The 113,310-nt window shown below is 51.5% G+C and overlaps 4 protein-coding genes across 9 annotated transcripts; 3 read left to right on the forward strand and 1 right to left on the reverse strand.

Annotated features, from left to right (window-relative positions):
• The first annotated feature begins 22,825 nt into the window (after positions 1–22,825).
• LOC118542526 (bone morphogenetic protein 8B) lies at positions 22,826–56,375 on the forward strand. 3 transcript variants are annotated; one of them, XR_013448233.1, is made up of 7 exons: positions 22,826–23,528; positions 38,836–39,025; positions 39,433–39,581; positions 47,593–47,787; positions 48,579–48,658; positions 49,167–51,590; positions 52,818–52,873. XR_013448233.1 is itself a non-coding variant. In XM_078073347.1 (7 exons), exons 1-7 carry the CDS (start codon positions 23,189–23,191, stop codon positions 52,965–52,967), a joined length of 1,215 nt encoding a protein of 404 aa, XP_077929473.1. In that variant the 5' UTR covers positions 22,826–23,188; the 3' UTR covers positions 52,968–56,375. The 3 variants fall into 3 exon arrangements, 2 of the variants coding, with proteins under 2 accessions (XP_077929473.1, XP_077929474.1); XM_078073347.1 differs by having other exon boundaries at positions 49,167–49,277; positions 52,818–56,375; XM_078073348.1 differs by having other exon boundaries at positions 38,836–39,002; positions 39,464–39,581; positions 49,167–49,277; positions 52,818–56,375.
• Positions 41,768–43,405, forward strand: OXCT2 (3-oxoacid CoA-transferase 2). Its single transcript, XM_036102799.2, is given in 5 exon segments — positions 41,768–42,122; positions 42,125–42,211; positions 42,214–42,486; positions 42,489–42,992; positions 42,995–43,405. Coding segments are annotated over 5 exon segments (1,416 nt in total). The 3' UTR covers positions 43,192–43,405.
• PPIE (peptidylprolyl isomerase E) lies at positions 56,195–74,581 on the reverse strand. Its single transcript, XM_036102784.2, has 10 exons — positions 74,525–74,581; positions 73,471–73,569; positions 71,084–71,127; positions 70,582–70,608; positions 69,337–69,418; positions 68,718–68,818; positions 66,469–66,592; positions 60,527–60,712; positions 59,422–59,564; positions 56,195–59,252 (listed from the first exon to the last, which is right to left on the reverse strand). The coding sequence occupies exons 1-10, from the start codon at positions 74,553–74,555 to the stop codon at positions 59,184–59,186; spliced, it is 906 nt and encodes a 301-aa protein (XP_035958677.1). The 5' UTR covers positions 74,556–74,581; the 3' UTR covers positions 56,195–59,183.
• A 22,443-nt stretch (positions 74,582–97,024) lies between these two features.
• On the forward strand, positions 97,025–110,803 carry HPCAL4 (hippocalcin like 4). Of its 4 annotated transcripts, XR_004920638.2 has the most exons (6): positions 97,025–97,175; positions 102,825–102,994; positions 103,178–103,393; positions 104,891–105,094; positions 109,259–109,490; positions 110,329–110,803. XR_004920638.2 is itself a non-coding variant. In XM_036102787.2 (5 exons), the coding sequence occupies exons 2-4, from the start codon at positions 102,833–102,835 to the stop codon at positions 105,086–105,088; spliced, it is 576 nt and encodes a 191-aa protein (XP_035958680.2). In that variant the 5' UTR covers positions 97,025–97,175; positions 102,825–102,832; the 3' UTR covers positions 105,089–105,094; positions 110,329–110,803. The 4 variants fall into 4 exon arrangements, 3 of the variants coding, with proteins under 3 accessions (XP_035958680.2, XP_035958679.2, XP_077929475.1); XM_036102787.2 differs by lacking the exon at positions 109,259–109,490; XM_036102786.2 differs by lacking the exons at positions 109,259–109,490; positions 110,329–110,803 and having other exon boundaries at positions 104,891–108,917.
• The last annotated feature ends 2,507 nt before the right edge of the window (positions 110,804–113,310 follow it).

Here is a 113,310-nt window from a genome sequence, read left to right on the forward strand (position 1 = left end):
TCCCCAAACTGTGACCCTGGACCCCTGATTCCCAGGCTAAATCCTATCCTCCTGGCTGGGATCTTCCCTGGGCTGGGCAGAAGGAGGCCATTTCTGAGGTGGCTTCTCTTCACCGGCACAAACCCACTTTAGACAACGGGGCAGGGACTCAGGAGGGGTTCCCTAGAAGCAACTCCCAATAACCACGGGCGGGAGGCTTCTTCCCAGGCAGAACCCTCTGGCCTTGGGGTAGCCCCTGGACGAGGGAGCTGTGGGTATAACCTTGAGGCTAGTCTCGGCAGAATGCTGTCCAGTTCATGCTCTGCCCCACAATGTGTAATTCTGTATGGAAGGAACACAGGCCCTGGTCAGGCAGGGGTGGCACGGAGCTGCACCCTCCAGCTTGGCTTCCTGTTCCCCTGGGCCCACACTCAGTGCCCAGACCCAGGGAGCCTGAAGGCTCTGGGCCCAGGGCATGGCACCCTGCGCCCAGCACAGGACGAGGCTCACAGAGCATCCTGCACACTCAGTCAGATGAATGAATGAGTAATAGTCCAAAGAAAGAGGCCTTCCCGAGGCAAGTGTGGGCGCCAGGCCTGGAGTCCCAGGATCCCCGGCTCTGGACCCTCGTCCTCACTTCCTCTTCTGTAGAACAGGCCTCAGAGACACCTGCTTCCCTTGGTTGCCAGGCGACCTGCTATTCATAATGAAATAGGAACAACAACAGTCACAGAGCCACCTCACTTCTTGAGAACTTCCTCTGGGTCAAGTGCTTTGCATGAATCCTCACAATAGTCCTGTGAGGGAGGCGCTGTCCCCACGTTCCAAGGAACTCGGGAATGACTCCGTGATGATGAGCCTTGCTCAGGAAAGGGCAGCTGTATCCGTTCTGTGTGCGGCCACGGGTGTCTGTGGAGTCCCCAGCTGGGGTCAGAGCCCCGGCCACCGTCCGGAATCCGGGCCACCGTGTCTCCCCCCAGGTGCTGAGGGTCACCTGCGTCCAGGGCAGGGGTCCAAGCTGCTGGGAGGCTGGAGTCTTGGGCTCTGGTGCCACTTCTGCTCCTGATCGGCTCTGCCCCCCTCCCCGCCGGGTGGGTCCCTATCCTTCCCTGGCCTCAGTTTATCCCATTGTAAAGTGAGAAAGAGGGGTCAGATCCCTTGATCACCAAGGTCTCTGACCACAAAGGAAGGCAAAGGGAAGTTCAGGAAAACATGGAGCCTGTGTCTGAATTCCTGGCTTCTCTCTGCCCCCTGGTGGACGCCAGCAGCCTAGCACCCGGGGGAAAAACTTGCTTTGTGACCTCTTCCAAGGAGCCCAGGCCTGGGAGCCCCAGTCCCCATCTGTTAAATGGGGATAGTAAGAGTACCTACCTCTTTGGACTGCTGTGAGGCTGCAAAGACATAATACATGAGAAGTGCTTGGGCAGAGGCGAGGGCTGCCCGGGCTGCGGAGGGAGCAGCGGACCAGGGTCCTGGAGCCTGTATGGAAAGCGGGGCCCGGGGCTAGGGTGGGGGTGGGGGTGGGGAGCCGATGAGGGGGAGGCCCTCAGCAGTCCTCCAGGCCACTCGGGGAAACTGAGATCAGGATCAGGGGAAATAAATTTCTTAGGGTTATATTAAGCATTCAGTAGTTCAACACATTTTAAAAAATATTTTATTTATTTGAGAGAGAGCATGAGGGAGAAAAAGAGCAGGAGAGAGAGAGAGAGAGCCGGAGCAATAAAGACAGAGAGCACAAGCAGAGGGAAGCAGAGGGGCAGAGAGAAGCAGACACCCCCCTGAGCAGAGAGCCCATCGTGGGGCTCGATCCCAGGACCCCAGGATCATGACCTGAGCTGAAGGCAGATGCTTAACCGACTGAGCCACCCAGGCATCCCAACACATTTTTATTCTATTCAGTGTTTTGGCTAGGTAATACATTCACAACATCCAAGAAACCATATATGGAATGATAAGTATTTGATTTTATTAGTTTCTTATGCAGCCTTTTCATGTGAATAAATAGAACCAAATGTAAATATGCATTCTTATTCATTCACATCCCCTTTTTACTCAAAGGAGGGCATCCAATGTTCTGTATCTTACCTGTTTTACTTAACAGTGTATTTTGTAGCTTAATCAATCTGTAGAGAGCTTCCTTGTTCTTTTTTTCTTCAGCTGTCTAGTATTCCATAGTGGGCACGTACCATTGTTTGTTTATTTAGCCAGTTCCTTCCTTATTAAGGGGCACTTGGGTTTTTGCTATCACAAACAATACTGTAATGAATAATCTTCCCTTTCCAGGGCTGATGATTAGGCAGGGGTATCAAAGGTATCGCTGTCTCAGTTGTTAAAATATTGAAATACTTTCCCAGTGCTTGGTAAATAGTACAATTGCAACTGTAACAATCGATAAACTTAATTAAGGTTGTGAATTCTGTTATAAACTCTTAAGTTCAAGCTATGGCTGTGGGACGTCAGGGTTCGTTCAGTGGACCACCTGCCATACATTCATCTAGACGGTTAGAAACATGAGGGCCAGCTGGACTTCCACCTAAGCCGGAGGAGCCGTGGGACTGTCTGACTGTGGGACCACACTGAGCATTCGTTACAGAACACTCTGTATCTTAGAAGAGTCATCGGTTTATCATTGTTCTCTAGTTATGTAGCTGCTGGTGCTGCTCTTAAATATTTGTTTCCACGGGGCTTTTTACTGGTTCGTTTTCATTCTTGTTAAGTAGGAGGAATGCAGTGCTTTGATATTTGAAAATTTAAGGTTTATAATAAAATATTAGAAATAAACAGAGATGAGAAAATTCGGTGTTCTTAAGATTTCTTTTAACTATCGTAAACATGAATCTTGGGGCTCCTGGGTGGTTCAGTCGTTAAGCATCTGCCTTCGGCTCAGGTCATGATCCCTGGGTCCTGGGATCGAGCCCCGCATCGGGCTCCCTGCTCAGCGGGGAGCCTGCTTCTCCCTCTGCCTGCCGCTCCCCCTGCTTGTGCACTCCATCTCTCTGACAAATAAATAAATAAAATCTTAAAAAAAAAAAAAAAGGCTGCCTTCTCCTTTAAAAAAAAAAGAAAAATAATCAGCACAAAGTAAGAAAAATAATTTATATTTCTAGAATAAAAAACAAATTTACAAACTTGTACTTCAGGTTATGATGAACTGGGTAATTTTAATCAATTGTATTCCTGAGAACAACTAGAAATGCTGAACAAAATCACTTAAAAGTCCTACTTTAACAGCCGACGGGTTTTAAAGGTGTCCGTTTAGTCCTTAATACTCTTTTCAAGAGGTAGAGCCCAATTCCCCTCCCCTTGCATGTGAATTGGACCTCATGACTCATTTCTGATGAAAAGAATAAAGTGGACATGACAGTGAGCAGCCAGATCATTAAAGAGATTGTGGTTTCCTCCTTGCTCTCTCTCCTGGATTACTCAGTCTGGGATAAGCCAACTGCCATGTCATGAGGACACCTAGGCATCCATATGGAGAGGTCTACAAGGTGAAGACACTGAGGCCTCCTGCCAACAAGCAGCACTATCTTGCTAGGTGTGAGTGCACCATCTTGGAAGTGGGTCCTCCAGCCCCAGTCAAGCTTTCAGATGAACACAGTCCTCCCAGCTGACAGCTTTACTGCAACCTCATGAAGCCAGAACCACCCAGTGAAGCCACTCCTGGACCCTGACTCTCAGAAACTGTGTAAGATAATAAACATTTATTATTTTCAGATGCTAAGTTTAGTAGTAATTTGTTATTCGGCAATAGATAAATCACATAAAGCCAGTGGAGTGCTCACAAGTTAGTGAATAATTACCAATCAGGTCAAGACCCTTGGGAGTTTAAAGGCTCAGAGAGGTGAGCCTTATGTTTGGGGCTGAGAGAGGGCAGCCGGGAGGCTCAATAGTACTTCCACAAACTAGCAGGGCAAGTGGGACAGGACTTGGAGTCGAGGACCATCAAGAAGAGTTCCTTAGTGAACTCTCCTGGCTTTGAGTTATGGCCCTGAGAGGCTAAACTCTAGGAGTAAGTGAGGATGAATGGGGGGTAGATAGATCTTCACAAAGAATGCACTGCAGCTCTGTACCATCACAATCCCTGAAATTGTATTAAGATGATCCCAGGTTGCAAGTCCCTCAGGTGCTGGGCAGAAGCAAAGTAAGTCCTCTCTGGACTCAACACTCAGCCTGAAATGTTTCCACAAAGAACTTTGCAAATACAATGCCCAGCACATTCATGCAACTAGCACATGAACAGTTAACATGAACAAAACAAAGCAAATAGAATCAATAGACAAGAAAAATGAACCCTTAGAGGTTTTAGATATTGGAATTACAGACACAGACCTTTAAATAACTTTCTACATTAAAAAATATAAAAGGTGGGGCGCCTGGGTGGCACAGTCGGTTAAGCAACTGACTCTTGGTTTCAGTTCAGGTCCTGATCTTGGGGTCCTGGGGTGGAGCCTGTGTAGGGCTCCATGCTGAGTGCGGATTCTGCTTGGGACTTTCTCTCCCTCTCCTTCTGCCCCTTCCCCTGCACGCTTTCTCTTTCTCTCTCAAATAAATAAAGCTTAAAAAAAAAAAAGGCAAGTTTGAATTTCAGTGGAGAACTGAAAACCATAAAAAGAACCAAAAGAGAGTCAGTTGAGCGACTGACTCTCAGTTTCAGCTCGGGTCGTGATCTTGGAGTTGGGGGGTTGAGCATCCCCGTCAGGCTCTGTGCTCAGGGTGGAGTCTGCTTGGGATTTTTTCTCCCTCTCCCTCTCCCCTCCCCGCTCCCCCCCCCCCCCCCCGCTCATACACGTGCTCTCTCTCTCTCTACATAAGTAAATAAAATCTTAAAAAAAGAAAAAAGAACCAAAAGGAAAGTGGTATGGGTTGAGTTGTGTCCTCCAAAAGGATATGTTGAAGTCCTAACCCCTGAGCACCTCAGAATGGGACCTTATTTGGAAATAGGGTCATTGTAGATAGAATTAGTTAAGTTCAGATGAGGTCATACTGGAGTAGCGTGGGCCCCTAGTCCAGTACCACTGGCATCCTTAAACAAGAGGATGTGAAGACACACCAGAAGAGAAGGCCATGTGATGACCGAGGCAGAGATTGGAGTGATGTATCTACAAGCCAAGACACACCAAGGATTGCCGGCAGCAACCAGAAGTGTCCAGAACTGTGAACAAGTATATTTCTGTTGTTTTAAGCCACCCAGTTCGTGATACCCTGTTCCTATAGCCCTAAGAAATGAATCCAGAGAGCATAGAGTTGAAAGATACAATAACTGGAAGCAGAAACTCAGTGGATAAGAATTAGTGAACCAGAAGACTGGTCAGAAAAAAGTACCCAGAATGAAGTGCGGAGAGACAAACGGATGAAGAACATACGACAGGGAGTGAAAAACTCTCAGGGAAGAACTCTAACCTCATAGAGGGCAGCAGGTAGTCAACCTGCCACAAGTCCATAGATGCTGAACATAAACAACAGGCCCTGATAGGTGTGAGTGAGACAGGTAATTACTCACAGCACAGCCAAGGGCAGGAACATCAGCACAGTGGTGTCTGTTCCCTTGCCTCCAAGTCCCATGGGGGTGACACGATGGAAACAGCACATGAAACGGGTTGTGCCCCAGCCACAGCTGAGGAACCCAGAGCCAAGGGCCTAGCACTTTATTTTTTTAAATTTTTTTTTATTTTTATTTAAGTAGGCTCCATGCCTCGCGTGGAGCTCAATGCAGGGCTCGAACTCACGACCCTGAGATCAAGACCTGAGCTGAGATCAAGAGTTGGCCGCTTAACTGACTGAGCCACCCAGGTGTCCCAAGGGCCCAGCACTTTTTGCAGCAAGCGGCAAACCAGCCCCCTCCTCTGGAGAGTGAACAGGTGCATGTAGTCACCTGTGGTCTCCTGGACCTGCTTAGTAACCTTTGTGATAAGCTACAGAGACCGCTCAGTATCGGGTAGTTTAGTTTAGCTCAAGAAGGATATAAGGGGCTCTCGGGGGCCTGTGGTGGCCTGCCTTTCCAACAATCCACCCTGCACCCTACATGTTCGTAAGTGAATTAGAATCTTCTCATGACTATGCCATCCTATCAGAAATTCAGATTAGACATACTGACTGGGCCCGGGGACAAATCCATTCAGTTTGTCTCATATAACTCTTGATTAGACTATTAGGAATAGAATCCCAGTCAACAGCATGAGGCAGTATTGACCTCATTCTTGCACCTCAGGATCTCTGACTCAGCCAAATGAACGAGTCCCAGGGGGACACCAGTAGGAATTATTTCAGATGACCTTCTAGCTTCCCTTCTTGTGGTGTGGATGGACTGCTATGCTTGAACTGTGCTCTTAGTCCAAGTAGAACAGGAGGTGTTGACGACCACGCATGCTCCTCTCTGTTCGTTCCGGATGTAGTATAAAGCCAGACCCTTATCTACTGCAGCCAGCAAGAGAGTTTAGACCGACCTGCTAATCTGGGACTTGTGCCATCTCTTTGGCCATGGTAGCCAAAGTGAAGGGAAGGTTTCTTATCGTTGTGTCTGGAGCATGGTCTCTGTGGAGAGATACCAAGACTCATACAGCTCTATGGAACCAGGAGTCAGTGTCTGCTCCAGGCAGGACTACCCTCTTTACCTGGGGACCGGACAAGGGAAACATGACCCAAGGGGCAGTGTACTTGTTAATAATTACAGAAGATGATAGGTAAACCAGAAAGCAACCCCCATCTCTCATGGAAATTCCATGGCCCGGCCTTCCCCCCCTCCCAACATATGTCCCTTGGGGTGACATAGTGGGCCAATTTGGAAGCTGTGCAGGCAGGGGGCTGCACCATAGCTGATCCTCTATGACTAGCTGTAGTAACTGCTCAATGTCAGGGAGTAATGAACCTTGAAGTTTGACATCTTTGGCAAGGACATGCAGACGCTGAGGGACCATGGCAGGCCGCCTGTCCAACGGAGAGACATTCTGTGAGAAGGTTTAGCCCACATGTGCTTGTATTCCCAGGGTGGAGAGCAGGAATGGGACAGAAGCAATACTTTGGAGAGAATGGTCAATAGTTTTCCAAAACGGATAAAAATCATCAAGACACAGTTAAACATCAAGCCACATTCAAGAAGCCTTACAAATTCTGTATTACTTTGCTGCCGTAACAGCAGTACTGCAGACTGGGAGGGCGTAAACAACAAGAACTTACTTTCTCACCGCTTTGGAGACTGGAAGTCTAAGACGAAGGTGTCAGCAGGTTTGGTTTCCCCCGAGGCCTCTCCCCATGGCTCAAAGATGCTATCTTCTGGCTGTGTCCTCACATGGCCTTTTCTGCCCACATGTGAGCATCCCGGGTAGCTCTCTTCTTATAAGCTCATCAGTCATATTGGATGAGAGCCCCAGCCTTATCACCTCATTTGATTTTAATCGCCTCCTTAAAGACCCTGTCTTCAAATAGAGTCACACTGGGGGTTAGGACTTTAACATAAGAATTTGTTGGAGGGACACATTCATTCCATAACAAACTCCAAACACTATAAAAAGAAATCACTAGGGCGTCTGGGTGGCTCAATTGGTTAATCGGCGTACTCCTGATTTCGGCTTGTGGTGATCTCCACTCGGGTCGTGATCTCAGGATCTTGGAGTCAAGCCCCCGTGGGGCTCCGTGCTCAGTGGGGGGTCAGCTTGGGGTTCTCTCTCCCCCTCTCCCTCTGCCCCTCCCCTGCGCATGCTCTCTCTCTCCAAAATAAATAAATAAATCTTTAAAAAAAAGAAGAAAACAAAGCATGTGGGGCACCTGGCTGGCTCAGTTGGAAGACCATGTAACTCTTGATCTCCGGGTTGTGAGTTCGAACCCCACATTGGGTGTAGAGATTACCTAAAAATAAAATCTTAAAAAAAAAATAAATACAAAGAAAAGCACACTTATGCTCATCAGGGTAAAGCAGCTGAAAACCAAAGACAAAATCTTTTTTTTTTTTTTAAGATTTTATTTATTTGACAGAGAGAGACACAGCGAGAGAGGGAACACAAGCAGGGGGAGTGGGAGAGGGAGAAGCAGGCTCCCCGTGGAGCAGGGAGCCTGATGCAGGGCTCGATCCCAGGACCCTGGGATCAGGAGCTGAGCCGAAGGCAGACGCTTAACGACTGAGCTACCCAGGTGCCCCCCAAAGACAAAATCTTAATTATCTATCTATCTATCTATCTATCTATCTATTCCTTCCTATATCCTTGATCTTCCATTGGAGTGTTATATATCTCTCTCAAAAGACAAACCAAAAAACAAAAGATATAATATATATCTTCCAGAGAGAGAGAGAGAGGGAGACTGGGAATGATAGGCAAATGGATAATCTGAGTGAAGGGTATATAGATGGTCTCTGTACAATTTTCACAACTTTTATGCAAGTTTGAAATTATTTCAGACTAAAACGTTTATAAAAAAACAAAATGAAAGGACGAGAAAAGATCTATCACACCAATATCAACCAAAGAAATCTGTTATGGCTAATCAATATCAGAAAAAGAATTTAAGGCAAAAAATAGTATTAGTGATAAAGAGGAACACTTCATAGTAAAAAATTCAATTCACCAGAAAGATAAAAAAGTCTAAATTTATATTCTCTGATAACATAACCTCAAAATATTTTAGGAAAAATTGGCAGAATGTGAATAAGAAATAGACAAAATTAAAATTACAGTGGAAAATTTTGACATACATCTCAGTAATGGATAGAATAAAGCAGACAAAAATAAGAAAAAATTTTCTTTCGAGAGTACAAGTCACACTAGGATGATCAGTTTAACGGACATGGCATTGGAAGAGTTTAATGTCAAATCATGGCTCAGACAAGGTTATCATTTAGCTAGTGACGACTGCATTATACAAACGATATGCCAACAGTTTCTAAAAACCAACATAACATAGGATTTGGAAATCATTAGAATAATTTGGTGAGTAGATTAGCACCCACAATTTGCATCATTTGTTAGATGCAACTTATATGTTGCATCATATAAGTATAATTTAGATAAATTAGAGAATAAACGGAAATATTTAAAAATTATTATATAATTACAAAATTATTGATATGCATACACGTATACATACCTATACATTTTAATGATCATATCTACTTACATATTTTTTTTTAAAGATTTTGTTTATTTATTTGACAGAAAGAGAGACAGCGAGAGAGGGGACACAAGCAGGGGGAGTGGGAGAGGGAGAAGCAGACTCACCCCTGAGAAGGGAGCCCGATGCAGGGCTCGATCCCAGGACCCTGGGATCATGACCTGAGCCGAAGGCAGACGCCCAACCACTGAGCCACCCAGGTGCCCCCCACTTACGTATTTTGAATATCACCTTTGTACACATGTCATTTCTTAGTACAGAGATATATCTATACAATAAGTTCTCAGAAGAGGGATTGCTGGGTCAGAGTGTAAATGCATTTGAAATTTTGGTTGATGTTGTTAAATTGCCTCCGTAGGGACTGTGCTATGTTTGCGCTCCCATCAGGAAGTTAGGAGCGCCTGTTTCCTCACAGCCTCACCATCAGTCGTGTTGTCAAACTTTTAAATTTTTGGGTGACTGGGTGGGGATCCTGCTTCTCCCTCTCCCCCTGCCGCTCCTCCCTACTCGTGTTCTCTCTCTCTGTAAAATAAATAAATAAAATCTTTAAAAAAAAGTTTTAACTGTTTGCTCTTTTTTTTTTTTTTTAAGATTTTATTTATTTATTCATAAGAGACAGAGAGAGAGAGAGGCAGGCTCCCCGCTGAGCAGGGAGCCCGATGAGGGACTCGATCCCAGGACCCTGGGATCATGACCTGAGCCGAAGGCAGACGCTTAACCATCTGAGCCACCCAGGCGCCCTGTTTGCTCTTTTGATAGATGAGAAATTTTAGCTCTGTGTAATTTAAATTTGTACTTTTATTATAATGAGTGAAATTGGCATATTTCAAAATATGTAGTGGTTGTTTTCATCTTCTGTTTTGTGAACTGTGTGTTGATGAGGACCATGTGAAGCAATTTTTTGTTTGTTTTTACCCTTCAGAGCCATGGGCAGGTGTCAAAGGGTTACTTGTTGGGAACAAATATATGTAGATTTGCATTGAATTGAATTTATTTTATTTTATTTTTAAGCAATCTCTACACCCAACATGGGGCTTGAACTTACAACCCCAAGATCAAGAGTCACAGGTTCCACCGCTCCACCACTGAGCAAATCCCACAGATTTGCATTTTAAAACAAGCACTTCTGCAACTACCTGCTGATTTTTCTCCCACCACACTGTCTCACTTCCCTCCAGTGAATAGTGTGACGTTCCTGAGAGGCCAGCGGGGGTGGAATTCTGAGCACAGAAGGAGTGTCCTTGGACGGGAGGGAGGGAGGGTCAGGCAGCTGTGTGATAACTTCTGTTTTCTCTGTCAGGGAGAACATTAGGTCATCTGCTGAAAGGGAGGGAGTAGATGGGAAGATAGAAGTCTGAGAACAGTGTATCTAAACAACCGAACCCAGAAGGGTTTAGCAACATTGAGGTTGGTGACTGTGAATTTATGGTGTCCCCTATGCCCCATGGTTTATGCTCTTCAGCGATGCTTGCCACCTGGATGCAGACATGAAGGAGATGGATCGTTGGGCTCATCTAGAGTTTGGGGTTTTGATAGGGGTAGTGGAAGGCAGTGGAGTTCAGGATGTTTGCAAGGAAGTGATCAAAATGATGGAACATGACATTGACATTGGTTGAAGTACAAAAGGAAGGCAGATCAGAGTTGGTGGGTAGGGAGAAGTTGGAGTGTTCTGTGGATCGGAGGCCTTGAGGAGGTCCAAGAAGAGGAGGGGCTTGACTGGTGGAGCAAGCAAGTTGGAAAGACATGAGTCTGGGCTATAGTGATCCTGGGCTTTGACAGGGTGCACAGGGTTGTCCCGGACATCAGGGGTGCCGTGAAGTGCAGAAGGAGGTCACTGGGGTGGAGGAGATAAGGAACGAGAAGCCAGGGGGAGTGGAGTCATGGACGATGGTCCTGTGCCTTTCTCTGCAGGCGGGCACTTCTCAGAGGATCTTGGTGGCACTTGTGTGGGGAGTTCGTAGAACAAGATTTCACATTGGGTTTACATTAGAATCTTTTACAGAAACCATTCATTTCAAGCCGTTATCAGGGAACACAGATGGAGCATTCACAAAAATAGAGCATGTATTTTAAGGTCATAAAGGAAGTCTCAACAAATTCTAAAGGATTAATGTCATATAGTCTATGTTTCTCATGATTCAGTGAAATTACAAATTATAATAGGTTTATATCCTTGGGAACTATTGTATTGACAACTTTTGGTAGAAAAGGAAAGCATAAAGAAATCTGAGAAGTATTCAGCTCTGAATAATAATGACGAAAACCACATGGCAAAGTTTGTGAGACCCAGCTAAAGCAACAGTTAGAGGCAAATTTGTATCTCTAAATATGTTTATTAGGAAACAGTACAGGTATAAAAATAAACAAGCCCCCAAGAGACATGAAAACATACATCCACACAAACACTTGTAAGCAAATGTTCATAGCAACAACTGTTTAAAATAGTTCCCAAGGGTGCCTGGGTGGCTCAGTTGGTTAAGCGACTGCCTTCGGCTCAGGTCATGATCCTGGAGTCCCTGGATCGAGTCCCGCATCGGGCTCCCTGCTTGGCGAGGAGCCTGCTTCTCCCTCTGACCCTCCCCCCTCTCATGTACTCTCTCTCATTCTCTCTCTCTCAAATAAATAAATAAAATCTTTAAAAAAAAATAAATAAATAAAATAAAATAGTTCCCAAATAGAAGCAATACAAATGCTCATCAACTGGTGAATGGATAAACAAAACATGGTATGTCCATACAAGGGAATATTATTTGGCAATAAAAAAAAGAACAAAGCACTGCTCTTGCTACACATAGATGAATCTCAAAAACATTATGTTAAGTGAGTGAAAGAAAGCAGACACAAAATACTTTGCATTGTATGATTGCATTTTTGTGAAGTGTCCAGGAAAAGCAAATCTATAAAAAAAGAAAGTAGATTATTGGTTGCCTAGGGCTGGGAGTGGAATTAGGGATAAACTGCAAATGGGTATGACATTTCTTACTTTTGGCAGTGATGGAAATATTCTAAAATTATATTGTGGTGGTGGTTGCACAACTCTATAACTATACTAAAGATCATTCAATTGTACACTTAAATCAGGTGAATTTTATGGTGTGGAAATTACACCTCAATCAAGTATTAAAAATAAACAAGGCAAGCATTCAATTTAAGATGGCAAAAAATGAGCAATGAAGCAACCCTCTAAAAACAGGAAGGAAGGGGGCGCCTGGGTGGCTCAGATGGTTAAGCGTCTGCCTTCGGCTCAGGTCATGATCCCAGGGTCCTGGGATCGAGCCCCACGTCAGGCTCCTGACTCAGCAGGGAGTCTGCTTCTTCCTCTCCCTCTCCTTCTGCCTCTCCCACTGCTCATGCTCTCTCTCTCTCTCTGTATCTCTGTGTCTCAAATGAATAAATAACATCTTTAAAAAATAATAAAAAAAATAAAAACAGGAAGGAAGGGGGCCCCTGGCCGCCTTGTAGGTTGTGAGTTCGAGCCCCATGTTGGGTGTAGAGATTACTTAAATAAACATTTAAAAAATAAATAAAAACAAAAACAGGAAGGAAGAAAACAATAAAAAAATCGGAAACCAAGGAAAAAAAACAAACAAAAGAAGGAAAAATAAATTTGGTGTTTTGAAAAAAATTTGATAAAATATAAAAGTAAAAAATATAAAAAATATATCAATGTATATAATAAAATATATGTAAAATAATATCCAGAGGTGGGTTAATTATCACAATGAATTCACCTACAGCTTAAGTAAACAACTTCAGTTTCCAATAACAAACAAGTCTTATAAGCTTGTAGGCATTGTGTTCTTCATCGATGACAGGACTTGCCATCTCAATTGCAGGATCTGGCTTCTGTTGATTGACTAGGCTGTACGCGCCTCTGCCCAAGCACTTCTCATGTATTATGTCTTTGCAGCCTCACAGCAGTCCAAAGAGGTAGGTACTCTTATTATCCCCATTTAACAGATGGGGACTGGGGCTCCCAGGCGTGGGCTCCTTGGAAGAGGTCACAAAGCAAGTTTTTCCCCCGGGTGCTAGGCTGCTGGCGTCCACCAGGGGGCAGAGAGAAGCCAGGAATTCAGACACAGGCTCCATGTTTTCCTGAACTTCCCTTTGCCTTCCTTTGTGGTCAGAGACCTTGGTGATCAAGGGATCTGACCCCTCTTTCTCACTTTACAATGGGATAAACTGAGGCCAGGGAAGGATAGGGACCCACCCGGCGGGGAGGGGGGCAGAGCCGATCAGGAGCAGAAGTGGCACCAGAGCCCAAGACTCCAGCCTCCCAGCAGCTTGGACCCCTGCCCTGGACGCAGGTGACCCTCAGCACCTGGGGGGAGACACGGTGGCCCGGATTCCGGACGGTGGCCGGGGCTCTGACCCCAGCTGGGGACTCCACAGACACCCGTGGCCGCACACAGAACGGATACAGCTGCCCTTTCCTGAGCAAGGCTCATCATCACGGAGTCATTCCCGAGTTCCTTGGAACGTGGGGACAGCGCCTCCCTCACAGGACTATTGTGAGGATTCATGCAAAGCACTTGACCCAGAGGAAGTTCTCAAGAAGTGAGGTGGCTCTGTGACTGTTGTTGTTCCTATTTCATTATGAATAGCAGGTCGCCTGGCAACCAAGGGAAGCAGGTGTCTCTGAGGCCTGTTCTACAGAAGAGGAAGTGAGGGCGAGGGTCCAGAGCCGGGGATCCTGGGACTCCAGGCCCTGGGCACTGGGGTGAATGAGGGGCAGCTGTCAGGTCATGACCACAGCGCTCTCAGTGGGTACAGTCATGATCCCGTCCTGCCCACAAGAAGTCAGAGGTTGAGAGGTTAAGTGTCACATGGCTGGTGTGGAGCTTTGATAGGAACGCCTGTCTGTTGGATTCCAGAGCCTGTGTTCTAAACTGCTTCCTTGGCCTCAACCACTACCCTCTACTGTGGGAGAGAATGATCAGGACAGGCGTTCCATCATTAGCATGTGTCTGTGGGCCTAGTCCTTGGACTGTAAGATGCCAGAGGTACTCTGGCCCTGCCCCTTGCACTCTGCTTGCTCCACTCTAGAGTGTGGTTTGGGTAAAAATGTCTAGATATTACTTTCAGTCACTTTTTAAATTGTGGTAAATATATATATATAACATTAGGACCCCTGGGTGGCTCAGTCGGTTAAGTGGCTGCCTTCGGCTCAGGTCATGATCCCAGGGTCCTGGGATAGAGTCCCACATCGGGCTCCCTGCTCCGCGGGGAGCCTGCTTCTCCCCCTGCTTGTGCTCTCAATCTCTCTCTTTCTCTGGCAAAAAAAATACATATATATATATATAACATTACAATTACCATTTTAATGATTTTTAGGTATATAGTTCAGTGGCATTAAGTATGTTCACACTGTTGTGCAATCATCACTACCATCCATCTCCTGAACTTTCTCACCATCCCAAAATGAAACTCTGTGCCTATTAAAAAAATAACTCTTCATCCCTCCCCCTCCCCTGCCAGCCCCTCACAACCACCCTTCTACTTTCTGTCTCTGAATTTAACTACACCAGGTATCTCATTTAACTGGAATCATACAATCTTTCTCCTTCTGTGTCTGGCTTCTTTCACTTAGCATAAATATCCTCCAGGTTCATCCATGTTGTAGCATGTGTCAGAGTTTCCTTTTTAAACTGAATAATATTCCATTGTATGTATATTCCACGTTTTGTTTATCCATTCATCTGTTGATGGATATTTGGATTGTTTCCATCTCTCGGCTATTGTGAATAATACTGCTGTGGACATCGGCGTACAAATATCTCTTCACCTCCTTGCCTTCAATTCTTTGGCATATATGACCAGTAGTGGAACAGCTGGATGTTACGGAAATTGTGTTTAGCTCTTTGAGGAACCACCATATTGTGCCACAGCAGCTGCCCACTTATATTCCCACTGGCAGCACACCCGGGCTCCAATTTCTCCACATCCTCACCAACACTGGTGATTTTCTGTTTTGTTTTGTTTGTTTTATAATGGTATCTTTTGGTTTTGCTTCTGTTTTTTTTATAATAAACATCCTAATGGATGTAAAGTATCTCATTGTGGCTTTGATTTGCATTTTCCTAACGATTAGGAATATTGAAATTTTTTTAAAGACCCACTTTATTTTATTTATTTTTTAAAGTAAGCTCTACACCCAACATGGGGCTTGAACTGACGACCCTGTGATCAAGAGTTGCACACTCCACCAGCTGAGCCAGCCAGGCAGCCCTGAACATCTTTTCATGTGCTTATTGGTCATCTCTACATCTTCTCTGGATAAATATTTATTTAAGTCCTTTGCCCATTTCTAAATGGGTTGTCTGTTTTATTGTTGTTGAGATGTAAAAGTTCTTTATATATTCTGGATATTGTTGGATATACGATTTGCAAATATTTTCTCCCATTCTATACATGGTCTTTTTTTTTTTTTTTTAAGATTTTATTTATTTGTTTGACAGAGAGAGACAGCAAGAGAGGGAACATAAGCAGGGGGAGTGGGAGAGGGAGAAGCAGGCTTCCCGTGGACCAGGGAGCCCAATGTGGGACTCCATCCCAGGACCCTGGGATCATGACCTGAGCCAAAGGCAGATGCCCAACGACTGAGCCACTCAGGAGCCCCTATCCGTGGTCTTCTTGCTCGATCGATAGTGTCCTTTGATGCACAAAAGTTTTAAATTTTGATGAAGTCCAAAAGTCCAATTGATCTATTTTTTCTTTTGTTGCCTGTGCTTTGGGTGTTATCTTGATGACTTTTTACTCTTTTTCTTTTCTTTTTTTTTTTTTAAGATTTTACTTATTTATTTGACAGAGAGAGAGCACAAGCAGGGGCAGAGAGGCAGGCAGAGGGAGAGGGAGAAGCAGGCTCCCCACAGAACGGGGAAGAAGCCCCACGTAGGACTCAATCCCAGGACCCCAGGATCATGACCCCAGCCGAAGGCAGCTGCTTAACCCACTGAGCCACGCAGGCGCCCAACTTTTTACTCTATTTCAAACCAGCCCAGCATGGAGGGCCCCCTCTCTCTCTAGAGTTCGAGCAGTATTCCACTCAGCAGTCAGGACTGAGCCAGCCAAAGAAAAGGGATCTCTAAAAACAGTGAGGTTTTTTTCAGCCTCTTTTCTCAGGCAGCACAAGTTGGAGGAGGCCCTGCTGTTTTCCGGCCAGTTCATGGATGCTTTGCAGGCCTTGGTCGACTGGCTGTATAAGGTGGAGCCGCAGCTGGCCGAGAACCAGCCCGTGCACGGGGACCTCGACCTCGTCATGAACCTCATGGACGCCCATAAGGTGAGGGGCGGGAGGGGCGCCGCAGGGAGGCAGAGCCATCGGGTCCTCGGCCTCTGCAGGCCTCCTGCGCATGCTCCCATCCAGCCGAGAAGAGAAGTCTACACGAGCCCGTTGTCTCTGTTCGTCAGAGAGACCTTGCCTCGCTCTGTGTGTATTGCTGGGATTCTGCATCAGTCACAGTGAATTTATCCAAATTAGTTTGATTCAGATTTGGCAATGTGTAAATTTCACCTTGAGAGGTTCCCCCACCCCACCCCCACCCATCCCCAGTCCTTTCATCCATTGGGTCACATCCTTAATTTGGGTCACAGATGGGTTTAATTTCAGGTGGAAATTTCAAACATACCCATTTTCACTGACTCCCCAAATAAATGTGAGAACTTTTTAACCACTTTGAACCATCCACATCAGTATTTAGGGTAGCCTGAGCCTGTCATTGTGAGCTGCATAATGTCCTCCTGTTTCAGCAGGATGGATTCTGATGTGGGGGCACTATCTCGGCTAATATTCTTTATCTTTTTTTTTTTTTTAAGATTTTATTCACCTATTTGGCAGAGAGAGAGAGAACAGGGGGAGCGGCAGGCAGAGGGAGAAGCAGGCTCCCCACAGAGCGGGGTGCCTGATGTGGGACTCGATCCCAGGACCCCGGGATCATGACCTGAGCCAAAGGCAGACCCTTAACCGACTGAGCCACCCAGGCGCCCTCTTTATCTTTTTTTCTAAGATTTTATTTTTCTTTAATCTCTACACCCAACATGGGGCTTGAACTCAAAACACTGAGATCAAGAGTCGCCAGCCAGGCACCCCAATATTCTTTATCTTGAGACTAGTTTTCCTGATATTAATAAGCTATTCCAGCCTTCTCTTTTATTTGCATAACATGTTGTTTTTCCATCCATTTACTTTCAACCTGTATTGTTAAATTTACAGTTCATCTCCTAGAGACAGCTTGTCCTTTGCTCTTTTGCTATTTTTTTCTCTCTCTCTTAAGTCATCTGACAATCTTTGACTTATAATTGGAGCATTTAGTCCATTAATAGGAGGTGACCTGACCCACTGGCTGGAGATTCCCCACAAAGACAGGAACTGTGTCATTATGTTTGTTTGTTCTTGGCATGTAAGCACACCTTGGGAACATGATGTGCTGGCTTTTCCCAGCCTCCTAGATGCAGCCAGGCAGAAAGGTGAGGGAGGCGCACTCTCGGCCCCTTAGCAGTCATTTAATGAGGCAGGATAGTGCACTTAGCCCTTGGCATCCTCTGTGTCTGACACAATCATGACATAGGAGCTCTGGAGAGGATCCTGTGATAGGATTAAACAGGTCCTCAGATCACAAAATGCAAAGGTTAAATGTGTTGGCGGAACATTGAATAATCTCCATTCCTGTAGTATCTTTCTCATGGAAAACTGTTCTGCTCTTTTTTTTTTTAGATTTTATTTATTTATTTGACAGAGCACAGGTGCAGGTGAATAGAAATGTCTGCAACAGGACAGGTGAAGGGACCACAGGTAGATCCACATGACTGCAGCAAAGGTACACCACTGGTGGCTAGATAAGACTATAAAGAGGAGACACCACCAGGGACCCAGTGATGGAGGCCAGACCACTGAGTGCTGGGCACTTGATCACATGATCACATCGTGCCCTCCTGGTCCCCAAGATGTGTCCTTCAACCCCCCAGCCCCCAAACGTGGCCAAGTGCATTTGGAAGACAATGAATTAAAGCTAAGTAGTTTCTTCACTGCAGGACTTCCCAGAGCTTACTGCCGGTTACAGGAAGGCTCCCCTGGGGGAAGGGAGAAATGTAGTGTGCAGCCTTTACCAAAGTCCTTTTTGTAGGAACCCCCTCACAAACCTCAGTTTGGATAATCCTGCTGTAAGAAACGAAAGGCCATGGGAGGATTTTGAGCCATTTACAGATATCACATTTTCATTTAGAAATTCATTCTGGGGAATGAGGAGTGTGGGAGGGATGGGGAATGAGAAACGAGACCAGTCGAAAGGAAGCCTGTTAGAGCCCTGCAGGATGGAGAAGACCCTCCAGAACCACATAGGAGAAGGGCATGGAAAGGCTCAGGGGATTCAAGAAGCATCAGAAGGTAGAATCAATAGACTGAACTGCCTTTGGAGGGAGGAACACACATTGGCTCCCAGGTTTCAGGCTTCGTCCATGTCTGATCCCTTTTGGATATAACTCCTGGTTTTAGGAGAGGGTCTGTGCAGGGGATACATTTGAAGTTAGGCATGACCATGTAACGGCAATGAAGTCTCAGGTGGGTGAGCTCATCATCACCAGGTTCAAAGTCCAAGAGGGAGAACAGGACTGTGGACAGAAGCAGGGGAACATCAGTGTTTAAGAATGGGCAGGAAGGAGTAATTGAGGAAGGAAAGAAACAGGAGAGCAGGTGTCCTGGGAGCTGAGGGAGGAGAGTGTTTCAAGAACAGAGCAGTTAGTAATCCCCTGACGTGCAAATTACAACAGCAGAGAGGTGTATTTACTTGTCAGATCAGCAGAGATATACTGATTCATGTGTTTAACAATAATACCTGGTAGTGGCAAAGGTGAAAGAAAATGGGCACCCTCATACGATTTGGGTAACAGACAATATGTAGCAAAAAGCTTATAAACCAAGTATGCCCTTTGATCCAAATATTCTATCTCTAGAAACTTATCCTAAGGAAATCATATGGAGGGTGATGAACAAGATTGTTCATAACAGCATTGCATGTAATATTAAAAAAGAAACGTATTATTCAATAACATGGACTGGTTAAATACATTAGGATAGTCATATCATAAAAAAATCATGAAACCAATAAAATACTATATGTGAAATAAATTATGGCATGGTGAAATATTGCAATAAATTATGAAATCAATAAGGCAAGCATGATTATGGTTTTTGTGGTACTAAAAATATACAGATGTATATAAGAAAAAGACCTACCACATATTAACCAGTATTTCTCTCAGGAATATGGGTTTGGGTGATTTTTGTTCTCCTTTTTACCTCTCTATATTTTCAAAAGTTTCTACAATAAGCAAGTTATTTTTTTAGTCCTTTGAATAGTGTAATAATAATATTTTAATAATAACAACAGCTAACATTTACTGACTACTTGCCATAGGCCAGTCACTGTGCTAAGTGCTCAGTCTACAACCCCACCGTCGTGACCCCATTCACAGGTGAGCAACAGCCTGAGAGGTTCAGAAACTGCCCAAGGTCATGGCACACCAGGTGGCTGGGGAAAGCCCTTGTTTGACACCACTTTCTCCAAGAGACCTTCCCACCTCAGTTCCCTTCCAGTTCCTGAGTTCTAGGACTCCACTCACATCCCCACCCCCACGTCCCAGCTCCTTGTCCTCTGCCCTTCCAGGCGCTTTGCCAGCCCTCGGCTTCGGAGCGCAGCGTTCACTCGACTATCACCCCGGTTGGGGGCCCAGGCCACTAGGGGGCAGGGACTGGTTGGCTTCATCTCTGGCTCAGGGCAGAGGATGGGGCGGCCCATGGTGGTTGCTGTTGAACTGAGTTGTGGGCTGACACCCTTTGGAATGGCTAAAACCTGATGTTTAGGTTTATGGGAATGTGAGGCCCATTGTTTAAAGAACACAGCTATCTCTTCTCACCCTAAATGGAGATAAGTGATTTCTGCTCTAAGAATCAGCCCGCGCTGGGCTGCTTACAGTCTAGCTGGAAGCCCAGTGTTGTACAATACACAACCTGAGGATTCCAGGCTAGACCTGAGGCTCCAGGTGATGTGGTGTGGACTCCAAGGGGAGTACAGAGGGATGCCCAGAGAAGGACAGTGAAGAGGACAGGAGATTGAGACCCTGAACAAGCCTGGCACGGGGATGCCCCCTTGACTCTGCCCCTGCCTCTCTATGCAGTCACCAAGCCCGGGGGATGCAGCCTCCTCAACTGCTTTCTCCTCCACCCTCCACCCTGTCACCAGAAAGGATCATGGTCATTGTCCACCCGCCCTCATTACTGTACCTGCCTCCCACTGTGGGCCCTGACTCTAATCTTCGTCCCTCCAATCTGTATTCGCCCCTGCAGCAGACTCTGTCTTGGGCACCTTCAGTGGCTAAGCTGCAACATCTTTAAGGGGCTTATAAACAGTGTAGAAATTCACCCGTTGGGTAAAAGGCAGACTAAGCATGGGCCTAAGACACCAACAAATGATTGTTTCTTTGTTTATTAATTTATGTACAGTAGGCTCCACACCCAATATGGGGCTTGAACTCAGGACCCTAAGATTAAGAGTCGCATGCTCTACCGACTGAGCCAGCCAGGTGCCCCAATAAATGACTGTTTAGATTTAAAATTTGATGTAAAAGTTCTGATATTTTTTGGTTTGTTTTAAAGATTTATTTACTTGAGAGAGAGTGAGCGAGCGGGCGAGAGAGAGAGAGCATGAGCAGGGGTTAGAGGCAGAGGGAAGGGGAGAAGCAGACTCTCCCGCTGAGAAGGGAGCCTGACTCCTGGCTAGATCCCAGGACCCCGGGATCACGACCTGAGCCAAAGGCAGACGCTTAACCAACTGAGCCACCCGGGTGCCCCAAAGTTCTGATATTTTTAAAAGATTTTTTTTTTAAGATTTTATTTATTTGACAGAGAGAGACACAGCGAGAGAGGGAACACAAGCAGGGGGAGTGGGAGAGGGAGAAGAAGGTTTCCCATGGAGCGGGGAGCCCCATGCAGGGCTCGATCCCCGGACCCTGGGATCAGGAACTGAGCAGAAGGCAGACACTTAACTGAGCCACCAGGCGCCCCTAAAAGACTTTTTTGAACTAATCACTACACCCAACATGGGGCTTGAACTCACAAGCCGAGATCAAGAGTCCCACACTCTACCAACTGAGCCAGCTAAGCACTCCAGTTTTGATACTTTTTAAAAGTTTAAGTGATCATGAAGAATTCTTAATTTTGGTGGACTTCTTAATTTATTTTGAAATTTAATAGTGAACCCACACTGGGGCCCCATAACCATCGGTTGTCCAGGGCACTCATCTAGTCTTCCTGCAAGGTCCTTTGGGTCCAACCTTTGCCAGGCCCTCAGCCTCACCCTCACCCAGGCCATTGCCCCCCAGGTTGTCCAGGTTCCACCGACCAGCTCACCTGCCCAAGCCTAGCTCCACTGTTGTGTGACAGGGGAAGTCCCTTAACCTCTGCGTGCCTCAGTTTCCTCGTCTGTCAAAAGAAGGGGTTGAAATGGCGTCTACCCTATATGTGCAAGCATTAAAGCGGTGACGCAGAGCACGCATGGCACAAGCTAAGTGCGGAGTGGTACCTGCACTACGCTCCTTGGCGTCGCACGACAGCAGCAGTTTCCTCTGCCTGGTACATTCTTCTCCCACTGACCTTTCCTGTCATCCCAGGCCCATTCCTTCCAGCCTTCCGAGCTCAGTCTAGGTATCACTTCCTCCCAGCGCAGCGCCTCAGCCGTAAATGAATAAATGCAGCGAGAGGGCGCCCAGGAAGGGCAGAGTGTGCGGAAGGGGGCTGAGTCAATGGAGGGGTTTCCGTGCAGAGCCTTCTCTTACAAGCCCTTGGGGACCCTGACAATTAAGATGCGCAAAGGGAGCTTCCCGGGCCCTCCGGAAGGGCCGCAGAGCTCCTTGGCCCGGCTGGAGGCCGGTGCGCATCTCCCGTGCGCCGCGGGATCAGCACCGGGGGCCGCAGGGCGCACAGCGAGAGCCTGCGGTGACGATGCGGTCGCGGGAACATCGGGCAGTGTGGGGAGCCCGCCTGGGGCGCGGGCCGCGAGCACGCGGGAGCCAGGTGTGTGGGCGCCCGGGAGCAGAGACTGAGCAGGTGTCGGGGAAGGAGAAGCCCCCAACAGCGCGTGCAAGGGGACAGCGGGGAAGGCGCTGGGTGGCCAGGGAGGAACTGCGGAGGCGGCGGCTGGCAGAGGAACGCGTCCCACTCTCCGGGCGCGACTGGCACCTGCGGTGCCCCCCTACCTCTAGACCCTACTGAGGCCTTTCAGGTCCCGGAGCGACACAATGCGCAGGGCGGGACTGCCGGGTGGCTCCGCAGGCGAGACGGAGACTCCGGATCCCCGCCCGGGCGAGACGGTTCGAGGACGCGCCCCGCGGGAGTGCAGGTCCCCGATTTCCCCACACAGCGCCGCTACCCTGGGGTCCCCAGGCCGAGGCCCCTCGCTCGCCCGACGACGCCCCCAGTGGCTGGGAGAGGAGCCCAGCACGACTCCGAAGTGCCGACGGCTGGACAGGGGACCCCTCACCCGACCGTCCAGCACCCAACAGCGGCTCACATCTCGGGGTCGCCCGCACCCGCGACACCAACCGAGATCCCAGCCCCTTCCCGCGGCGTCGGTTCCGCGGCCTTGGCCCCGCCCCGCGCCCCCATTGGTCGAAGCCGGAGGGGGCGGGGCCCGACGGCGGCGCGCGGGCCCCACGGGCGGCGGAGGCGGGGCGCACGGCGCAGACGGCAGGTCCCACTGAGGAGACGCCCGCGGGTCCGCGCCGCCCCCAGCGCCGACGGGAACTTCCCCGCCGCCCCTGCCTCTGAGCCGGCCTCGGCAGCAGCGGCCTGACGGCACGGCGGCCACAGACAGATAGGCCGCCTGTCCCCGGGCCCCGAAGGAGCTCCTGCCGTGAGGCGGCGGAGGCCTCGTCGACGCCGCCGGGAGCCCAGCAGGTGCGGCGCGGGAGACGCGCTGAGACAGCGCCGCGGCCCCGGCGAGCCCGCCCGAGCCGCCGACCCCGAGCCTCGGCCGCCGCTCGCCGTCGGGGCGGCCCCGGCCCCGGCTCGGCCGCGGAGCGGATGCGCGCCCGCTGAGTGCCCGCCCGGCCCGCCATGGCCGCGCGTCCCGGGCCGCTGTGGCTCGTGGGCCTGGCGCTGTGCGCGCTGAGCGGCGGCGGCCCCGGCCCGCGCCCCCCGGCCGGCTGCCCGGCCCGTCTCCTGGGCCCGCGCGAGCGCCGCGACATGCAGCGCGAGATCCTGGCGGTGCTGGGGCTGCCCGGGCGGCCTCGGCCCCGGCCCCGCGCTCCGCCCGCCGCCGCCCGGCTGCCCGCGTCGGCGCCGCTCTTCATGCTGGACCTGTACCACGCCATGGCCGCCGACGACGACGAGGACGGCGGCCCCCCGGAGCGGCCCCCGGGCCGCGCCGACCTGGTCATGAGCTTCGTCAACATGGGTGAGTGCGGCCGCCGGCTGGGCGTCCGGGGCCCCGGTGACCGTGCGGCCTCGGTGCGGACGGGGCCCCGGGACCCAGCACGGGCGGCAGGGGCCCGTGCACCAGCTTGGCCAGCGTGCGCCCCTGCGGCGAACAGGTGCCCCCTGGTCGTGGCCACGCCCCCACAGAGGGGTGGGAAGTGTGGAGCTCAGGGCCACCAAGTCCAAGGACTGTGGGCCTCGTGGGTTGGGGGACCGGCAGGGGCAGAGGCGCGAATGTGAGTCGCAGGGATGTGCGCATTCGTCCCGCTCTCGAACACACCCAAGGGTAGGGATCATCATCTCATGTCGGGTGGACCGGGCAGTGCCAGGAAGACCGTCTGGTCCTGGGGAGACAGATGAGTAAACAGGACCGGATGCTGTCACAGTGATAAGGGCGGTACTGCAGAGAGGGACAAAGTTCAGTGTGGAAAGCCCCGGTCACATCATCAAAGTGACCGGAGCTGAGAACCCAGGTGTCGTGAGTGCACAGCTGCCTGTTCCCTGGTCAGAGCCCCAATTCCTGTAGGTGAGGGTGTGGCTGTCAGGGCAGCGGGCGGGGCAGGAGTAGACTCTGAGCTCAGTGGGGCAGTCCCTGATCTTGTCACCCTGGGCCTAGCACCTGGGACATGGCTGGCATGCAGTGAGTGTCCAGGCCCGTGGAAGGACCCAGTAAGCCCCTTGGACCCTCGTCATTCTTCCACACAAAGCCCAGCCTTTCCTTTCTGCAGAATTTTTTTCTCCAAGTCGTGGAGCCGTTTGTGGTTAGAGTACTCAAAGATGTCTTTCCCGTTACTAAATGCTCTTTAATCTAGTTGTGAATGTCCCCTATCTGCTTTGCTTCCTGTCTGTGGCCAGTGAGGGCCAGGGGTCTGGGCTGGAGCAGACGCCAGACTGGATCTGGGGATTCAAGGACTGCAGCTCAGGCTGAGGTGGGGACAGGACCCTTGCCAAGGCCACCAGCATCCCCTCACCTACAGCCTTACCCCTCCGCACAACCCTGGGAACAGAAATGATACTCATCCCCATCTCCCAGATGAGGACAGTGAAGCTCAGAGAGACAGTGTCATGCCCAGGATAGCACAGCCTCTCCCTGGCCCAGTCAGGACAGGCTCAGGTTGTTTGGCCCTACATCCAGTCCTCAAGGAGGTGGTATTGCTACTGTCAGGAGGGCAGGCTTTCAGGGTGGAGAGAGCTTCCAGAGGGGTTTAGGCAGAGAAACCCAGGGGATGGAGCAACAGCAGGTTTTGTGGGGTTTTCAGCCATTTGCTTCCTCTACTGGGGCAGGGGGAGTGGACAGCCAAGGAGACCTCTGTCCCCCACACCCCAGAGCTGGTGGGTGGCTGAGGTGGGGAGTGAGCAGCAGGAAGTGGCTGTTAACCTCTGCTGAGAGCCGGGTGCCAGGCATAGGACTTGGTCAGTGGGTTCTGAATGCCACCTTCCTGGTTAAGGGCGGGGTGGGAGACTCAGGACAAAAGAGACCATGTGTGGAACTGAGGCTAGAGCCCTGTCCTCAGGACAAGCTGACCTGGGGCTCAGAACCAAGAGGGGTTGTGGACACAGTCAACCTGAGAATGTCCCTAAGGGCAACATCCATTAGAGTGAGTCACTGCCCAGCCAATGTCCTGCTTCCCCAGCATCCCCTGGGTCAAGGCGTGCACAGCCTTGGTGGGAGCTATTGTGAATCCAGCAGCACCCTTAGCTCAGACAAGTCTGATTTCTCTCCCGCCTCTGCTGTGTGACCTTAGGCAAGTCCCTTGCCTTCTTGGAGTCACAGATCCTTCCTTGTAAAATGGGGCTCGTAGAGATCAATGCATCGTCAAGGTTATTGTGTCATTGGTTGATAGATGGGAGGAGCAGAAAGTCAGCCTTCTTGTAGGTGCACCTGGCCTGGTCCTGCCGACCCCAGTCCCTCCCAGCTGCTGCCCAGCCTTGGCTGGGTGTGTTGGGAATGTCCCACACTTCTTATGTGCAACGCAGAAACAGATTTTAAAAGCCAACCAAAAGGTGTCTATACCAATTTCTATTATTTATTTATTTATTTATTTTTAATTTTTTAAAAAGATTATTTGTCAGAGAGAGCGCGAGCACAAGCAGGGGGAACAGCAGGCAGAGGGAGAAGCAGGCTCCCCGCTGAGCAGGGAGCCCCATGTGGGACTCGATCCTAGGATCTGGGGTTCATGACCTGAGCCGAAGGCAGCCGCTTAACCAACTGAGCCACCCAGGCGTCCCTTTACCTATTTTTAGAATAAAAACTAGCACTTGAAGTTCTGTAGCCTGACGAGTCTTTGTTTCATCCATCTAGTAACATGTAAGCTCTTTTACCAGCCCCCTTTTCATGGGCTCAGGGAGGTTAAATGGCCAGCCCAGGGCCACACAGCACATCCATGACATCATCCAGGGCCTGTGGATTCCAGATGTCAGCTTCTTCCCACGCTGTCTGTGCGTGTTTCATTAAGATCTAAGGCCTCGGACGCTGTGGGATTAACAGGCAGATCTTTGTTCCGCGGAAGCCCAGTCTGTGGGCGGGCCCAGCCAGCTGTCAGAAGGGCCTTCTTTATTCTGATGTGCTAATTGCACTAGTAGAACTCTTTCAGTTTGAGTGGTTTTAACTGGTAATTACCTAGGCTGTGGGGGCGGGGGGTGGGGGGTTAGACACCTAGCAGGATTCTTTGCTTGTTTGGAGGCCCAGGCCCCAGGCCCTTGAACCACCACGGAGTCTAATGGTAGAGTCGCTGCGCTATCCGCGCCCACGCCCGGGCTTCGGTACCTGTGTCTCCTGCTCCATCTCTCCTACTGGCCTCATCTGGCTCCCCAGAAGCCAGACCTGGTGCCTGCCAGGCCCCTGAGCACCCACGGCAGCCGGTGGGACCCAGAGGCCGCGGGCCTGTCCCAGGTCTCCGGCCCGCCGGTCAGGCCTCTGTGCCCAAGCAGATGCTTGAGGAAGCCCGTGTCATGGCTGACGGTGTCTCTGTAGGGAGGCCGGGGCTGTGGTCAGAGGTGGGGCCCCTGCCTGGCCTGTCAGTCTCAGACTGTACGCTCTTGGCTCCCCTTGGTCAGGACACGGGAATGGGGGCCGGTACCCATGTGGAGCAGACGGGGTCTGTCCTGGGTGTTCCTGTGCTCAGGGAGAGGAGAGCCCTGAGCTGGGAGGCAACACTCACGTTCTTATACCGCCTGGACCCGCCACGGGTTCCTTCCTGTCCCGAGTCACCTCCCTTCCCTCCCTGGGCCTCTGTTTTCTCGTCCAGTTCACAGCGATGTGTCAGAAAACGAGGGGCCTCTCAGCCCTGACCCCGTGGCCCTGTGTTGGGGACAGCTCCTCACAGCACCACCCCCTGCCCTGGGCTGGAGCGTGGGTCTGACTGGCTGTACCTCGGGCACCTCGGGCCGGCCCAGCCGGTGGTGAGGGAGGAATGAGGCAGGAAGGGCGCGCTCTGCGTGTTCCTTCTGGTCCTTCTCCACCTTGAGTCAGAGGGACAGCAGGTGCCGTGTTCCCAGTTGAGAAACGGAGGCACAAACAGCCCTGCAGGCAGAGGTCTAGCCAGAAATGCACGGAGCCGTCTTCACTGTTGTCCCGACCCTTCTCCGACCAGACTTGCTCCCGAGCCTCGGGCAGCCGAGGACGGGGCTGTGGAACTGAGGTGTTGGACTGGGGAGCGGCAGGGCTTAGTGGAAATGAGGGACCTGGCGCACGTCCTCCTCAGCCCTGTGACCTTGAAGGGGCAATGCTTGGTCTCCATGACCCCAGGGTCACTTTCGTTCTTTTTTTTTTTTCTCTATTTAAAAAGAATTTTTTTTGTTTTTAAAGAGTTTATTTATTTGTCAGAGAGAACGAGCGAGCACAAGCAGGGAGAGCGGCAGGCAGAGCGGGCAGAGGGAGAAGCAGGCTCCCCGCTGAGCAAGGAGCTGACGTGGGGCTCCATCCCAGGACCCTGGGATCATGACCTGAGCCGAAGGCAGACACTCAACGGACTGAGCCACCCAGGTGTCCCTCTTCGGTTCTTTACTAGGGAATTCTTACACTTTTCATGAACTTGCTCAACAAAGAGTCGTGTGGTAGCCGGTCCGTGCCAGGCACAGTCCTAGTTACTGGGATGTGCCAGTGAGCCTAACCAAGTCCCTCCTCGTGGAACCGGCCTTCTGGGGGGAGCAAATAGGAAATGCGTAAACCACAGAGATGGTTGTCGAGTGGTCTAGACGGTGACACCCCCTATCTGGAAGCCAGGAGCAGAGGGACAAGGGGAGGGCAGAGCGGACCTGGGTGGGGGGTTCTGACCTGGGACTCAGACAGAATCTGCATCTTGATGCCGCCGCCTGCTGTGAGTGTGATCTGGGCCTTCCAGGCCACCTCCAGGAGCCACAGTTTCTTCCTCTGTAAAATGGAGGCACTCAGGGTACCCACCCAGCGGGGCTGTTCAGGGACCGTGTGACATGGTTCCTGGTGAGGACCACGTGCCCAGAACCTCTAGGTCTGTGCCTTCATTTGCATCACAGTTATGGTCACATCTATGTTTTGAAAAGAGGAGAGTGAAGCTCAGAGAAGTTAGGTGATTTTCCCAAGGCCACCCAGCAGGTCCGCTCCCTGTCTCCTCTGCTCTTCTATATAGAAGCTGCCTCTCCACCCAGGTGGGGGCCTGGCCCATCATTAGGTGCATTAAGTGTTGCTGAATTGGACGGTCTTGATTGTATGTTGTAAACTGAGAATCTCATTTTAAAAATATCTTTATTGGGGGATTTTATAGAACTCCTGAATGTTCATTGTAAAAAATTTATATCGTATAGATTCCTTGTAGAATTTCATTATAGAAAATCAGACCATATGTTCAGAAACATATAATATGGAAGCCCCTTGTAATCCTCTCTCCATTTCAGAGAAAACCAGCATTTTAATCCTTTGGTGTAGTCTCCCCAGCCAGTCCTGACATTTTATCAATACAGATACTAATATTTTATTATTGTTATTTTTAAAAAAGATTTTATTTATTTATTTGACATAGAGAGACACAGCGAGAGAGGAAACACAAGCAGGGGGAGTGGGAGAAGGAGAAGCAGAGCAGGGAGCCCGATGCGGGGCTCGATCCCAGGAGTCTGGGATCACGACCTGAACCGAAGGCAGACGCTTAACGACTGAGCCACCCAGGCGCCCTTATTATTTTTTTTTTGCAAAATGGGACATAAATGCCTACTGTCTTGCTACTTCATCTTTCATTTAACAGTAAATCCTTTGTCCATCTTAAAAGCTATTAATGTGACCATATGCCCAAAGGTGGCATCTCTTATTAAAAATTAATTTAGCTTTATTGATGTATAATTGACATATAAAATTATTAGATATCTACAGTGTACTATGTGGTGACCTGATACACAGGCATTGTTACAGGATTCTCCCCAGCTAGTTAATTACCACATCCATCACCTCACAGATTTCAGTTATGCACTACTGTGTTATCAACTCTAGTCCTTATATTTTACATTAGGTCCTCAGACCTTATTCATCTTATAGCTGAAAGTTTGTACCCTTTTACCAATCTCTTGCTACATCCCCACCCCCCAGCCCCTGGCACCTATGGCACCTGCTTTTCTACTCTCTATCTCTATGATTCTGACTTTTTTTTTTTTTAAGATTTCACTTAGCATAGCATGATTTCGCCATGCAGTATTTGTCGTTCTCTGTCTGACTTATTTCACTTTGCATAATGCCCTCAAAGTCCAGCCCATGTTGTCACAAATGACACGATTGCCTTCTTTTTCACGACTGAATAATACTCTATCATATGTACATACCGCATCTTTTTTGTCCACGTATCTGTTGATGGACACTTAGGTTGTTTCCATATTGTGGCTGTTCTGAATAATGTGCAGTGAACATGGGAGTGCAGAGATCTCTTTGGGATCCTGTTTTTATTTCCTTTGGATCTATTCTCAGAAGTATGCTTGCTGGATCATATGGTAGTTCTGTTTTCAGTTTTTCAAGGAACCTCCATAATGATTTCCACAGTGGCAGCACCAATTTACATTCTTACCAACAGTGGATAAGCGTTCCCTTTTCTCCACATCCTCACCAACACTTGTTATTTCTTGTCTTCTTGATGATAGCCATTCTACAGGTGTGAGGTATAGCTTATTGTGGTTTTGATTTGCATGTCTCTGATGATGAGTGATGTTGAGCACCTTTTCATCTGTCTGTTGGCCATTTGTATGTCTTCTTTGGAAGAATGTCTATTAAGTTCCTCTGCCCATTTTTAAAGATTTTTTAAAAATTTAGGGGCACCTGGGTAGCTCAGTCGTTAAGCGCCTGCCTTCAGCTCAGGTCATGATCCCAGGGTCCTGGGATCGAGCCCCGCATCGGGCTCCCTGCTCCGCGGGAAGCCTGCTTCTCCCTCTCCCACTCCCCCTGCTTGTGTTCCCTCTCTCGCTGTGTCTCTCTCTGTCAAATAAATAAAATCTTTAAAAAAATAAAATAAAATAAAGATTTTTAAAAAATTTATTTATTTGACAGAGAGCGAGAGAGACAGAGCACAAGCAGGGGGAGCGGCAGGCAGAGGGCAAGGGAGAAGCAGACTCCCCACCGAGCAGGGGCTCCATCCCCTGACCCTGGGATCATGACCTGAGCCAAAGGCAGATGTTTAACTGACCGAGCCACCCAGGTGCCCCTCTCTGCCCATTTTTAAATTGGATTTTTTTTTTTTGCTATTGAGTTGTATGAGTTCCTTATCTATTTTGGATATTAGCTCCTTATCGGATATGTGGTTTGCAAATATTGTCTTCATTTCACAGGTCACTTTTGCATTTTGTTGGTTTTCAAAGGTTTCTCTTTCCAAGAGTTGAAGGTGGTTCTCCTTTCTCTAAAACCCTTTTGGTCCACCAGGATGGTGTCCCCTGTGAATCCCTGATAACTGCCTCCTTCCCCACATCCATCTCCTCAGTGTTTTCTTACCCTTCGGGGGTAAATAACTACTACCACCCCCAGCTGGCAGGGGAGAAAATGGAGTCTCAGGGAGTATAAGTGACTGGCCCCGTTCCTGGGTCTCCAGATCCACAGGGGCAGATGTGAAAAGTGGATCACAGCAGTGAGGAGGCTCGGCCCTGCAGCTGGGAGGCCAGAGTGGTGGGTTATTTTGGAGGAGGACGCACCGGGTTTCGATGCTGGGCTGCCGCTCGAGAGCTGTGAGATGTTGAACAGGTTACTAAGAGTCCCCACAGCTCAGTTTCCTCACCTTTAACATCGGGATAATGTACCTGTGTCGTAGTGCAACACTTAAATAGGTTAAGGCATTTAAACACTTAGCAGGTGCCTGGCAATGCTCAGTAAGAGCAGCCAGCCTTACGCGGGAAGGGCCTGCTGTGTCAATCCGCATTCTCCCTGCCCAGCCTGACCACCGACTTCGGGACCTGCAGCTGAGTGGGAAGGAGCACCATTTCAGCATCGGGCTGCCTGGGTTCAGATCCCCGTTCTGCTGCTTGCCGTTTGTGGTGGCTGCTGTGGTGTTCCCCACGTCTTCTCTTCAGGAGTGAGCCGCCTGGGGGGTGGGCTGCTGACCGCCGAGCCCTTCTCTAGGCGCCCATCAGCTAGTGCACAGGAGCTGCTTACGCCAGGTTAGCCACACTCCTTGGCAGCACCCCACATTTAACGACTGGTTTATGGGGGTATAAGCGTCCAGCCCCCTTGTCTCAAGGAGGGACAGCTCTGAATGGCCCCCAGCCCCAGAGCTCCCTGTGCAGGTGGAATGGGCTGAGGCCTTTGTGGGGTCGCATCACTGTTCAGCTGCACTCAGTCCTGCTCCCTCCATTCCCTACAGAGAGTACTCTCCACCAAACCTCCTGACTCAGAGACTTTTGCTCAGGAAGCCTGACCTAAGATACTGTTTACATGATTTTTGTGTAAATTATGTAATGCTCTGTGCCTTGGTTTCCTCATCTGTAAAATGGGAGAGATAATAGTTCCTGTCTCATAGGATTGCTGTATTAAATGAGTGCTAAAGCAGTGCCTGGTAAATACTCCATAAATGTTAGCTTTGTCTGTTTTTAGTCCAAGGCCAGCTAGTTAGTAACAAGACCAGAAGTAAAACCCGGTAATTTCCTTCAGCTGCTGGCTCTGTGCCCTGAGCAGCGACCTTTTATTCTGAGCAGCCAAGGGCTCTGGATACAGTAGGGGTTCTGGGGAAGCCAAAGACCACAAGACCTGGGTACGGAGAAAGGTGGATTGCTGGGTCTGTGGCCATTCCTTAACAAACACTACTAGGAACCCACTGTGTGCTGTTCCCCTTCCTGGTTATCTCGGGGCCTATTCCAAAGTACAGCCCCAGCCCAAGTTCTGCTCGTTATAGTGGGAAAGATAGGCCCAACTCTGAGAACTCAGTGTAAATTATGGCAAAGCAGGAGGAATGGCCACTCACCCACTCGACAAACAGGAGGAGGACGGTTCAGTATAGCAGAAGACAGACGAGGTCTTCCTCTCATTTTGTGGGAGACAGACAAGGCCAGAAGAAGAGGAGGAAGGGGCTCCTGGATGGAGGACTGAGAAGCCTTGGCAGGAGGTAATATTCATGCTGGACCTTGAAGAAGGGTAGAATTTGGTCAGAAGGAGGTAGGAGGAGATGTTTAGGCGGAGGGGAGGCACGGAGGTGAAAAAGCTCTCGGCGTGTGTTGGAACTCCAGTGCCTCAAGTGAAAATCCACTCAAGACACTTCCCTGCTCTGATTCCTTCTGTGTGTCCCTTCATGCCAGCATTCAAGTTCCTCGAGTCTTGTACTCTGTGTCCAGTGTTCGAGTCCAGCTGAACCACACGGTGTTCCCTTGACATGTCCCCAGTGTGGTGAGGCTGTGAATGAGGGGAAAATACACACTTTGGAGTCAGACATACCTAGACTCTCATCCCACCTTGGGTGCTCCTGTGAACTCATGGAAATCAGTTACCTTCCCTAATCATCCGTGTTTTCATCTATAAAATGGGGTGAATAATGCCTCTTCCACTGAGTTGTTGTGTCCTCCAGCCTGGTTCTCAGTGATCCTGCCTCCTGGTATTCATGCCCTTGTGTAGGTCCCTTCCACACTGTGCCAGTGCTGTTCTGTGTGACCAATAGAACATGACAGTAGTGATGATATGTCACTTCTGAGATTAGGTTATAAAAGACTGCAGCTTCCATCTTGGGTCCTACACCCGGCCACTCTCCACACCACCGCCAGACTGCTGATTCCGGGGGAAGTCATGCTGTGAATGCCATGAGCTACCCCAGGGAGAGGCCAACATAGTGAGGAACAGAAGCCTGCCACCAGCAGCCACATCAGTGAGCTTAGAAGTAGATTTGTTCGTCCCAGTCAGCAACTTGACTCTCACCTCATGAGGGACCCTGAGCCGTACCTACCCCGCTGAGTGCCTAGATTCGTGACCCTCAGAAATACGTGAAATAATAAATGTTTCTTGTTCTAAGCTGCTACATTGGGGTTACTGTGTTACAAATAGCAGTAGATGACTAACAGAGTTAGGTAAGCATTAATAAATGGCGTGTGTAACATGCCCAGTGTGATGCCTGACACAGTTCGGTGCTTAAAAAATGGGAGCTGGCACGTTATTTCCCACCCCTGTACCTTTGCCTCGAATACTCTCTTCCATTTCTGCTTGTCAAAATTCTCCCACCACTTTCAAATATATTTTCTAGAAAAGTGTTCTCTGACCCCTTCTCCCCATGGCACCCTCCATGATTAGAGCCCTCATCCCCCATCCAATGTATTTCTCTTATGATTTGAGTCACTTTCTGCCTGCCTCATTCAGAGCCATGTCTTGCCCCTTTTTCTTGCTCCCTGAGAAACCATGAACGACCTGAGAACAGGGGCCAGATCTGACTCTTCATGGCATCCCCCCTCCCACTGTGCTCCCCAGGCCCTGTGTGGCAGGTGCACAGGGCAGACCAGCAAAGTGAAGGAAGGAGGAACACAGCAGGGAGGCAGGGGCTGAGAGCAGGGGCGGGGGCCTGGGCCTGGTCAGCTGGGGCAGAGCAGGGCCTGCCCTCCCTGTCTTTGTGGAGGCCCACCATGGGTGAACATCTCCCTGGAGGCTTCCCTGGGACCTCCAGTCCTCCCAGGGCCCTGCCTGGAGGAAGGTGGCTTTAGCAGGCATTCTGGAGGGGGGGGGCATTGATAGGAGAACCTCATTAACAGGTGACCCCCCCATCCCGATATCGCCACCTAGAGGGAATCTAGGGCCACTCATGTCACACCATCAAGTCTGAAGGTCCACTGAAAGGGCCCTAACCTGACACGTGACCCCTGGCAAGTCTTTGCCCCTCTGAGCCTCAGTTTCCCCATCTATTCAGGTTTGCCCTGAAGGCCTTTCTGCTCTGACCAAAGAATGTGCCCACCCCTGCCCACTGATGGGGGCTCCTCCAGTGCTGAGGCCCAGGACAGGGAGGTACACCCAATCCACCTCCTCATGGGAACCCATTCCCCACGGGAGAGAGGGATGTGTCACTGTGACCACATCTTTCTGGAAAACTCCCACCGTTCAGTTCTTTCCCCGGATTTGCACTGGGGAATCGTATCCTTGCTCAATCTCCTTGGATCTATTTTTGACCTTGACCAACTTGATGTGGTGGAGTGTGCGGGTGTTCCCTTTTAATTTGGGGTCTAGAGCCATCTGAGGCCTGGACCGGCAATCATGAATGCAGAGCCATTTATGGAAGCAGCTCTTGAAAAAAGTCAGTAATGAAAACTGACTAAAAATACCTTAGAAATGAAGCCTTGGCCTCCTCTGGGCAGCACTGAGATTTCTGGGTGGGAGGAAGAAGCCCTTCAGATGCAGAATTGGTAGGTGATCGTTTTTGCAGCTCCTCCCTGGGCACACACCAGCCACGGAGACCTGGGTCTTGCTTTAGGTCTGAAGGGGGCCCCTCAGCCTTGTCACTAGCAGGACTAGCTGGATGGGACCAGTGCCTCTGCCTCTGGGATGCTGGGGAGCCTGCCCTCCACCTCAGCAGCCTGGCCGTGAAAGGGGGCCAGTCCCACAGCAAAGTGAAAATGTGAGGGCTTCTGGTGGAGACCCGCTGTGCTGTGGAAGCCACTCCCAGACCAGCAGGCTGCCCCACTGTCCTGGGGAGCTTGGGAAGAACCTGCAGACACATCCCCTCTCTGGGCGCCCAGAACAAAAGGAGCTCAATGACAGTCCACTGAGAGCCTCCCGTTTCCACCTCACATGGTGCGGTCCTGCCCTCAATTGCTCACCATCCAGAGGGGCACACTAACCAGAGATGGGGACCCCTGGGACAGGAGAAAGGGAGAGGCCAGCAGGTGAGAGCTGGACTAAGAGGAAAGTAGCCTTTAGATATGGTGGGATGGGGGCGACTCAGGAGAGGGTGCTTTGGGAGGGCGTCCGGAGGAGGGGAGAGGCGTTTGCAGCCAAAAGGCCCAGGAGGCCATGAGGTTGGGCCTGGCCAGCTCAGGGGAACTGGAACCAGAGCTTGGGCTCCTCCTGGGGGCCCTATGGGGCTGGGAAAGGGTTTGAGGGCAGACAGAAGATTCTATTCTCTTAATAGCCACTCTGGGTGGCTTACTTTTGGTCAGAAACAAGACAGATTTAGGTCTTCTGAGTGATTCTAAATTTTGTCCAGGGCACAAAAATAGCCAAAGCTTTTGTTGGTGTAGGACTGGTGGACTCAGGGTGTGGCATCTGGAGATTTAGCCTGTGAGTGGTGCAGGGCCTCAGAGACAGAAAGGTAGAATGTGGATGGTGGTCACAGAAGGTGGAGGCCACCACCTCCCCACAGCAGGCCTTTCTCAAACATGGGATCTGGAGGTTGGTTTATAGGACTGGAGGAGAAGGCTGAGAGTCCTATTAGCACACGTTGGTGATTCATGATTGTTTCTTGTTCCGGAAGCCACATTATGGTGATTCAGAAAGTAAATTCGTTTGCTTCTTCCCCAGACAGAAGGTGGTTCAGTGTTTGATCGTTTTTGGCAGCTTTTATAATTATGTAGAAAATACACATACAGAAAATACACAGAAGTGCCTGTTGAGCCCGGTGTAGCTTGTTACCTGTGCCCAGTGAATGCTTTGTGTGCGGCCCTTCATATTTTGCCAGTGTATCTTTGGGGTTGTTGTGTTAAAGAGTAAATTCATATGTAATTTTGCCAGGGTACTGCAAAAGGATATTGCCAAATTCCTTTCCAACACATTCCTACCAGCGATGTGGGAGAATGTTCTTGTTTGCTCTCACTTATTTCTCAAAGGCCATACTGAGCACCCTATAAAGTACCCTCTCCCCTATTACTTTTGAGCCCATAACCCTCCATATTCCACTCTCAGTGTAAACAGCGTCCCCTGTCTTACTTGTTTTGTTGGTGGTAGTGTTCATATTATGTCTCCCTCATTAGACCATAAACTCCATCAGAACAGTCTCATATATAGTAAGAACTTAATATATTTGTTTATAAATTGAACTTGATAAACTAATGAAAATTAAATGAGCAAAGTAATACATTTATTTAGAAAAAGATCATTCCAAATCTCCCCATGGCTTTGAAATTTCTGACATGGCCTTCTGAGGGCATCACATCTTGGCACAATGTAGGGAGATTGCAAGTCAGGGTCCTCCAGAACTCATGTTGAATGGCTACTCCTCCCAGTCCATTGCCTGGCTGTTTACAAAGCCCTTCCATGGCCCTGTGAGGAAAGCTGGACCGCACCCTGACTCCCCGGAGGAGATGAGGCCGGGGGTAAGTACGTACCTGGTTGGTGCAGGGTCTGGCCTGACCACTGCCACAGCTCCCTGTGCTGCCCTGAGCTGCCTCTTTGGCAAAAGTAGGCTTGGCCTTCACCTGGTTAACAAGGAGGACATAGAGGTGCCAGAAAATGCTTTCCCAGAACATCAACTTTTAGAACATCTTTCTCCTAACTCAGAGCAACAACCACTGAAAAGAGGGCAAATCTTTAGGTTACCTCTTCCCATCCTCCCGAAACTGACCTCAGATAAAGGAGCTTTCTTTACTCTTTACTCTTTACTTTCTTTACAATATCACTAATTTCTGATGAAAAGCATCACTTTCCTAACAGTGTCTCACCTTCTAGTGCTTGCCTGGAACAGCAGGGTGGGCAGTTTCCTGTGCTGAGCTACTGGGTGGTTCATCGAGTTCACAAACCCACAGGGGGAAAGCTGGGACCCGGGGTCAGTTCAGGTGCACAGGGCTCTCCTGACCCCGCGCATGTGGGCCACCCAGGTCAGCAAGGGAGGGAGGCCGCAGAGCGTGGCCCTCCCGTGGAGATGGCGGGTTCGTGGGTTGTTCCCTCGGCCCCCAGATCGGACAGGAAATCAGCGGCAGGCCTGCAGACAGAGATTGCCCGCGGCGCCACTGCCGGCCCGTCAGCCCCACAGCCTTGGGAGCAGATCCGTGTTCGATGCTCTGAGACACCCTTCTTCACGCTCTGGGCCAAACCCTGTCACAGCCACCAGCCTAGACCTATGGCGTCCTGCACGTCCGGGATTCTTACACGGCCACGGAACAGAGGTGGTCTGTGCGGCCCCTGAATCCACAGAAATTGTCACCAAAGCTGTGCGTGTGGGAGTGGGAGTGTGTGTCAGTATTCATGGCACGCGTCCCCGGGTGCGGGGACAGAGCCCCGCTCCACACGATCCCTGCGCGTGCGCGGGAGGACACGGCTCCCACTGGCGACACCGCCTCCCAAGCAGCCTGGCTCCCGGCTGCGCATGCGCTGCGTGTCCAGCACCTGGTAGGCGCGTGGACGTTCTATTTCTCCCGCGCGGTCTGGGGAGGAAAAGCCCACCTCCTCCTGTCAGCGTGTGTGTCCACCGGCCCCGCCCAGCCCAGCTGTTGGCCTGTCCCTCGCTGGACCCGGTCCCCACTGCGAGGACAGGAAGCACTCCCCACATCCGCCTCTGCCACCAGCCTGGTGACTTGTGGTCACTGAGCCCAGTAGCCAGAGAGAGTTTTTAAAAAGACTCACAGACATGTAATTAAAATCTCAGTGTTGGGTTTTGGGGAAGGTGCTGGGCGGCTCCTGCCCCTGCTTTCCGGAAACACAGATTTGCGGCGTTTGAAAGTGACAGGAGGCTAAAGTGAGACGGTACTAAATATACTGTCCTGGGCGTTTCCGGGCAGCGGGGGAAATGTGGGATTGATCCGCCACCCCAGCCTCCTGCCCAGACAGACCAGCCCGGCCACCGGCCCGCCTCGGCTCCCCCTCCAGCCTGTGCATCACCTTCCCCTCCGCCTATCTTCCACCCCCCCAAAACCACATCGTGCCTCTGCTGCCCAGAACCCTGAACCCCACTGGCCAGAGGCACAGCCCGCGCTCCTGGGCCGGAATTCCGCCCTCCAGAGTCAGACCACAGCCAGACTCACTGCCAGTCGCCCACAGCACTGCCAGACGCCCCCGCACTGCACACCTGTGCCTCCGAGGTCCCCTCTGCCTAGAATGTCTTCCCTGCCACCTTCTCCCCCCCCCGCCCCAGAGGACTCTGTCCCCTCCTTCAAGGCCAGTTCAGGTGGCACCTCCCCTGGGAAGCCTGCTCAGATCGCACCCCATCACGGGATCGTCCAGCTTCCCCGGGACCTGACCAGGTGTCACCAGGCGCTGTCACTGCTACCTTGCTCCCTCTTATTCCTTTCCAAGTCTCCCTCTGACCTCCTTGCTCCTTCACCTTGTCCCCAAACAGGACCTGCCATCCTTTCACCTTTTGCTGTCTTTATGGCTGTTGTTTCCCCTGCCTGTGCCGTCTGTCCCTCCGCCCTAGGCCTTTGTTCAGGCTGGCCCTTCCTCTGCAGTGTCCTCCCTTGACGTGGGGGCACATCCACTCTCACCCCTTGAGGCCCAGCCCCAGTGTCAGCTGCAAACGCTTCCTCTCCCCCAGGCTCCTGAGCAGACCCATCGGCAGACTCTGGACAGCCCTGGCCTCAGACTGTACTCGGTTCTGTCCCTGTCCGCCCCCGTGGCCCGTTTCTGCCTTGGGTCTGATGTCAGTCTTCCCAGAGGAGGGACCTGCCCTCTGCCTCATCCTTGGGTCCCAGAGCCAGCAGGGGATGGGTGGGGCAGGCTGGGTTTGGGGCTTGGGGGCCAGAAGCGGAGGCTGCTCTTGCCGGAACCATGGTGTGCCGGGCCCTGTGCCGGACACCTCAGCACACGGCCCCGCCGCGCCCTCTCAGCACGCAGGAGACAGAGCCTGGGCGCAAGCCCCTTTGCAGAGGATGGAGCCGTCCCCACCCAGGTGCCTTGGCCCCCAGCTCCGCCCGGTTCTGCCCAGAGCGTAAGTGACCGGCGGCCCCACTCCGTCTTGCAGTGGAGCGTGACCGCACCCTGGGCCACCAGGAGCCCCACTGGAAGGAGTTCCGCTTCGACCTGACCCAGATCCCAGAGGGCGAGGCAGTCACGGCCGCCGAGTTCCGGATTTACAAGCTGGCCAGCGCCCACCTGCTCAACAGGACCCTGCACGTCAGCATGTTCCAGGTGGTCAGGGAGCAGTCCAACAGGTGCCTGCCCTGCACCCCACCCCCCGAGGAAGCCTGGCCGGGGAGGGGACACTTCCCAGAGGACAGAAGGGGAGCTCCCTGGGGAGCACACCCTCAGAGGCAGAAGGATACTTGGCCGAGGCCTCGTGTCACTGTGGGGAGAGGCCCAGCATCGGTTCTGCCTCACTCCCTGCCCTGCTGTCCTGGCTGTGGGACCTTGGGCGGGTCACTGAGCCCCCGAGCCTCAGTTTCCACATCTGTACTGGGCACAGTAACACCTTCGTACAGTAGATACAGTGAGAGAAGGCACGCGGGGCGCCCAGGCCGAGCCAGGTGGGGTAGGTGCCCCACGCGTGCTCCCCCAGGCGGGCACTGGAAACAAAGGCAGCTGTGCCGGCCCTCAGTTAATTGTTTTTTCGTGTCCACAGGGAGTCTGACTTGTTCTTTTTGGATCTTCAGACGCTCCGAGCTGGGGACGAGGGCTGGCTGGTGCTGGATGTGACAACGGCCAGTGACCGCTGGTTGTTGAGCCGGAACAAGGACCTGGGGCTCCGCCTCTATGTGGAGACTGAAGACGGTAAGGCTCAGGGTTGCGCAGCAGGCCTTCTCCTGGGGGCTCCTCCACGCTGCTGGCACAGAGCCAGCGGCAGCCCCCTCATTTGGCCCTGGAGGCCTGGCCTCGCTCAGCCCAGGGGCTGGGGCGATAATCCCCTACCTACTTTGGGGGCTCAGCGGGGCGCAGAGGGCGAGGTTCCCACAGCGGGAGGCCCCCTACCACAGCGGTCTCCCTCCTCTCCTTTTGCAGAACCAACATTTCAGTCACTAAGAGGGAGTCCGCATTGTCCCTCCCCAAGAGCAGCTGTGTATGTGGGGCGTTTCCGTACTGGGCAGGGCCGAGGGGAGATGGTTACACCCTCAGACTCAGATCAGAGAGGGAGGCCTGGGTTTGAATCCCAGCTCGGCAACACTAACCCAGTGACCTTGGCAGGATACTTACCTTCTAAGCCTCAGTGTCCTCCTCTGTAGAATGAGGATTCACACCTTCATTCATTCCCCAGGTAGCTGGGGGAGAGCCTCCTTTATCGTAGGCAGTGGGGAGGGAGAGCCCAAAGGTGGGCACAGGATGAGTAGATCTGAGCTACAGCAAGGGGCCGCCGTGGCTGGAGCTGGGCGGGCCGGGGCGAGGTGGGAGAGGAGACTGAGAGCTGCAGGGCACACTCTGAGGTGAACCCGGGCCCGGTGTCAGAGTGTTGAGGGTAGCTCCCTGTACTCCACAGCAATGGAGGATGTCAGGATCGGAGTCAGGTTTTTAGAAAAGAGCCCTCTGAGCCACCCCCTCGAGGAGGGCAACACTCACCCCTGGTGTGACCACACGTAGTGACTTGGGCTCCCCAAAAGTACAGTGGAAACAGGGTGGGGGAGGTACGTTCACGGAGGAGAGAGCTGACCGCACGACCTCAGCAGGTGATCAAGGCTCATACGAATGTCCTGTACATGGTGCGTCACCGTGGACATGATGGGGTGGGAAGGACCTTTCATCGCGTCATCTTCCCCCCAAAACCCAGAACCCCATCTAACCGTGAGAAAACATCAGACAAACCCAAATTGAAGGACATGCTACAGAATGCCTGACAAGACTTCTCAAAACTGTCCAGGTCATCAAATACAAAGAAAGTCTGAGATACTGTAACAGCCCAGAGGAGCCTAAGCAGTTGTAACAACGGAATGTGGGATCCGGGATGGGACCCTGGAGGAGGAAAAGGACATTGGGGAAGACCCGTGAGATCCGAATACATCTGTTTAGTTTATCATCAGGCACCAGTGTTGGTTCATTAGTTGTGACAAGTGCCCGGCGCTCACTTCAGTGTTAACATTTCCCGGGGAAACTGGCCCTGGGTGTCTGGGAACTCTCTGTACTGTCCTTGCGGTTTTTCTGTAAATGTCAACTATTGTAAAATAAAACTTAGCATATGTATCCAACAAAGGCTGTGCCCCCTGACATCAGCAGGGACAGTAGTCGCGAGAGCGAAGTCAGAGAGGCCCGGGAGCCACACAGCCTGCAGGGGAGAGTGGGGAGGTGCTTGTTGATAGCAGCAGAAATGGAGAAAAGTGGGTAGAGGAGGAATCATGGAAAACGTGGATTGAGCCAGTGGCCATTTTTAATAGAATCTTTTTTTTTCCTGCTCGAGTAAAAGTAGAGGAGGGGCAGACTTGAGAGAGCCAGCCAAGAGTCCTTTTTTGGCCACGATGTTATTGAGAGCCCTGGTTGACATCCAGATGAAATGTCAGCTCGGACAGGTGAGTGCTGGGGCGCAGGTGTGGGAAGCGCTGACATCTGAGCAGGTCACCCGGGCAGGAGGTGTCAATGGAGAAGGAAGGGGACGGCCCAGAACCCTGGGGCCTTCCATATGGAAAAGGCTGCACAGAAGGGGTTTTGCGGAGGATCTATCCTTCCCACCCATGGGGTTTGGGGCTGGAGACGGTGGCCTTCCCGCCAACCCCTGCGCCCAGGGTCGGTCTTCCCCTCAGTGAGGCCGCCACGGGGCTTCTGTGGGCACTGCTCCTTCCCCATTTGGTCACAAGGTTTGGGTCCCCTGGGCCGGGAGGTGTGGCGCTTCTGGAGCCCCTCGGAGTGTGGAGAGGCCAGGCTGTGGGGGGCCACCTGGTCCCCACGTCATGGCCCCACATGCCCTCCCTGCTCTGGACACGGTGGCTACAGCAGTCTGTCCCCACCGAGTCCGGTGCCCGGAGGCAGAGCGCACGATGGCGGCCTTCCGGCGGCTGGCGATGGTGCTTGGGTGCTGCGTCCCCGCTGGCCATTCGGGGCCCATGCTGGCCGAGGCCCAGGGCGGTGTGCACGGCCTGGCCACCAACGCTCGTGCCCGTGCCAAATTCTACGCGGATCCCATGGAGGCCGTGAAAGATATCTCTGACAGGGCCAAGATCATGGTCGGCGGCTTTGGGCTCTGCGGGATTCCAGAGAACCTGATAAAGGTGCTGCTGGAGACGCACGTCAAGGACTTGACCGTGGTCAGCAGCAACGTGGGGATGGACGACTTCGGGCTGGGCCTTTTACTGGAGACCAAGCAGATCCCCCACATCATTGGCTCCCACGTGGGGGGAGCGTGCTGTGCGGGCACCACTACCTGTCGGGCGAGCTAGAGCTGGAGCTGCTGCCCCAGGGCACCCTGGCCGAACGCATCTGTGCAGGGGCGCCGGGGTGCCGTTCTACACGCCCACGGCCTACAGGACCCTGGCGCAGGAGGGAGGCACCGGCGGCCGACGCCCACGTGGTCATCATGAGCCTGCCCCGAGAGGTGAGGAGTTTCAGGGGGACCACTATCTTCTGGAGCAGGCCATCTCGGCCCGTTTTGCTTTGGTGAAAGGGTGGAAGGCCAACCGCACAGGAAACATCATCTTCAGAAGAAGTGCGAGGAATTTCAACGTGCCCATGTGCAAAGTGGCAGAAACGTCAGTGGTGGAGGTGAAGACATTGTGGATGTGGGGATGTTTGCCCCCGAAGACGTCCACATTCCTAACATTGATGTGAACCCTGTAATCCAGAGGGAAAGATATGAGAAAAGAATTGAGTGTCTAACCGTGCAGACAGAGGAAGGTGAAAAAGCCAAGTCTGTGGGTGACCTCAAGGCCCAGATCATCACATGGGCAGCTCTTGAATTTGAGGATGGCATGTACACCGATTTGGGCATAGGATCCCCTCTCCTGGCCAGCAACTACATCAGCCCCGATATAACTGTTTATCTTCATAGTGAAAATGGGATCCTGGGCTTGGGTCTGTTTCCATTAAAAGAGGAGGTGGACGCAGATCTCATCAATGCGGACAAGCAGACGGTCACCGTTTTCCCTGGGGGCTGTTTTTTCTCCCGCGATGACTCATCTGCCATAATTCGAGGGGGACACCTCCACCTCATCATGATGGGAGCCATGGAGGTTTCCCAGTACGGTGACCTGGCTAACTGGATGATTCCGGAAAGAAAGTGAAAGGCACGGGGGGAGCCATGGATTTGGTGTCCAGCGTCAAGACCAGAGTGGTGGTCACCATGCAACACCGCACCAAGGACAAGGACCCCAAAATTGTGGAGAAATGCACCATACCACTGACCGGGAAGTGCTGTGTAGACCGAATCATCCCCGAGAAGGCCGGGTTCGATGACGTGCACAAGTGAGGCCTGACATGGATGGAACTCTGCTGATGGAGGACGACGTCAAAAAGAGCACGGGCAGCCCCCCTTTGCCGTATCACCCGACCCTCAGACCCACACAGCCCGTGGCAGCCTGAGCGGGGAAGGAAGCCCTGGTCCCAGAGGGTGGGTTTCATTGGAACCCACAGGAGGTGTGATCACGTCTGTCCGAGGTGCTGGCCGCCTGACCAGCTTTCCTACCGCCAGACAGACTATTCTCTCAAGAGGGATATGGCTTTAATTAAAAACCAAAGGAGAATGTAGCCGTTTATCTTCTGTGTTCTGTGTGTCCTGAGATCGGTCTGGTACCATCGTCGGGCATGCAGACACCCTCCTCACTGTGCTGTTTACATGAAATTCTGTGCAGCTCAGATGAGCCCACAGGACAGCTTTCACGGAAGGGCCTTCCCTCGTGAATGAGCCACGAAATGTGGGAGGAAGGCGTGACCACCCCCGTACACGCAAGGCTCCACTTTGCCAGCACCGTGAAAAATATACAAGCCAAACATGCACCGTGACCAGAGGAATGCTGCCTGCCTGAGCTTGTCTTCCTGCGGCCCCTCTGGCTTTTCCTCTGGGGCCTTGCATCTTGGGGCTAAATTCTGTAGCCTCCCCTCTTCCTCCCTGCACGGCCTCCTTCTCATGGCTAAACAGATGTGTCTGGAAGGGCAGCAAGGCTGTCTAGCTGGGCCAGAGCTCTGGTAAAGCAGTGACAGGTGGGGAGAGAGGTTCCTCTGTAGATAAACAGGACCCTGTGTGCTGTCAAAGGCGGCGGCTTGTGGTAGGAGGGGTTCTAGAAACCAAGACGTACTTAATGGGTTTTCTCCTCTTCAGACATGGGTTCCTGTGTCCCCCCAGGACACTCAGACCCTTTCTGCCTGTCGTGGAGCCCTAGACTGGCCTGTTGTCTCCACTCTCTTAGAATACAGGAGAGGCTGTGAGGTGTTTCATCCTGAACCCACAGTCTCACAGCCTTAAAAGAACAAAATGAGTTCCTATGTGTACATGCGTGCACACGTGCCCGTGCATCCATGTGCGTGTCCAAATGTGTGCGTGTGTGTGATGGTAAAAACAAAGCCTGACACGGAGCACGACGCACGTTCTCAGTGTAGCTCTTGAGGGGCACACAACCATCAGGAGCACGTGGGCAGGAACTGGAGATTCTAGCTGTGAAGGAAGGCCTTTCAGAAGAGGCCTCCTTGGGGCCTCGCCCTGAAGGAAGGGCCAGATCCTGGAACGGAGGGGTGGAGACACCGCTCCCTGAGGGGGCAGCCTGGGGTTTGGGGGTAAGTGGCCAGGGACCATGACCAGGTTGGGGGTGGAATGGAAGGTCATCAAGTGGATGGATAGCGGGGCACCTTCTGGGGCTTCTGGGGAGTGGCCCTGATTGGCCCTGGTGTCAGTTCCCAGTGTGGGGCAGGCAGAGCTTCCAGGAGCAGAGAGTGAGAGGTGTCTAAGATGGTAGGAAGAAGGAGGAGGGTTGAGTTCCTCCTTCTCACGGGATGCAGTAACCTAGCCAGAGGGACAAAGGCAGACTGGTCCACAGCTGGGACTCTCCGAGGGTTCAGCCAGGCACCCTGATTGTCCTTCAGCGTGGCACCAGGGTCACACCCATGGCCGCAGGCTGAGGTGGGGCCGGGTCTGTGGGGAAGAGTCAGGTGGCGCCCAGAGCAGGAGGAGGCCTGGGGGAGAGGTGGGAGTGATCTTGGCCTGGCCCAGCTGGGTGGGGGTGTGTTAGGCCTTGACCACCTGCCCTGGGACAGGATGCGGCAGGTGAGCTGCCAAGACCTCTGGGCGCTGATGGAGCAGACTGAGAAGTGGGGTGAGGCTGGAGGTTTCATGGGTCCCCCCTAGCCCAGAGAAGCAGCATGTTCCATCCGGGGCAAAGGGGAAAGGCCACAGCGTGGCCCACATTCTCAAGGCATGGCTGCACATACCCCATCAGGTGCAAAGGGGACAGCATGCCTGCCAGCACCCCACAGGGTCAGGTATAGAGCCAGGGACCCTGGGCCCCAGAGATGCCCACCTCTGCCTTTCTAGAAAGCAGCCTTCCAGAGCCGGGCAGCCTAGGGCCCCACCCCCTAGACCGCTCGGGCCTTCCCTGCAGCCCCTTCTCTCTGCCCCCGGGAGACCCCAGGAAGACCCTTGATCAGACGGGTGCACAAGGAGAGCGAACAGTGAACACAGCCTCAGGCGACAGATCGCCCTCCCTGGCTCCTCGGTGGACAGTTCTCTCCGGGGAACAGGGGCAGGGCAGCGGCACCCGCAGGGGTGGAGGGCTGCCCAGCCCAGGGTCATGGAGTTGCACTCCAGTGCTGTGTGGACGACAGTCATCCTCCTGCTCCCATCCACTCTGTGCTCCTCGTGGCCTCACTGGCCTTGCCCCTCTGCCCACAGGGCTTGTATGTGTCTTGTGGCTCAGGGTCCTCATGGTTCTGCTGCTTCCTCATGACTGACTTGCTATGACCCAGACTCTCCCGAGTGGCTTCTCTCTGGGCTCCTTCCAGGGTCTGCTCCTGCAGCTGACGACCTCCTGTCCCAGCAGGATCGTTGCCCAGTGGAGCCTCCGATGGGTCCAGTGCATTTGTGTGTGGCAGGTGATGTCATAGGTCAGAGTTTAGTCTCTGGATTCGTCGTTCAGTCACCTTGGCCCAAGGACACGGGCCTACAGCACAGCTGTTTAAGGGCTGACCTTTACCAGCTGAGCAGGACTGTGGGTGGGGCGGGCAATGCCCTTGACCTGTGGTGTGTCCCAGTGAATCATAGTAGACCCGCTAATGGAGCAAACATAGGTATTTGTACATGTGGGCATCTGTATACTGTATGATAAACCCATGTGTTTCTATACACACGTGTGCGTGCGTACGTCAGGGTGGTCACACTGAGGGGACATGGACACGGAAGGGGGCCAGTTGGCTCTGTGTGTTACGAAACATAAAATTGAGTTACTAATCCTCTCCGTCGTTTAAGAAAATTCCACAGGAAGAGAACATGAAGGGGTCTGCGGCGTTCTCGTCTTTACAGCGAAAGCCAGGAAATAACCGATGTGTTTAAAGCGAAGCTAATATCTAAATACTATGCGGTGTTTTCTCAAAGGAATTTTATACGTTTGAAATGCTCATAGTGGAGACATTTTAATGGCAGTGAACATGTTTGTGTGAAAAAGTTGGAAAAAATACAGACACTTTTGGTCACCATTGTGTAAAACTTCAATTGACATGAAAATATTCCAGAAAAATGAAAATGCTGTGTTGGAGCGTGGAGAGATTTCTGAGTGATGTTTTTTTTTTTTTTTTTTCCTCAAATGTTGTAGTTGCTATTGTATTACTTTGACAGTTAAAAAATCAGGAGGCAGGGAGCCTGGGTGGCTCAGTTGTTTGAACGGCCCATTCTTGGTTTCGGCCCAGGTCGTGATCTCAAGGTCATGGGATCGAGCCCTGCGTCATCTCTGCGCTCAACGTGGAGTCTGCTTGAGATTCTCTCTCCATCACCCTCTGCCCCCCTCCCCTCAAATAAATAAATAAATCTTTAAAAAATCAGGAGGTCATTTAGAAATACAAAGAGGTACAGGAAGTTAGTTTTACTGGTGGACTCGACATTTCCAGGGATCATGAGTGTGTTTCGCAAGACATCCTCATCTTTAAGCAGCTTCGGGGTCAAATCCCATTTTCATGGGCGCTCCTCTTCCTAGCCAGAGGCCCCCATGTTTCCCTGCTGACGGCCTTTTCTCTCTTTTTTGACCCACAAACCTGGAGTTAACGTCTTAAGTGAATAAGAACTTGGGGTCTGGAATTAGACGTGGGCTGAACCCCAGCTCTGGGACTTTGGCCGGATGTCTCTGCCCCGCTGCCCCTGGTGTCCTGTTTGTGGGCATCGGGGTAGACTTAGGGCCCTGCTCTTGGCAATGGCGGGCAGAACAAGCCCTTGCTACATCCTGGCGGCTGCTCCCATCCGCTGGGGCACGATCCATCGAGTCCCCCGAAAGTATGGGGTGGGTGGGAGAACTCGGGCCTCGGAGCCCTCAACTGGGGTGGGAACCACGGTTCTGTGCGTCCCTGGCTGTGTGGCTCCGAAGTTTCTCCATGAAGCATGTGGTCCAGGTTACTGTGGAGATGCACGAGGTCACGAGTGGAAGTCGCTCGAACCTGTAAAGGGCTTCAAGGATGGCAGTGTTCACAATTGTCACGAATGACGACCCTGTGTTGGCGAGGCCCCCCTCCCCCCGTCTCCCTCGGACCATCTCCCTCGGGTCTCCAGATGAGGAGACTGAGACCCTCCACCTCCGTGCACCGGGGCCCGCGCAGGCTCAGGCAGATGGGTCCCCGCTGTCCCCTGTGCCCAGCCCGTGCACGCAAGTGACCGCCCTCTCTCCTCTCTCTGTCCCAGGGCACAGCGTGGATCCTGGCCTGGCCGGTCTGCTGGGGCGACGGGCGCCGCGCTCCAAGCAGCCTTTCCTGGTCACTTTTTTCAGGGCGAGCCCCAGTCCCGTCCGAGCCCCTCGGGCAGCCAGGCCCCTGAAGAGGAGGCCGCCGAAGAAAACCAACGAGCTGCCGCACGCGAACAGACTCCCAGGGATCTTTGGTGAGGTCCGGGGCGGGCCTGGGGCTGGGCCCGAGAACAGCTCCGGGGGACAGAACCATCCGGGGCGTCTTCAAGCCTGTGCTCACCCTCCAGCACTTTCCTGACACCCTCCTTTGCCTCGAGTGCCCTGAGGACCAGCCACTGCCCTCTCCGTCCCTGCCACCCAGAAGCGCCTTCTCGGCCCTCCCCTGGCTCACCAGGGCTTTTTCCAGAAGGCTCTGTCAGCATCAGGTGCCCCTTCCTCGAGGCACTGGTGCCTCTCAGGTCTCCCCTGGGGACCGAGGATCCACAGTTGTTTATGTGAGGGTCTCCCCACCAGACTGAGCCCCTCAGGATCAGGGGTGGGCCTGCCCTGCCCTCCTGCCCTCCATTCCTCCACGGGGAGTCAGCCCTTTGGCCTCCGTGGAGCCACTCAATCCGGTGGAATGGGTGCAGCAGCAGAGGTGGGGTGAGGTCAGGAGGTGTCTCTGCGGAAAGGGAGGAGCCACCTGATGGCCCACGGTCCCCTGGCTGTGTACTGGAGCATCGGGGGCCACAGGCTGGAGGTCGGGAGGCTGGGAGGGCAGGGTTACTCTGTAGCTATCGGGAGCCACCTGGAGCCATCGACGTTTCTCGAGCTGGGTCATGGCACCAGCAGAGCTGCAGGATGGGCTTTATGACACCAGATGCGTTAGTTTCACTTCATTCATTTGTTCAACACATGTGCCCAGTGGGGTGTCCCCGCCCTGGGAGCTCCCTGGGGTAGCTGCCTGAGCAGGAACCCCAGAAAAGACCTGCTTCTGTCCCTGCAGATGATGTTCACGGTGCCGATGGGCGGCACGTTTGCCGGCGGCACGAGCTCTACGTCAGCTTCCAGGACCTCGGCTGGCTGGTAATTTCTGACTCTCCTCCTTCTTCTTAAATAACAGGCCCCACCCGGAGGTTCTAAGTGTAGCTCCAGGAGGAGGTAGAATTATGGGTGACTTTCACTTTCTCATGCATTAGGTTCTTCTGTGTTTTCTGAAGGGAGAATGTCTTACTTTTCCTGTGAGAAGGTGCTTTTTGGTAACAACCATGAAAACAGGATAGTCTGAATCCTCAGCCCTAACACGTCACATCTGCAACAGGGAAACGGAGGCTGGGCGGGCAGTGCGCGTGCACATCTGCTGGGTCTGCGACTCTACGAGACGTGGGCAGTGGGGGCAGGTGGGGAGGACGCGGCCCATTGCCGACTGCCCGTGAGGGGGACAGAGCTGTGCCTGGCCCTGCCTGCTGAGGGTCTCCCGGCGGTGCCCGGCCTCTTGGGGAACCTGCCTGGAGGGACCCTGGGGGGCTGACTGGCCTGGGGTTGGGGGAGGGGGTGTCTGGATGGGACTCACCTTCTCCCATTACCCCCCCAGGACTGGGTCATTGCCCCCCAAGGCTACTCGGCCTATTACTGTGAGGGGGAGTGTTCCTTCCCGCTGGACTCGTGCATGAACGCCACCAACCACGCCATCCTGCAGTCCCTGGTCAGTACTGCGTCCGTCGGTCCGGGCCCACGGGGAGAGGGGCTGGGCACAGCCAGGGGGATGGAAGCCCCTGCTGGGGGGTCGGGGGCTCTCTGCCCAGAACCTTCCCTGGACGTGTAGACTCCTGTGCGCCTGAACCCACTATTCCCGACTTACCCTGACCGCTGGTGCGCACCCCGCTCTGTGCACTGCACACGCACGTGCAAGGCCTTCGCGGACAGTATGTGGGTGCCCCGACTGACAAGACACGCTCGCGGTCAGACACACGGCACACACGTAGCGGACGTGCGTCCCTCCCGGGACCCGTGTGCTGAGCACACACACACCGTGTGCGCGGCGCGCTCGGCTCCCGGGACGCAGATGGCCGTGGGCTGAGTGACGCGCATGTGCGTTCAGCCGCCCGCTGCGTGTGTGCGCGGGGCGGGGCGCAGGTGTGCCCGGCGGAGCCGCTGGGCTTCGGCCTCCCCTTCGGTTCACCTCGCTGTTGGCGCTCTTTCCCGGCTCTTTAGCCCTCTGTGCTTTCCCCAGATGGTATGGCTCCCAGTGCTGCGGCTGGGGGACCTTCAAATGCTGAAAAATTGTTTAGTGTTTTAAATGTTTATTGATTCTAGGGTTGAGATTTTTTTCTAGAACATTTAGGTAGAATCTACTCCTATGTTAATCTAGTAATAGGGTAAGTGATGCCTCTGAACAAGAGTAAACATATCACCAACAGCAACTTTGACCCTGTGGTAATACTGCCTTTCTCAGATCAAGTGGGATTTGCTGCCCCCAGGAGCCCCTTTCCTGGGAGAAGCTCAGGAGCGATGAGATGCCTGTGCTTCCTCTGGCCCAGGAGGGCGTGTGGACTGATGGTCACAGCTGCGGCTCCCACGTCAGGATGGCTGGGTGGGCTTGGGCTGCAGGGCAGTACAGGGAGGCCGGGAAGGTGACGCTGGGGTTGGGCAGGGGCCAGCTCGTAGGGCCTTAGGGTCCCACCTAAGGTGCCAGGTGGGTGGATTGATTTCCAAGGAAACTGAGAAGCCTGTGTAGAGTTTTAGCAATACTAGGTCAACGATCTGACTTACTCTATAAGTATCTGCCTGGCTGCATTGCGCAGATGGACGGGGCCGAGTGAGGGGCTGCTGAGGTCCCCTGACAAGGGGTCGGGGCACCTGGTGGAGGGCGGCGGCCGGGTTGCTCGTGGGCGTGGATGCGGGGTGGAAGGAACCCAGGAGGCTGCAGGCGAGGGCCATGTGAGGACGGGGATGGGGAGCCTTGTCTGGGGGCAGAGTCATTGCCGGGGGATGTGGTGGAGGGGGGGAAACAGCAGTTCTGCACCAGCTGCACCGTAAGTTTGAGGCCCAATTAGACTTCAAGCGGGGCCACCGGTGGGAAACCGAACCGACAGGTCTGAGGTCAGAGGATCGGCCAGGCCGAAGCTCTGTGAGAGAGTGGCATGTGGCCGAGCTTCGAGTCTTGAGAACAGATGAGCTTCTCTCGGGAGACCGCAGACACCGGAGAGGTGGCTAGGCCTGGGAGGCCAGGGCAGTGATGGGGGTCTTGGGGTGTCCTGGGGGCCAAGAGAAGGAAGCGTTTCCCTCTGGGCTCACCCCCCCCCCAGCCCTTCTCCATGCAGCAGCCAGGGGTCCCACTAAAGCACAACTGAGCACCTTGTTCTCAGCTGAGAAACTTGCCTTGCCTCCCATTGTTCCTCAGATGAAGGCTGAGCCCTTGGCCTGGGACACAGGGCCCCTCATGAGCCGCCCTGCCAACCTCGCCAGCGTCCCCACTCACCCCAGCACCCTTATTTCCCTGCACAGGCTCAGTGCCAGGATGGGCTGACCTTCCCACCTTTCTGCCTTTGCATTTGCTGCTCCCTCCACCTGGAGGGCCTCCTCCTCCTCCTCAGGCCCAGCCACCACCTGCCCACCTGCACGCCTCATGTCTGTGGCCCTTCCCTGCCGGGGCAGTCACCATGCTCATGCTCCCAGTGCTGAGGGCCTGTTTGCTGTGCCACCGCCCGTGCGTCCTTTTTGTCTACTGTAATGTCCCCCGTCTCCCCTTCCCTCCCCACGGAGTCTGTGAGAGCAGCGACCGTGTCTGGGACATTTCTGTGCCCCGTCCTGCCAGGGCTGGCGCAAGGCACGTGTCCTAGATACGTTTATGTTGGAAATGAGAAAAGAACCATTATACCCATTTGGCAGAAGAGAAAATGAGGCCCACAGATGCGTGATTTGTACCCAAAGATGCACAGCCAGTAAGTGACCCTCCAATTTGGTCTCCCAGGAGCTCAAAGACAAGCTGAATGGAATGGCACATTAGCCTCCGCAGGTCATTCTGTTTGGTGCCAGATAGGGTAAAAGGCCTTCTTTCTGTCACTCAGCTGACAAAGCTCTCCTGTGGGGGGAGTCTCAGAAAGGCTGCACCCCTGTGGTGCCCAACTTCTCCCCAGCACCCAAATGTAGGAAAGGCCCTCCCTGGTTTGCAGCCATGTAGAGCCCCATGGCCCGGTGCAGGTGGGTGGTGTCCCCCGGTTTCTTTCACGTGGGCCCACGAACACCAAGCCCCCCCCCCCACACGTGGAGCTGGGGAAGCTGGAGGCAGCAGCACCCACGTCCCCGCCTGGCTGGACATCTGCATGGAGGCCTCAGCCTCCCCCTGGGCCTCTGAGAGGCTGTGGGGCCCCAGCCACCCATTGTCCTTCCAGCAGGCCGGCTCAGAGCTGGGGCAGCAGGGACAAGGCAGGGCCCTGGGGGGTGGGGGCCAGGCTGCCAGACAGGTTCCCCCACCAGCCAGTTTCGTCTGGTCCCACTCGGCAGCCTCCGAGAGGGCCAGGAGTCCTGGGCTGCAGGGCGGCCGCCACCCCCAGGTATGGTAAGCTTCCTCTTCTCTCCTGCCTCCCCCCACCTCGGCCTCCTCCATGTTGGGGGCCCGGACCCTGAGTCACGGGTAGTGCAGCCCCTCCTGCCGCCGCTCGGGAGAACTATTTTTAGGGGGCTGAGAACAGGCCGCTCCCTCAGGCAGGCTCTTTGCTGGCAGTCAGGCGGTTAGGAGGGTCGCAGGTCCCCGCACCCGGTCCCCGGCCCGCCGCAGACAGCCCTGTGACCCGGCACCACGCGCGGTCTCTGTGCCCTCGTTCTCGGTCTGCCCAGAACAGGAGCTGCCTTAGAGCTTGTTACCAGGGCTGGGAAGTGCTCTGAGGAATAACAGCGTCGGACACCCCAAGGGTGGACCTAGGGTTCTAGGCTTTGTCCGGTTCTGTGAACGTTCACCGGCCCACATTTGGGAGGGGAGACAGACCACAAACGGCTAACGGGGACAAGAGATGATCAGGGACATCAGAGAAGCACAGAGAGGAGCGGAGGGGACCCCGGAGGGCTCCTGGGCACACCGTGCGCTGTCCCATCTGAGGGCAGTGGGGCGGGGCAGGGGTGCAGGGGGACGGGGTGGGGCGGGTCTCCGCGGGAGCACCTGCCAGGGGCTGCAGGTGGAGGATGGAGCGGGTGGGGGTTCCAGGGGAAGGCCACGTGTTCATGCCTCTGCCCCCGCCCCCGCCAGGTGCACCTGATGAAGCCAGATGCGGTCCCCAAGGCGTGCTGCGCCCCCACCAAGCTGAGCGCCACCTCCGTGCTCTACTACGACAGCAGCAACAACGTGATCTTGCGCAAGCACCGCAACATGGTGGTCAGGGCCTGCGGCTGCCACTGAGGCCCTGCCCCCGCCGCTGCTCCCCCCCCCACACCCCGGGTCAGGCCCCTCTCCAGAGGCAGGAAACCCTCCAACCCAGCCTGACCTCAGACGGGTTGGCCCTCGGAGATCAACATATCTATGCTCCTCTCTCCTTCCTGCCAGGGCTGGATCTTCTCCAGGCCCCTCCTCCCCCTTCCCTGCCTGAGGTTTGTGACAGTCTTTTGGCCTCCAGGCCTGGTGGTCTGAGTCATCAAGCAGGTTCTCTCCCAGCTTCCTCCTCCAGAAGCATGTGCTGACCAACATTTTGGGTTTGGAACAAAAGTCCTGTCTGAGGATCTATCTATGTCCATTGCTGACCCAGGCTTGGGGTAATATGGACTGAACTGAGAGGCACCTAGAGCCCAAAATGGCTCCCTCGGGCTCTTTGCTGTCCATTCCAGAGCGTGGATATGTGTACACAGGGTCTGGTCCACCTTCGGTTGCCTGCCCCTCCCGGGCATTTTCTGGGTACTTCTGTTAGAATGTGAACTCGCCCTCGTTGTTGTGTGGTCGTGGATCTGAATTATCAACCTGCTGGTAGGCATGTGGGTCAACTCAAGAACGAGCTGAATGAACAACATGATGTAGGGCCAAGGCCAATGCAGCTGTCCCCCTCCATCTTCCCCCCATCTTCCTGCCTTGATCTGCCTCTGCTGTCTGGGGGAGAGGTGCAGGGCATGGACATTTGGCCTTTGTAGAAACAAAAAATTTGGAAGGCTTCACTCGCCTGTCACCACGTCGAACCATGAGGAGCTCAGCTCCATGGAAAAGTTATCTTTTTATTGAGCCTAGCACGGTGGATACATTGGGTGGCCCAGGATGACAGTGCTCAGCACAGATGACATTTCCCTTTCCCTTTGGCATGGCAAACATTAATCATCCATCTTGATATTTTTTCCTTCCAAATCTGTATAGAATTTCAAAATGATCTGTATTAGAACCCCACGCCGCCACAGCCAAGAGATCAGAGCTGACACGTGAAGTGAAAACTGTTTGCCATCTTCTGCCATGCTAAGGAGCAATCCACTTCACCCATACGGTGCCTCTGTGACCCCAGGCAGCCTGTGGCCGGGCCTAGGGCCTCCCAGCACCCGCTCGTGTCCAGAAGTTGTCAGAAACAGGCTGTCATAATCTGCATCGCCCTGTGTGCCTGGGAGCGAGACCTGTGAGCCCGAGACACGGTCCCTGTCCCAGGGGAGTGACAGGCGGTAATCAGGCCGGCCCGGGGCGGGGAGGGTCCTGGAAACCGCCACAGGCTGCTGGAACGTTTGATTTCTGACTCGCTAAGCCCGTAAGTTACCTGCTGGGGCAGACAGAGTCCCGTTGCCCGAACCCTGAAATACTGTGTCATTCAAAGCAGCTTGGGGGCCCGCCCCCCCCATGTGCCCCAGGATGCGCCTCTCAGCAGTCACTCGGCACCCCGAGGAGGGGCCCCGGGACAGCAGGTGGGCCAGCGGGTGTGGACGCTGGGGCCCTGCTGCAGGACAGCGGCGCCTCCGCAGGGACCGGGAAGGGACTCTGGAGCGAGCGCGGAGGGAGAGACCCTCCCCGGGTACACGGAGGGTGCGCGCAGACTGTCTGCAAGGTGGAGAGTTCCCCATCAGTGCAGGGATCTGAACTCTGGCATAGATGTTAGGAGACCGGATTTGTAGATGGCTTTCCCGTCTGGGCCTCATTTTCCATCCGTACCTGAAGGCAATGAGCTTTTCGGGTCTCCAAAGGGCCTCCTGCCAGGAATCTTTCTGCGAGCCCTTTTTCACACTGTGCCCAGATCCAGCCTCGGCACCCCAAACTCGGTTCAGGTGGCAGTGACAGGTCAGAGTTGGTATGTAACAGGGAACCTGTTTGCCATTCTAGTCCTTTGACACTTCTGTCTTCCTAACATTGAGGACTGTCTTTTGGGCAAATATAAATTTAACATTAGCCAGTTATTTTAACAGTTTTTAACTTCACCTGGGACCTTTGGTGCCCAGCCAACAGCCTGGCACAATTAGGGTGCACCAGGAATGTCTGTCAAATCACTCCCAAGGCTTATGGACTGGGAGCGCACCTCACCTGTCAGGCTGAGCACGGCACGGAGGCCGGAAGGCCGTAACCTTCCTTTTGCATGCCCGACACCTGAAAAATAAGCCTTTGCCTGCCTACCTGGGTCAGACTTCAGCAACCTTTGCCATCCACGCAGTCACTGAATGAGATCGCGTAGAAAAAGGCCTGAGCAGTGAAACAATTGTGAATGGATAGAAGGCCCATGCATTTTATCCCATTTATTGCATGATATTGCACGCACTTGCTGCGTGCGTTGTATTCCCAGTTACCAGTTTGCTGAGCCAAGCACGGCAGCTGCAAGGAGCAGCCCAGATGCCACCGTTTCCCTTTCTCTCGCTCAGGGCATGGCTTGTTTATCTGGTTGCACGGGACCAGAAGGATAAATACGGGCGGCTGGTCAGACCCGACAGCGACCACGAGTCAGTGACTTGCCAGGAAGGGAGGGCATGTGGGAAAGGGCTGAGGACAAATGCACGGCAGTCAGCCTTGGTTTGGGCAGTGCAAGGCTGGCCTCGAGGCCAAGCAGCACATTAGTGTTCACGGTTTTCTAAGGTGGGAAAGTGACCTGTTCTGGAAAAATCCCTAAGAAATAGGAAAGCAGCATAGCAAGAGGGATTTTGAAGTCAAATGGGTTTGAACCTTGGTTTTTCTTCTGTGGAGCAGGATATTGGTTCTTTCCTTCCAAGCTATTATAAAGATCAGATATGGATATTCACATGTAGGACAATGTCTGCCAAATAAACACTTAGCAACAGGTACCTGTTGGCGTTATTACAAAAGAACTTGCTGATCTGCTTAGTCCCTTCCGTGCTTGTCCACTAACCTCCTCCCAGGAAGTGTTCTGTAGGTGATAGGAGTATTTATTTCAGAGCTGAGCTTTTTCCTGAAAAATCTACACCCTGCAATCCATGGAGGGAGAACGTTGTATTCTCACCTGCTTTCAAGGCCTAAGGAAAGTGCCTGGTTATGGCCAGGGCTGTGAAGCCTTCCCTGTGTTCCCAGAGGCAAGGGGATCCCACCAGCCTGCTGAAGGTACAAAGCTTAACCCACCCTTTTAAAAAATGGGTTTTTCATTTATTACAAAAATAATGCAGTTTTGGAGGAAAAACTGGAAAAATACAACTGAAATCACCATAGTTGTATGAGTCAGATAAACACACTTAATATTTTGGTGAATTTATTTCTAGGCCTTTATCTTAGGATATACACATACAGATGTTTACATATCATAGATATTTTTACAAAATTAGGATCATACTTATATAAATTGCTTTGAAATATGCTTTTCCCACTTCGTTATGCAGTAAAAATTTTCCTGTTAATAAATATTTTTTGAAAACATGGCTTTCTAGATTTTTAACCCCTGAAGCCTGTGAGACTCAGTGTTCACAACTAAAAAGTAGGTCCCGAATGCCTTCCTGGGAGGGCTGCTGCAGGCTGTTGTGACTGGGGCCTAGAGCTCGCAGCGCCTGAACCCGACAGGGGGCTCCAGCAGCCGCAGGCCTGACCTCAGGGCCACAGGCTGAAGGAGTCCGCGCACCGGCAAAACCAGCCCTGTTTGCCGTAACGGAGCAACACGCACATGGACCAGGAGGCCACCTTGGATGCGAGCCAGGTGGACCGAGGCAGGCACTCTGTCCTCGGGCCACAGCAAAGGCCGCATGGCACACGCCGGTCCATTTCCGACAGTGCCGTCTTGGCACGCACCAGAGGTCTGGTGCTGTGATAGCTGAACAGGCAGCCGGGCCGCTGCTCCCGGGCTCTGGGCCCCTCCTGCCTGGCAGAGGAGAGCCTGGCTTCCTTGGGTCTCCCCAAAGGGTCCAGGCTAATTACAGGGACCATGACCGTGTCTTCCCCCAGGGCCTTGGGCCCCCTGCCTTAGAGTGAGGCTAGAGCCCAGTAAACCTCCCAGGACCCCATTAAACTAGGGGGAGGCAGGCCGAGCTTCCTGTCCCAGCTCTGCCATATTCTGGGCGACTCTGCAGCATGTCACCCGGGCCGTGGTTTCCCTCTGTATAGGGTTCTGCTGTGGATACGGTGGTAACACCCCTGGCCACTCCGGAGAGCACCGGGAGGGGCAGTGAGCCCAGGGGGTGCTACCAGGGAAGAACAGAAAGTAACAAGGTCATTGTCACAGAAGTCAGGTCCCTCTTGGGAGGTGGCCATGCTACACCCTTTAAACGCCTCCTTTCCTGGTGACTGACCTGTGATGGCCAGAGTCTGCCCTCAGAGTGGGAGCCTGTGCTTTGAGGGAAGGTCTCCTTTGGGAGCTCCACAGGGTCAAGGGTAACCATGTGGTACATTCTAGCCTCAAGGAGACAGAAACCCTGAGCAGGAGCTCAGCCAAGGGCTGGGAGTCCGCTGGGTACCCAGAAGCCAGAGGTAGGGCCAGAATGCCATCATCCGTCACAGGAGTGCTCCCGGGGTCACCAGGGCCAGGAGGCATCAGGCCCCTCCTGCATCTGGCTTGTCCAGATCTCAGGATGAAAAGCCCAGCCCGGTGGGTTCTGAATGGTCCTGGTAACGCAACCACAGAGAGGTGTCTAGTGGCCACGGGGCTCAGTCCCTGCTCGGGGCCTTCAGCACGTGAGGGATTCTTGAAAACCACCTGGCTGAGCAGTATGTGCAGAGGGAATGGAGAGAGGAGCCAGCCTGACTTGAGCAGTGGCTGCATTACAAGGACCAAGCTCAGCACGGGGTGCAACCATGTGTTTCAGCCATCAGCAAACTCGTCCTACAAAGGTTCAAGCAGTCAATATTTTAGGCTCTGAGGCTGTGTTGGTTCATTTTGTGTCAACTTGGCTAGGCCACGATAGCCAGTTTTTGGTCAAACACCAGTCTAGATGTTGCTGCGAAGGTACTTTTCAGATGTGATTAATGTCTAAAGCAGCAGACTGGAAGTAGCGCAGATTATCCTGAACAATGTGGGTGGGCCTCATCCAATCAGTGGAAGGCTGTTAAGACAGAGAAGACTGAGACTGCACGAGGGAGGAGGAATTCTGCCTCCAGACAGCCTTCGGACCCGAACTGCACCATCAACTCTTCCCTGGGTCTCCAGCCTGCCGGCCCTACAGAATTCCGACTTGCTAGCCCCCACAATCACGGAGCCAAGTCCTTAAAATAAATCTCCCTCTATATACATATCTACACCCAGCCTACTGGTTCTGTTTCTCTGGAGAGCCCTAACATAGGGACCACACAGTATCTGTCCCCGCAGAAGCAGCCACAGAGAATATGTAAATGGATGGATGTGGCTGTCTTCCAATAACTTTTTACTCACAGAAAAGCAGCAGGTTGGATTAGGCCCACAGGGCCGGGTGGCCTCCTGCCTCCGGACAAGTAAGCCCAGTACCCGGCACAGAGAGGCGCTCTGAGGTATAAAACAGCATTTACAGATCCTGTAGACTGGGGGCGCCTGGCTGGCTCAGTCAGCAGAGCATGCGACTCTTGATCTCAGGGTCAGGAGTTCGAGCCCCACACTGGGCGTAGAACTTCCTTAAAAAAAATTCTGTAGAACAAATATGAAGAAACAAACAAACTAATCGTTGCGAGTGATAAAATACCCCCGCTGCCTCAAAGACTAGCCGGCAGGAGTTCCGGAGTGGAAGGCGGCAGAAGACGGACTTCTTTGATATTTTTGATTTCCACTGTCCTGACCGTGGTCTGACAAGGGTACCTGGCTTGAAGATACACCACCTGGCACCTCAGGGAATCCACCCAAGGGAGGAAAGAAAAGCTATGCCCTATCCCTCTGCCAGCCTAATTCAGCAGAGATGCAATCTCGGACAACTCCTAGGAACTAGCTGGACTCGCAGTACAAGAACTCGGGTTTATTTTACCAGAAGCGATGTCCAGGAGCCCCGCTGGTGGGCCCAGGAGAAGCCGTGGCAGCAAAGGCCTGGAAAAGGCCACGCACAGCCCGTCCACAGTGGGGACCCCTGCGAGCTCCCGGGCCCACGGCCACACCTGGGAGAGAGCCAGAGGGAGCCCGGGCCGAGTCTGCAGAAGAGCTGCTCCAAGCTGACCCCCAAGAAGGGCCACGACACACACCCCTGCTTGCCACAAAGGGGACAGACGCCCTCACGTGCTGGTTCCCAGGCTGACGGCTCCTGGATAGGCAGGGGCGGTGCGGAGATAGCGTGTGTGGACTCACACGTACTCCCCGCAGTCGGAGATGATCACCTTCTGCTTTGGCTTCCCGTCCTTGCTGCCCTGGGCCTTTGTGGGGACAGAGGAGGAAGAGGGTGGGAAGTAAGGAGCGGCTCGGGGACACCCTCCCCAGGTGCCCGCCCCCGCCTGAGCAGAAGCAGCCCTCCCCGGGAGCCGCCGCGGCCCCCGTCCAGCTCTCCCACGGGGCTGCGCACCCAGGGCCCGGGCAGCCGCCCACCTCAATCTGCCGCAGGACATCCAGGCCTTCCGTGACCTCCCCAAACACCACGTGCTTGCCGTCCAGCCAGTCCGTCTTGTCACACGTCAGGAAGAACTGGGAGCCGTTGGTGTTTGGGCCGGAGTTGGCCATGGAGAGCAGGCCTGGGGGAAAGAAGGAGCATGTCAGCCCCTCCCGCCGGCTCCCGGCCCCCAGAGGGACGTCTGCGCAGGAGACGGAGCCAGGGAGATGCTGCCGGAAGCCGGCCCAGGATGCGGGCCGAGCACTGGCCACTGGCAAGATGGATGCTGTTGGCACCTGCGACAGGAGTGGCTTCAGTGCCAGGCTGGGGCTCGAGGTCTGGCGGAAGGGGGACAGACAGAACAGAAGGCAGGGCAGTCTACACGACTTTTCCTTACCAGGGGGTGAGAGGCATGGATGACAGCTCACACAAGTCAAAGGATGATTTTTTTTTTTTTTTAAAGATCGATACCGCACAGTTTTACGCCACTGGGCTGATCTAGCAGCGGACGCAGCCACGAGGCAGCAGGGGGACAGCTACAGAAGCCACGCTCCTAGGTGAGAGAGAGGGGATGGGGTCCGGGCCACGAGCATAGGGGCCGGCCGCAGGGAGACAGCTCCTGCCCGTCCTCGGAGGGAAGGCAGAGCGGGCACGTGGCGGGGGACCCAGGGGGCCACGCATCAGCTTGGAGGGCGATGTGGAGGCTTCGGGAGGGAGGGAGCGAGCAACCATCGTCTCGGACGGGGACAGAGCACGATTAACTGAGGGGCTCTAGTAACGCTGCCAGGCCCCTGAAGAAGTGTAGTCCTAAATTTCAAGATGACCACTCAGCACAGAGCTTTCTCTAGTTGCGGGGGGACCGACCACTCACAGAGGGGTACGTCTGACAGGACGGGGCAGCGGGGCTGAGGGACTCAGCTCACCAAGGCAGGCCCCAGAACCCAAGCTAGACCCCAGGAGGTGTGCGGGGGTGGTGGGGGGAGTGGATGGAAGCCGCTTCCCCGACTCCGGCCAGGCCGCGTGGCCGCTGGGTCACCGGCTGGCTCTCCTGCAGACCCGAGCCCCGCCCCCCCGTACCCGCCACCGCGCCCCATCGGCTCCCACCTGGTCCCGTGTGTTTGAGGATAAAGTTCTCATCGTCGAACTTCTTCCCGTAGATGGACTTGCCCCCTGTGCCATTGTGGTTCGTGAAATCGCCGCCCTGGCACATGAACTGGGGGATGATGCGGTGGAAGCTACTTCCCTTAAAGCCGAAGCCCTTCTCGTGGGTGCACAGGCATCGGAAATTCTCTGGCATGGAGAAAGGAAAAGGTGCGGAGGTCAGAAAACAAAACAGAGCCGTTCCTCGGGCCGTGGGTATGCTCTGCCTCGCGTGCCACGGGAGATGTGGAAGGGAGCCACCGAAGCCGCGAGCGAGATGCCAGGGGCCGTGGAGCCCCACGGACAGGCCCGACCGAGCTGCTTCGACAATGTGAAGACGGGTCTGGGATGGGCCGTGCAGTGGGCGTGCGGGCCGGGATCGGGATGCAGGGCTGGGAGCTGGTGGGCCGCATCGGGAAAACCGTGAGTCCGTGCAGTGTGGCAGCACCTCTGGCAAATTGGTGGCCATCGGGATGGGCATCCGATCCTGGTCAGGACAGTGGTTGCCCACGAGCTACCCCCTCCCGTCACTCCTAGCCCATGTACTCTAATAACACAGAAGTCTTTGAGCAAACAACAAAACAAAAACAACCCCTCCCCCCCAAAAAACCAAAAAAACCCAAAACCTCTGTAGCTAGAATCTGATAAACTGTCTTTGTTTAGTGTTTGTATTTTCAATGAAAAATATGCCATGTATTCCAAACCTTTGTGATCCTCACACTGTGAAGGACTAGAGGGACTCTGGTTAAGAAGGAAAACTGAACACCTGCATTCCAGCTCTGCTCCACTCTAAATGGAGGGCAACTGATTTTTTTTTTTTTTTTAAAGAAAAACCAAACAGGATCTTAGAAGAAAACACAGGGGCAAATCTTCGTGACTCTGGATTTGGTAACAGTTTCTTAAATATGACACCCAAAGCACAGATAACAAAAAAGAAAAAATAAATAACCTCATCAAAACTAAAAACCTTTGGGCATCAGAGGACACTCAACAGACAAGGTAACCCACAGAACAGGAGAAAGTATTTGCCAATCTTATCTGGTGAGAGTTCAATATCCAGAATATTTAATGAACTCCTACAACTCGGTAACAGAAAGACGAACAACCCAGTTGATAAATAGGTAAAGATTTGAACAGACATTTCTCCAAAGATCCACAAATGACCCATAAGCACACGAAATGATGTTCAACACCATTGGTCATTAGGGAAATGCAAATCAAAACCACAATTAGATACCGCTTCATACCCACTAGGATGGCCATCATCAACAGAAAATAATGAGTGTTGGCAGGAATATGAAGAAACTGAGACCCTCATACACTGGAGGTGGGAATGTAATGTGCAGCCACTGTAGAAAAGAGTTTGGCAATTTCTCAAAAAGGTAAACACAGAATTGCCAGGTCAGTACATTTCCACCCCTAGGTATGTACACAAAAGAGCTGACAAAAGGCGTTAAAACACATATTTGTACACGAATGTCCACGGCAGCATTATTCACAATAGCCAGAAAGTGGAAACAATGCTCGTATCCATCAACAAATGAACGAACAACATGTCACATATCCAGACGATGGGATATTATTCAGCCATAAAAAAGGGATGGAGGGCGCCTGGGTGGCTGAGTTGGTTGGGCGACTGCCTTCGGCTCGGGTCATGATCCTGGAGTCCCGGGATCGAGTCCCGCATCGGGCTCCCTGCTCAGCGGGGAGTCTCCTTCTCCCTCTGACCCTCCCTCATCTCATGCTCTCTCTCTCATTCTCTCTCTCTCAAATGAATAAATAAAATCTTTAAAAAAAAAAAAGGGATGGAATCCCAACACATACTATAACATGGATGAACCTTGAAACATGCTAAGTAAAAAAAGCCAGTTACAAAGGAAAGGCCAAATATTGTATGATTCTATTTCTAGGACATGTCTAGAACAGGCAAATCCAGAGATGGGGAGTAGATTAGAGGCCACCAGGGGTGGGAGGGAGACAATGAGGAGTGGGTTAATGGGGTCCGCAGTTCGGTATGGGGTGAACACATTTTGAAGACAGCAGTGATGGTTGTACAGCATTGTGAATGCAATCAATACCACTGAACTATATACATTTAAAAATGGTTAAAAAGTGGGGCGCCTGGGTGGCTCAGTCGTTAAGCATCTGCTTTTGGCTCAGGTCATGATCCCAGGGTCCTGGGATCGAGCCCCGCATCGGGCTCCCTGCTCAGTGGGGAGCCCGCTTCTCCCTCTCCCTCTGCCTGCCTCTCTGCCTGCTTGTGCTGTCAAATAAATAAATAAAATCTTAAAAAAAAAAAAAAAAAGGTTAAAAAGGCCAAAAAAAAGAGAGCAAAAGAGAGGGGACACAATAGCAACATAAAAGTTTGAAAGCTAGAAAACAAACGAATCATACGTGATGTAGCAGACTTGAGAAAGCTGAATCTCGGCAGCTACACCCCGACGCTTACAGCAGCATCATCAACAATAGCCAAATTATGGAAGGAGCCCAGATGTCCAACTGATGCATGGATAAAGAAGATGTGGTATATATATATACAATGGAATATCACTCATTCATAGAAAGGAATGAAATCTTGCATTTGCAATGATGTGGATGGAAGTAGAGAATATTATGCTAAGCAGAATAAGTCAGTCAGAGAAAGACAAATACCACATGATTTCACTCATATGTGGAATTTAAAAAACAAAACAGATGAGCAAAGGGGAAAGAAAAAAAAAAAAGGGAAGCAAACCGTAAGTGATGAATCACTAAATTCTACTCCCAAAACTACTATTATACTGTATGTTAACTAACTAGAATTTAAATAAAAACTTGAAACATTTAAGACAAAAAAAAGAGAAGAAAGCTGAATCTTAAGCTGGTAGAGCTGAGAAGCAACTCACTTTATGTTGCAGAAATGCCAAAAGCTCAGGTACAAGGGTGAAGGTAGTTCTAAAAACAGTAAAGTTGGTTGAAAGCCTATTTAAGAAAATAGCCAACCCCCAGATCCTCCCCTGACCCCCACGGGCAGCCGGCTGGAGGTCTGCTCTCTGGTAGGTTAAAGCAGAGGTCTCTGGACTGGGATATACTAGACATAGCCGGGGGCTGAGGTACCGCAATGACAAACAGAGATTAAGTGAAAGTTTATATACTGCCTCCGTCTCCCGCCGCCGCCACGATGGCTAATAACTGGATGCAGAGCCTCCAGCAGGAGGCTAGACTCTTCTCGGGGGACTCCAAGCTGTCCAAGAGAAGGGAAGTCAGGGAAACGGACATCTGGGGTCTGACAGAGAAAGACCCCAACTGAATCACCCCACCGTGGAAGCCACAGCCAGCAAGCCTTACCACGGCTTAGGTGAGGAAGGCATCTAATGTGAAAAGCAAAGACCAAAACAAACAGACCAGGGCACCTGGGTGGCTCAGTTGGTTAAGCGACTGCCTTCGGCTCAGGTCATGATCCTGGAGTCCCACGATCGAGTCCCGCATCAGGCTCCCTGCTCGGCAGGGAGTCTGCTTCTCCCTCTGACCCTCCTCCCTCTCGTGCTCTCTATCTCTCATTCTCTCTCTCAAATAAATAAATAAAATCTTTAAAAACAAACAAACAAACAAACAAACAAACCAAACACAAAGCAAAACATAATTAACTCAGGAAAAAGTGATTTGAGACATAAACTATAGGAAGAAAAAACTTTAGTAATGTCCCTGGAAAGATGAAATGACATTACCTCTGGGAAATAAGCACAGAGTGTTATAGAAAAAGAACACTTAGGAAGGTTCCAGAAAGAAGAGAGAAATCAGAGGGGACAAAAGTGAAGAAATAATTGAAAGAAATTTTCCCAACCAGAGGATAAAACACTGTCCTGTGGGTGTGGTACACAGAGGAATGGCCCCCTAAAGACGTCCTTGCCATTGCAGATGTGATTAGGGTTATGGATTGACCTCGAGATGGGGAAAGCAGCCCCAATTATCCAGATGGGCCTAATATAATCATGAGCCTGTGACAGAATTTTTCCCAGCTAAGGTTAGAAAGAGAGATTCAAAATGTGGGAGGGACTGGATCCACCACTGTTGGCTCTAAAGGTGGAGGAAAAGGGGGGCTGCGAGCCTCCAGGAGCTGGGAATAGCCCTCAGCTGACAGCAGCAGGGAAATGGGGTACCTCAGTCCTACAGATACAGGGAACTGCATTCTGCCGACAACATGAGTATCCCTGGAAACATCCTCCCCTAGAGCTTCCAGCAGGGAAGGCAGTGACCCGGCCACCATCTTCACTGTAGCCTATAGGACTTCTGGCCCACAGAATGGGAGATAATAAATTTGTGTTGTCATAAGCCACTAAGTTTGTGGTGATCTGTGACAACAGCAAGAGAAAATGAATACAGCGAGGCCCACTGAATAGCCAGATCCATGTAAGGTCTATCCGAAGGCATATGGTTTCAGGACACAGGACAGATACCCTGCAAGCCTCTATCTAGGGAGGGCTGGGAATAGCTCTTAAACATCTGGCTAGTGTAACTGAGTAAATGAACTTTAATTTTATTTAATTTAAATTTCAATAGTCACATATGGTGAGTGGCTACTATACTGGACAGCTCAGGACTAGACAGAAAAGAAGTTTTATATAAGGGATCAAGAATCAGAATGACATTAGACTTCTCTAGAATTCTATACCCTAACTATCCATCAAGTGGGAAGGTACATATATTTAGTCTTCACTCTCAAAAAACTTACTTCCCAAGTTCTTTGCTGAAGAAGCTACAGAAGGATGTCTTCTACTAAAATGAGGGAATGTACCAAAAAAGAAGACAACAGAGAGTCCGACCTAAGAGGCGAACACAAGAGACCCTACGACACTCGCTGTGCAGTGGGCCTGGAAAGCCGTGGTCCAGGCTGGAGAGAGTCAGAGGCTCCAAAGAGGAACTTCTACAGGAGAGGGAAACTGACAGAATAGCTGGGGTGTGTGAACATGAGGAGAGATTTACACAGGCAGCAGGATTAGGGGGAGCATCAGGAATAAATGCACAGAAGACTAAGCTTGTGTGAAAACAAGACAATTACGAATCCCAGGAAAGCAAAATGCTGTGCGTGAAAGGAGGTTACCCTAGTATGATGCTTACGTAGTCAGAATAACCTATGGCCTGAGCAAACTTATGGTAACTCTATGAGTAAGATGAAGGGGCAGCGAAAGGGATTTAAAAAGCTGATTCCTTATCTCCTAAAGTGAGAAGCCAACAGATGTCTAAAACAAAAAAACCAGGAAATAACAACATAAATCTCTTATCTACCAAAAGGGAGATAAAAACCGAAAGAACCAGCTGAGAGTTGAACTGGCTGCCTCCGAGGAGCGCCGTGGGGCGCCAAGGCCAGGGGCCAGTACTGGGGGCCAGGGGGTGCTGTTTTTCAAAACAAGCTTTGTGAAATTAACTTTGTAAACTATATGTCTACATAATAAAATTTAGATTAAAAAACAAGAAAAGAATGAAAAGTCAATATTTACACTAGAGAGACTCAAGAAACTGTTAGTTAACAGCAGTTACTTCTGGAGAGTAAAACTGGACGTGGAGGCGGGAACATGGATGTTTTCTACTTACTGCCTTCAGTATTGTTCGAATATGTGTGTACAGTTTTTTTGGGTTTTGTTTGTTTAACCACGAATACATGTTTACTTACATTAAAACAAACAAACAAACAAACAAACACTCTCTTATTATTAAAAAATAGCAAAGCAGCACCTATAAAGCTTCAAAAGTGCCTGGTCGGACTCAATCTGTTACTAGATCCCAGGATCTGAGATGCCTCAAATCCACTCAGGTCAGCGGTTGTCACGAGCACAGGAGCGGAGGCAGTGAGAACTGGGGAAGGCCCACCGCTCAGCCCCCCCCCCCCCCCCCCCGCATCCCCGGCATCCGGCCCACAGCCCGCTCACCTGCTGTCATGGGAACAACGTCGGAACGCAGCAACATCCGGATGCGGCCGGCCGGCTTGTTCCCGATCTTGATGTCCATGTACACCTGGGGATTCGACCGGGCCTTTTTTGCCGTGGGCTCTCCCTGGGCGCAGAAGAAATGTCAGGTTGGGGAGCACTAGACTCCGCAAGTCGGAGAGCGGGTATTCTGCATACACACCAAGAACCCAAGGGCAGCGAGCGGGCCGCAGCAAGGTGCCGCCAGCCGGAACCCCAGGGCCGGGACCCCGAGCACCGGCTAACTCAGTTCCCAGCCCCTGCAGGCTCGGGACCGCGTCCCACTTGCCCTCAGATGCCAGCTCACTGCACCCTGGCCTGTGGTCCCAGAACCCCAGTTCCCTGGCCCGCAGTGCGCGCCTCTCCGCACCCACAAAGCCACCTCACGCCAGCCAGATGGACAGCACGTCCTCCTCTACGCTCGCCCCTGCGCACCCCCAGGCTGGCTACAAGGGAAGCCAGGAGGGCAGCCCTCTGGCGTGCTCAGAGGGCAGTGGGGGAAGGGGGGCCCTGTTTTCTACCCCGAGGAGACATCTGCAGGCATCACATGTGTTCCAAAGAGAAAAGTCAAATGTTCACAACTGGTCTGGGGTTCAGTTTAGCCGACGTGTGCGCAGGCCCCGCGCTGGAGGACCCGCTGGCTGTCATCTGCCACCAGCCTCAGCAGTCATGCACAGAGCACCTGCCACGGACAGGGGGCTGCTCTCCCCGTTGACATATGTAGCTCATCAACTCTTTACAACCGTCCTGAGCATCAAGCTGTACCACTATTTATCCACATTTTATAAGTGGGGCAATGGAGGTACAGTGAAGTGCACTCACTTGTCCAAACAAGAGGGCGGTAAGGGGTGAAGCTGGAATTCAAACCTAAATCATCCCACCCCACCCCTGAGCCCATGCTCTTAACCACATTCCTCCACCTCACTTTTTAGTTAATAAGATGCTGAATACAAGGCCCCTAACCTCACAGAATCCCTGCCTAGAAAGGGACAGGCAATAAACACTTGAGCAGCCTGCACAAAAGCAAGGACGTACAGGGAAACAGACTGGGTTTCCAGAGGGTGGAAGTGAGACGGCCAGGTGTGGGGACAGGAGCTGGGGAGCACCCCCCCAACTTTATCCCTTGGGATGGGTGATGGGAGCCACTGAAAAGTTCTCAGCAGGAGTCAGGGCATCAGTCTGTGCCTTCAGCAGATCATTCTAGCTGGCCTGATGAAGGACTAGAGAGCAGTGCACCAGAGACTAGTTAGGAAGCTTCGGCAAGTATGTGCAGGAGAAGAGGCTGCTGGGGGCAGTGGGACAAACGGGGGAGGGGGACTCAGGAAGGTTTGAGAGGAAAACTCGGCAGCACGTGATGATGTGCTGGCTGTTTTACAGAAGGCATCTCTGTGAAGGCCATGTGTGTGCTCTGCTTTGCAACCAAATTTCTGGCTTGAGTCAGTGTGTGTGCGGATGGATGGTGGCAAATCAACAAGACGAAGAACAAGATTAGAGAGAGGAGGGCACCCATTCTGGGCAACTCGAAGCTGCGTGTGACACTTGTGGCCGAAATGTGCGCAGCCTGACCCTAGGAACAGAGGCCAGGAGAGGCTGCAAAAAACCCGTGACTGCTAGTGTTTCAGCCAAGAGGAGAAGGGGAGAGGGAGAGGGATGCCCTGAGCCAAGAAAGAAATCCAGAGAACAACACTCACAGGGAGGGGTGGGAAAGCCCAAGGAGCCAGCCAGAGAGGGATGCCCAGAGTCAGGAGGGAGCTGCCAGCAGGCTGCTCCTGGCGAGGGAGAGCCTCGAACCTGCGTGCAGACCAAGGGAAGGTGCCACCACCCCGGCCCGCCTCCCCTGCATTGGGGCGGGGACAGGGAGACCGTGAGCCTGTGCAAAGCGCTCCAGTGAAGGAGGGACTGGGCAGGAGGGATGAAGAGGAGCACCCACTCGCCTTCCTCACCTCAGGCAATCCCAACCCGGGACTGGGCAGGACTGGGCAGAGTGGAACAGCTCATTATACAGAGCACAAAGGTGAGAGAGAGACCCAGAGCTTCTCTTTCACTCACTCAATACCACCTTTACCACAATACTAAGACTTTGGTTTTCATTCTCTCTGCTTCTGTATATGTACTTGCAAATTTCCACAAAAACATAACATAAAAAAAAAAAAAAAAAGGCTCCTGTGGAAAGTGCCAGCCCGTCGAGGGGAAGCGCATGCCTTCGATCTCACCTCCTGGGTTTCTACTTTGGGAGGCTCCGACCCTTCTTCCTCTTTATTCTCTTCAAGAGTCTTCCCAGAAAACTTCTTCAGCCAGTCATCATCTGACCACACTGAAAGGAAAAGAATCGAACAAATGCTAAGAAATGCAAGCTTCTCGGCCAACTGCTCGCTAGCTGCTTTGGTCAGCAAAGTGGAACACACTCCGTGGCCCTCTGAGCCGGAAGCTTCACTGAGGGAACTCCCAAGTATAACGTTTCCACTGGGAATGTCAGCCCTGATGTCCAGCTCTTACAAGGCTAAGTAAAAAAACTGCGCCAAGACGGAATGTGTTGCCTTGCCAGTTCCAGCCCTGGACGGGAGCATCTCAGGAATCAATGCTGAGGAAACTGGGAAAGAGAAGCGAGCAGGCAGGGTTTCTCTCATAATGCAAACAATTTCTCTGAGAAGCTCAAACTCTTTTTCATTCCCTACAAAGGTGGCTCATGCCCTCTGCCAACATGAATCATTCTCTACTCCTCTGCATCCACAGCGGCGATCAGCACCTTTTCCAAGTAAATTGGGATAAAGATGCAGCAACTAAGGCCACACTGGAGGACGTGACAGGGAACCTGTGGTTGCCCCCACTCACCTGGCCTGGACGAGCCCTCCTTAATCCTCATTGGTTTTGCCAAATTGACACGAATTGTCCGTCCAAAGAGCTCAGATTCATTCTGTAAAGATTGAACACCCAGCTGCTTCAATTCTGTCAGGTTAAGAGAGTCAGACAGCTTTGCATTTGGTTTTGATACATCCGAGACACGCTCGTGATTTGTTCTCCCTTAACCCGTGAGCCCCTAACAGCAAGCTCTGTGCCCGCCACACAGCAGCCCACGGGTTGCAGGCAATCTCCCCCCACCACACACCTCCTTTCTTTCATACTAGCAAAAACCTGTGCTCCTGAAAGTGACTCCAGGTCCAGAGTGCCCTGGGATTACAAGGATACAAGCAGTTTCCAAGTACTTGAGTTCACCTTCAAAAGTCAAGATCTGCTTTAAAATGGTGAGAAATGATCTCTGGGGGCTGAGGAAGATGTTCAGGTAACAGAACAGGAATAAAGAACTTTATCCTCCAAAGATAATTGGTACCAGGAACGGTCACTTCACATAAATCCATTTAGAGCAGTGAAGAAAACGTCACAGTAAAAAGTGAAGAAAAAAAAAAAAAGGAATGGGACTTTATTGTGATGAAACTAAAAATAAGGGAAGTAAATTTATTATAAATTTCAGGTTTACGTACTAATTTGTAGAGCAAAGATGTAACAGGTGCTGGTTAATGTGCAGTGTTTTTTCCAACAAAATTCTATCAATAGTATGATATGACATCATTGCACTTCCTATCTGATGTGAAAATCACAAAGATCTCAAAGAGGACAGAAATACTCCAGCGTTTCATCATTACTCCCAAAGACCTCTCCAGGATATTTAAATCATCGGCATCAGTAGCATACCCTGCCACTACCCTTACTGGAAATTTCTCCTCACTTGTAATTGCTCTGAGGCTTCAGGATATTCTGCCTCTTCTGCAAAATATGCTATTTCACTGTGCAATCAATTTACATAGTGTTTGCAATTTATTATCCTAGACATGGGGCAGCCAGTGAGAGACTGGCCTATAACAAGGGTTTGAATGTATATCACTGTTAAACGGGGAAGGACGTTCGAGTAAGGACCAGTCTTAAAAGTGATCGATTCACAGTGAATCTTTTCACACGCTGACAGCTTTTGCTTCCCCGTGCAACCTTGTGACTTGGCAGTTCGGCAAACCAACAGATGCACAAGGACCCTCCGTACCACCCAAAAGCAACTTCGGTAAGAATGAAGAGTCTCAGCCATACCATGTTGTCAATAGCTGCTGCGGCATCCTGCCGAGGAAAGACAAGGTCAAGTTTAGCTTCTTGTGGTGTCTAAACATATACCCAGCAACAGAAAAACAAAGTAAAACAAAACAAAAGAGGAAAAAGTCACATCTATACCTCTTGCCGAGGCTGTATGTGTCTCTAACAAAGAGCGCTTCCTGGCTGAGTTCAGAGCTGGTGGTGCAGCAATCTGCCATCTCCAGGAAGGCATAAGAAATATTCACCAGCGCTGCCAGGCAAGAAGCCTCAGCGAGCAGAGCTACAGGAGCTCGGCAGAGCAAGAGGGGCACGTCTATGCTGTTAACAGTCTAGAATTTGATTAACTGAGGGAAGTTTTCCATCAAGCAGCACGTCCTGTCTCTATGGAAGCATCAGCAAGAGGCCTAGAAACCTAACCAAATGGAGTCCAGCTGCCTTTGTAACCAGTAACAACACTCAAATAAGCCAAAGACTAAACACAGGTCACACAGAATTTTCTCACCTCTGCCAACTCAAATTCAACAAAAGCAAATCCTCGGTGCTTTTCTGAAAAAAAGGGAAAACAAAAACAAGTAATTACCATGGGGGGCAATGAAAAGAAACATGGTCACAAGGAAAGTGAAGTAAATCACATGCCATATCCTGACACTAGAAATTCTACCCAATCACTATTTTGTAAGAAGCAATCTCCTTCTTCAATTCTTCCCAGTTTTTAAACAACATTTCAAGCAATATTGAACTTTGTCTTTTAGAAAAACATAGCTAAATAATGAACTATACTTTTGATCTTTTAGGCAGTCAGTTCTTCTACCAAAGCCAAATTAAAACCTTAACCTCTGCATACGAGGCAAGTTATTTAACTTCTCAATTATTGATCCCACATTTTGAGCATCAGCTATGCAAAAAGCACGAATCCTAAAACATGAATTAGGATGCTCACTCTTTATCCTCAGAAAAATGCTGATCTAACTAGAAAGGCCAAGCACAACAGTGTTCATTTAATGAAACCAACTAACTTTAGAGAGCGAACGTAACCTTACGGGCGTACCTTTTACTGCCCTTTGCTTTCCTGCACCTCATGGATCTCAGTTTTTTACAAACTGAAAGGACCCTGCATCAAGCGACTCTCATGGCACCAGTTTTCCAACAGCATTTGCTCCCTTTATGTTTTGTGTCACATTTTGGTAATTCTCACAGTATTTCAAACTTTTTCATTACTATTATATTTGTTATGGTGATCTGTGATCAGTGTTTACAACTCGCTGAAAGCTCATAGGATGGTTAGCATTTTTTAGTAATAAAGCATTTTTTTTAAGATTTTATTTATTTGAGAGAGTGTACGCACAAGCGGGGGTAGGGCAGAGGGAGAGGGAGAAGCAGACTCCCTACTGAGCCGGAAGCCCAACTCGGGGCTCAATTCTAGGACCCTGAGATCATGACCTGGGACAAAGACAGATGCTTAACCAACTGAGCCACCCAGGCGCCCCAGCAATATAGTATTTTTTTTTAAGATTTTATTTATTTATTTGACAGAGCAAGAGAGCATAAGCAGGGGAGCAGCAGAGGGAGAGGGAGAAGCAGACTCCCCGCTGAGCAGGGAGCCCAATGCGGGGCTCAATCCCAGGACCCTGGGATCATGACCTGAGCTGAAGACAGACATGTAACCAACTGAGCCACCCAGGCGCCCCTAAAGTATTTTATTTTTTATTTTATTTTTTTAAAGATTTTATTTATTTATTTGACAGAGAGACACAGCGAGAGAGGGAACACAAGCAGGGGGAATGGGAGAGGGAGAAGCAGGCTTCCCACCAAGCAGGGAGCCCAATGTGGGGCTCGATCCCAGGACTCTGGGATCATGACCTGAGCTGAAGGCAGACACTTAACGACTGAGCCACCCAGGTGCCCCGCCCCTAAAGTATTTTTAAATTAAGGTTGTACATTATTTTTTTTTAGACATAATGCTATTACACACCTAATAGACTGCAATATAGTTACCTAACTTCTATTTGCACTAGGAAACCAAAAATTTCATTTGACTTGTTTTATTGCGATATTGGTTTGGTTGTGGTGGTCTGGAGCCAAACCTGCAGTATCTCTAAAGTATGTCCATATTGTTTTTTTACAAATAAAAATCCCAGGCCCAGAGAGTTTAAAGACCTTGCTAATAATCAAGCAGGGTCAATGACAGATTTAGGCCTAAAACTCCAATCTTAAAAATGACAACTAACTGGGGCGCCTGGATGGCTCAGTCGGTTAATCGCCCAACTCGTGATTTTGGCTCAGGTCATGATCTCATGGGTAGTGAGATCAGGCCCTGAGTGGGGCTCCTCCCTCAGCAGGGAGTCTGCTTGAGATTCTCTCCTTCTGACCCTCCCCCCCCACTCCTGTGCTCGGCGCTCTAAAATAAATAAATAAATCTTAAAAAAAAATGACAACAAAGGCAAAATAGAAAAACTGCACTGTACCTGTGATACCAATTGAAGGAAATCTCCCCCAGGAGAGCAGAGGCCAAAGCCCCTTGGTTGGGGCTGAGCTTCCCTGCTGCCCTGATTAACATTACAGCTGCCAAGAAAGGAGCAGGGGCAGTGGGGTGCCCAGCAGGTAGTTTGAAACAACAGTCAGATCTCCATGTAGCTCAAAACCTATCTTCCTACTGGGCTATTGAAAATTTGGTACCTCACACTCAACAGATGGGACCCTCTGCAAAGTTATGTTGCACATAACCAAAGCCTCAGAACATTCCTTCTGCATCAAGATCACTGTCCTGCTGCCCTCACGAGGCACCCTCCTGAACTTTCCTACATATCAACCATATTTACAATGTATATTTAGAATTTTTTCAAATTCTTTTCCTCTTAGGATTCTGAACATGACATGAAAAAGACTCACCTGTTTCATAATCCAGAGGAATCTGAATATCTGTGATGTCTCCAAAAGGGATAAAGGCGGCATGAAGAACTTTGTCGTCCACCTCCTCTGCCAACCCACCTGCAAAGATGCCAAGTGCCTTCTACCACTGTCCTCCATTCTCTTAAGAAGTCCCTGCAGCCCAGTTAGCATGTGATAGCCAAGGAGAGGGGCTGTTCCATCCAGTCCTTTGGGTACATAAGCACGTTCTCATGTGCTCCCTCCCCGATAATTATGAAACACACCTCTTCACCCTTTTTGCAGACCCTCATCTTAGCGCCAGCATTACTGCAATAGCTTCTTACTGGCCTCCCTCTCCTCCACACAGCCAACTAGAGCGATCCTGGGAACATGCAGATTTTAACCCATCAGTTTAAAGGAGTTTAAACTTGCTTAAACTCCTTCAAAGACTTCCCACTGTCCTCAGGATAAAGTACAAACTCCCTAGCAGCGTATACAAGGCTCTTTATAACCTGGGCCCTGCCAATCATTTCACCCTCTTTCCTTTGCTTCCTCAATTCTCTGGGTTTCCCGCAAGATGACCCCTTTGCTTCATGTGTAAGGCTGTTTCACACCTTCGGGTTTTTGCTCTTGCTGCTCCCTTTCAGTAAACACAACTGCCCCCACGTTGGCTACAAAGCGCTCATCAAACTTCGCTATGGGGGTTATTCTCACTTCTACCGGGTTAGTCTGGGAACTCCCTCCTTTAAAGGGGCAGGGGCCAGGGCAGAGCCATCGCTGCAGTGAGGGTCTGTAAAATGAAAGAGCGCGAAGATCTGGAGCCTCATAATATTCCTCTACCAATCCTCCCGGCCCAGCAGGTGAAGGGGTTCCCGTTAAAGCTCAGCCGGCTTGGAAGGGAGCCGGAAAGACCTCTACGTCTGGAGCTAACTCCCCGAAGCAAAGCAATACCGCCATCGATCCGGCCTATACAAAGGCTCGCCACCCTCCGCGACCGTAGACGCGTTCCTGCCCCCCGTCGAGACCCACTCCGGGTCGGTCAGCCCCGATTCCGCCTAGGTCCGCGCTTGCTTACCCACGTACAGCACACGCTTGGTAGTGGCCATCTTGCTCCCGCGCTCACCCGCCGGAAGCCGGTGGTCAGCCCGCCCCCTTCCCTCGGCCCCGCCCCTCCGGCCCCGCCCCCGCGTCTAGGCGCTCGCAGACCCCGCCCCCGGCTGTCAGTCAGCGTCGGCGGCGGTGGGAGGTGCGGCGCGGTGAGTGAGCTGCGGCGCGGGGACCTGGTAGGTGCCCGCTGCTGTGGAAACCGGCCTGGGGCGAAAACGCCGGCTCCGCGACTAATAAACCGTCTGTAAACTACGGGCCACCCCACCCCCACCCGCGTGCCCTTGGACAACCTGGCAGCTACAGATGGTTTTTACATTTTTAAATAGATGGGGAGAATTTTTTTTAACAAGAGTATCTTGTCACACGTGAAAATTTATGAAATCCAATTTTCAGTATTTATAAAGTTTTATTGGAACACAGCCATGCTCATCTCTTTTAGTATTGTCTGTGGCTGCTTTCACACTACATGATCAGGAGACCTACCTGAAATACCTACCACCTGACTCTTTAGGAAAAAAGTTTGCGACTCTTGGAATAAACCAATACATAAATCACAGATGGCCATTTGTGGTAGAAGATAATGGGGGCCACCTATTTTTCATAGAGCTGTGGGTTGAGAAAGGATTGGGTGGAATCCTGGAGACCAGGTTAATGCAGTTGACTAGGAAAGAGTTGGTGGCTTTTTCCCTTCAATCCACCCTCCAGCTTTTTTCCTAGGGTGACCTTTCTTCAAAATAAACCTAAATTCTCCAGAGCTCCCTGCTTAAACACTGATGAATGCTGATGACAAGGCTCCTCGAGCCCCTGACAAGGGGCCATGGCTGTGTCAAGTCAACCCCAACCTCCATATTAACTCTGGCACTTACCACATGCCCTTTTCTCTCACCTCTGCCTCTGCTCATCTAGTTCTCTCCTTCCTCCATCAGGAGTTACCCGCCAGTCCTTGTCAGAGGTCCTAGTTAAGCTTCACTCACCCCCACCTCTGCAGACAGAGGCCACAACCCCCAAACCCAGCAGCCAACAGGAAAACACACCCTGTAACTGTAGTCAGGTGTATTTGTCCCACTTCGACACCAAGGCTTGTGCCTATTGTGTTCCCAGCCAAGCAGTAACTGACTTCACCAACCTCAGGCCAAACTAAGGAGATGCTCATAGAAATAAGGCTCTGAGATCTGATTATGGTATCTCCTTGGGTCCCTGGCACGATTCCAGACCAACAAGGTCACTCTCAAGGAGAATCTGACCAGGTATCCTTTAAAGTGGGTGTGGCATAGTGAAAAATATATATATATTTGATTTTGTCTCTAGTACCTGGTACAGTTACTCCTGAGCCTCTGCGCCTCAGCCACATAACAAATTGAGAAGTGTTTATTCCTGAAAACCTGGTGAACTTCAGGTAAGAACAGTGAGACTCTGCGGTGTGTTGCCTGGGGTTGCTCTCATGTCTTCCTTCTTCCCCTCCAGTTCAAGGAGCCTTAAGGCCATTGCAGCTCCAGTGGAGTGAGCCATGGGAGAGCAGTGAGAGGTGAGGCCAGAAAGACCACTGGGAGATCCGATCATGTAAGGCTTTGCAGGTGATTGTAAGAACTTTGACTTTTATTCTGAATTCAATGGGAAGACACCCCAGGTTTGCCCAGAGGAGTGACAAGACCTGATGTGCTTTAGTGGAACCATTCTGGCTTCTGTGGGGAGAGAGTGAGGTCAGTTAGCAAGCTATTACAAAAATTCAGTTGAGAGATGGTGATGTGGACCGGGGGGAATAGCAGTGGAGGTGGTGAAAAGTGGTGGGTGGGATTCTGGATATATTTTGAAAGTAGAGGGCAAAGAATGGGAGAGAGAGGTCATGCTATATGTTTGTTTGTTTTATACACTGCTGTGTTTTACTTTAGGAGTTTTGCAAATATTTTAACAAGTTTGGGCTAAATTTTCTTTTCTCATACTAGCATCCCAGATTTGTTTGGCATCCATAAATAGGCTCACGGTCTTTATCTGCAATTCTAAAGTTCAAAAAGTTCTGAGAACTAACAACAGGTGTTTTTTTTTAGGGAGAGTACTTTTTCAGCGAGCTCATTTGACAGCGAAACCTGATCTGATTTGAGGGGAGCCTATTTATAGTTTTTATTTATCCCACTTAGTATGCTATGCTGCAAAGATATTAACATATTTGATTGTCGGAACTGGTCCAGACTTTGCTGGAGGTGTTATACACAACTTATATACTACATTATCTTCCTGAACTCCCAAACCCCAAAGAATTTAAGTTAAAAGATTGCAGACTCAGTTTAGCCTTATAAAATGAATTCGCCAGCTTTCTTCTCTCTCTCTCTCTCTCTTTCTTTCTGTTGTTATTTGAAGTCATTTGTATAAGAGAGGGGACAATTTCTTTCTTTGACGTGGGGGACCCTCATTTGTAAAGCTCTCTGGGTTTCATGTGCTGTTGTTATTGTTTTATAGCAGGTAACTTACTTTTCATGTGAATCCCTTCTCTGGGGCTACGGGGCACCGCAGTACCCAGCTCAGCCAGGCCTTGCTGATTCCGTTTGAAAAAGCCTGAACTTGCAATTCAAAGACATCAGAGACACTACAGGCCAGTGGTTATTGGGCCATTTGATTTGCAGAAACTACCGGCTTTTTTGCTGAACAGTTTGGGAAGAAAGGGGTTCTTTGGAATTGTATTTTGCTTTAATTATAGAGTGCAAATTTTAATCTTACCTCTAGGGGGCAGTCATGGACCACAAAATGGTATGCTTTAAAAAAATGATATAAAATAGATTAAACGGAGTGCCCTTTTAGGTATGTATGTATTGTTTTTCCCACTTTACAGATGAGGAAACCGAGCCTTTAGGATAGCTAAGTAACTTAATTAGTTCATGGAAGTTGTAGGTGGCATAAGGTAAATCTGGATTTTAGCCTAGATCTATTGAGCACTGTAGTCCATGCTCTTAACAATACTAAATTCTTGGTCTCTCTCTCTCTCTCTCTCTCACCCCTTTCCCTTAGAAACAGTGTAACAAAGTGATTAAATATACCAACTCTGAGTCAACCTGCCTGACCAGGAAGGCTTGGCCCATATGAGCACCTGTAGGGAAACATGGCCTCAGGAAACCGATTCCCATGAAAAATAAGCCACCTACCGTACCTACCAATGTCTGGCTCTATCACTGACCCGCTGTGGGACCAAGGGGGGCTGCTTAACTGCTCTGTGGCTCAGGTTCCTCATGGTAAAAATGAGATGATAAGGAAATGTATGCTGAATCTTGAGTATCTACAGATAGGCTTACCTACTGCCTGACTCTGAGCCTATATTGCTAATAAAATGCAAGAAAGCATTGGTCGGGGCTCAAAGCAACTGCTTCTTGGAGAACGAATCAGAATCAGCAAAAAGAAGAGCCTGGTGATGAGCTTTTCCTACTTGTGATCTGTGCCTCAACTGTACTATTTGGACTCACCCTAATGACTTTTGGGGTCGATAAAGTTCCAAAAAGTCACAAATGGAATTGGGGCTCAGATCCATTAGAAACCGAACAATCCTGTGCTGACAAGCTAAAGACTTGTTTAAACCAACAAACTCCCCCTCCTGCTGAAACCGGGGCTGTCGCCCTTAGAAGCTCACCCTTGCCATTGGACAGAGTCAGTTTTCACAGGGCCTGTTCAGCCCTTGTACATTACCTACCCCAAAGGAAACCTTTCCTGCATCCCGAGTTGTTTGCTAACACTTAATCTGAAGATGCAATCTCACATGGCCTAACTTCTCTACTGGATCAAGTTTCCCTGCTTTACCTGGCAATGCATTCAATTTAATGCTCACTACATATCAGTATTTATTTTTCCTTTTATTAGGGATAACAGTTCCTATCTGCTCAGATTACTTTGACGATGAAATGAGCAAAGGCCTGTAGGGCACTTAGAACAAAGCCTGAGGGGGTAAGACTCAGTGTTATTGCCATTAGTTCAACAAATATTTTTTTCAGTGCTACGATGTCACACACTATATATGTATCAGGAAGGGTCTGATCAGGAGATAGAAACCACACTATTTATTTGAGCAGAGAGAATTTAATCTCAACGATTGTCACCTAGGTATAAAGTTATTGCCTGGTTAGCCGACAAGTCAAGAACAGAACAGTAAGATATCTTGGAGGCGGCAATTACTGGAAGCAATACCACCATCTGGGCTGGGAGAACAAAGGGAAGGTATTTAAATTTTTAAAACTCAAGCTTAGTGGAGAGGCCTTGCAGAGCTGAAACTGAGATCTCTGAGGAGGGGTATTGTTCAGCTGTGGTTGGAGTTTCTGAGCGAAGCACAGTAAGGCTGGTGTCCCAATGTTGGGACAACCCAAAACTGGATTCAGCAAGCCCCACCGGAAGGATCTGCTGTGACCGTGGTGAAGAAGTGTTGCTGGATGATACAAGTTTGGGAAGTTCAAGGGAAGAAGCCAGTTCCTGCTACCTTCAATCTTGTGCGTCCCTTGTACCACATGTTGACAGGGCCTATAGGGAGCAGAGATGTGATTGGCGGGCACCCTGCCCCAGCATCACAAGGCAGAGTATGGAAGGGTGGGTTGGAGCTAACAGACAACAGCTTAATGAATGGCACCCTCCTTCCCTTTGGCTATTCAGCATCCCTACGCACACGTCTTCACGTATTTGAACTTCCACAAGACAACAAAAACAACTTTATCTTTCTATGTAACAGAATAAAACTGTCCTTCATATAAATGGAGACATCTCATCTTCTCCCCCAAAGGAGAAGATGCAAAGTTGCAGTAATGCTTGTATCCATTTTTGAGACATTCTTACATCCCTTTCTAAGATATGTTAATTACTCCTCAAATTCGGTCATAATCCCAACTGAATATTCACGTGAGCTCATCATCTTCTCTCCATAAGCACTCTGGAGCACTCACAAGAATTCATGCCACACCATGGTGCTTGTAGTCATCATCACCACCATAATGAGCAGGGGAAACAGTCACTTTGTCCCCTGGCACTTTCAATAGGCATTTCATCACGGTTGACCACGAGTGATAGTCTGATTAACTGTGAAGTCTTTGCCTGCCACCAATGCTATCATCCCACTGTCCACAGGCAAGGAGGTCAGCACTGAGTTCAACTCCAAGAACACAACCAAAGCAATGCCAAAAAAATCCCCTCCTGGCACACTGTCTCAGTCAGCCAGAGTCCAATCAGGAGACAGAAGCCCACCAATGATTTGAATGGAGAGAACTGAATATAAGGAATTGTTAACTAGGTATAAAGGTGTTAATGAGGTCACAAAAAAGGGCGATTAAAAAACCAAGTACCACAGAGGTAGCAATTGCAGGAAGCAGCTACCACCCCCAGGGCTGAAGGAGCTCAGAGATGAGGGGTGAGTGATCCAAACTCGCGTGAGTTTGGGGGAGGACACAGCAGAGCTGAACACAAGCCTCTAAGGATGGGCACTGCTTGGAGGATGCTGGTGTCTCTGAATCTGGAAGAAGCTTCCATGGGGCTGAGACCCAGAACTTTTGGGGACAGGGCACTGGCTGGTCGGTGCTGGTATCTCTGAGACGGGCACAATGGGGCTGGCTTTGCAAGGGGTAGGAAATTGGACCCTGGACTCAGCTGCTATTGCAGAAAGGCGCTGCTGTTACTAGGGAGAGCGTTGCTGGAGTGACACAGAAAGTGTCAGGCATCTCGAGAGCCCACGGGAAGTTCACAGGGCACAGCGCCATGGAGTTCGTTCTTCCACTCCTGTCCTTGCGTGCTCCCTGTCTCTCCAGGCACGCCCCAGATACCGCAGATGCCCTTCCAGAGCACTGCAATAAAGCAAATATCCTAATAAAGCGAGTCCGATGAAGTTTTGGTTTCCCAGTGCATCTAAAAGTTAGTTTACACTGTACTGTGGTCTAAAAAAAATGTACATACCTTCATTAAAAAATGCTTCATTGCTAAAAAATGCTAACCATCACTTAGCTTTCAGCGAGTCGTAATCACTGATCACAGATCACCATCACAAACATAGTCGTAATGAAAAAGTTTGAAATATTGGGAGAGTTAGCAAAATGTGACACAGAAACACGAAGTGAGCAAATGCTGTTGGAAAAATGGTGTCAATAGATTTGGTTGATGCAGAGTTGCTACACTTGTAAAAAAAACAACAACACAATATCTGTGAAGCGCAATAAAGCGAAGTGCAATAAAACAAGGGATGCCTAAATTAATCACGCCTTTTTATGTCCTTTTATTCGATGCTTTGGCACCTTGGGGCGCCACCTTACTGACTCTGGAGGGACTGCTTACATTATCGCCTTTAGAGATAGGGGGCTCCTGGCTGGCTCAGTTGGTTGAGTGTCCAGACTCTTGATTTTGGCTCAGGTCATGATCTCAGGGTTATAAGATTGAGCCCCATATCAGGCTCTGTATTCAGGGGGAGTCTGCTTGAGATTCTCTGCTTCTCCCTCCGCCCCTTCCCCTGCTCTCTCTCTCAAATAAATAAATAAAACCTTAAAAAAAATAGAGTTAGCACACAATTTGAGCTAGAGCATGCCTTCCATATGCAAACCAACCACCTCCTCTAGGGAGCTCTCACACTCAGGGTCACAATTCACTTGCTCTGATCACCCCAGGGCCAGGTACCAGACAACTAAGGATAGCCCCTATACCCCAGAGCCCACTGAAATTATCCAAACTAGCCAATTCTGGACCCACTTACCCCGCCTTTCCTGTTCTTTCCAGTGGAAGCTGCAATCAATCAGTCAATACTCTTCCCACATTTTCCCCTTACTCCCTCTCCCTCCTGACCCACCCTGGTGCTTCCCCACACAGCCCTGCATGGTGAGCTCTGCCTTCCTGTTTCTAGGGACTGTGAGTAAGCATCCTCCTTCATGACAGTCATTTCTGCGTGTGCATGTCCCACCATATCTGATTAAACAAACCCCCCAGGTTCCCTTAGAGCATTCTGTGGCCGCCCCAGTGGCAGAGCCTGACAGGGAGCCAGCCAGCAAAGCAGAACGTGGGCTTCAGAGTCCCAGGTCCAGCCTCACAAAGCCCGTATACAAGTGGGGGTGGGGTTTGCAACCGAGAGAGATTACAGCCAAAGTACTGGCCACTGGCCAAGTTAGACAAGGTCCTTAGATTAAGGAGTTTCTAGACCCCAGCACAACTGTTCACAATGAGAGTGCACTAGCAGCAAACTGTGCCTTTGAGACACGTCTCACCTGAGACCACCTCACAGGGAAGCCCAGCTGAGGCAGACGTCACGAAGAAGACGTCACAAAGTGACATCCAGCAAAACCCACAAGAAGTGAGCGGCCAGGGAACTTCGGATACCCAGGCGTCACGTGGAGCAGAACATTCGGGCAGAGAGAAGAGTGAGGGTGAGGGCCTGAGACAGGACGACGCCTGCCTTCAAGGAACTGCGAAAGAGACCGCGGGATGTTAATTTTACGTGTCTACGTGGCCAGGCCGTGGTGCCCAGTGCTTTGGTCAAACTAGCTGTTGCTGTGAAGGCACTTTTCGGAGGGGATGGATGTTTCCATCAGGGGACTTTGCCCTCTGTCCCGTGGGTGGGCCTCACGCAACCAGCTGAAGGCCTTAAGAGCAAAGACTGACATCCTCCTGAGGAAGAAGGGAATGCGGCCCCCACGCAGCAACACAGAACTCCAGTGGAGTTTTCAGCCTTCAGACCCAAGACCCCATCCACTCTTGCCTGAATCTCCAGCCTGCTGGCCTGCCCTGTGGAGTTCAGACTTGCCTGCCCCCACATGATGCAAATACATCTCTCTCCGCATAGACGGTGTGCATCCTCTTGGTCCCGTTTCTCTGAAATAGTCTGCCGAACGCAGGCCAGGGTCGCAGAAGAGAGTGGGCGCCGTGGGCCGAGGGGAGGCGTGGGGCAGGGAGCCGATGGCGTGGGGCCTTGCGGCCAGGGGCGGCTGTGGCCTGTCCGTGGGCTGGGGCGTCATCAGAGGGTGCTGAGCGAAAGGGTGGCCTCATCTGACTTGCGTGTTCAAGGCCGCTCTGCCCACGGTGAGGAGACGAGACAGCAGGGCGAGGGCGGAGCCGGCCCCCCCCCCCCCCCCCCCCCCCCCGCCCAGGAGGCCCCTGCAGGGATGCGGGGGACAGACGGACACGCGCTGCTGGCCCGGACCGGAGGACAGAGGCGCCGCGGTGAGAAGTGGGTGAAGACAGGGCTGCGCTGACGGGATTTGCTGACGGACCGGGTGCGGGCTGTGAGGGAAAGAGGGGTCAAGGGCAACCTCAGGGCTTTGAGACGGAGCGGCTAGAAGGACAGAGCTGTCATTTCCTGAGACCAGGAGGAGCTGGGGAGGAAGGCGTCAGGGAGGGGCTGGGAATCAGGAGTTTGGTTTTAGACATGCTAGTTCGGGATGCCTCTTAGAGATTTGGCCGCGGGGTGTCCACGTCTGGACTTCGGGGGGCTTGGGCGGCGATGTGCATTTGGCAGCTTGGAGCCCCCTGGCCCGAGACCACACAGGGAGGTGGGCGGCGCTTCCCCTGGGACTCGGGCCTGTGTGCTCCCCTGGGCACCTCCCCACGGGCTGCCCGTTGGAGCCCCTGCGGCCCTCTGCAGGCCCCTGGCCCGCCCCCCCCTGCGCCCCCCTGTGCCGCCCCCCCTGCACCGCCCCCCCTGCGGCCCTCTGTGCCGCCCCCCCTGCAGCCCCCTCCTGCGCCGCCCCCGCCAGTCTCCCAACAGAATCCCTGAGCTCCCGGCGGGGCCGGTGACACCCACACCTCCTCCCGGCTGTTCTCTGAACGGGGTCATCACACTGAGGGTCACGGTTTTCACAGAAAACAGGAACAAACCCCAAACCCGGTTACTTATTAACCCAGCCCTGAGTGGGCCAAGTGCCTCCTTTTTTTGTGTGTGTGTGTGTGTTTTTTTAAGATTTTGTTTATTATTATTCGAGAGAGAAAGAAAGTGCGCAAGAGTAGGAGCACAAGTGGGGGCAGCTGAGGAGCAGAGGGGGAGGGAGAGGAAGGGGAAAGAATCTCAGGTAGACTCTGCACTGGTTGGTGGAGCCTGATGCAGGGCTCTATCTCACGACCCTGAGATCATGACCTAAACTGAAACCAAGAGTCGGACGCTTAACCGACTGAGCCACCCAGGCGCCCCATGACTTCATTTAATCTTAATTACCTCCTAAAGACCATATCTCCAAATACACCAGGGTTTAGAGCAACTTATGAATTTCGGTGGGGGTGGGGGGTGGGGACACAATTCTGTCCATAGCGCACACCCTTGTGGAGATTATCATCTCATGAAGATCAACATTTCAATAGGATGATAAGTGCTCTCTGAGGATATGCTTGTGGGTTTGGATCTGAAGCATAAGAAATAGCCATTCAATGAGAAGGATGTTCCAGGAAAAGAGACGCACAAGTGCAAAGGCCCTGAGGTAGAAAAGAGTTTGATATGTTTGGGGAACTGAAAGGACAGTTTTTACTTTTATTTTTTATTTTTTTAAGATTTTTTTTATTTAGTTGACAGAGAGAGAGAGAGCACAAGCAAGGGGAGCGGCAGGCAGAGGGAGAGGAAGAAGTAGGCTCCCTGCAAAGCCTGATGCGGGGCTCGATCCCAGGACCCTGGGATCATGAACTGAGCCGAAGGCAGATGCTTAACTGACTGAGCCACCCAGGCACCTCCAGTTTTTATTTTTAAAAGATCATTCTGGCTTCTTTGTGGAGAATAAACAATGTAGGAGTAAGTGTGGAGGAGGATAGACCAATTCCAAGGCTCTTCCATCATCGAGGCACAAGATGATGGTGGTTGGAACTAGAACAGTAAAAGCAGAGATGGCAAGAAGTGGATTGATCTTGGCATATATCATTTGAAGCTCGATTTGTTGATTGATTAGAGTTTGGCAGTGTGAGAAGGAGGCAAAAAGCATGATTTTTGGATAACTGGCCTGAGCCACTAGGTGAAGAGTGGTGCCTTGGGTTGATGTGTAGATGTGTGCAGGTGGCCTCGGTCTGGAGGGGTTGATCAAGAGTTTCTAATCTGGATTTGTTTGATTTGAGATGTCTGTTAGATATCAAACTGAAGAGGCTGCAGAAGTGGCCATGGTGAAGCCAGCAAGTTATAGGAAATTTGTGTTACAGGAGTCAAATGAAGAAAGTGTCTCAAGGAGGAGTTTGTTCAACTGCATTGTTGAGGGGATTAAGAGGGGCAATAACATAGAATTACTATTGGATTCGGTAAGGGGGAAGACATTTGTACCCTGGACTGCCTTTAGGTAGGAGATGAACACTCCTCCACGTTCATGGGGACAGAAGAGATAGATCCAGATATGAGCTCTTTCATAAACTTAGTGATAGAAAGACAATGGAGTTTGCCCTCTACCTTAACAAAATGCCAACACAACTCATGAGGTGTGACCATTAGTCAGAAAGAGTCATATGAGATCATCAAAATTCCATCAAACACATGTTAGCTGATAGGAGCTGCAAGACCAACCTTTGACACAGTGACTAGACAAAGGGCTCTTGTCACAGTGGGATGCTGAGCACAACCACCAGGGATGTTTGCAGCTCACCAGATCTCACCAGATGAAAGCCTCTGGTCACCTATAACTTCAGTAAATGAGCAGTGAGCAGAAATCATTATTAGTCAAGGTAACGAGCATTAGCTGCTGTAACACACAGCTACTAACTATAGATGGCTTAGTAGCAAGTTATTTCCCATTCATGTCACAGTCTGGGGCAGGGCGGTGAGGGCTTTGCTCTACACGGTCCCTCAGAAACCCAGACTTCTTCCACCTTTGGGCTTTCCCTTCTTCTAGGTCTTTGAAGTCCTGTTCGTTCAGCTGATAGGTGGAAAAGAGAAAAGATCATACAGGAAGTTTGTATGGGCCAGGCCTGGAAGAGTTGGTGTCATTTCCACTCATATTCCATTGGCCAGAGCTTTGTCCCATGTCTACACAACAGCCCTGGCTGAGGGCCTCACTGACGTCAGCATCAAGCACCTGATGTGCGCGTGAAGATGGCTCCAGGTGGCATTAGCCCTCAGTCTCCAATTTTCCCAGTTGAGGCCCCAGATGTTGAGAAACAGAGAGAAGCCACCCCCACCAACTATGTCCTTGAGGAAACCCTACAACTGCATAAACTCTAATTCCTTAATAAATTCCTTTTTCTATATCGTTCATACTGTTTCTGCTTATCTGTTCTAGCCCTGACTCATGCAAACCATGAACTTCGGCCAAGCAGACTTGCCGTTCCGAATGGCACAAGTGCTACAGAGCTTGAGCGCCTTCAACTTTTAATGAAATTGGGGTACGTTTTGATCCAACATTTCTATTACTAGCAATTATTAATATCTTTTTGAATATTTCTCCCCCAGATCCAGAAGATTTTTCTTTGTGATATTTAAAAGAAACCTTTACCCAAACACCACTGTCTTTCTCCTGGATGTTCATCTTTAAATTGTTTCTGTAAGTTCTGGATCTTCCAAGGAAACATTAAAACCCTGCCCACCTACTACTTATACAAGTATAATGCACCACCAGTAAAGCCGATGGAAATGGGGAACTATTTAGAGCTCCTAACACGTGAGTAATTCGAGGATAAAGATAAACTGATGATTCCGCTAGAGCGCAGAGCAATTTATAAAGAATGAGCAAGACGGCATGTGCTGTAGGCAGAGACGTGGGAGGAGTAGCAGAGAGAGCCCTGGGTGTTTCTCAGAGGTGGTTATTTTAGGAGGACATTTATCAATGTTCATGAGGGTATCCAATGAACTAATGAATCTATAACTTATATTTATATATAATTAACTTTACTACTTAGTGAGGTTCCTGTGTACCTTTTGCCAACTAGTATGTTACCTGGCAATATTTCCTCAACCGTCCCAATTGTAACGGTGCGCACCTGCTCAGCAGCCCTGTTTAGCACCGTGCCTGCCACCATGGGGGATGTAGGTGGGGCAGAACTGGGTTATTTACTAAGAAATCTCTCCCCACTTGCAAATTCTCCTTTCCGAATTCACATCACAGAAGTGTTTTGTTTGTTCTTTCTAAACAGGAAGAACATTTCCCTGAAGCAGTCAAACCCTGTGTGCTCACCCTTTGCACATCTAATTTATTCCAGGGGTCTTTTCTTTCCCATCCAGCGCTCCTCACCCAAGCACACCCACTACTCTGCTTTTACTTCTCCTCCTTTGGCCTCGAGTCTTCCTGAACCCAAAATAAATAAGATGGACAAGTCAGTAGTTCTCAAACTTCAGTGTACAGAGAATATAGATTCCCAGGAGTCACCCCAGAGTTTCCAATTTTGAGACGGTATGCTATTCTCCGGGTCACTTCAAGCTCTGCCCTTTCTTGCCTCCGGCTACCTCCCCACCTGCCAGATCCGGAGACAGATTCTCCAGTGCCATGTAACCAGGCTCCGTCTGCAAATAGGGGGTAAGTAAGGCTGCAGAGCCAGCCCAGATCATATGACCTGGCCCCAGATGGCCCTCTAGTCTCAGCCAGAAACCGAACTAGAGCTTTCTCTAGGCATGGGGAAGCAGCTTCCATTTGTTGACTCCCTGCTCTGTGCCTGACACCGTGCTATGTGTATTTTTTCATGCATTGCCTCAGTTAATGCTGATAAATCCTGTGAGCCCAGGACCATTATTAATCCTGCTTACACCAAGTGATCAGCTAAGGGGAAGTCCCAGCAGGGAGTATAGGGCAGAGCTGGGATGGAATCAGACTTGTCCTGAGCCCTGCTCTTTCCCTTCCTACCTGCTCATCCCAGAGCAGGAGCTAGAACCAGGATCTGGAATTGACCCCTGAATTCAGTCTAGATAGCCACTGTCTACTGGGAAGATGGAATACGTTTAGTGCTTCCTTCGTGGGTTGGCTACTGTTGGGTTCCCCGTCCCCAGCACCCCAAAGCACAGGAACCTACCCACCGAGCACCCAGATGCCTCCAATATCCAGAACGGGGAGTTAGGCTCCCAGTCACCTTCCAAGGTATTGGTGTGGGGGGCCATGGGAACAGGTATAGAGACCCTTGTCCCAAGTTTTATCTGTCACCCCTCTCCATCTGTCTGCTGGCACTCTAGCCGAGGACCCAGCCTTCAACCAATCCAGCTCGGCCACCTCCACTTGCAGCCTCCTCCAACCCAGTCTCCCTAGAAGCCTGACTAACCCCGAACAATGTGATGCAGGCGGCTCACATAACTCACCACCAGCTACAAAACAGTCTGATGGCACTTGGGATAAAATACCAACTCCTGGCTATAGTCTGCTCTCTCAGCGAACTCCCTTCTCTTTCAGCTACAGAGGTCTTCTCTGAGCTCATGCGACGAGCCACCCTTCCTCACCAGAACATTCTTCCTCTTCTTTCCCCTGGCTGGACACTGCCAATCCTTGACATGTCTTCTTCTTGCAGATGCTCCCCTAAACCTCCAATGCATTCAGTTCGGCGCCCACTCATTTGATCACAGACCCTGTTCATTTCTCTCTCGGTATATTGTGACAATGTGGGATTACATAGTTGTTGTTTTACTTTTTGTGTCTGTTGTTTTTGTTGGACCATGAACTGCAGGAGAGGAGTTGCCATGTTGGTCTTTGTAATGGTTAATTTCACACGTCAACTTGACTGGGCCATGGGGTGCCCAGGCATTACTCTGGGGTGTGCCCATGAAGGTGTTTCTGGATGAGATTAGCATTTGGATCAGTGGACTCAGTAAAGCAGACTGCCCTCCCCATTGTGGGTGGGCAGCATCCAACCCATTCAGGCCCTAATAGAACAAAAGGTGAGGGAGAATTTTCTCTCTCTGCCTGACCATCTCTGAGTTAGGACACTGGTCTCCTGCATTCTGGTGCGTGAAGACTAGAACTTACAGCATCAGCTCTCCTGAGTCCCCAGCCAGCTGACAGCAGATCTTGGGATTTCTTAGCCTCCACAAGTGCATAAGCCATTCCTTACTATCTATCTATCTATCACCTATCTATCTATCTATCTATCTATCTATCTATCTATCTATCTATCCATCTATCATCTCCTTTTGGTTCTGTTTCTTTTGAGAACCCAGACCAGTATAGACTCTTATATTTATATCCCCAGAGCTTAATACTTAATAGGCATCCAATAAATATGTATTCAGCGGATGAATGGTGAAAACTAAAAGAAGACAGACATAGGACTCACATGATAAAGAAGGTCTAGGGTGGTGAGGGTGGAGAGAGCTGAGCCTCCCCAGCCACCCCCACCACCCCTGCTAAGCACAGGGCGTGCTTCACAAAGACTAGAAGTCTGTGTAAGAGGAGGAAACCTCTTGGCTACCGCATCTGTTCCTACTTCTTCCAATGTTTGCCTGATTTCCTTTCCTTTCATCCCAAAGGAGAAAGTGCCCCCATTTCCCTTTTCCAGATCATTCCACCAACCTTTGCCCTCAAAATCTTCCTTCCATTCCTTCTCCTCTTCCTCCTCGGCACCAAGGGCCTCCTGATCACATTCCTGTTCTTTGGAAACATCTGAAGTCTATGACCACTGTTCAATGGCCTTTTCTTTTTTTTTTTTTTTTGTCCCTTGTCATTTTCTGGCTCTATCTCTGGCCCTTTGATTATGTTTTCAGTGAAATGAGAGTAATAATAATAACTAAAATGTATTAATAGTGTATTTGCCAGACAATGTTTTGTTTTGTTTTTTGAGAGAGAGAGAGCGCGCACAAGCGGGGGCAGGGGGAGGGGCAGAGGGAGAGGGAGAGAGAGAATCTTAAGCAGGCTCTATGCCCAGCGTGGAACCCAACACGGGGCTCGATCTCACAACCCTGAGATCATGACCTGAGCTGAAACCAAGAGTCTGATGCTTAACTGGCTGAGCCCCTGGCCAGACAATTTTCTAAGCACTTAAGAGGCATTGTCGGATTTAATCCTCACAACAGCCTCATAAAGTAGGTTCTAGTCTTATCCCAGTTTTACAAATGAGGAAACCAAAGAAGTGACATGACTTGCCAAAGGTCACACAGTGAGTGAAATGATATAGATACAATTGCAACAAAGGTCCCGACTTTCCATCTCACTATCTCCTTGTGTGCCCTCCCTACACTTGCTAGGATAAAACACTGCAAGGAAAAGCCTTCTCCCCACTGCCTGGCTCCTCCACCCATCTTCCCTTCCAATGCCTCTAGAACCTTTGGAGCCACTCCAAAGCCCCTTCAGAATGAGCCCACAGTGCCCTCTTCTGGCCTCTGCCTCTCATTGCACCTCCTGTCTCTGACTTTGAATGGCCTTTATTAGTTTTATCATTTGACTGAAAGTCGTAGAAACCAGCTCTGGCTAACTTAAGGGGAAAAAGGTGTGGGGGTGAGTGAGGAGAGCAGAGGATGAACACTAGAAGAGGCATGGAGTAGTTCATGGATTCCAAGACAGGGTTGAACAACCAAGACAATTCACAGAAGGGCAGGCCTAGAACCCCACCCCCCCCCCCCCCCCGCCCCACCACCATAGGAGACCATAGGAATTTCTCCCTAGAGCATCAATGTGCTTCTGCTTTAAAGACACTGAGGTTTCTGTGCCTCTCCGCCCAAAATTCCAAATTCCCAGGAAACAACATCTGACTGGCCCAAATTGAGCCAGGCGTTTTCCACAAGTGCAGACTGGGATTACGGGGCTCCATGGTGGTTCTTCCTCTTCTAACGGCCAGGCTGGCCCCTGAATGCCCTGGTGTGCTCCTGTATCCCCAAAGGCCCTTGGGAGTCTTAAGAGCTGCACAGGCGTGCTGGGATGTGTGTGCATGTTGGCGACCGGGCAGGCATTCCTTGGGCTCAGTGGCTGAGCCTCCCAGGGCCAGGGTAAGGGAGGAGCCGTGCCAGGGTTTGGCGATGGCAGACAGGAGAAGGAGGGAGGAGAAGGAGACAGGAGAAGCCGACCTGGATCAAGGGAGTTGATTCCTTTCACTGGGCCACTCATCCCTACCCCAACCCTGAGCCCATCATCTCAATCACTTTTGATTCTTGAAATTCAATTAAAGTTTCTGTTTTACATTTGACTCAAAGCTCTTCCTCAGCCCCTGCCTTATGAAGGGCAGACTTAAGGCTCCAGCAGCTGGAGGTGGGCGGGGAGGAGTGTGGGGGCGTGCAGCTCTTAAGACACGCACTCCCTTCCTTGTGATTGCTTCTCTGGTGTGGGTTTTACGGCGGAGGGAGAAAGGAAAAAGCAGGCTCTCATGTGACTGCCCAGAGTGAGTTGGGGCAGGCCTCTTCCTGTGGGTCATAATTGCTACTCCCCTGCAAGAGGAACCACACATCGGTTGCTGTGCTTTCAGCATCCAACAACAGCTTCAAGTGACTTCAGACTTCCAGACTAGCATCAGCAAGAGTGTGAGCTCCTGGCTTCGAGCGGGCAGCAGCGGTGGTGGTTCTGGTGGTGGTGGTTCTGGTGGTGGTGGTTCTGATGGTGGTGGTTCTGGTGGTGGTGGTTCTGGTGGTGGTGGTTCTGATGGTGGTGGTTCTGATGGTGGTGGTTCTGGTGGTGGTGGTTCTGATGGTGGTGGCAGCAGGGCCTCCACTCGACTTAGCCATGCAGTGAGCAGGGGCTCTGGCTAGTATCATTTTCCCGTTTGCCCCTCCAGCCTAAGGGTGGTAGTGGCTTCCGCCAATTCAAAATCTCTGGGTCACCTCACTGTCTGCCTCCTCCACTCTCTCGTTCCCTTTCCCCTGGCTGGAGACCCCAGGGAATGGTGGAACCACACAGGAGATGGAAGCTTGGTCCCAAATCCCTGTAAGAGAGAGAGAGCCACCCATCCGCCTGACCTTGACCCTAAACTGTATATAAACGAGAAATAAACTTCTATTGCATTTGAGTTATTGTAGGCTGGGGTCTATCTGTTATAGCCACTTCGCCTTTGCCGCAACTAAATATGGCATGTTCACAGCCAGAGATGACACATTTACGTGAATGTCAGGCACTTCGCTAAGCGCTCTATCCTCGTGGGATCCTCACACAACAAGTACTTCTTTTTATTATTCCCATTTGCAGACTAGGAAACTGAATTGCAGAGAGGTTAAGAACCTTGTCCAAGGGCTGTCTTACTTGGAAGCCTCTGCACTTGGATACAGATATAGATAGATATTTTACATACAAATACATAACATGTATATACAGACATTCTCTCTTCCCATTAGGTTTGTTTCTGCTCATCTCCACTCTCTCCCCTCCGTGTGCCGCTGTACGAGGTTGCCGTGGGGACTGCATCAGTTGGGGCTTCTTTGCCCTCTGGCTTCCAGCTGGGTTTGGCCAATGGGAGACATAAGTAGGAGACCGATGGGACATGGGAGTAGAAGGAGGTCGAGGTATTTAATCCACCCACCCTCAGTCTCTCCATAAAAGGCCATGTGTTGGCAGGGCTGTGTTCCCTTACCGAAGGCCAAAACTCCCTCTAGAAGACTCTCTCCTAGAACAACAGCTCTGTTCCCTCCCCTTGCCCCTTGAGGCCTGGAGGTGGTAATGGCTCTCCACTGGCGCTGGCCCCAGGGCTTCATGATACCTGGTGGAGTTCTCTCAACCCCTGCCCATAACTGTGTAAATAGTTCCCTCGCTGACCTATCTTCAGCCATCTCTATGAGCGCCATCTGTTTCCTGCTGACACAGTATAGCTTGTATGTGTTTTTATAATTTAGGAACTTCTGCCGTTCTTGGTAAGAACACCTACCTTCCCTACTCCGGGGACACAAGCTTTGGAAGGCGTTGACCTTATCTAGGGGTAGGTAAGTTACTCAGCCCTGGCCAATCCAAGCACTGTATCCCCTGTTTTCAGTGACTGGTCTGAGCTCAGCATGGATCCCAAACCAGGCCAGTGAGAACCAGCCCAGGATACTGGCTGCCTGCACTGGGGAAGAGAAGCTCTCTTCTTTTCTCTGGCACTCCAGCCTGAGAGTGTGTGGACCTAGAGATGCTGGCCGATACCTTGCCTTTATGAGGATTTCAGGATGAAGTCAACACAGAAGCGCAAAGCCAAGCCCTGGAAAGAGGTCCGATATTAATCACACTGTTTAAGCCCCTGAATCAAGCCATCCCCAAAGTCCAATCTACTCCTGGGTTTTCTCTTCCTGCATTCTCTTTTTGCTTAACCCACTGTGGGCTGAATTCTCTGTCATGTGCAACCAAGGGTCATAACTGATAGAGAAATATGCCAAACTCATGTTTTCTGTAAGCAAGCAGAAATCACCTCTAGATAACTTAAGTTTAAAAAGAAAGAAAGAAAGAAAGGAAGGGAGGAGGGAAGAAAGAAAGAACGAAAAGAAAAGAAATTCTGGGGAGGGGTATAGAGCGGTTCACAGAAGCAAAGGAAAAGCAGAAAAATTAGGTCTTGGAAAGGATGTGTACCAGAGTCACCTCTGGGGATTCAGATAGGAGGAATGAGTAGACAGTTACCAGAGCACTGCCTTGGAATAAACCAGTGACAACCACCTAGAATGCTTGGGTCACTTTACTCCAGATTCAGATGAGCTTGGGCAGGGGGTAGGGTGTCCATTTAGCCCTACTTGAGACTCATGCCCAATCCTTGTCCCCAGGAAGGCAGGACCCCTGGACTGATAATTCCACCAAGACTGTATACAGTTGGGGCTGTGTAATTCCCCAAAGCATAATCTAAGCTCTTGTTCTAAGCATTTGGCGCATACTAACTCATTTTAATCCTCAGAGTAGCCCTTTGATGTAGGTACTCTTATTATTATCCTTATTTTACAGATGAGAAATTGACACATAGAGAGATTAACTAACTAACAGCTGGTAAGTGATAGAGTGGGGATGAAAACCTGGGTGGCCTGGCTCCAGAGTCTGTTCGTGTAACCCACTACACTATAGGGCTTCTCCAGAAGAAAGTGAATGAAGGGCGGACAAAAACACAAGGTCCCCTGCAGGTAATGCTCAAGGGAGGAATTACCGGGGAACTTCCACTCTCTCAGTATCATTTTTTTTAGCCACCATGTATTAACAGGAAGAGAAAAAAGATAACAGATTTCTATTTTGGAAATTAAAAAAAAAAAAAAACACCTCCTGCTTAGCCAATAAGGGAGAGGGAAGGAGTCCAAAGCTGGTGATCTCACTCTCTCCCAGCCACAAAGACTGTGAAATATCTAGGACCCAGGGGAATTCTAGCTGTCACCAGGCTGCACTAGCCAAGGCTGAGGAAACCCAGGGAGTTGGGGAGGTGTTATCCATCATAAAGGCCTTGTCCGTACCCAACAGTGAATGCTAGCACTTTGGTGAAGCAAATTGAAGGGGCCATTGCCAAGCAGACCTCTGCCCTCATCAAAACCCTACTGGGGTTTCCCTCTGTGCCCCCTCGTGGGTCCTCCCACACAGGCACACTGTTCCAGGCAGCCTGCTCTGCCCGCCTCACTCTGCAGGGGCAGGGCCCACTCCCTCAACGACATGGGACAGGTGTTGTCAAGGCTCCAAGCCTGAGAACAGCAAGGCCACAGCGAAAGTCCCAGAACTTAAATCTCATTCTTCTGGATCAACCTTTAGCTGCAGAAAGCGAAAACCCCAACTACCTCTTCCTAGGAACACAGGTCAGTCGGTGGTCAGTGTGGGTTCCGGAATCAGATCTGGGTGGGAATCCCAACTCTGTTGCTAATGAGCTATATGACAATGGGCAAGTTGTCTAACCTCTCTGAGCCTCCATCCACTGCCATGAAATGAAGTAATGCTACCAGGGCTGAAATTCAGTCCCCAGACTTGGTGCAGCTGAACTGGTTGTGAAAACATCAAAATACTTCTAGATTGATTGTAAATAGAGAACCATAGGCCTTGGGCCCTCCCACCCCATCCCTAGCTTCTCTCCTGCCTATTCCCTTTGATCCAGTAGCTGAAGTGTTAACTCTTGGCGGAACAGAGACCTACTAAGTCTTTGGTCTAGCACTAAGGCCAGCATCCACTTTGATTGGTAATATTCATGTCTGAATGGATTGTTAGATATTTTTATTTATTTTTTATTTTTATTTTTTTAAGATTTTATTTATTTATTTGAGAGAGAGAGAGAGAGAGCACATGAGAGGGGGGAGGGTCAGAGGGAGAAGCATACTCCCCGCAGAGCAGGGAGCCCGATGTGGGACTCGATCCAGGGACTCCAGGATCATGACCTGAGCCGAAGGCAGTCGCTTAACCAACTGAGCCACCCAGGCGCCCGATTGTTAGATATTTTTAATGGCCGTGGTCATCTGTGGGATTAAGTGAGATGATGCAAATAAAGGACTTGGCAGAGAGTTTAGTGCATAGCGAAGCAACTCAGTCAATGTCAGCTGTTGTTGCTTTAAACATTAAACCTAAAGGCAGAGGCAGGATCAAGATCAGGGTCTCAAGTCTTATGAGCAGGTGAAGATGGGTTAGGACTGGCAGCTCAGGAACAGTCACAGGGCCCGAGATGACTCATGGGTGAGACTGTATGGGTGGTCCTGTCTGGTTTAAAGAGCCAGAGCAGGACCAATATATCCTGCCTCACCAACTGCCCCTTGCCTTCCTTGCTGGATCCCCTGCTGATTGCTGGGTGGGGAATGGGAAAGTCAGGAGCAGCCACACTCTGGCCCTCTTGCAGATCACAGGAGCTTCTTTTTGTTTCCACGATCACCAGCTCTACTATTACAGCCGCTGTTGAAATCCCATGTCTTGACCACCTCAGAGTCAGAGAAGCTGCTCCCGAGAGGCTGAGCCTTGCCTGTCTCATGGCTTGGAGGATCAGAAAAGAATATTCTAATCCAGGTCTCTGCTCTTAAGGACTTGAAAGATCTTAAAAGAGAGGCAGTATTGTTTTCTGGCTAGGAGTGTGGGTTCTGGAGCCAGACTGCTTGGGTTCAAATCCCAGCCCTGCAGCTTTACTAGCTTTGTGAGCTTGGGCTAGTCACTTAAGTGCTCTAAGCCTCAGTTTCTTCATCTGTTAAATGGGAGTCATGATAGAACCCGCTTCACCGTGAACAGGGGGGAGTTCTTGCCTATCTCTAGGTCCCCAGGGCCCATAGCAGAGAAGGTGCTCAGGAAGTGACAGTGTCAGGGCTTTCAAACCCCTGTCCCTGTGAATCACCAATCAAGGGGCCAGGGACGTGCCAGCTAACTGGAGGCCCGGGTAGTGCTGTCATCCCGTTAGGGCCCCAGAGAGAAGACAGCCTGAAGCCCGGAGAATGCGACAGCAAAACGGGTTCCAGAGGGAATGAGACGGTGCCTTAAAAAAAAAAAAAAAAAAAAAGATGTCCGCTGGTTCCTCCCCACGGAGCCTGGCCCAGGAATTTTGAGGGCCAGCCGGAGAAGTCTCGCCTCCACTCGTGGCTGGCCTGTCCTCATCCCCCGTCCCCGGGCTCACCTCAACTTTTGCTCTTTCGGCAGAAGCCCGGCCTCTTCTCTCCTCCCCGCCCCCCCTTCAGCATCGCAGCTCCCATTCGACCAATCTCCAGACGCCCCGCCCCACTTTCGACAGATGCCTAGAAGTCCCTCCCCCGCACGTGGCACAGTCGGAGAGATACCTGCTCCCGTCGCCCCCCCGCCACTCCCACTACCCCCCCCCCCCCGGTTTGGAATAAAAGAGTTCCTTCCCGCCGCCTTGGGTCGGGAGCTCTCAGCTGCCAGAGCACCCAGGGCAGCAGGGCCGGGCTTTGGGGAGACCCCCAAGTGCAGGGAAGAGGTGTTCCCGGGGCCCTGAAACCTTCCAGACCCACTCAGTGTAAACCGCCACGGGTTTGTGTCAACATCCTCGGCCGGAGACTGGCGGCGGCTGGGGACCGGCTCCGTCTGCGAGACGGAAAGATGGAGGGGGGGCGGGGAAAGGAGGGTCCATGGGGTAGGCAGAGGGACCTTCTGGAGGAGATCCCGAGAGGTCTCTTGGGGGTCCGTGAGCACTAAGCAAGGCCTGTCTGGAGAGGATTAGAATTAGGCGCTGCAGGGCGCGCACGACGAGCGTGGGGCCAGGTAGAGGTGGGGCGCTTCGCCATCCGTGCTGCGCTCTCGACGCCCACCCGGCCCCCTCTCAAGCCCACGGCCGCAGCGCAGTGGGTGTGTTGCGGGGGCGACGCGAAGGCGTGGGCGGCCGACCACGCCAGCTCTTCCCTACCCCACTCAGCTACTCCGCAGCTCCTCGTCGCCCTCCTCCAATTTCGGGTGGGACATGGAGGGGGTCACATCTTGTGACTCATCCCCTCTTTCATCCCCACCTCCCTCTGGGGCCCTGGAAGGGAAGGCTTAGAGACTCGGCTGTGGCTCTCCCGTTTCCACAGCAACCGTGCGGCTGTTTGTGCGAATCCACTTCAGTCATCACTTTTCGCCCCAGACTGCGGCCCGGGGTCTGAACCCTAGGGTGGGGTACCGCTGGGGGCACAGCCCTCCCCCTTCCTCGCGACTCCGAGAAGGTCAGCGCGGGCGGGCGGGGCGCGCTCCGGCAGCCCGGCCTCACTGGCCATCCAGTCCCCACCTGAAACCCCGCCTGCCACTCCGCCCCAGCGCAGCCAATCAACGCCCGATCTGCTCGGGATGAGGCGGGGCTTATGCAAATCGTGTCCCCTCCGAGAGACATAGTGATACAAGAGCTGGGAGGCGGCTCCGGTGCGGACCTCGGAGAGCCTGGTCGCCAGCCCGCGAGCCAGTCTCGGTCCCCGCGGCCCGCCGAGGCTCAGAGCCATCCAGCGACCCGGCGAGCGGCCTCAGGTAACGCGGGCGGGGCCGGGCAGAGGCCCTTGTCCCCTCCCCCTCCATTCTCCTTTCCTGCCCCCCTCATTCATCCTTGACCCCTGGTTCCCCCCATAGGCGGCAGCATCTGGAGGGCCGCCCCCGGGCAGGGGACTCCCACCCCAGTCCAGGCCCCATGGGTCCCAGGGAAGGGGGCACAGCTGCCTCCTTACCCCCAGCTCAGGTAAGAACACCCACTGCTCTAGCCCCCCAACACACACACACACACACACACACACACACACACACACACACACACCTGGGGGGTGTGGTGTTGCTGGTGCTTGAGGAGGCTCCAATCACCCTTCCCCTTTGGAGATGGGTAGTTTGCCCAGCATCATGGCAACCTCCCGCCTCCACAGATAGCCCCCACCCACACCATCCGCCCCCCCCAGCAGCTCGCTGTGCACTTCACATCAAGGCCCCTGCCCCCAGAAACAGCTTCCACCTCCACAGAGAGCCTACTCCCACTTCACGTTGTCCCCTCAGACTATCCCCACCTCCCACCCCTCAAGCTGACAGAGCTCACAGCATATCTAGAAGAGGAAAGAAGCGCCCCCCCCCCCAGTTCTCCTCCTCACACTCTCTCAACAGCAACACCACCCCCCATGGTCCCAGGGCTAGGCAGAGGCCCCCATGTTTGGCCTCTTTCATCCTGGCTGGAGGATGAACCGGGGCACCACCCCCCAGCAGACCTGTCCGTCACTGCTGCCAAGGTCCCAGCCTTCCCCGTTCCCCTCACCCCTCACAGGCACCAAGTCCTCTCATTCTATCTCTCAAACATCTCTAATTTGGATCGTCTCTGGCCTTCTTGCGCCCAGTCGCTCCCGCTCTCCTGTCTTCCTGCTGTTCCACAAGGACCTGCCAAAGCTCCATGTGGACTGTGTCTCTCCTTCCCCTAGGGTGGCCTGAATCTGGAAGGCAGACGAGATGGGTTAAATCTTGCCTTTGCCTCAGCTGCTGTTTGCCTTTGGCCAAGTCACTTCCCTCTCTGATCCTTCATGAAATGGGGAAGGGGCAGGACAGAGGGGGGACTGGATGAGATGGTCTTGAACAGCCTTCCAGCCCTGACGTGCTCTGGTTCTGTGGCTGATTATGAGCAAATGGGACCATTCACTCTTGCCCTGAACCATTAGGACATTTCAGAGAAGAGGCCTGAAGGGCGTTAGTCCTCACCAAGGGGACATTGCTTGTTACTCAGGCCTCCCCCTCCCACACGCTCTCCAGGCCCAGGCCCCTTCTCAGCTGTTAGGAGTCCCTCCCAGACCACCGGCCCATGTGGCATGGACAGTTCCAAGGTGGAGGTGGCCACTAGGGCCCGCCTTTTGTTTATCATGCCCTGCTCCTCGTTAAGGAGAGGGAGAAGACCTGGCTGCTGCTGCTATGGTTGCTGCTCAGAGAAGAGCAAAGGGAGCGGAGGAAAGAGGAAATCTCCTGACCAGGGAGCTGTTGTCACCATGGCAACCGTCTCAGCACCAGCTCCTCTGAAGCTGGGTGAGGGTGTGGGATTACTGCCTCCCTCAATCCCTCCCACCCTCACTGCCACTTCCTCATGTGAAGCCCAGGACCCCGAGCTCTGCCCTCTGGAAGAAGCCTCTGAGCACAGAGGAGCAGTGCCATCTCCTTCACAGCTGGAGGGCAGCCCTCAAGAGCTGGCAGAGAAGCCTGCCCAGGTTGAGCAGGGCCTCAGCTCCAACAGAACATGCCATGCCCCCAAGGCCTTTGCCTTGCTACTGCTGGGCTGTGGTTGGCCTTGGGCGCACCCTTCCTTTCCCGGGTCTGGGTTCCATGGTCTCTGAAATGGGTGCAATGGCAGGAGAACACGGATAAACAAAAAAGCCTGACGCCATTCCAAGGAGGAAGAAGGGGGTTCTGCCCCTCTCGTGGCATCCACCAAGGGACGTTCATTGAATATCTCTGTGTTCCAGACACGGCCTTTGGGTCTCTGCAGGTGGTTCTGTGCAGCCACAGAGGAGGGGACAGGACCACTGTGGGGCAGCTCCAAGAGGGCAAACCTCGGAACGATGGGAAAAGTGCTTTTCTCACTCTCTGAGCTGCCCTAAAGCGGACTTGGTTATATGGAGAGGGGATAAGCTCTTTGCCATTGAGGAAAAGGCTTGAAGGACATTTTTGGGCTTGGTCCAAGGTTAAATACAAAGATCTCTTCCAAATCAAGTTCCATTCTGGAATTCTAGAGCACCGGGTGAGGGTCAGAGAGTTCTAGAGTCTACACTTGTGGGGCTCAGTTCCACGGCCCTCAAATGCTGAATCCATGCTGTTGACTGTCCAGTGTCCAGGCCAGGAGAGGCTGATCATAAGGAAGTGGGCTTCAGTCAGTCCTGAAGGCTGAGGAGAGCTGCATCCGCTCAGATGGGAAGAAAGGATATTAAGGGAAAGCAGCTATGCAATAGGTTCATAGGTCCTGGCTGTGTGAAGACTAACTGGAAAGCATGTAGTTGTGAAGGGAGCAGTGGGAGGTAAGGCTAGACAGGTGGGCACCTTGATGCCAGATTCTAGAGGATTTTAGAGTGTGAGGGGCCTCGTGGGCATGTCCCCTTCTAGCCTATGTCGTACTTCTGGGCAAAACCAGAAATGGCATTGCTTCAGAACAGAGAAGTCAGAAGAAAGGCATTCCCTCTGAGGCAGCTGAGCCCACGGGCATGGCTTAGCATGCAGCACAGGATCTCAGCCCCTCAGCTGTGCCCCTGGCCCTGACTATGGGGAGAGGGAGGACATGGTAAAAGTTCCAGGAGAACAACAGGACTTGGTGCCAGTTGGACCTAGGGAAAAGGAACAGGGGAAACTAAAAGTAACTAAGATTGAATTTTGCCCCTGGGATGAGGGAGGGAAGGAAGGAAGGGCTGATGGAGAGGGAAGATGGCCACAGGCTGAGGGTGTCTGGTTGTAGATGAGCTGAGTCAGAAGAGCTGGGCCATCCCAAGAGATGGATATTTCCTAGATGTCAGATATGGTGGCCTGGAGCTCAGTAAGATGGTCCCACTGAGGCCAAGAGGGAGATCAGAACTAGGGTTTTCCCAAAAGGCAGGCAGGAGTGGGGAAGGTCTGTACTGGACAAGAGTAGCCATGAGTTGGAGAGGGTGGTCCAGGCATGTGGCATGGATTCAGCCTGGGTGCCATCTGGACTCTTCCACTGACCTGCTGTGTAACTCTGAGCCAGTTTTCTCCATTCTTGGGGTTCCAGTTTCCACTAAAATAAGGGGATATCTTAAAAGGACTGCCAGCTTTGACTGGCCATCTAAGAACAATAGAGGAAATGAAGAGAAATGAAGAAGGAGGCATAGTGTTCAGTGGGGCTGGGACCAAATTTGGGCTGGGAACAGGTATGGCCCCAGGAGATAGAGAATTGTGGGAAGGGAGCAGAGGACAGGGAGGAGGAAAAGGGCGAAGGCAAGAGCCACACAGACACCATGATACACACACACACACACACACGTGTGCTCTGACAGATCTGCAGTCTCATAAATTGACGTGCTCCCACCCACACCCAGCCCCTTACACAGACACTCAGGCACATCCCCCAGGAGAATGCTGGAGAAGCTTCACCTCCCCTACTGGACACCTCTCTCTCTGGGTTCTCTAGCTTCCTTGACTATACCCCGAGCCTTCAGTGTGCTTTGGACTTGGGGAGGGATCAGCAGGGGATGTAGCCTGCCTTCTTCTGCCCATAGTCTCCCAGAGTCATCCTTGTGCCCCGAGTAGCTGTTTTGGACCCCACATTCCAGGTTCCTGAAGATGGCCTGCCTCTCCCCCACCCCAGCTTCTCCTGGGAGCATGGAGGATTCCTCATGCTCCGGGGGTGGTAGGTGGGGGAGGATGTTGCTACCCCAGCTGATGCTTGATCTTCCTCATGGCCCAGTGGAGGAGGCCCAGAGATATCCTGTAACTAACCTGAAGCCACGTAGCAAGGGAAAGGGCTTGGAAGAGACTAATATCAGATCTGGTTGTTCAGGGCGCTACTAGGAGTAAGGATTAAAAGCCAAATTGGCATGCAGTGGGCTATGGATGTGAAATTCCTTCTGCTAGACTGATGACTTCCTTTTCCAGAGTATCTTCATGACAGGCTACCCTGGGGTTGGGGTCTGGTGCCCTTCCAAAAAGACTCCAGACAGGTCAAAGTTACCTCCCGGGGCCATGTCCTAGGAAACTCAGGCCCTGGAGGGATATTCCTCCCATGGAGGTCAGATAAGAGTGCCCATCTTCAGGGCCTGGCAAGGCCTCACTCCTGATGCACCCTGGGGAGGTCCTATACCTCCCTCTGCAAAAACTGCCTCTGTCACAGGCTACATGAGGGGCTTCTATTCCAGTGGGGGACCGACTCTTCATCCTCCCCAAACCTATTTTTCCACACCACCACCTCCATCCATTCAGCCCCAAATCTAAGCATCTGTCTCAACTTCTTTGTCCCTCTCACCCCCACATTCAGTCACCAAGCTCTGCTAGTGTCCCTCCTAACATGTCTCAATCCATCCACGTCATTCCACAGCCTCTGCCCTAGCGTCACCATCTCTCACCTGAACTATGCCGCACACCCCTCTCTGCTCTCTACTTTCCCCCACCCAGGCCATCTTGCGCACTGTAGCCAAAGGAAAGATTCTAAAACACATTCCTTCTCTCTCATCCCAGCATCTAGTTCAGGACCTGCCACTGTAAGCATTCTGTGTTTGTGGACTGAATGCTATCTTCCTAGCCCGTGCTTTAAAATCCCTATGGGTATAGGCCAAGCTCCTTGGCATGGATTGAAGGCCCTTGACAATCAGCCAGATACCTCTTTGACCCAGTTACGAGTTATTGAAGTTTGGCCCATATCTACTTTATCCCCGTCACTGGCATGGGACCTGGCACACACAGTCAGCCTCAGTAAATGCTCAGGGAATGAATGACTAATGAAAAGCAGGATGAGTCAGGGTCATCAATGCTATCAGCTAGGACTTCTATTTGTACAGAGGAAGGAGAGAAGCTTCCTGCTGGGATGGCCTGGAATGCCTTGAGGAAGAACTTGGGAGATGGTGCCAGGGGGACACACAAGGAACCTTCCTCAGGTCCCTGGGCATTGAAGAGCCTGCAGAGGCGGGTAGGGCCATGGGAGGAAAGCTCTAAATAGCAAGGAGAGGATTAAGACTCTATCCTAGGGGTGTGGGAAGCTCTGCCAGGTGTACCCAGGAGAGGGGAGGATGAAGACTGACATTAGCCTGGGTCAGCGAGAAGGTGGGGAGCTGAGACCTGGGGGTGGAGATCCTAGGTGCCAGGAAGGGAAACCTGCTGTGAGGAGAGGGGAGGGGCTGCTGTGGAGAGAAGAGGCCCTGCCATGGGGGAGTGTGATGGGGGAAGGGACCCCCTCCCATGTGTGGGGAGGGAGACAGGACCTCCTATGGGAAGGGGTGTGAAGAATAGGGCCTAGCTGTAGGAAGGTGGGCTTGTTGAGGATGGTGGTGACAGGAGGGGACCCACCCTGCTGTGGAAGGAGGGATCCTGGTTGTGGGAATGTGGGGCTTGTTATGGGAGGGGTTGTTGTGGAGAAAGGGAACCCTGTCCTATGGGGACTTAAGGGACCGCTGGTGAGGTGAGGGCCTTGCCATGGACCAAACTGAGGGAGCCCATGTCCCCCAGGCCCTGCCATGGGGAAGACCAACAGCAAGCTGGCCCCGGAGGTGCTGGAGGACCTGGTTCAGAACACCGAGTTCAGCGAGCAGGAGCTGAAGCAGTGGTACAAGGGTTTCCTGAAGGACTGCCCCAGCGGCATCCTCAACCTGGAGGAATTCCAGCAGCTCTACATCAAGGTGGGCGGGCCGGGCGGCCGGGGGCGGGGCCAGGGAACTCCAGGGGGCGGGCCGGATGGGTGGGGGCGGGGCCAGACAATCTAGGGGGAGGGCTGGACGGCCAGGGGCGGGGCCAAGCAATCGAGGAGGCGGGCAGAGACCGCAAGGCTGTGGCTTCGCCCCAATGCCTCTTCCACGCCTCAGTTCTTTCCCTACGGCGACGCCTCCAAGTTTGCGCAGCACGCTTTCCGCACCTTCGACAAGAACGGCGACGGCACCATCGACTTCCGGGAGTTCATCTGTGCCCTTTCGGTCACCTCCCGCGGCAGCTTCGAGCAGAAACTCAACTGGGCCTTTGAGATGTACGACCTGGACGGTGACGGGCGCATCACGCGCCTGGAGATGCTGGAGATCATCGAGGTACGCGGGGTGGATGCGGGAGGCGAGGTTGTGCTGGGGTGATGCCCCTCCGGTCTTCGTGGCGGGTCCTCTCCGGCCCTCTCCAGGCACCCCACTGTCGGGCCTCAGGAGCGTCCTGGCTGCGCTCCACCTGTCCCCGCACCCCGCCTCCCAGGACCCAGTGGCTAACTAGCATTGGTTGGCTGCGCAGTGTAGGACAGGCCTCGTGCTAAGTGATTTACCCAGAAACCCTATGGGGTAGGTACTGACAGAAACCCCATTTTACGGAGGAGGAAACATATCAAGTGGTGGTTCATGACTCAAATCCAAGGACTCTGCCTCCAGAGCCTAAGTTTCTAACTCATTATGTTTAAACAAATATGTATGGCGTGCCTACCGTGTGCCAGGCCCTGTTCAAAGTTCTGCTTTATTAGGACACTCCTTCTGTAGTGAGAAGATTTTAAAACAGGAAAACAACCTGTGCTGGGGCGCCTGGGTGGCTCAGATGGTTAAGCGTCTGCCTTCGGCTCAGGTCATGATCCCAGGGTCGTGGGATCGAGCCCCGCATCGGGCTCCCTGCTCAGAGGGGAGCCTGCTTCTCCCTTTCCTTCTCCTGCTCCCCCTGCTTGTGCTCTCTCACTCTCTCTGTTAAATAAATAAATAAAATCTTAAAAAAAAGAAAAGAAAAGAAAACAACTTGTGCTATGTCAAGTGGTAAGTATTATGAAGATAAGCAAAGCAAAGTAAGGGGAGTGAGAGCGATGGAAGAGAAGTCTATGGGGTGAAATGTGAGCAGCAACCTGAATAAGGTGAGGGAGCTAATCATGTAAACGTCTGGGGGAAGAGTGTTCTATGCAGAGGGAGCAGTAAATGCAAAGACACTGAGGTGGGATTGTGTTTGCAGTGTTCAAGGAGTAGCCAGGAGGCCAGAGTGGTACGAGAGAAGTGGGTGAGGGGAAATCACTTAGCATCTCACAGTCTGGGGTAGAGATTTGACTTTATTCTGAGCGAGATGGGAAGCCATTTACAGCTCTCTATTCTCTGTGTGGAGAACAGACTAAGGGCACAGGAAGGCAGAAGCAGGGAGACCAGTTAGGATGCTTCCACTGCAGGCCAGTCAGGAGCTGATGGAAAACAGCAACGCTGGGAGAGCAGTGGAAGTGGTTGCAGACGAGACCTATTGCAATATTTGGGCTGACAAGATTTGCTGAAGGATTGGACATGAGGGAGAGTCTAGCATGGCATCAAGACTTTTGGTCTGAACGACTAGAAGGATGAATTTGCTATTTACTGAGACAGGGAATGCTGAGGGAAGAGCAGGTTGGAGGTGAAGAGTTGGGTTGTGGACATGTGTGGTATGAGATACCCATTCAGTCTTAATGACCATACATCACCTTCCACTGTCCTAGTCATCTCCCATGTTCTCCCTGCCCATCCCCAACCCCCTTCATTCACCCCTGATCGTCCCTGCCCGCTGTGAGTGTTCACAGTTCCTCCCTTGCCCCCCACCCCCACCAGGCTATCTACAAGATGGTGGGCACTGTGATCATGATGCGCATGAACCAGGATGGGCTCACGCCCCAGCAGCGTGTGGACAAGATCTTCAAGAAGATGGACCAGGATAAGGACGACCAGATTACGCTGGAGGAGTTCAAGGAGGCGGCCAAGAGTGACCCATCCATTGTGCTGCTACTGCAGTGTGACATGCAGAAGTAGAGGCTGGTGAGGGGCAGGGCCCCTGGCCAGGAGGGGCGTGGCCACCTCCCAACCTGATGACCTCTCAGGGGGAGGGGTACTCTAGCCTCACTTTCTGGCCCACCCACCCCTCTGCCCAAGCCCTTGCTCCCCTCAATCGAGATCCTTGAGGGACCACCTCACCCTGGAAAAGAGACAGATCCTCAGGTATTCTGTGGTCTAGCCCCACCCCCAGTCTTGGCCCAGAACCAACATCCACTGGGCATAGAGGGTTGGCTTTTGCCCGAAGAGGCAGGATTGAGGAAGGGGGGCTGCGGGTCTGCTTTGAAATTCTGTTCTTCCTGGGATTACACTTTACAGGATGTGGTCTCACAGATCCCAGTTAAAGGGCCAAAGTGGGTCTGTCCTTTGCTGAGGACCTAAATTCCTTAAAGGTGGTCTCTGCCCTGCCCCCTTGACTCTACCTGGCCCCTCGGCCCCAGCCTGTGAGCGTTCATTCAGTCCTTTCTTCACCTAACGTTTATTGAGCACATGTTCAATGCCAGGCACCTCTGGGTGCTAAGGTCATGGTAGTTTACAAGACACATTCTGTGCCCTCTGGAAGCTCATATGGGAAGTGAGGCAAACTTCCAGTGGTCAGAGTCTCAGATGGGAACGTGGCACACAACTGAGCAGAGGGTGTGCTAAGGCCAGTTAGTTTGAAAGGAACCATTAAATCTTTCAGTTCACCTCCACCCAGAGCTGCAGAGGAATTAAATGAAAAGTATTTGGAAGTCTAGGAACCATTGTGAGTGGAAGGTTTAAGAAACACTGATATTTATGTAATACTTATTTTTTTAGTACCCTTTAAAAGAGCTAAAGTCATTTTATTAGTTTAGGATATTAAAACATACTTTATATTACTTGGTTTCTTGTAAAATGATTAAATGAATATAGAAAATGCTAATTTTGTGGGTGGGGGGAGGGAGAGCTGAGAAAAAAAGAGGGAAAATACCAGCAAACTTACCAAATAACACTTTTTCTTATCAGACTAAGTCCTGAGGTGTCACCATCAGCAGCTTCTGCTGCTTCCTTTTTAATGACTTTTTCAATTCAGTGAGCAGCTCTCTTATCATGCACTAGCTCTGGTTGGATGCTGACTTTGGAAACAGAAAAAGACAAGGTTTGCTGAGAGTGAGACAAGTGTATCTTCCACATCTTGGTAGTTCCTTTCTGGATTTGGTATTGTTTCAAGGATGGGCTTGTTCTTTCTGCTACAGAAACAGAAGGAGCTAGAAGAAGAGGACCACCCAGCCACTGTTTAGGTTGCCCGACTGCATTTATGGACCAAATGCCTAAAAATGTGCTGGGGACATGCTCCATTTGAAAGGCTCTTTCTAACCCCAAATCCTCAGTCTGCCAGGTAAATTCATCATCTTCCAGGTGTACTGGCTTTGCTTTCTGCTTTCTGCTTTTGGGTCAATGAGCTATACAGCTGCATGCTTTGACTGCCAGACAATCTTGCTTCTTCAAGCCTTTCACTTTATTTTCGCCTATACTTGTGATCAGAAATTAGCTTTGATGTGCAGTGACAGATTTCCTCTTGAGCTGCTGGTGAAAACAGTCTAGTACACAGGTGCTGTCAGCCCCGGGTAGGAACAGGGAATGATTGCTGAGTCAGCGGTGGGAGACTGTATCTCTGGGAAAGAGGAAAGGCATGCCCCTTCTGAGTGCTCACCTGTCTTCCCTCTCTGCAGGTGGAAACTCTTGGGGATGCTGACCTTTGGCCCCGAACTCTATTGGACCTTCCTTCTTGCTGCCCTTGGAGGTAGCAAGGCCACTTAGTTGCCACTCTCTTTTTGTCTTCTGCCTATGACTAGCCACGTGGTGAGGCTGGGAATTCACATCCTCAGGCAGTAACCAGCAGGTTTTTATCCAGTAATGCCTCAAGGAATGTTCCATTACTCTGAGGCACTGGTCATTAGGTGTATCTTGTGCTACTAGTCAGCACCACAGATACATAGATACCAGTCTGGCTCAGTGAGACTTCCAGTAGAGGCTTTTTACAAAGTGGGGTTCCCATCCCCCAAACGTTGAATCTAACCTAACTCACAATCACACAGAACTTCATGGCTTTCAAAGGCTTGACATCTACTCCATCTCATTCTGTCCTCCAGCCTGGGGAAATAGAGATTTTTCATTCCCTTTCTCCAGTTTTGGGAAGTGAGGCACAGAAAGGGCATGTGGTCAGGGGGTGAAACAGGCCAAGACTCGAACCCAAGGCTCTAAGAGGGTTTCTTCCTTCAGTTTCTCCCTCCTCGTCTCTCTGACTGAGTCATACCAAGTTGACTGTGGGGCAAGTTAGTTTTAGTCTTTGACAAGCTTCCTGCTGAGAAGTTTCTGAGGCTGTGGTCTTCCAAAAAAGAAATAGGAGCTTGTTTGAACTTCCAACATTTTCAAGCATCTTGTTGTCTGCTTGTGGGCAGCTCTGCTAATAGGTCAGTGTCATCCTGGGAAGCCTCTGACTCAGCACCCCGGAAGCATCTTGCACTATCTTTACCACCATATTCCTCCCTAAGAGAACTGTTTTTGTTTTTCTCCAGCTGGTGGGAAAGTCCTACCTGTGAGAGCATGTTTGATCATTCCAAGCTTTTGGACATATCCCGTGGGCGATATTTGCCAGTTAGGCCAAAGATTCTCAGACAGCCCAGTGGTGTGAACACATAAAGCCAGGCTGGGAACTGAGACCACCATCTTGTTGATGGGAAGAGCCACAGGCAGGCCAGGCCTTGCTCCCACATGCTCCTGGATGTCCCAGGGACTGTGTGCTCAGGGGCTCCTGTGGTAGAGTACCGGCCCTGCCTTGAGAAGAGAGGCAGGCCTCTGATATCCTGTGCCAGCTATGAGGGACTTGCCATAGAGCACAAGGTAAGGAGACATTGAAGTATGACTCACAGAAACACAAAAATATACAGACAGTGACAACAGTGATATATTCAAACTCTCCTTTTAAAGTTTTGTATCTTCTTGCAGCAAGTCTGAATTGAAAGGTTCCAGAATCTACCTCCTAACTGCATTCTGTCCTCCTTCATCCTTTTGGGCTAACTGATGAGCCCCTTATTTCTTATCTTTAAAAATCATCAACAAGGTCTACTTCAGATGGCTGCTCCAGTCCTTTGAACTATAGTCAGGGATATAAAACTTACCTTTAAATCAAAAGTTAAGAAAAAGGAAGCCCATAAGCAAAAGCACTGAATCATTTACTGACTGTTTCTAGAGGTAGAAGTTCATCCTGCTGCAGAGAGAAAGAGAAGGAGGCAAGGGAAGAGAAAGGAAAGAGAGAATGAGAGAACAAGCTGGGGTTTCCACACAGGGTAGTAAGCTGACACTGTAAATATTTTTACACAAAAATTTACTAAAGCAACAAATTTTCCTGAAGATCCACCCTGGGTGAGGTTTTGTTCTGACTTCAGAGATCACTGTGGAAGAAAGAATACAGTTCTTACATATTTTATCATTTTTGAAAAAAAAAACCCTTCAAATCCTACAATTTCAAAGTTTCAGAAAAGTATGGAATTTTCTTTCTGAAATTTTCAAGGTTTTCTTTTACCTTTGCCAGAAGGTGGGGCAGGACTGGGCCTCCCGGGGTGTTTGGCCCTTCCTGCTTGGTGGAGGCAGTGGGGGTGTGGAGGCCTGGGGGAAAGGGGGAGCTGGGTGGCAGAGGGGGACATCCCAACTCATTCTCTTGTGTGGCCCCCTATCCCCACCCCATGTGCTGCTCCCGGCTGTGGCCGCAGTGACTGTCCTCACTGTTCAACCCTGTGCTGTATAGTGTGTTTTTCACTGACCGTGAATAAAGGTGTGACCTTTATTGAGGGCTCTTGCTCTTCCCTCAGCTGAGGTAGGGCTGGGGTACGGGACAGGGAGAGAAGAGGCCTGGGGGGAGCTCAATGGGGGGGTACCTCAGTAACCTCCTTGGGGCTGAGGGCCTTGTTCTAGCAAGGACTCTGGTTATGTGGAACAGAGACCCACTCAAGCTAGTTCAAAGAAAGGGGTGAGCAGATTACAAGGGACCCTGAAGAGGGAAAATCAAGAATGGCTGGGCCTCAAAAGGACTGGAACTGGCAACAGGGCCTCTCCATTCTCCTCTCAGGGTCTCTCCTCCCCTTGGCAATATTTGCATCTGTGTTCTTTTCCTCGGTTTCTCTTCAGACTTACTTGGTTTCCCTGCAAAAGTGGCTGCATCCCCAACTCTGTATCAGGACTTCCCGGCAGCTGACAACTCCCCTCTGCGTCAGTTAGTTCCAGTTCTCAAGCAAAAGAATCTGATTGGTTGAGCTTGGCTTATGGTGGGAGCCCTTGGTCCATTCATCAATGGCCAGACCAGGTGCTGATGCGTGGGCCTGTGGGCAGAGCAGTTTCCCCAGAAGGGAGCTAATGGCAGGTAACATTGGACTTAGTTTCTCCCTCTGTCCAGTAGAAGGCGTCATAGAGCCCAAACGAGTGGATAGTGGGGAGTGGGGAGAAAGGCCAAGAGCCAGGATTACAATTAGGCCATATGGTGCCCTTTGTGCAAATTAGGAAAAGACACCCCTTCTGGGTGTAAACAGCCTCCTAAGTATGCAGCTGGGCCAGTGGATGGCACCTTTGGCCTCATGAGAAAAGTATACCCCTTCTTCTGAATAAACACAGCCTTGTCATGCCATGGTGCACAGCTTGGCAAATGGAGCAGATCTTGGATTTCAGTCCCACCTGCCCTGCTGGTCAAGGGTGTTGCGTAGTGCGTAACCTCTTCCGCCGTCCACGAGGAGACCAGCCCAGGCCCTGAGACCTCCTGGAATGGAGTTAGTGTTGATGTGTTATTCTTAGAATACCAACTCCCCCTCCCCCCCGCAATGGCCAGAGAGGCACTGTTTGTTGCAGGGAGTTGGGGGCAGTGGCAGCTGGAGGTGACTGCTTCCTCCTGAAACACTCAATTGCATTAACAAGGATTTTCCCAAGGACGCTTGGAGGGGGCCACTTCCTTGGCAGGAAGCAATTAGGACAGAGGAAGGAGGCTGACCTGGCCTCAGGGCAGCTATAAACCTTAGGAGGTGACTCAGGAGCCTGAGAACTTGGGGCTGCTGTTCCCAGCTGAAGCCTTACTGGGGGTGTGGGGGGGAGAGTCTTGTTCCCTGCTTACTTGGGGTGCACAGGTCCAGGTCCTGGGTTACCATCTCCTGAAAACTACCCTCCTGGTCTTCATCACCTCTAACCCAGGTTGGTCTGCCTCCTGCTTTCAGGCTTGCCCTCCATGCCATCCAGCGGTCCCCAAGGAACCAGAGTGATCTTCCTAAAGTGCAAGTCTGACCGTGTCAACTCTTCGAAATCTCCCCTCTTCCTTCAGTGTGATAAGCTCCTTAAGAGTCCCTCAAGGCCCTGCAGGATCTGCCTGCCATGTGCTGACCTCCAAAGCCTATTCCTTCCTCACCTCCCCGTCCTTCACCCTGCATTTGAGCCACCCCGTATTGCCCTCCATTTCCCTAAGGCATCTCTCATGCTTCTGTGCTGGTACACAAGCCATCGCCTCTCCATGGGTCACCCATTCCGTCTCAATGATGTCCTTCTGTGCGAAACCCTCCCAAGCCTCAAACAATTGACCCCTCATGTGGACACAGTCCATCATAGCTACCAAACAGCTTCCCATGTGATTCCCTGTCAGCTGAGCCAAGCACACTTTTAAGTCTCCAGTTTAAAAAAAAAAAAAAAAAAAGGAAATGAAGCCTCAGGGAATGGCAAGACTGCAACTTGAACTCGGGTCTTCTAACATCAAGGCTACTGCTTATTGTGCTTTCTTTGGCGGGGGAGGGAGGCAGGAGAAAGGTGAAGGGAGTATTCATGGAGTAGGTAGCTTCTGCCCCAGGTCTTGCTAAAGACCAGCCAACAGGACCAGGCATGCTGGGGCAGGGCTGCCCAGACGAGCAGTCTCAGGTGCCAGGATCCTGGAGTCATGTGCAGAGGGGTGTGTTCCCAACTTATCCACCTGTAGAAGAGCTGAACCCTGAGGGGAAGCACTGGCCCAACTTCAGCAATGCAGAGAGCCAGGGAATCCCTGCACCAAGCCAGTGGTCAGGGGGTGGTGGAGAAGACAGAGGCAATGGTCAGAAAACTAAGAGGGTGGAAAGAACAGTCTAGGATGGAGTTCTAATCCTTCCAAAGAGGGAGCTAGGGAAAGTTCTTAAAGGAACTGAACCTAGAGTCAGACAGGATCCTTAGAGGCCTACTCATGTCAGTGTGAGTAGGAGGACTACATTGGCCGAGATTTTTGGTTTCAAGGGAACAAAACCCAATTCAAACAAGCTCAAGCAAAAAGAGAGGCTTATTGGCTCCTGTAATTGGGAATTTGGGCACTGCTGGATCCAGAGGCTCAATGTTACACCCTCTCTCCCTCTCTGCTTCTGCTTCTCTAACTCTTTGACCTCACCACCTACTCCAGATGGGCTCCTCCCACATTCTTTCAGCTGCCACAGGGAAAGATGGGTTCCCAGCTCACATTGCCCCAAATTAATGACCCCAGAGAAGAAAAAGCCAAATCTCCCTGCAACCCTAAATAAGAGTGCCAGGAGAGTGGCTCAGCAGAGGTCATAGGCTCATTCCTTGTTCAACTGCTGTGTCCAGGGAAGTAAGGTTCTTTGATTGGTCAGGTCTAGTTCACATGCTTACTAATGTGACCAGGGAGGCAGGGAGGTAGGGCCTGTTACTACAACTGACCTTTGAACAATGTGGGGTTTAGAGGCACCGACCACCCCTCGACCACTGAGCATTCAAAAACACACGTATACCTTTTGACTCCCCCAAAACTTAATTACTAACAGCCTACTGTTGACGGGAATCCTTACTGACAACATAGTTGATGAACACAGATTCTATATGTTATCTGTATTATATACTGTATTCTTACAGTAAAGTAAGCTAGAAAAAAATGTTTTAAGAAAACCGTAAAGAAGAGAAAATACATTTATGGTACTATACATATATTTATTGAATAATTTATTTCAATGTATTTATTGAAATATTTCAATTTCAATATATTTATTGAAAAAGTCTGCATTTAAGTGGACTCTCACACTTCAAACCCATCTTTTCCAAGGGTCAGCTGTAGAAGAAGAGGGTGGGAAATGTTGCTAGTCAGACAAAACCAATAGCCACCAACTTTTGGGGGGCATTGGTTAAAGTGATGTGGAGAATCTCACCGGGCTTTAGAGATGGACGGTATTGCCCAGCCTCCACTGGGACTTGGGAAGCTGTCTGGACCAGGGGCAGCTCCCTGTCAAGGCAGCATGGTCTCTCTTCCGGGGGTCTCTGCTGCCCTCTGCACATCTTTTCCCATTTTTCTCTGCTGATTGGCTCATTCTGCTTATAGAGTTTCTACCCCCTCTTAGCCTTACGTTGCACATAGCTGCAGCCTGCTGAGGCTCATCCAGGTCTCTGTGTCGAAGTCACATTGCCAAAGGGTAGGCATACTGGAGAGAGTCTGGGGCCATCTATGGAAACAATCTATCAAGTCTGGAGAAGGGCGAGTCTAAACATACTTACCCCAATCCTAAAAGTTTTTATGATTTCCCCCTTCCTTCCACACAAGGTTTGGTTGGTTCCCCCCAGGACATGGTGGAGGCTGGGCATATCCCTCCATTCTGTACCCGCTTCCAGCCAGATGCCCTCCAGGCTACGCCAGTGTGTTCTCACGCTGCTCCCACCCATCTGTGCAGACGTGTAGGCTCACACAGAGATGCCCCTTGTCTGCTGCCTGACCTGTACCTTGGGACAGGTGACATTAGTGGCTGCACCCCGGGCTCTGAACCAAGAGGGGACAGTGCGCTGGAACTCCAGGATGGTGGTCCAGTAGTCTGTTTCCCAAGCTCCTTTTCTACCCTCCCTCTCTTCGCCACTTCATAACCACCCCTAGTTCTGCAGATGGAACCTGTGAGCGCGAGCCCCCTACTGGCAGTCCAGGGGCCAGCAAGAACCTGGGTTCGCAGTGCTGGGTGTCTCCCCGGTATGGGTCCCCGGCCAGGCTGAGGGGACCTGGTCTCGCCACTGACTTTAAAGGTCCTTCCGCCTGGGCGCCTGGGTGGCTCAGTTGGTTAAGCGACTGCCTTCGGCTCAGGTCATGATCCTGGAGTCCCTGGATCGAGTCCCGCATCGGGCTCCCTGCTCGGCAGGGAGTCTGCTTCTCCCTCTGACCCTCCCCCCTCTCATGTGCTTGCTCTCTCATTCTCTCTCTC

The sequence above is a fragment of the Halichoerus grypus genome, chromosome 5 (assembly GCF_964656455.1).
Source record: "Halichoerus grypus chromosome 5, mHalGry1.hap1.1, whole genome shotgun sequence".
Lineage (NCBI taxonomy): Eukaryota > Metazoa > Chordata > Mammalia > Carnivora > Phocidae > Halichoerus > Halichoerus grypus.

Coding starts and splice junctions, on each gene's coding strand:
- HPCAL4 (XM_036102787.2), top strand. CDS start 102,833: ATGGGGAAGACCAACAGCAAGCTGGCCCCGGAGGTGCTGGAGGACCTG. Junction 102,995..103,177: donor TCCAGCAGCTCTACATCAAG/GTGGGCGGGCCG, acceptor TCCACGCCTCAG/TTCTTTCCCTACGGCGACGC. Junction 103,394..104,890: donor AGATGCTGGAGATCATCGAG/GTACGCGGGGTG, acceptor CACCCCCACCAG/GCTATCTACAAGATGGTGGG.
- PPIE (XM_036102784.2), bottom strand. CDS start 74,555: ATGGCCACTACCAAGCGTGTGCTGTACGTGG. Junction 73,570..74,524: donor CAAGCGTGTGCTGTACGTGG/GTAAGCAAGCGC, acceptor GCATCTTTGCAG/GTGGGTTGGCAGAGGAGGTG. Junction 69,419..70,581: donor CAGCAGCTATTGACAACATG/GTATGGCTGAGA, acceptor CAATCTTTACAG/AATGAATCTGAGCTCTTTGG.
- LOC118542526 (XM_078073347.1), top strand. CDS start 23,189: ATGGCCGCGCGTCCCGGGCCGCTGTGGCTCGTGGGCCTGGCGCTGTGC. Junction 23,529..38,835: donor CATGAGCTTCGTCAACATGG/GTGAGTGCGGCC, acceptor TCCGTCTTGCAG/TGGAGCGTGACCGCACCCTG. Junction 49,278..52,817: donor ACGCCATCCTGCAGTCCCTG/GTCAGTACTGCG, acceptor CGCCCCCGCCAG/GTGCACCTGATGAAGCCAGA.